This window comes from Strix uralensis, chromosome 5 (genome assembly GCF_047716275.1).
Source record: "Strix uralensis isolate ZFMK-TIS-50842 chromosome 5, bStrUra1, whole genome shotgun sequence".
NCBI classification, from domain to species: Eukaryota; Metazoa; Chordata; class Aves; order Strigiformes; family Strigidae; genus Strix; species Strix uralensis.
This window is the reverse complement of record NC_133976.1, coordinates 28,047,851-28,166,593: the sequence shown is the minus strand read 5'-3', so window position 1 is coordinate 28,166,593 and position 118,743 is coordinate 28,047,851. Positions and strand designations below refer to the sequence as shown.

General features: G+C 39.3%; 1 protein-coding gene across 1 annotated transcript; it reads left to right on the top strand.

The window, feature by feature from the left end:
- Positions 1 to 25,283: 25,283 nt before the first annotated feature.
- Positions 25,284 to 116,954, top strand: CFTR (CF transmembrane conductance regulator). Its single transcript, XM_074869342.1, has 27 exons — positions 25,284 to 25,368; positions 38,178 to 38,288; positions 39,462 to 39,573; positions 46,176 to 46,391; positions 47,301 to 47,390; positions 48,783 to 48,946; positions 49,413 to 49,538; positions 53,569 to 53,815; positions 56,093 to 56,185; positions 56,674 to 56,847; positions 59,468 to 59,659; positions 70,808 to 70,902; positions 73,512 to 73,598; positions 74,467 to 75,199; positions 76,321 to 76,449; positions 78,684 to 78,721; positions 79,936 to 80,189; positions 81,245 to 81,324; positions 86,759 to 86,909; positions 88,003 to 88,230; positions 90,323 to 90,423; positions 98,324 to 98,566; positions 102,221 to 102,376; positions 110,318 to 110,407; positions 113,456 to 113,628; positions 113,983 to 114,088; positions 115,570 to 116,954. The coding sequence occupies exons 1-27, from the start codon at positions 25,316 to 25,318 to the stop codon at positions 115,774 to 115,776; spliced, it is 4,449 nt and encodes a 1,482-aa protein (XP_074725443.1). The 5' UTR covers positions 25,284 to 25,315; the 3' UTR covers positions 115,777 to 116,954.
- Positions 116,955 to 118,743: the final 1,789 nt, after the last annotated feature.

Below are 118,743 nucleotides of genomic sequence, written 5' to 3'. Positions count from 1 at the left end.
CCTAGTACTACAAAAAAAAAACCCTTTCAAAAGTTGAAGCGTCTTGCAGCCAGTGTACCTGATAGCTGTTTCGAATGTACACGTGCTGATTGTGCGGAGGTTGATAGCAGGTGATCTCTCCTTGTGCATTTGCTTGGAACTGTGAATCAGATGTTATTGTTGATGTGGATTCTCCCTCTTTTTTTCACATTCTTCTTCCTCCAGTTCATTTGTGACCTTGAAGCCCATCTTCATTTTTCAGATGAACAGACTCTTCATTTTGGTTGACAGCATGGTAAGTCTTGGCTATCATCTGTATTTGCCAAATATCATTATGTTTTTACTTTGGTAGGAGCTGCTCCCAACATCTTTTACTTATTGCTATGTAGTACTGATTTTACACACATGAGGCAATTATAGAATGGCTCAAGCTGACAAAACATCTCAAAATAATTTCCTGTATCTCACAAGGGGCATCAGAACAAGCACTAAAAGCCAACTCTAAAATAAATACCTAATCTGTTTGTAGCCTAGCTCCATGTACTTGCATGTCAACATATACTAAACATACCTGTTAAAAATCCAGTGACTAGTAATGGGATAGCAGACACTGGATGCAGTAAATAACAGTATTCCTATAAGAACCTCTTTTTTCTCTAAATAATAGAACTTCCTTTAATACACTTTCTGTCTGTCTTCAGGCACCCTGCTTGCCAGCCATACTTGCATTTAGACTTCAGCTTGGTTTTAGTCATCAGCTGACTTTTAATCTTCTCTCATTACTTCTGGTTTTAAATAGATTTCATCAGTTGTCTGAATTTCTTCTGTATTTTTATCTATACCTGTTTTGTCTTGTGTGGGACTGATACATGCATAGATAAAAATTTTTATTCAAACATCGTTGCTAGAATATTCCGGAATATTTTAACTAGTTCAGTTTCCTCTGTTTCAGACCAAAAAGCTGAATCAGCAAATATTTAAGGGCTTTGATGTTGGGAAAGTAACACTCTTGTGAGGAGAATCAGAATTGGTAAATGTTTAAAGAGAAAGACTAAACCTTAACTACTGTGGTAACATTCTACTAACAACAAAGCAGCTAATAGTTTAGAAGTTTAATAGCAATAGCATTTTAGTGAAATTCTGCATAGTCCTCTATCACAGCTACTAGTCTGAGTAACAGTCTGTGCTCTTTCAGTATTATTCTTATGTAATTTTCATTGGTGGTAACATTACTTAAAGTAAAAACTCAGTGATTTTTTTAATCTTAATGTTAGCTAGATATTACTTTGACAGAACTTAAATGAACTGTGGGACAACTGATAAAAGGTCTTGAACCCATTCCTTTCATGTTCTCCTAGTTTATTCTTGCAGAGGAACAAAGAAGTCCTTGTGCAAGGAATGGGCCTTCCAGAAAGAAGGGACTTAGTAATTGTAAGAGATTCTCATTCCTAGAGAGTTCTAGCAGCTCTGGGTCTACTGAATTGAAAAATTACCAGTAAATTTTCAGCTGAGGGATGGTGAAGTACCAGCTGTACTAGTTCCATGGTTAAGGGTAGGACATCATACAGGAATTTGCATAATTTGAAAAATGTCCTATAAAGTAGCACAGATGCTTGCAGTTTCACAGGTCACATTCATGAAATAAATGGGAAACAAAGTACTTCACAGTAGTTTAGGTTGTTTTGGATGAATTTTCAGCTGACTTGTGTATACCTGTACCATCTCTTATTTTTAAGGTATTTCAAGTATAAAGAACAGCTAATATTACAAACTTTCGCTTTTTAGACTGTAAGGCATTTATTCTGTAAAAAGCATTGAAGTGATTTGTGTCCTTTCTGTGATACATAAAATCACCCTTTGTGTTAAACCACTTTTAGTTTTGCCATCCTGAAATTTTGTTATGAGCAGCTGCACTACAGCAAATCAAATTATTCACAGTTATTTCAGTCATTGTTCTGATGGTTGCCAATAGATGGAAAGCATTTAATTTCTGTTGTTTTGCTTCTGATAATTCATATTTTACAGCTGTGTTCATACTGTCTACTTTGACAAATCTGACTGGATATTACATGATGTAAAACTTTCAATCTGCTGCCAAAAGTCTGAGTATAAATTGCATACCAACTGTTTTCCTGTTCATAAAATTTGTTTTCTGTTAGCAGCCTTAAACCATTGTGAAAATGAGACTACATAAACTAATTAGTGGGGAATTCATGGGTGTGGTGTAAACCTGAATCCTTTTCAGGACCTCCTAGGTGTCAAAAGTCATGAAAATATCTCTCATTATCATAGTAATGTATAAAAAAATCTAGAACAGGAATTAGGGTGTTGAAATAATTTATTTTTTTTAAGTGTCAGACAGGCATATTTTTAGCTTCTTTCCATATAACCTAGAAGCTTTGGTCTGTATAACAAGTCCATGTCAGAATGATTCCTGCTATTACTAGATGCATTCTTTCTGTTAAAAAGTCTTCATTCCTCCACTATCTCTCCTCTGTTCTACACTGTTTTGTCCCATTAGTCTGGACTGGCAGTACTCCCACTTCATTATCATATTGCTGAATGGTGAGTACCTTCATGTTTCAGCCTGTTCATTCTCTTCTGATCCTCAGGCAGCTACTTCTAATAGTAATGCCTGTCTCTTAGAAACTCAAACATTTGAGTATGCTAGTGACTGTTTATATGATCAAATGGTGCTTTGAACTTTCTACCCCATTTACTGATATATCACATTATTTTATCACTTTTATCAAGATTGAAGCTTATCCACATATTTCAGTATATTTATATATAATATTTTTGTTTAGTTGCCGTGTTCTTATTTTGCTCTGACCAATTCAAAAGGAATATGGTGTCTTGGAAAAGGAACTGAATCAAAAGCTCTTTTTGCTTTATCATGTTTGGTGGTTTTGTTTTTTTTTTCTTAGCAAAACGTGCAATCTATTTGTCATTTTTGCAGACTGAACTGCCTTGCTATCATAAGTTTATCACAAGATATTAAGTCTCTGATTATCTCTTATTTTTATGGCTGCTGGGGCTGCTCATCAGTAGTCTCTGGGCATTGTGACAACTCCCATGCATATACCACCTTCTTGGACTTGCTTGCTTGAGTTTATTAAGTCAGGGTGGTGTTTTACATTATGGTCTGTGATGCTGGCTCTCAAAGTGATTCTAGTACTTCAGAGCTCCTAAACTTAACAGCTTCTCTTCTGAGAAAAACTGTTCAGCCCCTCACTGAATTCCTAGGATGTACTAACTGGACTTTTCTGCTGATTCATTTTATCTCATTCATCTCTTCCAGCAAAGTCAGCATCTCCTTTACATCTGCTTTAAACTCTTCTCTGCATCCTCAGTGTTATGAACCGAATTTGTTACAAATGTCAATGTTTGGAACATGAGAACATGCCCTGCAGGAAAACCATCCAAAGATGTTGCACTGTTTTCCAGCTGTCTTATACTTGCATTCTTACGCTACTCTGCAAACTTTTGTCCAGAAGTGTCTAACTGTGGAAGAGACTTTTATGATCATTTCTGGGTACGCTGTCACAGCTGGACAGACCAATAACAGGAAGCCATAAGATTTCCTTATTGGCCAGGAGGAAGCAGTTATGCACTGAGGATGCCCTGACTGTTTGGCTGTTCAAAGCAATGACTACTGAGATTGCAGAGGAAGGTTCTTTCCCTCTAGTAAATCCCTAATATTTAAATGGCCATAGTCCAGCCTCCTGTGTGCCTGTATTGAATCATGTTGTTACATAAGATCCTGTATACGTATCTGCGTCTTTTTCTCCCCAAGTCTCTAACCACTGATATAACTCCTTCGTTCAAGTTGCTGTTGCCATAGATATAATGTTTTTCTTGTTACAAAACCCTTTTATTAGTCCCATTAGTTTTGGTGTGTGAAATCTTAGAGTTATCAACAGGCATTAATATATCAAAAAACATACCTCCTGTCTAATTAGTGCAGTAAAATCGTCAATTCCTATCCACATTGATACCGTAAAAATGCCCTGAACCTTTATAATCCTATAGACTGGAAATATTCAGGTTATCAAAGAGATGGTTTCTTCTTTGTTAATGCAGATGTATAAGCTGCCAAAACAGCTGTTTGCTCTGGATTTCTTTCTCATAACTCTTTCCTGCAAAACTTACCTTGCACTAAACTTGCAGAATCCCAATTGCCTGACTATTAGGCTCTGCAATGAACAGATTTGCCTCTATCCCGTATAGGTCTTTCTTGTGTTCTTCCTTGAAATACCCATTCCTTTAACCAGATCATCCAAACTGTCATGGAATGTATCTGAAATCCAGATGTATATGGGGGAAAAATGGGGCCACATGGCTTGCACTAATGATCCATGATCATAGATTTCCTTGACCACATCAGCAAATAGTAACAAACCTCCGATTAACCCCTCGGATAACTTTCTGCAAAATCTCCACAGTCCCCTTTGGCAACAAGCTCAGACTGGTCATTTCAAATAGATGGGGTTTTGTGATAAGCAGATGTCCATCTGAGTTGAGCAACTTTCAGGTAGATAGCCTAGTAGTCAAGAGCATTGTATCTCCACTCACCTGTTTCATCATTTGTTAGTATCTCTACTTAAAGGCATATGTTAAGTAGACTTATTTTGGTTACCACTTGGCCTTATGTCAAAAGAGACACTGAGATGTATCAATTAATGTAATGGGAATAATGTGACGACTGTGGATGGGAATGTAATGGGAGTAATGTGAGGATACAATATGGGTGTATCTGTCACAAGTGGACAAGTGATGTGTCATAACTCAGAGAAGAGAGGGGAATGGTAATCTTCCGTGATGGGGACCAATTTCTCTGATGCTGTTGCAGTGTACCAGTTGGTCCTGTCAGTGGGGTGTTCCTCTGATAACTTCACAGTCACTGTTTTTAACAAAAACCCAATCCTTTGCTCGGCTGGGATAGCACTCTATGGTAGTCTTTTTCTACCCTTGTAATCCACTATTGTCCTAAACTTTGTGAATTGTATTCTCAGGCTAAATGCTTTTGTCCTCTCCCATAGAATAGAAAAAAACCCAAAAACTTCTAAGTGTTCAGTATTTTTTAATCAACTACTTGTTCCTTCAGAAAAGTTTTATATTTTCCGCATAATTCAATGAATTTGATTTCTGGAGGGGAGAACAAAAATCCTGTTCCTCTCCTTCCAGTAAGAGCTACTTACTGAATGCCTCATTAATATCACAACATCCAAAATCCCTTTTCCTGTGGGTTGGCAATTCCTAGCCATTTGTATTTATGGTGCTTACAGCAGTTGCTTGTTTACATCTGGAGTTTTGGCATCAGAAATTTTAGTTGATCCTGTGTAAATGCAGACCTTCTGCCAAACACGCAAAGTATATGTTTGATGCTGAAGTTCAATATTCTGACCTTTTTTAAAACCATTGGATGCAACAGTATTAGAGAATACTGGCAAGCTGATGGAAAGTAGAAAGCTTGAGCAGTTTGTTGTCATAGTTTACCTAATTCTTGACTTAACAGAATTAGCTTGCGGCAGCGACACTTACAGGATTCTTACTATTCTTACATCTAGAAGAACAGACACAAGACAGTGTGCTTTAAATCTTATTCCCCTGGGAAGTTGAAATTTCAGCTGGGTGTCAGGATATCTAATTTGTGATTCTGAGTCAGGAAGGTGCTTGAGGAATGAATGGTCCTAGAAAGGCTCTTTGTTTGTTTGTTTTGGTTTTTTGTTTGTTTGACTCTCTCCCTACATACCTGGTTTCTGTTATCTGGAGTGGGATGGGTAGGTTTGTATACAGGTGGCAATAGAATTAAAGGATGTATCATAATGTTCTGGGGGAAAAAAGAAAAAAGGATTTCGGTGTGATTGGGTTTTTTTACTTTTGTCTTTGCAGTGTTCACATATTTAGCATAATAAGTTTTAGAAGTGTTTATATTCTTAGTTCTTACCAAGTTTGGAATTTTTCAGAGTTAAACACTGTGTAGCCAGATAGTAAAATTAAGTGTAAAGACTTCAGCAGAGATGCAAATACACTGCTCTTTCACCTTGGTTTTACCTGGTCTGCTTACCTGTTTATTCCTACTTTTAACCATCCTTTCCATCCCAGTTCTGAAGAACAAGGCATGCTATTTCACTCCCTCCTTTGCGTGGGAGAGTTGGTTGTCTCTCAGTTGATCTTGCTTAATTTTACCAGGAGCTAAAAGCATTACAGCAAGAAAGGAAGCTGTGTTAGTTATACAATACCCATTAAGGTTCCATGTAGACTTACCCAAAGGAGGTAGAAGACAAGTTAGGGAGGGAAAGGAAGTTGGTCTTTGTACTGAGAGTAGAGGTAACATTTGATTTCTGCCAAGCTGAGGACAGAGGAGGTTCCCTATGTCACGGGGAGAAGAGGAGGCCAGTGGACAAGGCAGACTCCTGTGCAGCTCAGTAGTACTGGCTATTCGGAAGAGCTTTTGAGATTTTCTCCATTTTGTAACAAGTCATCTCTTTTTCCTTGAGCCCTCTGTTACATCAGTAACAAACACATTTGACAGAAGATAAATTCATGTAAACAATTTCTAATGTGTTTCCTTTCCTTGTTTATTTTAGTTCCCATTTTTTTCAGTCTCTTAATTTCTTGTGATGAGACTGCTGCAAAACAGTTTTGATAAGGCTTTTGGAAACAAACAAGGCGTCATGTTTATAGATTTTTTTTTTTTCCCCCTACAAGATAACATTAAAAACCCAGTATGTGTCTCTAGGCATTGCTTTGTCTAAAATAAGGTCAGATCAGTACATTAAGAATGGAATTTTAGTTTTACTAAGCTGTGTTTATACTGAACTGAGAAGGCCTTTGCACAGTGAATCTTTAAGAAGAACCAGGACTAAAAAAAGTACAATATTGAAAATACATTTTAAAAAAATGTTCACTAGATTGTGATGATAGGAGTAGTGTGGCAATCTGGAGTAGAAGAAAATAGGAACCTGAGACTGCCACAGTAGACAAATATTTTCTGTTCTAAATGCTTGTAGTGCTGTAAATATTTACAGAAAACCAGTTGTATGGCGGTTAAATGTAATGAAAAATTATGTTTCCATCATTCCACAATAGCTTTTCCTAGAAAATATGTATGGTTCATACTGAAATTGTAGTGTTATATGCTTATTACTGTTGAGGTCAAAGGACACAAGTGAAGCGAGATACGGGAAGAGGAAATGCTGTCAGCTATTTGCTGAGAGCTAATATTTGCTGAACAGCTCAGTTTAAACCTGCTTCACTAAAGGCATCACCAAACTTGGGCCTAGCCTATACCTCCAAGGTAGTGCTTTCAGGCTGCCTAGTTGGTACTGAATGCCAGAAACATCAGCATTCTAGTCTGGGATGTCTCAAACAGTTATTGCTGCGTAAGGTGGTTACTGTGCTGTATGTAAACCGTGATGAGTGGCTACTGATCTTTTACATTAGAATTTCTGTACCCACATAGAAAAAATATTTAGAGTCTTGAGTTTGATGTATGGAGATATTTAGGTTTCTGTTGATTTCCATAGGAGCTGTGGCTGCTTGCACACCAGAAAGAGTATTTAATCCTATATATTCAAGAGATGACTTTTTTTTCAGTGGTGTTCAGTATGGTGCTTGTGTGTGCTTTACCTATTCTGTCAACTTTTGCAAAACACCTTGAGATCTTCAAATCAAAGCAATTATATAATTCTGAGATACTAAATTAAATGCACTGGTTTTTGTTACAAGTAGTTGTCCTGGTTTAACCAGGATAGGGTTAAGTTTCCCCAGCAGAGGGGGGGAGCTCTAGCCGGGTTATTCAGATACCATGCGGACGTCACATCCTGGCAGGTCACATTTTCCTGGCGCGGAGCGCGGTGCACTCGTGGTTTTGTACATCGTGCTTCTCACTGCTGTATTTGGTAGCTATTTTGCTCTGTTCATTGCTATCACTATTACTGTTATTGTTATTGCTGTTGTTGGTTGTGTTGCTATTGCATTGTTGTATTAAACCTTTCCTTATTTCAGTCTTGGGGCTTTGTATTTCACTCCCTTTGTGGGGGAGGGGCAGCAGCCGCGTGGTCTCAGACCCCGGCAGGGGCTAAACCACCACAGTAGTAGATATGAATCTGTTAGTAAGTCACATAGATTTCTCCTGAAGTGCATCGTAGCAGGCTAATAAATGTCAACACATTCATTTCTGGTAACGTTTTTCTTAATGTTTTAATAATTTTGTTGTTATTTCCTACAACATTTACCAATACTGCACTATTGAATTTAATGGATCTTGGACCCATTCCTGTTAGTGTTATGACAGAACTCACCTGTACTGCTTTACAAATTGGCTTCAATAAAGGTGATCTAATTTTAAGTTTTGTTACTTACTTCTTAATAAGATAATTTGGTCCCAGTCCTCCTTGCAGGAAAATCATGATTATTATTAATTTTAGTGCACAAGGTGTATAGGTTGTGTGATATAGACTGTTGTACTCCAACACAAAGCTAAAGAAATGCACTATTTCTTTAACCTATAGTGCAAAAAATGCCACTATCTGAAGTCGGTGGAAATCTGGTTGTCAGCCTTGGAGATGGCAGCTGTTGGCACAGCTGTAGTGAGAACTCCAATTCCAAGAGATAGCAAAATTTAGTTTCCGTATTTGTAATATGATTATGCCATTTTTTCATCTTCAGTCATAAGATAATATTAAATCCAGCTGGTGGCCGGTCACAGGTGGTGTTCCTCAGGGCTCAGTGGTGGGACCATTTCTGTTCAACATCTTTATTGATGATCTTGATAAGGACATAGAGTGTATCATCAGTAAGTTTGCAGATGACACCAAGTTAAGCGGGAGTGTCGATCTGCATGAAGATAGGGAGGCTCTACAGAGAGACTTGGATAGATTGGATCAGTAGGCCAACGTTAACGGGATGAGCTTCAACAAGGCCAAGTGCCAGGTCCTGCACTTGGGCCACAACAACCCCATGCATCGCTACAGGCTTGGGGAGGTGTGGCTGGAGAGCTGTCTGGAAGAGAAGGATCTGGGGGTTCTAACTGACAAGCAGCTGAACATGAGCCAGCAGTGTGCCCAGGTGGCCAAGAAAGCCAACAGCATCCTGGCTTGTATTAGAAATAGTGTGACCAGCAGAAGTAGGGAGGTGATAGTCCCCCTGTACTCTGCACTGGTGAGGCCACACCTGGAGTATTGTGTCCAGTTTTTGGCACCTCAATACGAGAGAGATATCGAGGTGCTGGAGCGAGTGCAGAGGAGGGCAACGAAGCTGGTGAAGGGCCTGGAGAACAAATCCTATGAGGAGCAATTGAAGGAGCTGGGACTGTTTAGTTTGAGAAGGAGAAGGCTGAGGGGAGACCTCATCACTCTCTACAACTACCTGAAAGGACATTGTAGAGAGGTTGGTGCTGGTCTCTTCTCACAGGTGATTAGTGACAGAACAAGAGGGAATGGCTTTAAACTGCAACAGGGGAGGTTCAGACTGGACATTAGGAAAATATTTTTCACAGAAAGAGTGGTCAGACAGTGGAATAGGCTGCCCAGGGAGGTGGTGGAGTCACCATCCCTGGATGTGTTTAAGGGTCATTTGGATGTGATGTTGGGGGATATGGTGTAGGGGAGAACTTTGTAGAGTAGGGCTGATGGTTGGACTTGATGATCCCAAGGGTCTTTTCCAACCTGAATGATTCTGTGATTACAGTGTATTACACTCATTCATCTAGAGCGGCTCATGAGATTTCTGCTGCTTTTTTCACCCTGCCAGATGTTTGCTTAAAAAAGCAGTGGAGGATGGTAGTCTGTTACATGTTCCTAAATGTGGGTTCTTCTGTACAGTGGTCTAAAACCATCATTGTACCTGTTCAGAGATAGGGGAAGACATAGCAGGAAAGAAAATACGTCATTGGACTTCATATGTTCTTGGGCTAGTCATTGTAGCAAAAATTGTCTAGTGCTAAAAATAACTCTTGAAATTACACACTATGTGTGGGTTTAGGTGGTGAGTACAGGGAAATTCTATTCTTTTACAAGCCTCGACTCCATTCAGGACTATTAAATATACTTGTAAACTCTTTCTGATCCTAATCAGTTTAAGTTAGGATTTGTCATTTTCTGTATGTATGTTTGATGTCCTATATGAACAATACATGCTAGAAAACAAATTTTCAAAAAAAGTGTTAAATATGACATTCAAACCTCATCTAAGCCTCATCTACATTCCTAAACAGCATAGCATGAGTATTTACAAATAAATGAGCAAACAGCGGTTTTTGCTGAAAGAAACTAATTTTCTAAGGAATTAACGTGACTTTTTAAAGCATAATTTAGGCTTGAAAAGAGTTAGCCTAGAAAAAAGGAATTAGATGTCTACGTTACATCTGGAATCAGTGTTAAGGATGCGTATGCTTTCAAATAATTTAAATTCATTTATCTTTTTTCTTTTCCTGCTTGCATTGTTTCTACTTCTGGTATGTAAATACGACTTCTGTTTAACATCTGCTTGTTATTCAGGTCTTTTTATTTGTATCCATTAACAAAATAGTCTTTTGTTTTACATGCCCTTGACATCTGTTGATCATTTTGTAACACGTTCTAATGTTATAGCTTTGACGTTAAAAAGCTGCAAGTCACTGTGTGGAAAAGACTGTATCACAGTCAGCAGCAAAGAAGCATTTAATTGCATTTCAAGTCATGTTATGTCCTGGCTATTAACTGATAATTTTAGTATGGCAGAGCCCCAAATAACACAGGGACTATAATGCATAAGAGTAGGTATTCAGTATGTATATATTCACAGAATACGCCATTACAATTCCACCTTTTGCATGCTACTTTAGACCTGTCAGAGCCAATTCCATCTTCCCTGGATTGGTACCAAGATATTTTGCTTCCAACTGTTCTCCAGATCTGTGAGACAAAAAGGTGACGTAGTGAATGCAGTGTCAGGGTAAGAACAAAGAATTTCCCATTGAGAGTGCATGGTGTGCTTGAAGGGCAGGATCCCTCCGAAATAGTTCCTAGATGGTTTCTAGTGGGAGCGCTTGCTTCTAGTAACCATACTGTCTAATTTCAGACTTCATTTTTATTTGAGAAAAAGCAATAAAAAAATCCTGTTGGATCAAGGAGAGTTTTCTTCTTTGTTGTTTTTGTTGACATAATTTAGTTTGTTTAAATGCTGCCAACAGAAAGTCTAATGAGTCTTGTGCCTTGTCTCGCTCAAGTGTGAGTGGGCTTTTTTATGCAGAGGCACCTAGTTTAAATGCCTGTACAAATTATTTTTGTCTAGATGTCTCTGAAACTTAGAGCTATTGAGGAAAAAGTTCACAAGCTTGGAACTCGGAGAGAAGCTAAAGAATTTCTGAGGAGATGATGAGTAGTTATCCATCTACTGATTTTCTTTTACCTTCTGCAGCTAAGCCAGGGAGTGAACTCAAGACTTCTTGAGCTATGACCACGTCCACATTATGCCCGTAGCTCCATGCAGCACATATACACAATATGGAGACTGCTCAAGTGATAGGTATCTGAAAATCCCATCTCCATTTGGAATCATATTCTGGCTTTTTTGAGAAAAGCCCTGCAACTATGTCATTAATTCGGTAAATTGGATACATGAATGCAGTAAATTGAGATGTGATGGGCTAAATCTGTTTGTGCTCTGATGAGTGCATACTTGCAATTTTTGTCTAAGGATGGGCATGGGTTCATACACTTGATACAATGTCATAACTGACTTGGGGGAAGAATTCTCAAAATGTGGTGTTAACATGTCATAACAGACCTCAGAAGTCATCTAGAGCAACCTTTGCACTGAAACAAAATGCAGTGTACCTATAACTTTCTTGACAGATATTTTGTGTAACTTGTCTTGAGAGGGAGACCTGCAGTACTTCCTTACCCTTAGAAGGGGAAAATTTTTCTGGTCCTCTTTATTGCAAGTTATTATAGTTCTTGTCTTTGATAGATAACTGACATTTTTAGATGTATTTGAAGATTTAAGTCTCACAGGTTAAAAAAATAAACACATCACTCTTTAGGTCTTTTCCTAAATGTAACAGTATAACTACCTTTCATGGTCTATATACCCCACTTATGTTAATACATTTCACAACTCTGCATTTTTACCCCCACTTACTTTGTTGAATTATTGAATCTGAATTCCCAGAGTATTTTCCACAAACTAGTGGGGTATTCGTGCTTCCTATTTGTGTCCTTGATTATTTATTTTTTTCCTTCCTACTTGGTGTTTCAGTCTTGCCTTATTTCACCTTGTATTATTTCACATCACTTATATGCTGTCCTTTGTCCTGTGTATTTGTTGTGTATAATTTCACACACTTTCTCCTCTTTATCAAGATCATTTTGCTTGCATTACAGATTTATTGGTTCTGAAACGCTGGGCATGACACTGAAGTTTATCTTCCTATAAAACACTGCTCCTGTTTGTAGCAGTGAACAAACAAGCAGATGTTCTTTTTTGGACCTTTGTTATCTATTTCCTTTCTTATATCCGAGTTTTTAGTATGTATTTTCCTATCTAGTCACAAAAACTTCTTATCTGGAAAGAATGGGAAAAAATAGGTATTAATGATCTTGTAAATTTGAACCCACATCTACCAATTTCAATCACAACTGCTGATGTAAGTTCAAATGTAGTGTATTCCATGTAATGTTTTGGAGATTTAATTGTTAGACATGCAAAGTTTGCTACAGTGATGATTGTTTTGTAAATGTGGAGGAAGCACACCATCAAACAGTTATGCCTTGATTTGTTCCTTAATAAAAGAAACAATTACCCAATTTCTCACACCAATTTTGCAAAGATATAACCATACAAGTGGAAAAAAGCCATTTTGACTACAATACTAAAATAGACTTTGAAATGCCTGACTTCTTATAAAAATAAAAAGGTCTGTTTGACATTTTTAGACTTTTTACAGAGGGACAGAATGAATATTTTCAGACATGAGTGCGTAATGTTAATCACCTGAAGTATTTAATGTCTAATAAATTACCAGCAGGTGCAGTGAGGAACTGTGTTAAATTTGAGCACAAGATGATAAATACAGATCTTGGTTTGGGGAGTTTTTCTGCCAAACGGTAGTGTATGTCTTGTTACACTGTTATTGGAGAGGGTCTCTAGGAAGCGACTGCTTTTCATTACAGATGAGTTCTCATGCTATGATCAAGCAACCTAAACATGTGATTGCTCTATTGAATTGTTAATCTCACTGCTGTACTTGTTGCGATACTTCTGGGAGGCTCTGTTAAAACTGCAACTATCTCTTGAAATAGCGTTAGAAGTTTTTGACAGGTGATGGAAGAAAAAAGATTAATATTTTTTTCCAGAAAACCTGAGGAATAAGAAAGAATTTTATACTAAGGCTTCTAGAAACAATGAGTAATTATTAAGCCACTTCCAGTGATACAGTAAACGATCAAAACAGCAATGACAAAAGTATAATGAGAACAGTGGATTAAGTATAAAGAAAGGCAGTGTTTTCCGTTTGGTAATGTAGTGTTCAGTTAACAGCACTGAAACTGCTGTTTGAAAAAAAATTTGATCAAAGGCACGGTATGTGGGAGCAATAGATCTAATTGATCCAGAGATGATTAAAAGTCAAAAAAGAGGTTTTCTATTGATTAGGCTGGGGTTTGCATCATGTGCTTTATCTGTTACGGAGTTGCAGTGGAAACTTAAGAAACATCCCATTTGGTTTGGTTACATAGGTTATTTACCTTTCTCTGCCTTCATTCTTTCGGTACTAAAAAAATATATAAAATTGCAGGAAGTAAGATCTAAGGGCCCTTTTTAGATAAATGATATCTGAAGCCTTCTGGGTTTTGCAAGCTTCTGACGGGTGTGGATCCTGGCTCTAGTTAGGCTGAATGATTCAGAAAAAATTTCAACCTACTGGAAGAACACAAAGGATACTTTTTTAATAGAACCTCAGTGCCTGAAAATCATGAATCAGGCAGGAAAATCTCACTCAGTAGTTGCTCTCCTGTTGAGGCAGCACTGATGCACACCTGTTTTAATTTAATTTGTCATGGATATGTTCCTGGGGGATATCCCAAGTGGGAATCAATTGGTCTCTACTCATTTACGACTGATACACCCACAGAGAAATTTAACAGCATTGCCTTCTTATGAGCTCTGTTATATGGAGGATATTCCTTCTTCACTGTTTTTTAGATCAACTTTTTGTTCTGGCATTAACAAGGTTCTTGGTAAGGGTCAGCTATATCTGGATAGTGGTAAGTTACAATTTCTGTGTTTGCTTTTAAAAGGCTGCCTTCTTTTTGCAGTGGAGTCTGTTTGCTGTTCCTGTCTGCTGAAGCAGAGTATTTATGACAAGCTACCAACCCAAGTTCATTGGATATAGAGAACATGTTAGACTGGGTGTAGGCACTTCATGTTCTAGCCTCTGTTTTGAGAGTGAGTTTTCCCCCAGACATTTGTAGTAGAATACAGTTGTTTGTAGTTAGACAAGAAGGCGCTTGAATGGTGAGGAAATGTCTCATGGCTTCAGAAAGCCGCCTCTTCATCTGTTCAGTATTCAGAGTTCCTATGACATTTCTCAAGATGGATATATTAGTTTCAGTTTTGGTTTGGGGTTTTTTCTTACTGTTTATAGTATTTTTTTCCATCTATATGTACATGAAGTGAGGTGTGTCAGCCATACCAGTAGAGTTTTAGCTGTATCTTTCAGCATGGTATCCATTTAAAAATTCTCCTTTCATTTCCTTTCCTGGCTTAATCTTTGAAGAATAAAAGTTAATTATTTCTGTTACTCCTTTTCTTCTAGCCTTCAGTGTTTCTACTCTCCTCTCAGCATCTGTATGGAGTTCAGGGAACATAAATTTCAACTTTTTTTTCTAGCTTTGGTCTTTTCACTGGTGTTGTTAATTATGTTATCTCTTAAGGAAGGAAGTAAAAAATCACACCACACCTCTGTTTAACTTCTTTCTAAAAATCACAAATGTCTACTTCTCTTTCTGACTTCTCTCTTCCTATGCATCCCAGGCATCCTCCTACCCTCCCAGGTGTGCCCTGACTGGGTAGACCTGCTCTTTCAAAAGCATGTTTGGTCTGCTTCACTCAAAGAAGCAGAAAGCTGGCTGAGGCTGGGAAAAGGGTGAGCTGAAAGAGAAGCCTCTAATATGCATGCTGCTGCCTCTTGTTGTTACATGTTTTCTCACAATCTGAAAGCTTGTCTCACTTATTTGTCATGTCTTCAAACTGGAGGTGGTTTGAAGAAAGAGGGTAAATTTTTTATGTGTTTGTGTTCAGTAAAATCCTGATTTAGCTGACCGTAGGTAGTACCATAATAATAGGGAAAACAACTTTTAAGGTAATAAAGTAAATAAGCTGAAAATATCTCTTATTTCTGATTTAAAAAATGAAATTATTATACGGCCAATTCCTGTTCTTTAGTTTACTTGCTAGTACTCAGATGTTGTTCCTTATTTTCTAGCTCTGAAAGGAAAGTCTAAAGCAGTACTGTATCTCTGTCAGAATAAGACTATCTTAATTTGTGTCAAATGCATATAACAATCTACTGTGGTTGCCAACCCTAGCCAGGATCCTATACAGGATGCCACAGTGCAAAGAGTAAAGCTACAGTAACACAATGTTTTGTGATAGGCTGCATATACCAGATGTTGCCTCCTCAATTCATATAAGTAGAGATTGTCTTAAAACAAAGGCATTTTAGATTTTCATAAACAACTACTGTAAATGCTTTAAATATTTCCCTTTCTATGTAAGTATCTGTTTGTGTCCTGAGTCCTTGTAAGCTTATCAAAGCTGTGGGTCATTGACTTTCACAGCTTAATTATGTGTTGAATAACAAAAGCATTTCCTCTTACTTATGTATTATGCAGAAGTGTAAACAGAAGTGCTTGATATTCTTTGTCTTTCCCATATAGTACTTCAAATGCATATTTTTTTTTGTTATTCTCTAAATTCTACTCTATTGTTGCATTGTTTCTGAGAAAAGATGAATGAGATGAAACAAATATTTGATGAGAAATCGTTACATTTCTCTATAATATAATTAAATACTTTAATTATTATTTTTTATCTCATAACTTAGACTTACACCTTGTGTTGTCCACTCCTGTTTCGTTGTGCTATCTACAATTAGACCCACAGCTGGTTCTTCCCCTCAATGGTTATACTAATTTATAACCCATTAGAGTGCATGAACAGTTCATATTGTTCCTTTCATACTGGCACAGGGAAGTGTAAATTAAGTTTTTGTATGCCAGCAAGGGAGAAGTCTATCCAAGGGTAGAGTATTAAATTCCTATTTTTAATTTCTGCAGTAAATGCAGTTAGAATTAAAACTGTTATACCTGCAAATATTTTCCATTTCTTAAGAAACAAAATCAGTGTGTGAGTTTATAGTTGTTTTTGTGTATACCTGGCTTTTTCAAACTCTACTTTAAAAATATTGTGAATATTGGCTGTTTGGGGAGATAATTATGAGCATATTTGGGTAACATTTGTCCACTCAAAGCTGACATTAAGCAACATAATAGTCGTAATTGTAGCTAGCTAATTATAGAAACCCCTGGGTAGGAAAATAAAAATGTAAAAGAGCCTTTGTAGATTCTAGAGTCTAATTTGAAAATGCTTTCTCCCATAAACTCTTTAGAACTGTTTGAATCTGTCATTTCAATGCTCAAGGCTGTTAAATTTATCTTTTTTTTCTTATTTTCTATCAAACCCCATTATTGCCAGCTCTCTCCAGTCTCACACCAAAGAAAACAGTGAGATTATCCATTCTCCCGTTCTACTGTGCGAAGGAACTGAGACACCTGACAAGTTCAGGGGTTTGTTTTGGGTTTTTTTCCTTCTTTTATCAAAGAGTACCTTTCTTTTCAGAAAAAAACCCCACCCATCATTCCTCACTTGAAAGACAGGGTTCAAATAAAGGATTGGAACTTGGGTTTCACTAAGCAGCTCATGACTGTGGGTGCTCGGTTGTCTTTGAGTGGAACAGCTTTAGCAGAGCAAACCCAGAAGACTCATCTCAGAATGATCACCCAGGTAGGTCTCTTACAGTGTGGGAGATCGTGGTTCAAGTTCATGGTCAGAACTTAGTGGAGCATGAATTTTGTCATCAGTTTTGTCAGTCCTTTCAAAACTCCTTAATCTTTGGTTGACCAGTTTTTAATTCCTTTACATATCAGCGATTATATCTTCAATATGTAAAGTTTGTTTCTTTAGTAAATAACTAAGTGAAAAGTCAGGGGCCTGAGTTGCCTTATATGCCCTTAATGTCCCTTGCTCCCTTGTTTTTGCAGTGTTAGCTGTGGTAGCCAGTATTTTACAATAAACCTTAATTTTCCTAGAATAGTGGAAAGTACTTTTATGCCTGCAGCATCTGGAGGTGTGCAGTACTGAATTGCTCTGCAGGTTTACTTGCAACAGTGACAGGCTGGGGTTGATGATCAAGCTTTATGTTCCAGTGGTTTAGCAAGTGTCATCCTGTGGTGGTTTAGTCCCTGCTGGGGTCTGAGAGCAAGCGGCTGCTGCCCCTCCCCCACAAAGGGAGTGAAATACAAAGCCCCGGGGCTGAGATAAGGAGAGGTTTAATACAACAGTGCAACAGCAACACAACAAACAACAATAACAATAACAGTAATAACAATGAACAGAGCAAGGTATGTACCAATACAGCAGTGAGAGGACCGGCTGCGCCAACCCACGCGATCACCGATTCTTCCCGCGCTATATCGCCCGGACGTGATGTCGGCATGGTATATGAATAACCCGGCTAGAGCTTCCCCCCCACTGCTGGGGAAACTTAACCCTATCCTGGCTAAACCAGGACACATCGGAATTCTTAAATCTCAGGAATTCCTTCTTAAGTGGAGGAATGCTTTTTTCAACCAATTCTGTGGACAACTTCTTGAAGGCTGATACCTGCTTTGCCACTGATGCCACTGTGCTGTGATTGTCTAATATGAATCTTACCTTTGTGTAATGTAAGCTTTTTTTTTCTTTCAGAAAAGTCACAAAGTATTTTGTAAAGAAAAATATGGCAGCTGTCTTCCATAGGTATGTAATTGTGGGTTTCTCTTACTGTCACTTATGTAAATCACAGCTTTACATAAGTTTACACAAATTCAAAGGCCTTGCTTTTAGCCTCAAAAATCTTAACTATTTAAAATACAGCTGCACCTGCTTGGCTTAGCACAAGTAGCTGCAAGATCCCATGATGAGAAGCACTTTTCACCTCATATAAATTTTCCATTGTGTCCAATGTGAAAGGTTTTTAATTAAACTCAGTAACTCGTAATATTCTGCTGTCAGCTGCCATTTAAAAAAAAAAAAATCACTTCTCATTTTGGCTGGGAGAAAATCCTTTGTGAAAATGTCAGTCAGCGAGCCCAATCCTTGTTCTTTTGTACTTGAGAACATTATAGGTTTTCTGAAGCCTGACTAAACTCGGGGCTTTAACCTACTAACCTGAATCTCAGCATGTCCTCTGGAAATGGGGTGGACATGGGCTGAGAATGCTGAGAAAACTGCATGGAGAGTGGGGGATTGTATGCCTCCCGGCCCTTTGTCTTCATGTGGAACACTGGCTGTCCCCTTTACCCCCACAGTGAGCTCAAAGTCCTTGGGAATCTTTAGGGGGACCTTTATCCCTTCTTTTTTTTTTTTTTTTAATTTTTATTCTGACGATTGAGGCAACTTCCTTACTGAAGAGGCAATTGCAGAGGCAATTTTAGGCTATTTGAAGACTAGAAGAAAAGACCAAGTCTTACAGTTCTTTTGTAACTTGAGTAATGGTGATGTTTGCTTCAAACTTTCCATTAAGATGAGAAAATATTTGGACGCATATGGAATTATTTTAGGCAAGAATAGCATACAGCAAACTAAGAACACTTTCAAAAAAGCAGTGGGTTAAGGATTCATTGCACTGCATGGATTCACACGGCAGAGTTTATACTGCATGATCTGTGCAGTAGAATTCCAGCAAAGAAGATGCCAATCTCAGTGCTCTGTCAGGAACTCAGGCTCTTTTTCTTTTAAACAGTTGTAAATAATTAAGCACTTTTTGTTATGCTCTAGGTGGTTCAATAATCTTTGTTGCTCAACTGTTTAAGATTGCCGGCATGTGCCTTTTATTGAGTCTTGGATTTTTGCCCCTTTAACCTCAATAATATCATTGTTCTAGGATTATTACATGACAGTATGAAGAGGAAGAAGTTAAAGCTATCTTTGGAAACATAAACCTTGCAAGCTTGTCAGACTTGGATTCTCAGGCTCTTAACTTCTTTCACATTTATTCTAGACTGAAAGCAAACAAACCCTGAAGTCTTCAGAAAACCTTCTCCAGCTTATTTTCTGCGGCAGCTTCCAAAGAAATGTTTTATCACGTGTAAAGTGCAAGAGTGTGCCCCTACATCTGATAACTGTTCTGTTATATTGCTACCTTTTTTTCTTTTTTCTTTTTTCTTTTTTTTTTTTTTTAAATGCAGATGCCCTATCTGCCAGGACAGTTCTCATTTCTGATTAAGCTGTGTCCAAACTGACAATATCCTCCACAAATCTTATGAATGAGGGTTACTACCAGCAGGGCTTTCATCATTTTAACAAATGTTTTAGAATTCATGCTTAAAAATGAGTAGTATGACTTTCTCATGTAATCAAGGCCCCAGTCTAAACTTCCTATTCTCAGATTCTAGTTCCTTCAGGACTTTATTCGACGTAAGCTTAGTCAGCAAGACCTCAGTGAGTATTTTGATAGATCATGTAGCAAGGCAGATCAAGATGACACTTCATCAGGTTAGAAAGTTTTTACTGGTTTTGATGCACTGATGATATTTTGAATATGAATATGAATATCCATCAGTACAAATAGAAATGGGTTGTCACAGAATCCTGTGCTTCTGAATGAAATAATATATTTTCACTTCCCTTATTGTGCATCAACAATTTCAAAAGGCTTAAAAATACCTTCCAGTTTAGAAAGGCATTCTTGCAGTTCTTATTAACTTCTTAGACCAAATGGCAGCATATGAATGTGTCTGACTTTTGTCTGATGGTTCCTTCTAGTGTGATGTTATAATTTTTGTTGAAAACTATATGCAATTTGAAGTGCTTTGAAGAAGTTTGTCTGGAGTATCTGTAGAATCAACCTCTGCAAATTTAGGATGAGTTGCACTAAACACCAACACACAGCTATTCTTCTGTTCTTGCATCAGGCTTGTGATGTATTCATTGCTGTTTTCCCTTTCATGACTTCCATGTAAGGGTTTATCAACATGTGGTCTTCTGCCCATTTTGCCTGCCTCGAATGAAAGGTCTGGTACTTTCACAGTACTTTACCTCCCAGCTCCATACCCTGTATCACAGAAATCCATGCCTGGTAGAAGATCTGCTTAGTTTCCCTGAAATATTAAACTGTTTTCAGGATTTATCGAGACCATGAGTTGAATTGACATAGTCAGATACTGATGACGCAGTGTGGGAAAACATACATGACTCTTCTTGCCAAAAGTATCTGGTGCACACAGATTAAGAATGTTAATCTACAAATACTGAGAGCACTGGTTGAAGCAATTTTAGCAGTACTAAGACGATGCATTGGGATACAGTTTTTGCTTGTGTGAATGGATCCAGCAGCTGTCAGGCATGCATCTTCTGCATCTAAAAATAAAATATTCTGTCCATCTGTATTCTAAAAGTATTACAAATGTGGACTCAAAATCTATTTGCCTGGTAAATATCTGAATAGTTTACTTTTTTCCAATAAATGCTGCTGTAGCTTTTATCTTGGTTATGATTCAGTTTTCATTATATTTCCTGAGAATAGAGAAGCTCTTTGGAATTCATAGTAGTGTAAGCCAAAACTGACAAGCAATATGAAAAGCAAGACATTGCTAATTTATCCACAACTAGAGAGTCTTGTGGGGACTTCAACAACTAAAAATAGATATTTTTAAGCCATCAGGTAGAATGCTTTTGTTGAATATTAAAATATACATATAATTCTAGTTGGCAAAGTTCTTTCATTGTTACTGCTTTACTATTTTGTATCCTTTTCTAAGGTTGTCTCTACCTTGGTGTGTGAGAAGGTCTGAGATAATAATTTTTTTTTTTTGTAAATGAAAACTGTAGGGTAAAGTAAAGCTGTACCCTATGGAAAGGTGGCCAGAGTGCTTTCCCTGCTACCAGGAATAGTTGGACGTTAGATGAAGTTAAGCCATCTCACAAGAGATATTGAGGGACTAGACCTGACCCATATCTTAAGGGCATTCATCCAAGAGGATCTGAAACAAGGCCTCCCACCATTATTTAAATCCCTTGGAATGAGGAAGTGAACCCAGGTGCACTAGAGTCCTCAGGAAAGCTTGAGGGAAGGACCGTTGTCAGGTTTGTGGATCAAGTTCTCTGCTTTTATTAAAAAAAAAATCTGGAGAATGGACAACAGTTGAATGAAACATTGCAGATATGGAAAAATTTGAGGGTTTGGATAGAAATTTGATTGATAGGTCTGGTTGCTTCAACCACCGAACAAAGAAAATAAACTTCACCTTGATACCTGTTTTCTCTCTCCCTATCCCTGCAGCAAAGGAACTGTTTTTTTGTCAGGTCTATTTTAAAGAATAAACTTTTCAGATCGGAATTACAAGACTGAACAAAACACTTTTTCATTTTAAGCAACAACAAAAAACCAGTGGCTTAAAGTGTTACTTTTGGCAGCTCCTTGGCTTAATTTTCTAAGGAGATGGTGTTTAATATGATCATGCTTTCTCTTTCTTTTGTTCACTGACGTTAGCTAGTCCAAGATTCAAATGTAATTAATTTTGTCTACCCTTCAAAAATCAGCAGCTGTATAAAAAACAAAAAAACTTCAGACCCCTAATGCATTGCTGTACCTAAGAAAGGGGATGCAAAATTCCACTGGTGACTCTGTGGCAGCTAAAGCTGATCTTTCCCCTGCCCTGCCTTTCTCCTGCCTTGCCCCTTGCCATAGGGTTTTTACCCTTTGCGCCAGTGTTAAGTGGGTTTTCCTCCTCCTAAGTTCAGATTCTGCTGAAAATGCACCACTCTGGTGGAGTTTTCAGCTAGACCAGAAGCCTTTAGCAGCTTTACAGGCAACCTGGAGGTCCTGGAGAGGAATGGGAATGGGTACCCAAGGGCAGGAGAGAGGCCAGGGTTACAGCCCCTGGGGTAGAAATCACTTTAAGTTGCCGTGAACATGAAAGCATGTAACCAGTCAGTCTGTTTCCCATGTGTGCAACTTCAGACTCTCTACAAGACGCTGGTTCTCACCTGATTGAGGTAGCCCCGCACAAGTGCGGTAGCCAGGGTTACTGCAGCGATGGCACAAGAAACCGGCCTTTACTCGTCCTCCTGTTCATGTGTCACCTGGCTCTGTAACTCAGCCTCACTACATTCTCTTCAGAGATACAGGGTAAAGACAGATAGATGGTGCATGTGGATATAATTAAAAGATAAAGTAGCTGTTGTCATAGTGGGTTGCATTTCTGTAGAAGTAAAAGATCTTGTAAATGAAATTCATAGATAGTACTAAGATTGGAGGTATTTCAGTCCCTAGAGAGAATAGAAATATTATGGTTTATTCATTCCTACTCACAGTAATGCTAATGACAAGTTTCACATTCACATCAGCTGAGTATGTTCAGGATCCCTGAGAATATTAGGAATAACAGTTGCCTAAAACTGCAAAATGTTCAGTTAGAAAAAGAAAAAAAAAAAAAAAGGCAAGGAAATGTACTAGTGGAACGTTTTTGGAAACAGTCAAGAGAAACATGACAAGAAATAATTCTGTAAAATGCAACTAGTTAGGAGTTTGTGATTGGGGATGGGGGTGTGTGTGTTTGAAGTAGCTGTTACTGGTAAAACTATCAGATCACAGAGCAGGGAAGTAATCCCTCCCCAGGTTCTGGTGGTGCTGACCATAGCCACAGCTGGTACTTAAGGAATTAGGCAAAGAAATATTTTAAGAAATGCTCACAATAGAGATCTAGAGAGCTTGACTTATAAAAGGTAGTGGAATTTTTCAAGTAAAAAAATTAAATAGTTGATAATGACTGATGGGATGTCTTTGTTAGTTCCAAATTTGCCACAAATGCTCACAAGTCAGCTCTGGTGGTAATAGCAACAGGGAGATACTGTTATGAAAAACACTCCATTAGCCATTGACATTTTAGGCAGTTTGGACCTGATCCATGAGAGGTTTTAAATGACTAACATACCTCACCTCCTAATGTAAATTACCAAAAAAAAGTATAATCCCATGCTCAGTTTCTGCTTTATTCACCTGCACCAGAGATCCGAAGGCTAGAGAGGGAAAGAGCCCCTACCAGGGGCGTGTGTACTGCTCAGAAGACTCAGTTGCCAGTCTGTCTTTAAATTAGCATTTCACCGTTTTCTAACGAAGTGGAAGAATTTTGGAGACTTCAGTGATCTGCAACGCCAGGGCCTACGCAAAGAGCTTCCGTCAGGGGTGGACGGAGCGTGTGGGGTCGCAGCCTTGCCCCAGGTCCGGCAGAGGAGGGATCTGGATCCTGAGAGCCGGCTCCAGCATCCCATCGCGGTCACGGAGCGCGGCCGGGCTGGAGGAGCCGTCACCGGCTGCCGCCGCCAGCGCCTCGGGGAGCGGCGGGAGGTGCCTCCCTGGGGCCCGACACCAGGCGCCCCGAGAGGCCGGTCCCGCCTTCTCCCGGCGGCCGCGGTGCGCTGCGCGGTGCGCTGCGCGGTGCCGGCCCGGGTCCGTCTCCGCTAGGTGTCAGGGTGCCGAAGGGCTCGGCGCTGCTGTCCTGGGGGAGCCCGGGCGGATTTCGCTCTGCCTCTACACATTGTCTGAGGACATGATAAAGTGCGGACAGTTTCCTGGAGTCCTGCCTGCCCCGTGTTTCTTACTGGTTTTGTCATTAATAAAGCAGAATGGGGAAGGATCCGAGGGAGGTCTGAGACACAAAGGAGCCCGGTGCGGTGGCAGGGTAAGAGGGCACTTCTTAGCTATCCACAGTCTGCGAGGGAGAATTGCCAAGGCAAGGAGAAATTCTTTATGAAAACACAGTGGGGTGTAACAAGAGGCGGCGAAATAAAAAATGTCTGCGAAGTTTGCAGAGAGTTACAGCTGGTTAAATTGTAGTGCGATCTATAAGTCTATAGAGAAGCACGTTTGCCTCTCTACAGAGCCAGTTTAGAGGGGAACGGCTGCGTGCTTAGGAAAGCGTGACCTTTTCCATCCATTTTTTTTTAAGAAGTGAAACTGGAGTGTGTGGATACCACAATAAAGCATTCAATAAAATTAAGTCTTAATACAGAATTAAATCCGAGTTCTTTTTCCTGTTTCTTGTCATCTTTGGCTTCTTTAAAGCATGCTTTCTACTGTGTGCTCTGAAAGCGGGGATTTCGTTTGGACGGCACGTCTATAACGCTTCGGAAACAGCTTTAGTGTTAAATCTGGGTGTTTGGGTTAAACTTCTTCAGGAAGTTTTTCTTTCAGTGCTCGTTTCTCTCGGTTCAGGTAGCTGTGCCTGCCAGAAGATTTGAAAAACTGAAGCAAGTGTGTTTTAAGGTGGGTACGATGGGGCTTGCCGCTCACACGCCCTCCCCGCGGCTCACAGGCCCTGCGCCCCTGCGCTCTCCCGCGGGACCGCGCGCAGGTGCGGGGGGGCGGGTACGGGGGCTTCTGGCTCGGACCCCGGGTACCCACCAGAGCCAGACCCCGCTAAACCCGGCTTCGACTCCCGCGGGTCTCGGGGGATTGCGAGCAGGCGGCCGGTGTGCTGGGGCAGGCTCAGCGGTGGGCAGCTCCGTGCCCCGAGGGGGGTCTCCTGGCTGCGCTGCGCCCGCCGCCCGGAGCGCGGGCAGGAGGCACGACGGAACGGGTGGCGTCACCCCCGCGGCCCCGGTCGGGCGGGGGCTCGGGGCTGGGGGAAGGTTGGGGACCCGCCGTGGGGCGACTGGCGAAGCGGCGTCGGCAGGTGGAGTTAACGGGCTGGCCGAGAGCCGGCGGGGAGCCGGGGAGGAGAGAGGAGGGGTGCTGGGGGAGCCGCGGGGCGCGCCCGGTGCGCGGTGCCGGGCGCGGCGGGGAGGCGGGGGAGGCGGCAGCGCGGGCCGGGGCCCCAGCCCTCCCGCTTTTGAGCCCGGGCAGAGCAGAGGCGGGGAGAGGGGCAGGGGCAGGAGGCAGGCGGTGACATCAGAGCCGGCCGAGCGGATAAGGTGGGAGAGCCGCAGGAGCGGAGCGGGCGGGCGAGCCGTCAGCGATTAGCGGCCGCCGCCGGGTCCCCGCGCACCGCACCGCAGCTCCGCGCAGCTCCGCGCAGCTCCGGGCACCATGCAGAGGTCCCCGCTGGAGAAGGCGAACGTCTTCTCCAAACTTTTCTTCAGGTGGGAGCCCCGTCGCGGCGGACACGTGCGGCGCGGGGCAGCGGCGGGCAGCGGCGGGGCGGGGGGCGCGGCGGGGGCTCCTCTGCCCCCGGGCTCGGCGGAGAAGGGGGCCGAGCGCTGGGCGCCAGTTAGCTCAGGAAAGGTCTGCGGGGAGAGCGGTGGAGGCTCGCTTGTTGCCGAACGATGAGATCTCTCTTTTTTGCGTTGTTGTTGCTGGGGTTTTCGCACCGGGAACGGGTTCTGTCTGCCAGGTGTCATAAACCCTCGCTGGACCCGGACAGATGTATTTATGACATAATTTGAGTAACCTTTGGTAAATTGCTCAACTAGCTAATCTGTTATTTCACTGTGAACTGTGAGAACACGATGAGGTGGGGGGAGCAGAGGGGAAATGCTCTCAGAGCAAGGATTCCTTCTGTTTGTCTTTTCGGGTGTTTAGCATTTGCTTGGTGTGCGAGTGTAACATAACTGGAAACTGCTCCTTGCCAGCCTTGCAAGTGTTCTCTCCCTGGCGCCTTTTCTTTCTCACAACTTCAAATAAAAAGAGAAGGAGCCAATACCAACGCCTGGGCACAACGTACTTTATAAGACAATGTAGAAGCCTGAACATGTTTTATGTGACATTGCTAGAAATGACATTGCCAACTGGAAAGAGCAAATAATCTTTCTGGCATTGGCCCACACACCAGCAGCTTTGCCAGGGTGCTGATTCCCCCTTTTGTTACTTGAGGGTCTTTTGCACGGCAGGGAGGGGAGGGAGGAAATCTTGTGTGAGATGAGAACATGGTGTCTGAAATGGAACACGTGATGTAAAACCGTAACATTGGCACGAGGTCTCTGCCCGAGCAACTGAGGGCTTTTAGCTCACTTTTTAATCCTTTTGGGATAGGTGTCCTTCTCAGCAGCTTGGCCTGGACCTTTTTAAAAAGTTTCTTCATGGAAGTGGGTCTGTCTGAATCACTCTGCCTGCCTCCCCCACTTTAGCTCGTTTTAGCCAGATGTGACAGTGGGGAAGGATCCCAAATGTAACCTGTTCCTAAAGTTTTACAACCATCTAGGTAAAGGTGAGGATCCTAGAGGTGTCCTCCAGTGGTGCTGCAATGGGAAAGAAGCCATACCTGCTCTCAAATGCTGTTAGAACCAGGGAGTGTGGATGATGGGAGTGTAAACCTTTACAAATTCTCCACAGACGTTTCAGTCAGTGCTCCTGACAAGTATAATACAAATCTGTAGGAAATAAAGCTGCATATTAGCTTCATTGCTTGAAGAGCCACTTGCTCTATTTTGTTTTATTTATTTGTAAAGCTTCTATCAGAGTAGTGCTCTCCTAGAAACTGTGATGCTGAAGGTGTCACAAAAAAGCCCCAGTAAGATAAAGGAAATATATTTCTGATTCATACCTTAGTTAAAGTTCGTGTAGCTGAAACCAGATGCAGTTCGTGCTCATTAAGTGTATAATTAACCATCCTTGGGCCTGACCTGGTCTTTTAAAATCATAGTCTTTAAGTGAAAATGATGTTTGAATCATGTTTATCATGCATGATACGGTATGTTGTACCAGCTCTCCGACTGTAACTGAAGTGATAAGTATATAAAGTTAAAGAGATGTTTATGATGAATATACTAGAGCAATTTCTTTACAAAATTTTATAGTAACATTGTTTCATAGAAAAATCAGGCTCTTAAACGTTCAGTTCACTGTGTAAGAACAGCCAAAATTGTATGTGTACATCTATAAAGTACCCAATATGGTTCTAATACCTTCAGAATGATGTTTCTGTGAATAACAAAGTCTCTCGTACTTGCATTTTACCACATACACTGTGAATATCTTTGTTTCTTCACATATATGAAATAAATGAAAAGGTCACAAAAGTGAAAGCCACAAGGTAAGAAAATGCATTACATCCAAACTGACAGCAAAGATGTCTTTCTCTTAAAAATAAATAAATAAATAAATAAACATTTTAAAAACATACATTATTTATAGAGATGAAACATGTTAGCTTGTTTTAAAATGTATCCCTTCTGTATTCAAGGTCTCCATCAGTTTCTGTCTCATCAAAAGTAGATCAGGATCAATGCTAAAGATTATTAGCAGAGCAAAGATTCTTCAAGGTATAAGAATTTCACAACACTTTGAAGTGTATTATTTGGGCTGAGCTTTAAGTCAGAAGCACTTGCTGCATATCAGTAACAGGAGACCTGTCCACTCAACTGGAAACATCCACAAAGTAGTGATTAATGAGTGAGATTGGAACAAGGTTTTCCAAGATGTCAGACTATTCTATTAGTGTTTTAACTGAATCTACACACATCATTGGTTTCTGATACTGATCATATTTAGTAAAGCACTCCAGGACATGCCTACATTTTAGTACATGCTTTACTTCCATGAAAACATGTGAGACAGAACTCAAGGGCATTATATCTGAAATAAGTAGTCAATTCTTTTTAAAGAAAATACAAAATAGAAAGGTGTGTATGGAAAAAGATTGCTTTTTCCAATTATGATGAAATAGTTGCTTTCAAGTACAACATTGCAGAATGCTTCAGTTAAGAAACTTTTATAGGAGGCTCCTATGCAATTATGTGTGAAGTACCAATCTGAACATAATGCAATAAGTTGAAGGTCATGTTAGCAGAAGTGACGCTAAAGTATTAGCTGTTATTCAGGAAATCTTGCTAATAAATGTAATATTATTAGTTAATATTGTATGAGCTGTTATCAGCGTCTTGATGCCGATGTCATTAAACCTATTGGCAAGGTTTTATTGCTTCATAATGTGTTGTTTGGGCTGGAGGGATGGGTTTAAATGTGTGAAAGTCAGAATGGAGCTCCATGCTCTTAAGTGAATAATTTAGACATGTTTCATTCAGTATTGTTTGTACATTTTTTCTTAATTCTTCATGCCAAAAAGTGAGAAACTGTCATGTCTTTACAACGAGTAGTATCTTAGGGAATATGTTACCTTTTTGTTGGATTTCCAAGATTAGTGGCACTGGTGGGGCAAAAAAAGAGAATTGCTTGGGGTGGTCATGATAGAAAGTATTTAGACATTAGAAACCAACTTTCATCCTAAAATCTGAACAATTTTTGTTTAGAAACTGAGTTTTGTTGGTTAGGAAATGAGGTATGAAGACAAGTGGTTTGAGATCTTCCATTGGGATGACACTTATAAAACAGTAGATACTGTTTGAGCTTTCAGGGTTTCTTTTGTGTTTTGTTCTATTTTCCTTATGACATTTTCAGAGCTGATCCCTTTTGTTCCCAACCACATGTGAGATATTTGTCTGTGCGCTGCCAACTTTTTGTCTTGTTTAAAGAAAATAGAGTTTTATGCAGAAGCAGTTAGATGGTCATATGCTTAACTTTGTATTCATTGTGAAGCTTCATTTTTGTCTTTATAACAGTTACTGATGTTCTTGGAGTTTTGCAGGGTCAAGCCATACCTTTTGTAGCAAACAACATCAGAGTACTTTGCATACACCTAGTTTTTATTGTAGATTAACTGAGATCAGGCAGTATTGTTATGGTTTTATTAAGGCAAGTTAATAAATTAATTAATTTCTAGCTGGCTACTGAAACACAGTTATTGCTGGAGTTTCAGAAATGGCTGCAACTTTGAGACAATTCTGATTTTTTTTTTTTTACATGCAAATTTAGATATTTAAATAGAAGTTAACAAAAAGCAATCCTTGTGCTCGTGACCAACTCTCTAAGCATATACTTTTGCTTTGGTACGTACCAAGTGTGACAACTGTCTTGGCAGGACTGAGTAGTTTGGTGCCTGATTCATTATTAAATCCAAATGAGAAATACAAACTGAGTCAGCTTTTGTGCCATATCTTCTTGTGGACTCAGTCCATCAGACCTGCTCTAGTTACTTATCTCTTTCCAAATCAGAGAAAAAGTAACCGGCTACCTTTTTATACAGCTGTCCAGTGGTTTCAAGAACAATTTAGCATGTAGGGGATAAATGTTGGATTCCTTCTTCTGCCATGTGTGTGCTGGGACGGGTGGGATAAGGAATTCAATTCCACACCTCATCTCTTCTACGAAGTAGGACCAGTGTTACCAGTGTATGGCAGTGAAGGTGTTTTAGTTCTCTATCTCTGGCTCAGCAAGACTGACTCTGTAGTCTACTGGGTCAGAAACTTGTTTGAAAGTCCTGATTTCTGTTCCGAGGGCACTTTTTATGAAGTCTGTTAATAGCCTTTAGGGTGGATAACATATCCAGGACTTAAGTTTTGAAAGTACCTAGCCCATGAGCTACAGTCATGGTTATTCTTTCACTCTTTCTAGCTTAATTCAGTCGTAATTGCAAATTTGAGACCTTGACCAACATAGTTTCTGGTTTGAAAAGGCATTCTCATGAGAATTAGTGTGATTCTCTTCAGCGAAAGGAACTAAAGCCAGACCTGCTCTAAGCAGTCCCTGCTCTATCCTTGAACTATGTATTTTAGGATTGAATACCAAGAGGAGACTTAGGATTTTGATTCCTGAACTGAAAAGAATTTATGTGCCTATTTTCCTGGAGAAGTTTGGGAATTAATGTGTACATTTGTACTCAAAACTTGCCCTGAAACTGTCTTGAGTTTCTAAATATCCAAGGTATTGTATAGGAAGTTTAAAGACTTAATTCATGTCTATAAATTTCACTCGGGAGGGCAGGTGTCTGGAAATTGTCATATCCAACATATATTTGGAGCATCCTCTATCAGTACCTAGCTGTAGCATCTTGCTCATCTTTCCCCTCTGAGTAGGGAGGCTCTGTGTATGCTGGCTGCTGTGAGCAGGTGGATTGAATTGTATGGTGTGATGTCTCAGTTCCTAGGACAGCTGGCTTAGACACTTATACAAGCCAAATTTCTTACAGTGTATTCTTAAGGCCCTTTATGGGTCTAGTCCTGAGGATGTGCCTTTCACTGATCCCAGGTAATCATACGTCCTGGCTGTTAGTGAAAACCAAGCACAGATGCAGCCACAGAACAGATTATGGCCCTGTGAGGCTGCCTGGTCATTTGTCTGTTGCCACAAGTAGTTCTTGGAGACCCACTGGTCTGCCAGCCCTTCAGACCTGTTTGAAATGGCAAGCTTTCAGTACTTCTGAAAGTCAGCCCCAGATGGTTCAAAGATGTGTGTGCAAGTTTTGGACTCCTTTTGAAAATTTTTTCATTAATGTGTCTAAGGTAAAATATGAAACTTGAACTGGAGAAAGGATGCTGAGTCTCCTACTCTGAAATAGTTTCAGCCCCATGAATACCTTCTCTAGTAGTAAGGCTAAATTTTGTCCTTGGCTCAGCCTGATACTGCATCTAACGAGCAGAAGTGCAAACCCTGCGTAGCACAGTGACCTCTGTCTCCTTTATACCTCTAAAGCACAGTTGCCTCTAAGTTGCATCTGAGTTTCTGGAATGTATGTAAAGCTTCTTTTACTCCTGCAGGAGGAAAACTTACCATCCTGATATTCAAAATTAAATGATCAAGCATTTGGAAGATTTGCAGACCTGTCTGTACCTTTTTATTCTCCTTCATGCTTATTTGATCTTGGTGGGATAGAAAATAACCCATACAAATCCTTGAATTCTTTCTTAATACTGTAGGCAATGACATGGAAAGCAGTTTTATTATCTGTATTATAGAGGCTACTAAACGCCCTAACAGAAATCTAAAGTCTACTGTACTAAGCACTGAAACGTATTTGATAAGGAAGTCTGTTTTGAACATCTTCAAGTCTAAGTAGATAGCACAAAGAATGGGCTAAAAAGACATTTCCTTATTAGTTCTGTAGAGAAGAAAGTGGGGTGTACAAGGACTGTGATTTGTCCTGGGAGCATGTGGTGGAGTCAGTGCAGACTGCCTGAGATCTCCTGTCCAGGACTTTAATTACACAGGGATATTTGTGGTGTGGCAAAGTTATTTCAGAATATTTCTACAATGAACAACTATCACCTCTTTCTTACAAAAAAGTCTCAGTCTCTGAATGTCTAAATTTTTGGAATATGCTTATTTTCAAACTGGTGAGAATAGTGTGTATTGTTGCAGAAGAGTTCTACAGGTTGCCATTATCTTGTTTTTGTTTTGTTTTGGTTTGTTTTTTTTCCACCTCCCCCTGCTTTGCAGCATATGTATGTAGGTATAATGGTTGTGGGGACAGGATGGTGCCAACCTGACATCTGGATAATAGTGTGTCACATTATGTCCTCTAAAATAAAAAAGTCAAAGGTCAAATTAAATTGTAGCATATAAGAAGAATTTAGTGATACATGTTGCAAAATTTTGCAATGTAGACTTGTAGATGCAGTTCAACTGCCTTTCATGAGAGAGGGGGTATGCCTGGGTGAGATGAGCAAGAACTCACAGGCTGTGTTTACATATCACTCCCTCTCATGTAAGCAAAAGGATCTGCATGAGCATTTTCACAGTCAGCAAGTAGCTAAACCAATGCTGCGCTGTCATGAAGCTCCCAAAATTAGGAGAGAATGAGTAGGCTTTTAAGACATATTTTGAAACAGCATTGTTTTTCCCTTGAAACCGGAACCCTCCTGCTTGTCAGATATGGGTAAGCATCCTTCCTTCAGGAGAGGGTAGGTGAAAGAGGGGATTGATCCTGAAAGGCAGTGCTTGGGTTGGCCTGCTGCAATACTAATGCCTTGGCTCCATGGTCAAGATTGTGCCTTAAGAGAAAATACTAAGTGACACCTGGGAAAGGTACTTGGTTTCAGGTATATTCCCATGTTTTAATGTTGGTATTTATCTTTTTATAAACTTTTTTTTCAACTTTTAAAATAAAGGATGTGATTCTGTATTGTATTAGAGTCAATCTGATATTTCACTTTATTTCAATTTAACTCAGTTTAAGGTTAATCTGTAAAATCTGGGATGCTTTTATTTTTCTGGAGGTAACAAATGCAAAGAACACAAAACCAAAAAAACCCCAGTGTTGCTTTGCACAAAGCCCAAGATTGTTTTGGAAATCAGAAGATATGAGACATTTTCTCTATTAACTTGCAAGGGTCAGGCTGAGAAATAGCAGCATCGAATACCAAGATACAGAGACGATGGCAAAGAGCAAGTAGTAAGAGAAGCAGCCCCTAATTCAGGATTAATTCCATGTTACTGTAGTGGCGATTTACATTTTGATACTTGGTATTTAAATTAAAAAAAAAAATCTTCCCACCTTCCAGTTGCCCTGTTTTAACTGCCACAAATGTGTTCACCAGTTTGTGAAGGTGTTTATACCTGATCACATATCAGTCACTGGGACTGGAACAAATTACAGGTTTGGAAAGGGCCATTGCACCTGATGTGTAACTGTATGGTAATTTGTTATGAAATGTATCTATAAATGCACAGCTAAGACAGTAGAGTGCTAAATTGGGTTAAATTTGTTGCTGTCACATTAGTGACACATCTGGGAGATTTTAAAATTCAGTTCAATCATGAATAGCACAGCTCTGCAATAGTTTTGCTGATGCAAACTTTCTGCAATGTTCCTTGGCCTTTCAAAAGACTAAGAGAAAGAAAACTCTTTCTCTTATTCTTGTTATGGGATATATAACTGAGAAAAGCAGTGAAGATGAAGAAACATCCTCTCCCAGCCAGTTTCACTGTAGGTACATGCTGAAACAGCCTTGCAAACCCTATTTTCTAGCACATCATCACCACTATGTTATTTTGATAGCTTTGTTAAAGAAATATTTGAGGCGTATATTACACCTGACTTTGGTATCTAAACAGTTGACAGATTTTAATACATTGAATGTATTCTGTCCTTGCATCTTACACAATTTAAACACCTTTGTACCCTTAATGTACTTTGTTTTCTCTTAAAAATAGCTCTCGGTACTTCTGCAAACTGAAATAATTTTGCTACCTTATTAAGTGTAAGGAAAAAGTGTTGAGTTTTTGCTAAAAATCTGAATCTCAAAAAGCATTTAGAGGTTAGATAATAATCTGAATAAGGGTTGCTTTGCAAAAACTAGGCATAAAAAGGCAAGCCTTCCCCAAGAATTGCTGTGGAGTATTCCTAATTAATATTTGCTGTTGAAATCCTAGGGTTTAAGCAGAACATTGATTATTCTTAAAATGGTGCTGCTTACAGCTAGTGGCAGAGTCAATGATACTGCAGCTTAATATTTTCCATGTCAAATAACATCTCATGGGGAAGAATTGTTTATCAGCGAAGAAATTTAAATCTTAATTTTTGTGATCTGGGGGAAAACTAAAAAAAAAGCAGAAATCTGGGTCTGCATTTACTTTCTGTTGTTGAAGCCCTGCAATAATTATGCGTAAATATTAAGCTCAGAATGTTGCATTTGTTTGTTTTTAAAGGGGAAAATGCTAAAGGTTTAATACAGTTTTCAGAATATATAACATGCTATTTCAGCAGGTTACCATTTGAAACAAAGTAACTGCAACCCTGCTCTGTTGAGAGTCACCAAGTTGCAGGAATTGGGCTGTGGTGCCCGACAGTCGTGCTCCGTGGGCGCGCTGACTTGTCCCATCTGTTAGCAAGGATCATGCAGAGCTGGGGTCACCCTTTGTGGCTGCATTGCAGGATGCTCAGAGAAGAGGGTGTGTGGTGCAGACACTCTTCTGGGGAAACAGTTTTGTGTGTAGTAAGGATGCTGCCTCCAGTATAAAGTAAGCACCAATTTACAATTTGTTCTGCTGGCAGGGTGATGGATATCTTTTGGGACAGGATGGGAGTGCAGAGCCTCTGACAGAGTCCAGTCTGGTTTGACCCTTTGGGAATGTCTGAGATCTACATGATACCTCAGTCTTTTCCTGCAGTCAGCAGGAATTTGTGGCTCTACAAACACTTGTATAACACAGTCTCCAAAGCATCATAATCATGGCTTGATTATGTTCCCTGCCCCCCTTCCCCTTAACTATTAAAAGAAGGGATAAGATAAAGACAGAGGCACTTTCCTTGCTCTGTCTCCATCAAGATTTAGGTCCGGTTCCTTAGGAGCCGCAGGCACTATGCCTAGTTATGGTGTGTACAGGTATCAGTGCTGTGGAAGAGAAGGAAATGAAGCCATGGTCACCTTGGCACTGCTCAGTAGATATTGCTGTGTTGTGCATAGGACACCTGTTGAAATGGTACCAGCCTGATCACAGACCCTTGCAGGAGAGCTGCTCTGCTTTGCAGGTCTTGGATAGCCCAGCCCTGCTGCTCTGTCACTGTCTCAACGCTCCGTGCTTCTTGACCTGAAGGGCCTGATGGAGCTAGGGAATCCCTGTGCCTGGGAGGAAGATCTGGGCAGTTGGCTTAGCAACATGGAGGCTCCTTCTGTCTTCAGTGACATGCAAAGCAGCCTTAAGGGAGAATCAAATCCTATTGACAAGCTAACAGTCTGTGTTAATACTCTCTGGAAAGCCAAAGACATCTGTCCTATTGGTGGAATTTGCTCAAGTGGGATGAGGCTGAACATGCTGGAGAAAGAAATAGCTGTAGTAAGAAATCTTCTTATATATTGTTAAAGTGAATGACAAAGAAATGATCATTAGAAATCTACCAAAAGAGAAGTTAAAACAGTATGTTATGTATATGATGTTTACATATCAAGCTCATAAGGTATTTTTTGCTACAGCCATTCAATAATAGAGGTGGAACTTGTTTTCCTTCTTATCTTCTTTCCTACTGTACACCCTTGAAACTTGTCCCCTGCTGGGTTTCATGTGTGTACCCATAATAACATTCCTAGTTAGTGGCAAAACTCTGACAGCACTACAGGTTTCTCTGTGAAAGAGTTCATTAAATGCCAGCCAATAATCCGGTGGCATTTGCTAATGTAATGGTGTAAAGCCAATCTGTTTTCCTTCCTTCTTGGTCTCTTCCTTTTAAAACAAATTTCTCGTTTTCAGTAACCACAAGAAGGAAAAACTCAGAATTAATGCTGGCAAATTGTCTCTATTAAGCCAAAAAATAGAAGAGCCGTATTCATTGGCAAACTCTGACTGAGCTGTGTTGGCTGGTGATAAAGAAACATTGATAAATACAGATTATATTGCTAGTTAAAAAAAATTTATAGCCATTTTGCATTTCAAAACTTCGCAAGGAATCCAGAGCATAATGATAAACTGGATGTTATTGGAATCTGGCAAAAGGTTGGTTTTAGGAGATATTTATGTATTCTAGGTCTAGTAATAAAATATATACCGTCTCCCTCCTACAGTTCTTGACAGCACAACCCAAGCAGCTGTTGAAAATCTGCTTTGAGACAAACAGCACGTGACACCCCAGCTCCTCCCATGATTACCACTCCAACCCGAAGCCACTTGGCACAGCTTGCAAATTGGCCAGATCTAGTTAGGGTGGGACTTCTGAGCAAGGCCAGGGCAGCTGGGAGATGAACATCTCTGTGCAAGCCCTGCCAACAGCCTGTGGTAGGAACCTGACTGTGGACTTGGAGTTGCCTGGGGGAAGGTGTCAGCACTGCTCCTTTAGCAGGCTGGAAGAGTTACTCTACCATAGTTGCAGCTACTCTGATGAGCAGAGAGATGAGGAGAAGGAATGCACTAAGTCTGTATCAAACTTGTTGACTTAAGAGAGGAGGGTGGCATAATTTAGATGGCACTGATAACTGCACCCGGTTAAGCACTGAGTAGAACAAAAGACATTTCTAGGAGTACAGTAGATCTGCTAAGCATACTGCCTTCCCCAAATGATAAAACAGCCACTCTGTTCACTTTGTAAAGGCACGTTTTGTTACTTCAGGCAGTGGCAAAATGCCAGGGTAGGTGCTATTCAAAAGTATAAATAAAATCAAATGTGTGGAGGGAAACAGTGCAATGAAAAATGTTTTCCCAAAACAGTCTGAAACTGTAAAGCATTTCTCTTTTGTCAAGACAAGTGGGGAATTGCAGTCTCAAAGCTTTATTAAGGGGCTCAGCAGGGTTATTACTTAGCTACGGTATTGGGAATTACAGAGGTTGTTTAGGAAGTACAGTTACTTACTTGCATTAGCTGCAGTAGTGGTTTAGTGTCCTATAACTTGTATTCATTGCCAAAATATCTGCGTATACAGAACTTTCGATGAAGCCAGTCCATAAGAGTTTCTGTTCCCAAAGGATAAGGATTAGCCATTTCTCCACATTATGTGCACAAAACCAATAGCAACTGGTCCTTTCTGCTGTCAGGAGCTGGCAAAATACAAATCAATACCTGATTTATCACTTACAGTGGCCATGAAAGACTTTCATATAACAGTATTATTTTAAATTCAAAAGTTTACTCCTAATCCATCTTATTATATCCCTGAAAACATTGGCCCTTGTTTCCAGTAGTAGTAAAGTTTATGGATGTTTTACCTATGACTCTCCAAAGTGGACTCTTCTAGCTGCCTTGCTGTAACATACCATGAATCGTGTGTTATTTCTCAGCTACAGTGGTGTCAAAGATGGAGCTAAGGCCCATATGATTTATCTGAAACTGTAGTGTGATTTCAGAAATGAAAGATAATCTTCTAATTTCTTAGAACACATTCTCTTTGCAGTGCGTGTGATATTAACTGTTCACTTGGGAAATATCTTTGTGCTTTACTGAATTATGGGGATTATAGACTGGTGTCTCATATGATTCATAACTTCATTAAAGTAAATTTTAGAGGGTGCATGTGCGTGCGCACAGGTGCACACCAATAGGCTTTGGCTGTTGTGCTAAGGTCTTTTTGCACTCGTGTAGTGTCTAATAATGTTCTTTTACCTTTGATTCAACCTCTTTGCACTATCAGAGGCTGCAATTGAGTGTGGATTACTTTGTGTGTATGATACATATTCTTACAGGCATACGGGTAAGCATCTTCAATAGCTGTTTGTATTTTCTAAATGATCATGGGAAACATTATTGCATTTCTTTTGCAATTTTGCTAACTGTTGTCTATAAAGAAAATTTAAAACAAAAATTCTGAAATGATTGAGGTTTTGCTGATGATAACTTTTATCATAATCATAAATCATGGGGTTGTTTTTTTTACAAACTGTGTTTCCATATGGAAGCATGACAGCCATCAACCACAAGCTACTTCTTTCACAGGCATTTTATTTTTTTAAGGAAATGTTTTTTAACAACAGCAGTAAAGCAGAAACTCAAATAGTTTCAAAATAAACCATTAGTTCTTAGGGTTGCTTGTTTATGTTTTGTTTTAGTCCCGTGCTTTCAAAAAGATTTCAGAACAGAAGCTGCTGCAAAATTTTGTACAATTCAGCGTGTCCTTTAAATTGGTATTACATTTTTAAACATAATGTTGAAAAAAAGAAATGCAAAATGTTTACATATGATGGATGCAATGAAGATCTTACGAGGAGTCATGTAAAAGATCTTGTATGTTGTTAAGTGCATACCGCAATGTCAGCTGTCAAAGGAACACTCAAATTATATTAAGATTTTCTGTCTTATAGGAATGAAGCTTATACATCCAATTTACTAGAGTTCTGATTTATTATTCATTTATATGGACCAAGCACATATTTGGAAATACAGTGCAAAGGTCTCAATCGCCTGTTCGTTTGTCTGCTACTGACTGAATAGGAAGTTTGGGGCATGATCCCATCCCAATACTGATAAAATGCAACAGTTTTGCAATTATTCTTTTAATGCTATGTTTGTCAATATAGTTTTGTAAATAGGATGCAGAGCTGCACTATATTATGTCATATTATGTGTGTGTATGTGCGCCTGTGCACATAGATGTACTTGGGTGCTGTGCACAAAATATTTCAGGGTGAGAAAATGCAACTCCAGAATGACCCTCAGAAACTGGTGATTTTTTAATTTTTTTTTTTTTTTTCTGCTTAGATGGACAAAACCAATTTTGAAAAAGGGTTACAGACGACGGTTGGAGCTGTCAGATATTTATCAAATCCCTTCTGCGGACTCTGCTGATAATCTTTCTGAAAAACTAGAAAGGTATGAATGATTCATGAAATTATTTTGTTTCAGGAATCACACTGTACAATTTAATTAAAAAGGCTGTTGTAATGTTCTAAATGTTTAAATAGCATTGGATGCAAGCTGTTTGCACCCATTGACTGGCTCAAGTGTGTCCTCATTGAGCACACAGTGGTCTTTTGGAGCTGACTGGGATCCCTGGTGCAAATATATCACCCAGATGCTCTAAATTACTATATACAGGTACCTGTGATATCTGTACAGCGACTAGCAAGGCTAGACTCACTGTTCCCTATTCTGCTGTTCTTTCTTCCCAAAATATCCTTGTAAAACCTTGTTTTATTTTTTCTTCAGCTAAATAACATTCTTAATTTCCTTCGATACCACTGTTGAAAGACTAATTGCTTCTGCAGAAATCATACCCTGACTTTCCTACATTCCTTTGGTGTAGCTTCCCCTGATGTGCCGGAGCAGCTCATGTCTGCACTGTTGTGCCAATCCAACTAAACTTAGTTGCAGTGTGACATATGTATTCAAAACTGGTGGAAAGTATTGAGAATACCAGTAAGCTTAATACATTTTGAATATTTATAAATGGAATATTCTGGTTATTTAATATTCTGTGGAAAAATGGAGACAAGAGCTGAGGAAATTCTTAGGAGTTTTTTAATCTGTGAGTTGAATTTTGCCTGAACATATGCTTTTGGTATATAGCATTGCTTCTGATCAACAATTTATTATCGAATAAAAAATTATTTTCCCAGCAACACAGGTTAAAAGTAATGCTGTGCAGTAGAAAAGTCACATTTTTATACTTTGTTGGTGTTTTCTTTTTTGCAGACTGGAAGAGCTCCAAAACGTTTATTTGCCTATTATTTGTGCTTTGGTCTTAAGTACAGCAAGTTTCTCTAAAACACACAATGTGACCTTTTCATGAATTAATTCCCTGCAGAGTGATGTATGGCTGAGTATTTAAAACTGCCAAATATGTGGCTGAACTAGGTTTGAACTTTTATTGATCTATCAACTCAATGAAGGCCAGGTCTTTGGGGTCTCTGCAAAGCTTTCTTTCATTAGTCACCTTAGCTAAATCTCCTTGGATATACTTGAGTGAATTGAAGTATGTCAGAGCCATAGACCCATGTATTTGCTCACACAACTTAATGGTCTTGTTTTTTGGTTCCTTTTCAGAGAGTGGGACAGAGAGCTGGCAACTTCAAAGAAAAAACCCAAACTTATTAATGCTCTTCGACGATGCTTTTTCTGGAAATTTATGTTCTATGGAATAATGTTATATTTAGGGGTAAGATTTGCTCTTGTCTTCAGTAAACTTCTGGTGTTCCATAAATAGATCCAAGTCTTAGGGATTACTAAATTAATACAGAATCCTGTGAATAGCTACAGATTTTGCTCTGTGTATTGCTTATGAAGATGATAAATACAGAGACATACTCAGGGACCTTCATAAAAAAAAGGTATTTTCTGATAATGTCTTAATATCTTTAAAACATGCATATTAATAATTTTGAAATATATGTAGTGCTAGGTGCTGGCATATGCTTCTCCAAGTACCAGTAGAGCACCTGAATTTTTGTATCATTGCTGAACTAAAGTAATTATTTTCTCATGTTACGGTTTTAAGAAGTTTCTAAAGAATTTTCTACCCTACAGTAATGTAAATGACAGCAATTTTACATGATTTAGTCAATTTTGTCAAAGTGACTGTCAGCCAACTTCATAGTTAAATGCTTTATTCAGGTTTACATATGCAATAAACAAGTTGTCTTCCTTAGTGGTAGCAATTCTGCATAAATAACTGTGTGAAATATACTTGGATCTTGGTGCTGTTAGTACTCTGAAGTGTATGATCAGGAACTTGATGTAAACATCTGAACTGATTATCACCTTTTCAGCATGTTAGTTAGGATTGCTCTGACTTAGAAATGCCACCTGTTTGAAAATCCTATCACTGGGGTTAGGAGCTGTGAAAATAGTTTATTATTAGTGGTGTCTCACTAGGTATGTTAGACAGCAAGACTGTAAATCTGAAAATTCCTGTTAACCAATATGCACATTAAATATCCATGTTATTTTCAAGTTTCTGCATTTCAGTAGTAAAAGTGAGATATTACACTCCATGCGACCCGGTTCAAGATGCTGCGATATCAGAAACTGCAGCTATAATAACCCAAATGGCCCAAAGTGGTCCGAGGTACATAGATAGTGTTTTCAGGTGTGAGCCGGATCTCTAGGCCAGATTTTTATTTTCAGAAGGTTGGTACAGAAAGGAACTAATTCCACCGGCATTAGTGTTGAGTGTGATCTATTTTAGCTGTACTTTCAAGATCATGGATTGAGCAGAAGAGTGTAAGGGGAATTTATGGAGAATAGCCCAAAATATCTCTGAAGTTCACGTTGCTTGCTATAAAAGCAAACTTCTCTTTTCTTCTGCCTTTATATAGAATATCCCAAGGAACTATTCTAAGAGAATAACAGTTACAGAAATGCAAACCTTCATGCCCATTAGAATGACACCTCTCTCAGGCAGGAAGGGGCGAGCAGTATGGAGAGTTGTCATCACGCCCATGAACTTGCTATTGACTCCTCTGTAGAAGGGAAATTTCAAGCTAGGTAGATCTTCTAGTAGGTAAATGAAGAAACATCATAATCTGCACTATGGCAGCCATGCCAGATGTATGCTAAGTGAAACCACACCAACATCTATACCCTCAAGTTTTAATAATTTTGTATAAAACACTTGAAACATAAATAAGAATATCCTGAAAACTAAAACACAAGTCCTTAACCACATGCAGTCTTTTCAGCATTAAAAGGGGACTTTTTAAGTGTGAAAAGTTTTAATGCATCAGGCAGCATTTCAGGTCAAAGAGCATTTTTCAGGTTAAGCATCAAATTTGGAGCCTGACTTCTGTTAGTTTTATGCTGGAATGGTTCTACCCCAATAAACTTCCATGGAGTTCCTCCTGTTTACATGTCTGTGTGAAAGACAGGCTGATCGTGCAGATTACAAAATAGGTAAATTTATTTAGTGTCCTGGGATGGAAGTCCTGTAAAATATTCCTAAGTGTATTAATTTGGACTTCTAACAATGTGAATGTTCTGGTTTAGATCACTGTTGATTTGATTTGGATAACTAATAAAGGACTACAATTTCACTTCAGATTGGATTTTCCCCTAAGAATTATGGAAAAACTGACTGCTTCTTTCTCTTGTAATACCATGGCCAGAGGAAATGAGTATCAGTAATAGAATCAGAAAGTCGCAAAGTAAAATGGTCTAAAGAGAAAAGGAAGAAATTCTCTAAAGAAAATGGAAATTGCTTCCCTTAAAATGCAGCATTCACAGTCTTTTTAGTTTTTGAAAAATTTAGCATGTACCTCAGTCTGTCAGGCTGCTTCATTGATTCAAAATGAAAAAAAACCTATAGGCCTTAATCTTTTGCAATCACGTTTAGACTGTCACCCAGATGTAGTTCATAAAGAACAACTCTGAAATTTCTCAGCACCAAGGCTTGATTTTGAAAATACAACCTAGATTGAAAAAGTTTTTTAAAATTTATCTTTTTGCTTATTTCTTGTGGATAGATTCACTTACATGTGTGTGTACACAAATTCTGATTAAAAATAGGGGAATCAAGAAATTAGCTCCCAAGCCAACTTTGTTCTCTCCCAGTTGAAAGCTCTTCAACTTGCTGGACTCTTGTCACTTAGTGAAGAGCCTCAGGTCTCTTCTCACTGCTGCTTACCTCAGTCTGAAGTCTCCACTGCTATAGATCTGGTTCAAAGTTTCTGGTGCTGTGCTTGCCTTCTCCATACACGAGGGCTGCACAAGGAGAAAGGAGAGATGGTGTGCTCACTCTGGAGGGCTTTTCTGCATCAAATCCTGGGTTACCCTCTGTTAGAGTGTTGTGCAGGGCTGGCAGGAGGCAATGTGGCTAGAATGGAAATTGATGAGTCAATTAATTGTCTTTGTCCAGGTAGGGCAGTTAACCATCTAGGTTGCTATCTAAGGAGCTGTGTAATAACCCTTCTTTCTATACTCTTTCATCCTGTTTGGCAGCTCTTTTCTGGGACAAGACCCTTTCTTTGTGGACTCCTACCCAGTTCTGTCTTTTATTTGCTTCTTTCATCTCATTACTGCCTTTAATTTTTTAACCTTTTTCCTCACCAAGCCAGCAACTCCTTATGTCAGGTTTGTATTTTTAAAAAGAACATCAGTTCTACAAATTTAGCCTACCGTACACTATAATAGGTGTTCCTGCAGAGTCTGCCAGCCGAAACTTCCGTGGTAATGCATTCCTGTTAAAAGTTAAGCAGTGTCTGAGGGCTTTTGCAGGCAGTTTTGAGGGTAACTTCCTTTCCCAGAGTACAGGCATGTGAAGTGTGTGTGGGCATGCACATGTGGGACTTATGCAGGGCTGATTTTTCCATGTGGACTTTTTTAATTGAGTACAATTTTAGACCAGGTGAGGACAGAACAGGCCTACAGATTTTTTGAGTCATATTCTTTGGTTGTTTTTTTCTTAAATTCCTTTAAGAAATCTCAGACATGTGCGATAGGAGATAGGATAGCACATATGAAACAAAATCTGCACCTTTCACAGTGAACAGGGAAAGATTAAATCTTAGTTTAAATTCTTGATTCTGTTATCATTAGTCTTCATTTTATTGAAATCTGTAAGACAAAAAACTCACTGCTAAAGCCACTGGTGTTCTTTTCAGGCCTTGCTCACGGAAATTAATGGGAGCTTTGCCATTAATTTGAACGGGGACAGGATGTTGTGCCGTATTGGCATAGGTGCAACCAAGTTGTGCCTTCTTTTGAACTTCACTTTCCTTTCAGCTCTTCTCTTGTCTAATCTCTCAGATGTTTTCACGGCACCTTTCTTGGAGTGTGTTTTAAACTCTGCTGACATCCCTGCTGTTTGTGTAGTTGTTGCAACTGGCATCACAGCTTAGCTCTCATTAAGTCTAGGAGTTTTTCCGTCTCTCCCTTTCCTGTGATCACTGTAGGTAATGTTATTGCAGGGTGGACACTTGCGCTCTGGCCCCCTAGAGTACTACGACTCTCCCTCAACACGTGTTGTGTTAGGCACGTTGAGTTACTACACCTAATGCATCTGCTCCCCTGTTGTTCAAAACAGCTTCTGTGCTTCACCTCATCAGCAGATGTGTCTTGCAATCTAAAGAAAAGATGGTATGGCAGTAAAACAAAAACCTTGCTTTTTAGCACCATACTGTCTAACAAATTGGGTGCTTTGCTGTGAGGATCGGTTTGATCCTACTTACATTTTTCTCTTATATTCATCCCCATGAAATGTGTATTTCCACTCAGACACAGCAGCTGCTAACATTAACTTAGAAATGGTTTTAGTATCATATCCCAAAGGACCCTAATGAGGATTTCCTGAAGTTCTCGCATATAGGTCACGGGTGTGAGTGAGAAGGCAGGGAGGGATATGAAAGTCCCGAAGCACTTCTTGGGCATATGCCAAAACAGAGATGTGCATTATTGTCTTCAAATGCAGAGTGATTGAGCATATGGGGGATACACGTAACGTAAAAGTTCTCATTGCGTAAGAATAGCCACACCAGGTCAGATTAGCACGGTATCCTGTGTCATACTCTCATTTCTCTTCAAATCTTTGTTCTTTAAATAAAGATTTCTGTGAGGGGGACGTTTCTGAGTTTCTCAATGGCTTATGATGAATGCAGAGGGAAGAGTAAGGACAGAAGAAGGAAAAACATGACTCCTGAAAACTGGATTTCTCTTAGATGTACAAATCCCATTCCATTTTTTAGGCAGGTCATTCTAATCAGTTCATTTATCCATATTTATATCGGTGGATAATTTCGAGATTGCAAGAGGAAAATTGGAAAACAGGTAATTCTGCTTTCATTTGTATGTAGACTAGATAATATCATCTTCAGTAAGTAAGCTGATAAATCTCCACCTTAAACCCATGGATTTTTTTGCCCCATGAGATAGCAAATAATTTGGCTTACTGCCAGCCATTATTCTACCCTTAGTCTGTAAGTCATGTTTTTTTCCAGCAAACTAGACATGTATGCAATACCTTTATAGTCACAACAAACACAGCAGCAGAGCATGGCATTTTCACTAGAATAAGGGTAAATAAAAAAAAAAATCTTGCTATATTAAGCCTATATACAAAAGCTTATCTTGGAATCTCTGAGACTATGAAAGCACCACATTGTCCTTGAGAGATGACTGTTTTGTATTTTGTGAGTTTTGGGGAGTTTTGGTTTGCCACTTCGGGATGCATATGATCTAAGCACAGCTGCCTTGGGTCATGTGTGTTTTAATAAACACTCCTCCCTTTGCCTACTAATAACACTGAAGTCTTTGTCAAAGCTGGCTCCAGGTTTACAGCATTTGTGTTGTGGCAGAGTGGTGTTTAATTTGTGAAATGTAGTGCGTAGCATAGGTATGCTATTTGAAATGTAAAATTTCATCTCTTCTGTGGAAAAAGTGTATGATGACTATCAGTTCTACCAACAGTGACATTCAAAAGGGGTTACAGTACAGGTTGTAGAAGTACTTCGGATTGCTCTTCTATAAGAGACCAAAAGGAACCCAAAGGAGAAGGAAAAAAATTAAAGGGGATTTTCCCAACCTATTTTTCACTGTAAACATTAATTACAGCTGAACTCCACTAGTTCACTTCTCTCTGAGTCTCTATAGTGGTCTGTGTGGTTTTCAGCTGGAAGGCAGTACTAATAACTTTTTGGCAGAATTTAACATATCTGCATGAAACAGAATTCAGTAGTTTCCTACTGTTTTTGAAGTATTAGATGCTTTCTGCTGAGACACAACAGAAAGGATAAGGACACACACATAAAAGTTTTTAGCACTAAGTATTTTTATACTGAATATAACAGTGAAGCAAAGGATCACATACATACTTCATACCCTTCAGAAGCTGATGCAGAAGATGAAGCAAATTGTTAGACCGCAGTGCACTGATGATTTTTGCATTTCTTGGGGAAGGATTGGGTAAGAAAAGAGGGGGCAAGAGGCAGAGATGCAAAAGGAGTAGGTTATAGGAGTGAAAGTATGAGAAATGGTGAGGGTGTGAAGGGAAATGGAAGGCAAAGGTGAGATAATGCTAGTGGGCTTTAATTACAACAGAAAAGGAGGCTGAGAACAAATGTAATAGCAGTCTAAGGTAAAGCCAGGGCTATAACAGATCTTTTGGATGCCTTGCAGTTTAGCGAGGGACTGGTTTCTCTCTGGGACTTTTATTAAACTTGCCTCTCCTACCATTTATGCCCTCTCCTACTGCTTTTGTAACAATCCTGGTTACAATGTCTAGAACTGTTGAGTAGCATGATCAAATTGTTTATGCTTTTATTTTGTTGCTATTTCCATTTACTTTATATTTTAGCTATATCTTCACTATCTTGTTCTGGTGGTGGTCATTTGAAGAGCTCTGAGTCTTCCTGTGTCCTGTAAGTCCAGTAAAGTGCAGTGAGAACTGTTCCCTAGGGGCCAAAACAGAGATCCAGCCTGCTAAACTGGATTCAGTCATATGATGTGGCTAATCCATTGCAACTCTGAAAAGTAAATGTGGAAGCTAATCTCAGTTGTCACTTCTGTAGAAAACGATCAAACAAAATTTACGATCTAGATTCGCTTTGGTGGAGTTGCAGGAGCATCACAGGTTAAGAGAGCAGTGAGTTGTCTGTTCTCCTGAGCAATTACTGCAACTTTCTGTGGTTGCACAGTGAACAGACCTGGCTTCCTCATTTAAGATATAAAGCTGTAAATCTCATTTGGTAGAACTTGAAATTAACATGTTAACCATTTGGAAAAAATGAACAAACTACTGACCAAAATATTTTTTCTTGTTTCTATCTGCAGGAAGTCACCAAATCTGTGCAACCCCTTCTGCTGGGAAGAATAATAGCCTCTTATGATCCAGACAACTCCGACGAAAGATCCATAGCCTACTACCTGGGTATTGGCTTGTGCCTTCTCTTCCTTGTGAGAACACTACTCATACACCCTGCTATATTTGGTCTTCATCATATAGGAATGCAAATGAGGATAGCTATGTTTAGCTTGATTTATAAGAAGGTAAGTGTTTCATTTACGCTCAAAGCCAAACCTCTGTCTGTAGCCTACGTAACTTTTAGGCCAGTTTGTTGAAAGATTGATAGTTTTGTTAGTCAAGGTACACAAAGTACACAAAAGAATAATGTGGCTAACATCAGTTTCTGACAGCTCTTCATTTCCTAAGTCCAAAGAATTAAATACTCATCTGCAGCTGGTTTGACTGAAGTCAGCCTCTGTGCTGCTGGATATGTGGTGAGATGCCTTAATTGTTCTACCACTGTGCTCCTGTTATGCATGTGTATTGCAAAGGCAGAATGACATATGCTGGTGGCCAAAAAATATTTTCAAAAGAGGATTAGAGGTGAAGATTTAAACAATAAATATAACATAGAAGGGACTGAGTTTGAATAATGTTGTGTGAGATCTCTATATCATGAAGAATCAACAGATACTGATGCATCACGTGTTCATAAATTCAAAGATTTAAAAAGGTATTTGGTTTTACCAATACCAAAAGCAAATAATTTAAACAAACATGTTAGTTACTCTAGTATAAAGCTCAGTGTGTAAACATCTTTCAAAGGTATTTGTCAAAATAGGCACAGTAGGAGATTTTTGAGGATGCACTGCGACACACAGCATGCATGCTTAATTAAACTTGCATTTGCATATATATCTATAAACATAAAATATTCAACAGAAAGCAAAGACTAAGTCAATAAATCAATATTTGTAAAACAATTTAATGACTATCTTAAATTCAAGTGACATGAATAACAAGTTTAATGAGACTTTCTTTATAGCATGAGCAGATAAGTGAATTGTTATTTATACTAATGTACCATTGCTTATTATTTTTATCTGTATTTATTCTGTTTTATGGGGATGAGTTACATGGCCATTTTTCTATAGTTTTGTTTTCTTTTACAGATCTTAAAACTGTCAAGCAGAGTTCTAGATAAAATAAGTACTGGACAATTGGTCAGTCTTCTTTCCAACAATCTGAACAAATTTGATGAGGTACGTCATTGATTGTTTAATCCACTTGGTGATCCATCAAATACAAATGCAATACTTCAAGCTGTTCATGACAAATATAAGGAAGGAAGGAGCATAAATGACGAACTGCACTGAGTGCTCATTGTAGATACAAAATGAATCACTACCTTAAGAAAATGTCTAGGCGTGTGATAATGGAAATGTTTGTTTTGATACTTATGACATCCTTCGTCTCCTTTGCTGATTAGTAGAACAAACCTAAAAATCAGGTATACTATAAAAACATGTTTGTACTACAGTCCAGTGAGAACCTGCCAGGAAATCTCTGGGTTATGCATTGGTTTCACAGAGGTCAGAACTGGCTGGTTCAGTCCTTCCAACCTCTTTTCCTGACCACCATATCATTTCACTAAGGCGATCCAGTCTGTTCCTGCCATTGAACAAGCAATGATGTTCAGCATTGTGTTGCTACTATTACCCACTCTCTTAAAAGTGAATAAGTGTTGATATAAGACCTTACTGGGAATCATTCCGAACACATCTGTCTTAGACAATACTTCCAGAGTCTTCTGTAAAACTTCTCTTTTGTTAAAGACACAGAGGTAAATCCCTGCTAATGGCTTTGAGGACTGGAAACTCTATGAACTTCTGTTCAGCGTGTATGTTTAACTGGCCCATTGGTAGTATGAGGTTTGCTTCCTATGAAAGAAGCAAGATCAGAGAGACTGTAGACACATGGCTGGAACTGTAGGCTGTATTTACTTTAAGCACTATATTACTATGTAGAGCACTGTCAGCTAGCACTGAACAAGCTAGCACAAGTGCCCTATCATTGCAGCAGTGTAGCTGCAATAACACAGACCCCTGTGCAGCCCAATCACAGGATTCAGTCCAAAACCTCCCTAATGTGAAGGAACATGGCTGAAGTAGGCAGCAATCTGTTTTGAATTCGTTGTGTTCACACAAGAGTCATCTCTTCATCAAAATAATATTTGCCTCCTGTATCAGATTCAGTCACTCTCAGAAGATTCTTTTGTGCATTTTTCTCATCTTGCAGTGGTTGAAAAAGCAAGCATCAATGGCAAATTATGTTTACTTTTACAAAGCTGGGATTTTTCCTTGTGCGTATACATAGCAAAGAGACAACTGCAGCCTGAACTTTGCCTTACAAAAATCAAAGTTTAGGTGTGGAATGTATATGTATTGCTGCACTGTCATCATAATTAACACCCAGAATGCTATGTGCTCAGGATCACAAATCCTCCTTTATAAACTTGTTTTACTACTGGAAATATTTGTACCATTCTTCATTACATTTTTCAAAGTGTCACTTTAATGACTTCTTTCTTTCCATGTAGTTTTCAAAGCACATCTGTAACTTGTATTATTATTTTCTGCTGTGGGCTTCCACAGGGTCTTGCTCTGGCTCATTTTGTATGGATTGCACCTTTACAAGTGGCACTGCTGATGGGACTGCTCTGGGATATGTTAGAAGCTTCTGCATTTTCTGGACTTGCTTTTTTAATAGTTCTGGCCTTTTTCCAAGCCTGGCTGGGACAAATGATGATGAAATACAGGTGATGAGACTGTTTTAAAATATTTCAATATATTTTCCTGAAATACATTGGTTTAAGAGGTTTATACCACTTGATTAAGGGTCTCTAGTTTGACATTGTTACAAGAGAGGTCCCCTAACAGTGTTGGCTGTGTTAGGAAAGTTACGGACAAGCCTTTACTTACTTAGCAGCAGCGGTCTAAACTTAACAAAATGAAAGGTCTAACGTGCAGTAAATAGTGATAATGCTTTGTAGAATTGAAACTCCTAGTTAGTGACTTGATTTATTCTTTTTAGAGCTTGTATTTTCTCCTTAGTTTAACGATTACTATCTTTCTAATAATTCCTTTCACATTCTTCCTAATAATTCTATTAAATAAACATTTTAAGTGTAGGCATATAGGGAAAGTGTTTTCATAAGATAATGGGATACAATCTATACAGGATGAGAAAGATGAAGACTGACCTACTGCCTTTTTACTTTGTAGGAATAAGAGGGCAGGAAAGATCAATGAGAGACTTGTCATCACCTCAGAAATAATTGAAAATATACAGTCAGTTAAAGCCTATTGTTGGGAAGATGCAATGGAAAAAATGATTGAAAGCATCCGTGAGTAAGTGTTCCATTTGTTAGTCAAAATTTTTATGTGCTCAGAAAAAAAAAAAGAGGTGGCTACGAACACCATCTGTGGTCTTGTTAGTTGAGAAGTAAAGCACACAAATGTTAATCCTTCATAAACGAACTGTGCATTCCCACACTGTGGCTTGGGTTTTTTCCCAATTTGTCAAGTTCACTATGGAGGTGAGATTTTTTATTTTTTTAATTTGCTTCCTCATTTGTTATAATGATATTTCAGTGGTTAGTTTGCACAGGTAAAACAATTGTGGCATCTGTGTTTGTTTCTGGCCAACCCTATCCTCATCTAACAATAAAAAGCCCTTTTGTGATAGTTACTTAAGGCTTTGCAGACTTTTCTATTCTGCAGTGAAGGAAACAGTATGAGTCCTCTGCAGACATTTTCTGAGAAATGCAATAAAGCTGGTTTTAAATGTTATGTGCAATCTGTGAAAGGATTAAAGTAGCACAGCTTCATGTATTCATCCTCCACAATTGCATTAAATTTATTGTCTGTAGATAGCCATATATAATGCTTATCTCTTCAATTAATATCAAAATTGACCTGGAAGTACAAGACCTGAAGCAAAAAGGAGGTAAAAGAGCTAACCTAGTTAGCTGAGAGCTATGAGAAGGAGAGCTTTGTTTCTCACAGGGAGTTCTGGGGAAAGGGAGGAGAAGTGACATATTGATTGATGGGTGATGCTTCACTAAAGCTGTCCCGTGTGTTTGTTTAGTCCTTTACAGAGAATTAAAATTCTGTGCCAGGTGTGTGATTGGGAAAATAAAATAAAAGCAAAGACATATAAGTGTATTATTATCATGTAAATAGAGGAGATGAAACGATATTATTACACAAACACCTTCTTGTTCAGCTGCTGTCTGACAGACAATCTGGGGAAAGCGAAGTGTTCTTTAGAATAACAAAAATCTTAAAATTTGTAATAATTTACTATAAACAATCAGGGAAAACTCAGTTTGAATCCAGGCTGGTAGTTCCAGCTCGAGGATGGAACCAGGTTAGGGTTCCCCTGGTGTCACTAGTCACATTCACTTTTAGGAAATTTGAGACCACAAATTGTGAACAAATCCTGTAGAAATGAATTAAATAAATTTTAGTCCACAAAATGGTCACAGAAACCTGGAAAAAGGACTGTCATCTTATGATCTATATTTTCTACAATAATTTGTAGTGAATTTTGTAATGCTGGAATTCAATTTTTATTATATTATGAATGGATTTTTAAAAGACAAGAATGCTAGCAATATTACAAGATCAAAGTGTCTCTCTTTTACTTCTCTGCACCAAAATACCATATTTTTTTGAGTGATCCAACAGATCACTTGGTGAAGACATCACTGGAGCAGGTCAACCTTGGACTGTCAGAGTTTCAATTGGGGATGAGTCTCTTGAACCAAGTAACAAGTGATAGGACAAGAGGGAATGGCCTCAAGCTGCACCAGGGAAGGTTTAGACTGGATATTAGGGAGTATTTCTTTCCAGAACGGGTTGTTGGGCATTGGAATGGTCTGCCCAGGGAGGTGGTGGAGTCCCCAACCCTGGAGGGTTTTAAGAGTCAGGTTGACACAGTGCTGAGGGATATGGTGGAGTTGAGACTGGTCAGTGTGAGGTTCATGGTTGGACTGGATGATCTTCAAGGTCTTTTCCAATCAAGATGATTCTGTGAATTTTGCTTGCTGAGCCAGGGCCTCCCAGTCAGTTGGTTTGTTAAGCTGGTAGGAGACGAGACCTTGTGCATGAAGCCATGCCTGTGTTTTTGTAACAGTGTGTTATAACTCAGTCATTACCAGACCACTTCTGCATGCTGGCATTTTCTGATGCAACCCAGTTTAATCAACTCTAATGAACTAGATAGAGCTGTGCCCTTACTCTGGTAGACTTGAGCTACCAGGGCTGGCCATCCTGCAGGTGTAACACTGCCACAGGCAAACTCCCCCAGAGAACTGTGACACTTCAGAGGGACCAATATGGGCTATCTCCTGTGTGTCCTCTTAAATCTGTACTGATAATAACTATTTGTAACAGGTGTTTGAATAAACATACCTGGACTCCTCTGGGCTATGCAATGTATTCAGAGAAGTAAAAAAACACAACATCAAACTGTTCTCTTGAACCATACCATAGCACTGGAGAAGGTGAAGTCCAAGGTTGGAATGTCTATACTTTGTCAGTGGTAGATACACTTTCACATAAGGCAAAGTATCTCAAGCTCATATATTTGTACTGATTCCTGCAGCATCACTTCAAAAACAGGCATACACTTGTCTGCACTCTATACATGCATGAGGCTCATAGTGTCCCTTATGTCTCACTGCAAGTGCCCATCCGCAAGATCTGTCCCAAATAAATGCTTAATTTACAGAGCTCTCAAGCCTGTATCACAGACTCATGTCTGGAAAATTTTTGCTTGTGGCTGGGTCAGCTTGTGGCTGGTACTTGGGAGCTTACTGAAGGGGTTTAGTTCTTTCATTCTCCCTCTTCAGAGTAGTGGCTGTGTGCTTCAGCACTGGGGGGCTTTTTGAGAGCTTCTACCCAGGCATTTGTGTGGGACTGGATGAGCACCAAGCCCCAAAATCTTTGTTATTCCTATTCAGTGCTGCCACCCACAGTCTCATAGAAGCTCTGGAGGGACTTACAAGCCCTTTCTCCAGGGCAGTGACTACTACCGTGGTGGTGGTCTGCATGCCCGGGTACTGTCTTCAAGCCTCTCTTGTGAAATACAGACTTAACAAGAAGTGCTAGGCACCCTGCTCCAGAACTGGCTGAGCTCAGATTTTCTGTCAGGGACTTTTAAGAACACTTTAGCTAACAAAAGTTGGTAAGATGCTGGATGCATGTGGAAGTCTCATGCATGTGTAGTGTGGAGCTGAAAGGGGGTTCCACACAGCTCCAAAATCCTGGATGGATTTTGCATGCAGACACTGGCCCAATACCAGGACACATAGAGGTTTTGGTACTCAGCCTTGCAACACAAGGTATTACTGTCACCAATGTGACTGTGAATTTCTTCAGTGTCCCAGTGGTTAGAGCACTCACCCACTGAATGGGCACCTTGGGGTCTAGCTCCATCTCTAGCCCCAGTTAATTTCTCTTGCAGCAGAGCATTTGCTCTTTCACTGCAGCAGAGGTGCCTCTGTTCAGTCAAAGCTGAGCTGCGGGGCACCTGAGGAATGTGAAGTGAACAGGGTCAAAATGAGAGCAGTCAGTAGAAAGCTTCAGCAGTGTGAGTTGGAGCTATCAACTCAGAAAATGAATTACGCAAGTTAGCGCTATCGACTCAGAAAATGAATTACGCTCCCTGAATTATTTCTCTTTTTATTTAATAGCTTGCTGTAAGATACATACACATTGTGGAAGCAGCCAAGATTAATTACCTTTTGCATTCCTGACTGCACAGCAGTCAGTAAGCTACTCCGTAGACTGAGCTTCTATGGAACAAGGAAGGTGGAGGGCAGACTCCCTGCCTTCCACCTCTTCAAGCTGAGGTTAACTGATATCTTTCTTCATGGGTGAAACTCTTAGTAGGGTGCTCTGCAAAAGGAGATGACACTATAATCGTATTGTGGATTGTTCTTAGTTTTTTATGGTCACGTATAGCAAATCTGGCATTTCAAAGTATCTTATTTCTAGGGGAGTTATGTATCTAGATGATCAGATGAGTATGGGATGATGATTCTGGGAGTGTATCATGTACCACAGCATCAGATGCTTAAAGATGGTTGTGCCAGGAATTGTAGAGGCTTGTGGTTTATGAAGTATCTAAATCATGACATAGATCATTGCTATTTGCTCAGACATCTCTGAACACTGGTGCCAAAAATGGGCTGCAATTACTTTTTAGGTCCAAAAACTGTTTCGAAACTTGCTTTTTAACTGCAATGCTAGAAAATAAGAACGATGAATGAGCCTCTGAGTGATTTCTTTTACCAACAGTTCCATTCAAAGTATTTCTAAGATGTAAACTGTGGAATCCTATACTAATTATTTCTATTTCTTTTTATAACAGAACTGAACTGAAGCTTACCCGAAAAGCTGCTTATGTGAGATATTTCAACAGCTCAGCTTTCTTCTTTTCAGGCTTTTTTGTGGTGTTTTTAGCTGTGCTTCCATATGCTGTGATTAAAGGAATTATTCTCCGAAAAATATTTACCACCATTTCCTTCTGCATTGTTCTTCGGATGACAGTGACCAGGCAGTTTCCTGGGTCCGTACAGACCTGGTATGACTCTATTGGAGCAATAAACAAAATACAGGTAGGGTACATACACTAAAATCTTCCCAAGTACGTAAGCTAATTCTTTATAGCATGTTATCTTGTCAGTTGATCAACAAAAGCGCACAGCATTTATGCAGACTTTCCGAATATACTATATGTTGCTTTGACTACACACCATGAAATGTCATTATAAATCTTGATACTGTTATATGGTTCCCCAGGCAGCATAACCACAGGAGTCTCGTGATACCTGCACGTTGCTTTTTTTGAAACAGTGGCATTTAGTTATTTATTCTCATTGCAGAATAAAGAACTTAATAAAAATGTATCATGAATTGTGGTGCTTAAGAAATGTTTTTCCTTCAGAAGAGGAAGTACAAAATTAGTACATGTTTTATATAGCACAGCTTCCAGTCACAGATCTTCTGTTTTTCTAGCTATTAGTGGCCAGAACAGCAGGAGATTGTGCATCTTATGCAAATGTGCATCTCATTCATTATGAGTAGTAAACATAATTAAGATACTGGTCAAATAATTATTACCTACCTTACCTACTGAGATCAATTGCTCATATGCCAGCGTGAGAGGCTTATCTGCAGAGTCAAATCAGGCTGAATTCTCATTAACTCTGTCTGTTTTATCTGCTGTTTTGATATCACTCCTCAGGAAAAGAATTCTTATTCTATTTCAGGGTGAAATCTTAGGCTTTTTTTTCCTACATATTTATATATTTTTTGGTAAAACATAGTTTATATTATTTTTAGTGTGATAAAAATACCTAATATGGAACTTAAAGATCTTAATCAGAAATCTGAACCTTCATATAGAATAGCAAGTACTGGATTTTTATGATTTTAAACTGGGCGGAAAATTCGAGTCTAGCCATAAACCTTTCTATTCAACATTCAGAAGACTGCCTTGTTGGGTCCCAATTTATGCAGTCTTTGTGCTCTCAGGTTCCCTAGGCATTGGTGGAGGCCTCCTGTCTCTCGTGTTTCCTGGAAGTGTATATCCAATGCCCTGTCACAGAACTGGCAAGCCCAATTGTTGTACCATTGCCCTCACTTTGCCGAACGCTTGTCTTTGGGGATATTAGCTCTGTGGGTGCTCCGGAATCTATAATCATCTCTTTGTGGCAGATTCAGTATAGACCCCATAGACAGACTGCACAGAATCCCAGAACACTGATGCCCTTTACTTGTCACAAGAAACATAAACAAGAATAATAAACTACTCATACATTTCTCTGATTAATTTTCTTATCAGTTTAGAGAGTTCACTGGGCCAGATATATCTCCTGGGTTATTGTATTTTCCCCATAGCTAGACCCATGTTTTCTAGACCATAAAATGTTTCAGGATCAGTGTGCTTTCTCTATCACTGCTCCAGCAACTTCACTGGATGACCCCATTGCCTTTGTTCTGAAAGAAAGCCTAGCTATCTTTTCCTTTTTTTTGCATACACTCTGTATGTTTTGCCTTACAGTTTTTAAGTTCCTGCCCTTTCAATCATCTGCTTTTTCCCTTCTGCTTTTTCTGCTTGGGAAATTTACAACTTTACTGTAGAGAACTGATTTTGCCCAGTGTCTGCTTAGTTTGTCTACTGTATTGCTCATGTAGACCTACTTGGTTTCACATAAATTAAAAAGACAATTCAGAGAAGATGGTACATACAGACTGCATAGCCTTAACAAAACAATGGAGTAGCGAAGTTATCTTTCCTACATTAGCATAGGCTTACTCTTTTTTTCTAACATTATCCCAGAAGGTAACACAAGCATCAGGTTGCTGACTTGCGTCATTTGAAATTACAATACTTCAGTGCTGCACTGGCCAGGATCATTCTCTACCTTTTTTTTTGTTGGTAGAGACATCATTCTAACTCTTTTAAACTCTTGCAGTTTTGGAATAAAGCGATAGTAGCACATAGCTGCTTTGTTTCACTGTTTATCAGAATGCAACCTTCCACATCCTACTCCAAACCCAAAGCTTTTTTTGGAAAGGATTAAGGTTGGAGGAGTGATGCTGCCTGATACAAGTCCTGAAAGCAAAGGAAATGTCAAGTTTTGATACTCTTTCTAAACCAGAGCTGAATACATCTATGGTTATGTTTTCACTAGCAATGAAAGAATTGGTAGTTTCCTTCTGCATCTGAAAGATGTATAAACTATATTTATGCCTCTCTCTAAGACCCTACAATGCAATAGCACTATCAAAAATAGTAGCTAGTGCTCACTGTTGGCAAGTAGGTACTGCTTTGTGTGATACAACCGTCCCTTACTGTTTCATCTCCTCTGCTTTCATGGTGTTTCTAGGATTTCTTGCTGAAAAAAGAATATAAAGCCCTGGAGTATAATCTGACAACCACTGGGGTTGAGCTGGACAAAGTAACAGCTTTTTGGGATGAGGTTAGTAAATTAAAACACAGAGTGTATCTTTTTTACCAATATTTGCCTTGGTGTTCTCTATTAAGAGCAGCCTACACTCCTTCATTTTAATTGGCTTCAGCTATCAGCAGGTAAGGAATATATGGAAAGTAATTAATGCATGATATCAAATTATCCACGGTTGAGAAACTTTGGAAGAGACCTTTTAATAAGTGTTAAGGCCTGTAATAAGTAGTTACTTCTGATTTAAGTTGGCCTAAAAACAGTATCAGGCTGTGGCATGTATAAACATTGGAAATCAGTTTTATAAAAGGCAAATTTTGTTTGTGTCCACAAATTTAGGAGCAATATATTTAAGAATATAATGAATATATTATAGATAGGAAAAGTAACATTAAAAAATTAAGCTCATATGTTTTCATAAGTCCACAGTATGATATACATGTCTCCATATGCATGTTTTATTTATTTTTTATATACATACAAATACACATCTGTGTATGTTGCAGGGAATTGGAGAGCTCTTTGTAAAAGCAAACCAGGAAGACAAAGCTCCTAACCCTGACAATAATCTCTTCTTCAGTAATTTTCCCCTTCATGCCTCTCCTGTTCTTCAGGATATAAATTTCAAGATTGAGAAGGGACAGTTATTAGCTGTTTCTGGATCTACTGGAGCAGGCAAGGTATTTCTATTTCTGTTGTCTCAACAATACTCCTAATAATTTTAAGCAATAATATTGTCTTATCTGTATTGTTACCTGTATTGTTACTGTATTCTTGCTATCCTGTGCTCACTGTAAAAATCATGGCTGCAGGGAAAAGTATGGATAAACTGTAAATTTCAGTAAAGTGGCCAATAGTTATTTGAAGTTTTACTCTGTGGTAAATATGAGAAAGAGTTTGCTGGGTATTTTTTGTACGTACAAGGATACAGACTTAATAAGGAAGTAGCAATTTAAATGACAAAACTATTTTTTCATAGGAAGTAAAAGGAGATTTGCAGGAATAATGCAGACTGAAACCTAAAGTTAATGCTCATGGTGAGAATCTCCCTGCCTTTAAAACAATAAACTGGAGAACATATCCAAATTGCTCAGTGTGCTAGAAAGCAGGCTTTTTTTTTTTTTTTTTTCCTGCCTCGCTAACATTTTAAGGAAAAATTTGAACACAAGATTGTCAGTAACCTGATAAACCTGACATGGATTAGCCAGGTAACTACGATGCATGCCCTGGACATGTGGTATACCTGGTCACTTGTGCTCTGGTTCCTATAGTGCCTCACTCAGACAGGCTCCCTGAGTGCCATGTGAAAGCCTGGGGAGGTGCTCTTGGAACTGGTGGTTTTCTGAGAAAAGTTGTGGTTTAGATTAATCATCATTTTAGGACCCCAAAATGTTATCAAAACATTTAGTTTGCAGATAACACATCTGATTAACCTCATTAATATAAAATGAGTTGAACTATGATACTCATTCACTTTGAACAGCAAGTAATTAGATGAGTCTTTCATGTTCACTGTTTTTTCTGAGATGTGAAAGTCAAACATTCATTATGCGTTTGGCAGCTTTTCCTGTTTAAGAAATTATTGGTGAACATGCTCATGATTTCTTTTACTTGCATGGGGTAAAATCTTTGGTCTGTTGGAGTCAATAGCAAAGGACCCATCAATTTCAATATGGTCAAGGCTTCTGTATTATTTTTCAGTAATGATACCAATAGGAAAGAACAAGGAACTCAGGCCATGATGTTGTCCTCAAGCTGATATGTTGACATGCATTTTAGTGTGGTACTTCTGAATTAACAGAATTCCTATGTTGCTGATAATCTCCGATGGCTATTGCTAAAGCTGATACTTGTAATACAAAAATGTCAACTAGAAAGTGCTGAAGGATGTATGTATATCTCCTTTACTCAGCTACTAAGGAAATGGAGAAAAATTCAGGTTGCACTGAGCAATTTATGTGAGTATATACATACAACAAATTTGGACTTTTCAAGGCAATAAAGATAAAAGGTTATAATATTATCTGAAATTTACAAAAAATAAGGTTTACACCACCACCCCCCCCAAAAAAAAAACCCCAATTTCTCCTTCCCTTACACCCTCTTAATTTGAGGTTTCCTTCATGTTGCTTGAAGCTGTTACTGTATCTCCCAGGAATTGTCAGGCACGTGAAACAGACTGCACACATAAGCCTGACATCAGCTCTTTAATACTGCTTCAATATTAGTTAGGGTCAGGTTGGGGTTTTTTCTTCCATTTGTGTTACATTGCACAAGATGCAATAGTTTAACATCCAGTGTGCAAAACATACTAAGTGCCTGTCCTTTGCAAGTTCAGAAATTTCTTACTCAGCATTTCTGAGAAGTCAGATTCTGGTATAATGGAAAGAATCTCGTGAGACTCCCCTTGTGTATTGTATAACTTGTCAAAGGATTTCTGGGCTTGACAGCATGAAACTGTGACTTAGACAGATTTTTAGATCTTTGGCTGTTACGTCCCAACTTTGTTCACTGTTTATTAGTGATAAGAACACCACTGGAATGGCTCTGTAACATATTTTTCCTTGTATTTCTCAATTCTATTCTTTGATCTAGTAGCCAGTGATGTGTGACAAGGTTACTACAAGCTACTGATTAACTCTGAAATTATAACATGTCAGTACTGAAATTGCAATCAATTCTTTTATGAAGGGAAATAGTAAATATGCTTAGGTCATGTATTCACGTAAATGAGTTAACAGTTACAGAGGAAAATTCAGATCACACTGAGCAGTTTTTGAGTAGTTGTATACACATACACAAAGAAATTGCATTTTTCAAGGCAATACAGATAAAAGGCTTATGAACATTAGCAAAATTGTAAACATGAATTGTATTGTACAAAGAACAAACAAAATAGTCACTGATAATGTTAAAAATGAAATAACAATCTCCATAAATACTAATACCTTATGTCTCTATGTGTCTCACAGATACTTGCATTTTTACCTTGTAAAATTACTGGAAGTTTAATTAAAAACACATACTTTTGCAGCAGCATGCCTTTTTCACAAGATATCTCACACAATTTTTATCATTCATTAAATGAAGTTTCCCTCATTTCAGAGGCCTTTCAGAACCATACGTATCATGAAAATCTCCACTACTTGCAGTTTACACTAGAACACTACTTATAGGGACACTCTTTACAAGACAAATGTACCATTTAAGTGATTTAGCAGGGCAACTCTCTCTTTGTTTAGCATTTCTTATAGTTGTATAGATCTCTCATATACTAACCAAGTGTTAATGATTTTTCAGACTTCTCTTCTGATGTTGATAATGGGAGAATTGGAGCCTTCGCAGGGTAAAATTAAACACACTGGAAGGATATCCTTTTCACCTCAAGTCTCCTGGATCATGCCTGGAACAATAAAAGAAAACATAATTTTTGGTGTATCCTATGATGAATACCGATACAAGAGTGTCATCAAAGCCTGCCAGCTAGAAGAGGTCAGTGATCTAGGACTCTTAAGACCTGTGACCCCAGGAGCTAAATAAGCCGTCTCAGATATTATAAGGTGTCTGCCTTCTCAGTCTTCCTTGCTAATTAAAAACCTGGGTAAACATATTAATGTTAAAGAAATTATGTTGAAAGTATGGTTCCTACAATTTTTTTTTCACATTTCTTCCCCATAAAGAAGCTATTCCTTACAATCTTGGAAATCAACCTGTTCTCCTTTTTTTTGCACTTCAAAAATGGCTCCAGGAATAATTAGAACTCTGCTCCAGAAACCTGAATTATTTAGAGGAAAACTTGGGTTTTTCTGTGTGCACGTTAAAAATTCTCACACTGGAAATTATTGTAAGATTGATCTTTATGTGATGTGTAGCCCACAATTAATACAATGATGTGGAAATGTCCTTGTATGTGTTTGATGTTGCCAGAGGGTAGCATAGGAAAAGATATCTTTTCACATTACAAAAGAAGACAGCATTTTAGACCTTTCCACCCTTATTGCTATGCCTTAAGATCAGGCATTTTGTCTGTAACATGTAGATGAAAACAATAAATATTTAGCTGTGCTGAATAGGATCTGTCTTTAGGCCACACAGTGAAACATATTTTCCTTTAGTGACAGTCAAGCAAGAAAACAATAGTCAGTCTGTTTAAAAATAAGATGAGGTTACTGCGCTTTATCTCAGAGCAGGGTATAGTTAAGTGATAAAATAATCTTTTCTTATGTTTATGGCCATTTCAGCTTGTGTTTGGATTGTGGTTTGCTGGAAATCTTTGAAAGCTTCTGAAGTCAGGTGAACTAACAGCTTTTGCATCAGGCTTTCTGAAGAGAGTAGTCCTTAACCTTAACCTTAAGTAAAAGTTGTAGTTAAAATTTGTAGTTAATGCCAAAGCTCCATGAAACAACTGCTTCAAGCAGTTCAAAACTGTTCTTGCCCTTGGCCTTGTCCAGGCCTGTCCTAGAGCAGAAGGTGGTGGCTCAGTGTCTTGGTGTTGGTGGGATGGCTTGGTGGCTCAGTGTTGTTGGGATAGCTCACTGTCTCAGTGTCGGCAGGACAGCTCAATGTTTCAGTGTTTGTGGGATGGATTGGTGTCTCGGTAGGCTGCAGCTCCTTTGTTCTCCAAACAGGTTCAATCAAGCCAGCTTTGATCTGTGTTGGTGCAGCTCTGTGTAGAATGATATGCTTCACCTCCTAGCAGGGCTCATTATTTGAGATCAAGTTTGGTACTTAGAAGGATATTTTCTTCTGACTGAAGCTGAATAAATTGGGCTGGTCTGAAGAGAAGGCAGAATGGTCTGGAAGGAAGCCAAATACATTACCTTGTTGCTATTATTATTCTGCTTTCTAGTCTTGTTAGCTTTCATATCTTAGTTACTGAACAGGACTTAGCATGGGAGATTGATGTATGGATTTAAAATATTAATTCCCTGTTTATTGCCCAGTGTGACCTTTTAGGGGTTTATTATGACAAGGGTTAGTGCTTTTTTGGAGTGGGGTAGTGTATGTTCTCATTCTCCAGAAAGGACAGGTACCAGAGGGTTTTTGCCTACGGGAGTTCACTTTGTCCCCTCCTCTGCAACTAGGTAGTTATATAGTCCGTCTGAATGTAGGCCTGTTGCTGAGTCTAGTTCTTATATGGGTTCTTCAAGGTGAACCAAGGATTGGTGATAAAAGAGACTTTATTTCCTTATTGCACATATGCTGAAAGTCAGTCAACATACAGCTCTTAACAGTGGCTGAGATTTACTTCCAAGTTCCATGCTCACAAAAACTTTTTTTGGAATACAAAGCCATCTTCTTTGACCCACTGGGTCAAGTAGTGCCAATAAAGTACTGCAGGTTACTCTGTGTGGGTCACATCATACCATCTCATAAGTTTAGGGCTTCCTGACAGACAGTGAATAGCCTGTTCTTGTCTGTCAGCAGAACAGCACACTGAAGCTGGGTGACTTCATACAAGGTGCTCTGCACTTTGTTTTTGATCTGTGGAGATATGCAAATGATATTAAGCTAGTGTAACTTAAATAATTCGGGATGGATGAAAATTTTGTAACCCATACGGTCCCACAGATTTGTGTGCATCCAAGTGGTGTAGCAGGTCTCTGACCACTTCCTCTTTAATTGTCCTGACCTCAATCTGCTTCCCCTCCCCATCTCCCAGCTCATGAGGCTGGGTGTCCAGGGAACATCTAGTTCCACAGCTAAAGACTGAGGCAAAGTAGGCATTGAGCACCTCAGCCTTTTCCTCATCCTTTGTTACTGTGTTTCCCTCTGCATCCAATAAAGGAAGGAGATTTTCCCTAATCCTCCTTTTGTTGTTTGATTAGAATCTTTAGAACACTAAAATGGGACATTTTTTTGTCCAAAAAGTTCAGGTAGCTGCATGTTGTACTTCCTTGACTTGTATACTCAGCTTAAGAGATTTCTGCCTTCAGCTTCTTACTCTTGTTGCCTTACTGCAGTTCACCTACCCTCCAGTTGTGCCAGTACACTTGCTCATGATGTCATACCATGAAACAGAAGATGAAGATTAAAAAGCAAATGATTATGATATGTTGGAGAACTGCATCCTTTATAAATACTCTGTTAGGATAGTTTGACAAAGTGTGTTTGTGTACTGCACAATACATTAGGATCTCAGTCTGTGCCTGGGTTTACAGGCTCAGTTAGTGTGTACATGTCTCTCAAGTATCCTTTTTACTCATGCGTATCATAGCTGTTGTCTCACTCAGCGCCCATCACATAGGTGTGTGACTGATGAATGGTCAGATGCAGTGAATCACGTCGTACAGTAGATACTGTTTTGTGAGTCTATGTATGGGAAGCATGTGTTTTAATGGTGCTTCTTTGAGTGTAGTCCCACTTGATGGCGCACATGTGGCAGCAGTATAGTGTCATAGGTTTCATTCATGGTCCTTGGTCCTCACGGCTCTGCTCTGTAGCCTGTGGCACGTGGCGATACCAAGGGCAAGGGACACCACAGTGCAACTCTGTGCAAGTGTATGAGATCTGAAAGGATCCACAATGAAAGGCAGTTGTGTGTTGAAGGCTCAGTGAGGGAAGTTTGTTAGGTCTAAGTACCGCTGCTTGTCATAATTTCAGGATGTCCCTGTATAGATATGTAATACTGAAGAACCATGCGCAGGGTTTTCAAATGCATCTCTGTGCATCAGGAAAAGCATGCCTAAGGTACTTATAAAACTTCTGTTTGTAAACCTTATATGTGTATTTTTATGGTAGTATAGCCTGCTTTATATGCGTAAAATGAATCAGAACTTGATTATAATTACATTTCTTGATTACATTTTTCCTTTGAGGACAAGTAGGGCATCAGGGGAGGTAAAATCATGTTTTACAATGTTGTTCTAATTACTGGAGTTTGGAAATGGGCAGAGGTTAAGAGAACAACAGTGGAAGGTGATAGAACAAAAGAAAAACTGCTTTGAAGTTGAGATAAAGGGATGGTGATTAAGACCTACCTTAGTGTTCTTGATATCCTACAGAAACAGTCTTTCTGGCAAAAGTTATTTTTGAAAGCCCAGCACAAACTAAACATGGCTGCAGTAAGATATAATTGGTGTGTAGACATTGCACTTGCCCTTGAACTCAAGGGAATGCCACTTAAATTATATGATACATTCTGTGAAACATTACATTAAAAATTTTTATAAAAAGGCATAGGAGAAGGGCTGCTTGTTCCTTCTCCACTGCCTTCTTCCTCTTTTTTCTTTACTTGAGAAATAGCAAATATTTTAACAAGCAAGTAAGGTGAATACCTTATTGAACATGTCTTCTAAAATAAAGGTCCCAGTTTGCAAATATGGAAGTGAAGCCTTTCAACTTCTAGATCAAACTATTCCAGCACAGATCAGTAGTCCTTACCATTTGTCCTTTATTTGGAAGCTTTTTTGAAATAAATTGTTTAAATGGGTTTAATTTTGAGTGTGCAGGTATTATCACAAATCTGTTAACCTTAAAATCTTGTATTGGCTCGCTATGATAGAGAGAAGCCAAGCTGTAATTGGTACAGATTCTGAACTCATTTCCTAAAGAGAGTCTCCATAGGCAATCTTAAAGGTACTGGAAAAGTAAGATAAGATTAATTGGTGCTGTCTCAGCTTATGCTACCTTTTTTTTTTTTTTTGACAAGGTGTTTTACCATTTTTATCAAGTACTTTTCATTACATTCATCATAAAAATCAGTTAGCAAGAGAAGGTGAACTTTTGCCTAGCACTTCAAATTAAGGACCAAATATGAACAAATATAACACTGAGAAACCATCCTGCATAATTAATTGATTTTTATTCTCAGTGCTCAATAGCAAAAGCCACTGGGAGATGTGAACTGGATGAGTTTATGTGTCTATGGAAACTTGCTACTAAATTTGAAGTAATTCCACAAGTGTAACTTCCCCAGAGATTGAAGGGTTGTATTAAGGTCTTGACAAGAATAACATGAATATAAATGGGAATTTGTAGGAGTAGCCAATTGGGTTTGCAAAATCCTTATTACTGATGTGATGAAAAATGAGGAAGGAATGTGGCTTGATTTTTAGGCTGAAAAATCAGTATTAGTAGCCTACTATACACAGGGTGTGGGATTTCTGTTTGGTTTTAGCACTTGCTAAGTTAAAAAGGTAAAACATTTGGACAGTTGAAACAAGAATCTTCATGTCTTAATACTATTAACATTGAACAAAGTCATCCTAAGAGAATGCCTTTCTCTAGTCAAGACTGCAGAAGCAGGCCCATTATACTCATTCTTGTTAAAAAATAAACAAGCATCGTATCCCATTTGAAGGGGTGCAGTAATTCATTAGTTTTGAAACCATACTTCATGACTTCCGTTTTTAGCTTTTTGCAATGTAAGACAGATATTTTTCCACCTAGTTAGTTCATTTGATCCTTCAATAGTTACCTAAGAGGCCATAAACACATAATGGCAAACTACTTTTAAAATATTACCCCTCTTAAAGTAAACACATGTTCTGATTTTAGAGCCACCAGCTGCTCATGAATGTAATGTTTAACATGGCATGCAAATAGAGGAAGTGTTTCCATATGAAATCAAATCATATAACAGTACTAAAGAAATTTGTGGCCAGATCCTGTGGTTTTTTGAGCTGGTTTTACAGGGAGTGCAGGAGATTAGATTCACTTTCATCTAAGAATTTAGATTATACAGAGAATAACTAGAGAAAGAGACAGTCAGTATGCCAAGGCCTGGTTTGTGTGCCTGCATGTTTGACATCTCCTTCTAAAGGATGGCATCCATCCCTGAGTGACAAGTTCCTTGCAATGTCAAGGATGCCCTGAAACAGAAACATATATCCTTGCATCCCACTATACTGCTCCAGCCCCTTTTACCTGTGCTGGTTTGGGGTTTGTTTGTTTTTTGTTGGTTGGTTTGAGGAGCTTTTTGACACATAACTAAATCAGTAGGAGTTGAGAGGTTATTATGTCAGTGAAACAAATACTTTGTGCCCTGATTTTGTGCCTGTTTTTCACAAGGGATATTGGCAGATCACAAAGTGAGTGGAAGAGAGGAATAATAAGGGTTCAAGTCTGGAACTGAGTACTTTGTAGCAGGTAATTCTCTGCAAGAGGATATGAAGACGTGTCTGGGTTACCTAATCAGGTACATGTCTACAGTGTAAACTACGTGACAGCAAGTTACTTAGCCTGTCTTCATAGCTGGGGAGAGCAACAGACGTGTCAAGGTGAAGTTCATCACATCCTAATGTAAATAACTAAAACAGCATAAATGCCTCTTTCAGGCAGAAAGTGCATATAGTATGTCAAATCTCCCACTAAAACCATTGCATCTCAGAAACGTGGGCCCAAAAGCTTTATACTTTTTCCACCTTGCACTGGTATGATCCATTGGCATGAGAAGACTCCTTTAACTGCAATTCTTTTCTGTGGCCCAAAATCACGGGCAGGTCAGCTGTGAAGCTGCTGACGCAGTGAGTTCCCTGGGATAACTGGAAGTAAATAGGCTGGCACAGTTTCTTTATAGCAGGGAAGCATCTTGATTAGAGAAAAAAATGTACTCAAACTAGCAAATGCAGTGACTTCAAGAAGTTTATCAACGATCACATAAATATGCTTAACAGAGCCCCTCTGCAATGTTCTGTGTTGATATCGTTTAGTTAAAGACCTGTTTCAGTCAAGACATCTCTCCCCACCTCTTTCCCTGTCTTAGGTACAGGGCTCTGGACTGATTGGATGTTGTCCTATCTTCTTGATACTTCTGGAATCATATTTAATTCCCTTGCCCTGCATTTAACCTACCCACATGCAGCATACCGACTACTTCAAGTTTCAAAAATCTGTTCCATGGGAATGTTTCCCCATAGAGAAAGCGAGTTTTGTGAGCATTCATGTGAGTGTTGGGTGAGCCTGACACTCTGCTCAAGATCACAAACTCTTGCAAAAACAAAGCTTATGCTTTTGGATCATGAATCCTTCATAAATGGTTCAGCTGAAATCTAACAAAAGCCTTGGCTTCAGGAATCATAGGCAGAGAGAGGTCAGTTACCTAAATAAAATAAAATTCTAAAAAGTAATTTCTCATTTGAAATACTTTAAAGAGATCTGGTTTTCTGGCTTCTGGCCCAGGAAAATGAGGACTCGAGTGTGTTCAAACTGGTTACCCAGAAGTCAAAATATAAAAAATTACTGAAAATTCTTCATATTTTAAAAATTAACAGAAATGTTCACTTGTAGGTGTGAGTCTAAAACACAAGACTAGATTTGAAAATTTTAAAACTTCTAATTTGCAGTTTAGTTCATATCTGTCTTACTTCCAAGATAATTTATTTTCTGAAAGTCAGGACAAATTGAAAGTTATGCTTTCTGCAAAATGACATTTCAAATTCATTATCTTAAAGTTTTTAGTAATCACTGAATTCAAATCTGGAGGTTTGTTTCTGTTCCATTTCTACCTTGTTGGCATATTTGAATTGAATATGATTGCTTGGAAATACAGAAATAATCATGTTAGTGAGAAAGCAGGTAACAGTAAATTTTCCTCTTATGACTGAAGGGAAAAATTATCAAATAGGTTGGAACAGTATTGCAGCTCCTGCTTGAAACCCTTGGTGCTGCTTCGGCTTAACTTGTATTCAGCTTTACTAGGCATTTTATATAATAAAGGCTTCAGTACTTTTAATTTATCGCAAATAGTCCATACTACAGAAAGGGAATTGCAAAGTACATTTAGAGGCAGCTTCTCTAAAACACAAAGAAAGTGGTCAAAAAAGAAGTACTTTGGTAGGTGAGAAGGAGGTAGCAATGTGAATGGGCGGATTTTCTGGGAACTGTGAAAATAAACGTGGGGAATGTTAATGGCAATGAAGAAAAGGAAGGTGATAGAGATGGTAAAGAAACTGAGACTGTAGGAAAAATGGAAGTGAAATAGAGAAAAGGGTTAGTGAAGGTGAAATGGGGAGAGTCAAGACCACTGCTCTGTTCCATCAGTTTCATGACTGTTTTACCTTTTTGGAGGGAAGGCAGAAGAGCAAAGATCTAAAACCACATCATTAAGGACATATTTAAGGAAGAAAGGGGGGTCCCATAAGTAAAATATGTATGTTCTGCTTGAATAGCTTGAGTAGCCTTGGATATATAAAGCAACTATATGCTGAAAAGCATGGTTCTCAGAAACTCTTTTCTGTCATGTTTTATTATCTTAATTCTTGCTAATGATTTATCAAATTATTTTGATAACAATCTCTACAGAAGAGACTTGGATTGTGAAGTGCATTCTGAGGTTTCCTTTTTTTATAATGAGACCATATTTCCTGTTCAGCCTGAAAAAAAATATTACCTTAAACTATCATCTTGGCTATATTCTTCCATACCAAATCCAAAGGTATTATGAGGGTCATCACTTTGCTGCTGAGGTCGATGAATATGACATTTACACTGTTAAAAATGCAAACAGATATTAAAAGGGGTGCCTTCTCCTTGGGTGTGCAACATGAGACTTGTTAGCTCCTGATATTAGAAGCACCCATGGAAATAATTAATATCTGTGAGAGCTGTGAGGGTTTTCTTCTCTGAATAGTTACCAATAGGTTTTTCAATTTAAGCATTTAGAAATAGATATGTTAAAGAAAATCCAGTGGCTACTTCATTAATATGCTGGGGTTTGTGCTGTTCAGCATCATTACATTAGGTTTGTCCCTGGCTTGATTTAACTTCCTGCATAAAATGACAGCAAGGATGTATTTGGACCAGCCCTATTACTTTTTTACAATAGGTAATGCATGTTCCAACAAACAGCATTGTGTGTCTATTGGACTTCATCACTCTGTTTACGCCTTTGAAAGAAATTACTAAACATTTTTTAATTATTATAATTACAGCCTGAAAAGTTCTTTGTCTGTTCCATGCCATATATTATGGCCCTGAGGTAAAGGGTGGAAGAGAGCAGAAGGGGAACTCATTAAAAGTCTGATTAAAATTCCATGTTGACACACCTGCAATGAAATATAGCTGACGAAATCCCACCACCATTTAAAACAATGGGAACCTTGGAGTTAATTTCAGTGGGGCTAGGATTTTACCCTGTTTGCAGGGGAAGACATACTGGGCCCAGTTCTTTACCTGGGCTTTTTTGGAAGAAGTAGAATCAGGAAAAGGCAATGGCACCAGCACCATTACAGGCAGCAGTACTGGTAGAAATGGGAAACAGTTGAAATCAGCTTAGATATCTAGATACTTAACCATGCAAATCCCAATGTTCAGGTGAAGATATTGGATAAATGTCAAAGTTACAGATGAATAACATGACTCCCACATGCATAACAAGGGATAGGACAAAAGGTAATGGCCTCAAGTTATGCCAGGAAAGGTTTAGACTGGATATTAGGAAATATTTCTTTATGGAACGGGTTGTTAGGCGTTGGAATGGGCTGCCCAGGGCAGTGGTGGAGTCCCCATCCCTGGAGGTGTTTAAGAGTTGGGTTGACATAGCGCTGAGGGATATGGTGTAGTTGGGAACCATCAGTGTTAGGTTAATGGTTGGACTAGGTGATCTACAAGGTTGTTTCCAACCTTGATGATTCTGTGATTCTGTGATAGTGAAATCACAAGTGGTCTGAGCAGAATAAATGCCAGAAGAGCTTTTATGCCAGAATTTCACATGTTCTCTCTAAATAATTCATGACCTATAAGAAAATGATTTTGCCATGTTCAGAAAATCTTTAAAAAATGTTGCCAGCCCTGTTTTTCACATCCCTCTTTCTGCAAATACCTGAGCTGTTATGTATTAGGATTTGCTTGTGTGGCTTTCCTTTTACAAGAGCGAAATAACTAGTTAATGTGAGAAGAATTTAAAAATCACCTGCAATAGATTTTCCATACGTAAGAGCATCTTGATTTTAAGGTCAGAATCCTCTAAGTCAGGAAGTAAATGCTATTATCAAATTAAAGAGTTGGGAGAATCTCCCATTTCCTGACAGACCAGGCAGTCAATTTCTAGCCCTTGAGTGGCTGGACCTTTCATCTGTCACTGATCCAGGGCTGAACAGCATTGTTCACTCTGTTCCTGAGGTCAGGGCAATTTACAGGGAAGGAAGAAGGAAACATTTCTCTGGAATGACTTTTATTTATTTATTTATTCTGCAAAACCTCAGAGGCCTGGAATGCCAAAAGGCTGCCCAACAGACAGTGATTAACAAAATCACAGCAGGGGTGATCAAGATTGATTTATATCTGACTTTGTATGAAATGCAAACTTCTAGGGAGCAGCTTAACTTAGAATCCCAGGTCATATTGCCCTGGAAGTGCTTCACGTATCTTCCAGTCTTTTTCCCAGAAGCTGCAGGATTGCTGTGGGTGCTGCAGAATGCATGCAGACAGCTGAGTTCCTGTGTGCCCCTTGGCTGCTTGGGAAAAGAGAGACCCCAAAACAGGCTACCTCTTTCAGTGCACTGTGTAAAGCCTGCTCCCAGAAGCTCACTTTCTGAGGGATTTTGCATGCCACCTTTTTCCCCCAAGAAGTTGCACTAAAAGGAAAATCTTTGTAAAGCATGAGAACACTGGACCCAATTTTGCCTGGTATCAGATGCCTTGGTCAGTGGGGGATCCCTGCCTTGGCAACAAGAGTGGCAGTCCAGTGCTGCCAAGCAGGGAGCACAGGCACTGGGAGCTTCTGGGACACTTGGGGCTTCCAGCTTGGTCATGGCAAACTGCCCTGGCCCTGTACCCACTGAAAATCTAGGTGCCCTGGGGCACAAGGAGGTCAGCCAGCCCGTGTTTCTGGGAAAAGTCCCCTGAAACTACCACCATCACAGTGATAGTGGTGTCACTGTATCAGCTTAAGGACATAGGCCAGGTAAGACTTGAAGGCAGAATTAATATTTTTTATTAGAGCAAATGTTAAAGTAGAAAAACTACACAGCCTTCAGGCGCACAAGCCATTCTCCATTTCTCCACTTCCATGTATTATTGTGGTTTCATGGATCCTCAGTTTTGGTGCTTAAATACTCGTCTCAAGAAAATTTCTGGCCACCTCTGCCAGTGAGGCACAAGGATGTCCTTTGCTCCTTTTTCTGTCTCACAAGAGTGAAATGTTATTTTCTGGTTTTATCATTGGCTAAAGATTAATTTTTAGCATAGTCATGAGTTGTAAGTAACTTACAGCCCAAGCAGTGGAACTTGGCTCCCAAACCTTTTGCAAACCTTGAGCATTCCTGGCATTCCCAGCTAGGAATTTTGTGAAAGCATTTTTCAATGAACTTTCCTGAAATATAAATTTCTCTGGGTTTTGAAGAGCTCTTATCATTTTATTTGGCAGAAAACTCGAATGGTTAACCTCTGGGATTGATGTTGTATGAAGGTACATTCCTTGCTTTTATGGAGATCTAGCAATTAAGACAAATATTTGTTCTTGAGGTCTTGCAGCTCATGATTGCTCTCCGTGATAGAATGATATATTTTATTTTATCACCATTTCTGATTACATAAACAAATGAAAGAATTAAACCTGTGTGGGACTTTTTTTTTTTTTACAACTTTTGTCTAACCTGTCTGTACACTGTTGTACACTATGCTTCCATCCAGTCTGTAGCTTGAGTTTCTTGGATATGGAAAATACATGTCTGATTCTTAAAAACAATTTATTAACAGGACATTTCCAAGTTCCCAGACAAAGATTATACAGTGCTGGGTGAAGGTGGAATCATTCTGAGCGGAGGCCAGCGAGCACGAATCTCACTAGCAAGGTATTTTGCTCTCTAATATTTCAAGTATAAGGAAAATGTTATGACTAAGCACTGAAATACACGTGGACCAAGTCCTGCTAAATAAATATCCTCCAGGTATACCAGGAACTTGATTTTACTATTAGAAATCTGAGTTTTGCTGTGCAATTGTGTTTGTGATATGCCTGCATATTTTTTTATTGAATTTTAAAAGTTTAATGTCAGATGCATGCTGTAGCTTAGCTGAAGACTCTTTCCCTCTCTGATGCAAGATGCCGTTTGGAGATTCAGACCTTTAACTGTAGCTTTCTAAGTACCAAAGAAACTCATACAAAGATACAAATAAAAATATTCCAGGATCTTTCTCTGCTATGACACTTCTACAAAGCAGTTTATATATTGAATGACATACTCCCTGTCTGCAGGTAACAAAAATGAAAAAATGCCATGTTTCAAAAAACATTGCTAATAGTTTTGGTCTTCTTCTGTTGTAAAAAGTGGAAAGCAATGGCTCGTCAGTACCTGTGAATAATGGTCTGGCCTTGTCAATGTTAGTAAGTAATTTTGAAGGTCTACAGAACAATAACATAGGTGTTTGTCTTATAAATTAGCTATGTGTTTCAGCGGAATCACTTAGCTAACATTAGAAATCCAGTAATGACAGCTCTGATGTGTAAATGGCCCCATTTATTTCTGTGCCAAGTGCAAGTTGTGCTGGTTCCCATGCTCAGAAACACTGGGTAGAAGTACAATCGCATTATAGTGATCTTCACTGGCATCCCATGAAAGATACGTATGTCTGTATGAGGCTAAAAGATGGTTTCATTAAAATAAAGAGGCTTTCAGTGTGGATCTTTCTAGTGGATTTGTGACAGGGAAGAGGCATATGGATAGTTTTGTTTTATGCAGTAAGAGAAGAGAGAAGGGGAGGAATAGGCAAAGCTTTCAGAGCAAAAAAACCTCAACCAACAAAACCCACTTAGATTTTCATTTAAAATGCAACATTTATGTGAAGTATTTTGCAGATTCTATTAATAATCATGTCTGTCACTTTTCAGATGGTCACAGCTTATTTACTGGAGGGTCACAGAACAGATATAATATGTTTATTGTCAGCTATATAATTATTATTTTTAAAACAATTAATTGTCCCAAAGACAGTGGTTGTATCTGCTTTACATTTTGTTCGGGCTCCAGTCTAAACTCAGCATACTGCAAGGTGTGCCACTGTTGAGGTGTGGGTTGCAAATGAAGCTCTGAGAATGCTAGAGGAGAAAATTTAGGACTACAGCCTCGGGTTGTACCCGTCTGCACTGGTGATAAGCTGGAAGTTATTTGCTCGGACTGGCTGCATACAGGTGTCTGGTGTACTCTGTGCGAAGTCATGTGAAATGAGAATCCCTGCTGGAGGTGTCATCAACCAGCCGCCATGAAAAGCAAATGGACATGGCATGAATCCGTCTTTCTTACAGAGCACTGTCAGTGCCTGCAGCTACAGCCAGGGGAAAGAGAGGATCAAGGGAAAAAAACAATGCATGCCCTGGGTTTAAAGCCGGTCATGTATATCTAAGTCCAGCATACAAATTACAGCGATAATTTGAGTACTACTATTATTCCAGGAAAAAACCTGCAAACTTTTTTTGCTGATGAAAGCGCCAGCAACAGTATAAACTTTTTGTTGTTGTGCAGTCACTACATCATAATGTATGGTCAGTGAAATCCATCGTGACAGAGGATTTTTCAATGAAGTTCCTTTGTTTATTAACATAATATACTAGTATTGAGGGCTTTTTCTCCTGGTGGTTAAATATTTTCACATTGTTTAACATAACAATTTTAAAACTAATTTTTAGAGTACTTTTAAAAGTACCGAAATGCAGCTGTCCAAATTTTCTTTACTAATTATACCCTGATTCATATCACATCATGATTTTCATACTCACAGAGAAAGGCAAGGGGCCTTTTTGAACTTCTATTGAAAGTTTATTTAAACTTTAAATAAAATATTTTTAAAATACCCCTCTTAACCATAGGTTTATGTTTCAGTGAGCCATGTCCAAGCACATACAGCTTAAGGTCCTAATGCTACAAATAGTTTTTCATGTCCTGAACTCAAAATATTGTACAGTCCCATTTCAGATAATGTTTTCAAGATCATGGGTCACTAATACACTTGTCTTTGCTCACCGCTTATTTCAAAGTACTTTTAAAACCAAGTGCTGAGACCTAAGTCTTTTCACACACTTATTTAAAGATATGTAATATTCCCTCAGGCACCAGTACACGTTACAGTATTTAAATGGCTGTTGTACACTGATGGAGACTGTCAGATTCAGGCCATAAACAGAACTTCAGGGTAAAAGACAACTGTATAGCTTCCTTTGATTGCACAGAAAGTAATGGAAAACTGAGTTAGTTTGTAATGTGGTCTGCAGCAAGGAAAGGCTTTACTGAAAGGTGCCCTATAAGCACATTTAACATGGAACTCCAGCTCCATATTGATGCTGTAGAAAAGTCTTATCAATTACAAGTTTTGGAGACAAAACTGTAAAGGCATTCTTTTAAAATTAGATTTATGTAAATTTATAAGTCTTGTGAAAGTTAATGTCATTTCCATTTTCTCTGTTCAGAGCAGTGTACAAAGATGCTGATTTGTATCTCCTGGATTCTCCTTTTGGACATTTAGACATTTTTACAGAAAAAGAGATATTTGAAAGGTACTGTATGTTTTGATAGATTGTATTTAAGAATCCTACCAAGCAGCACAACGTAAAACCAAGAACAGAAATGTACTAACAGTATAAAATTACTGAAGTGATCAAAATTATATCTTCTGAGGATGTTTATTTTTAGGGATTCTCATGACTGAGCATTTGTGTTAGCAGTAGGACAGCATACTGTGCTGGGAACAAGCCTGGGCCAGGTGTGAGCATTACTGCCTCCTCTTCCATCTCAATGTAATGAGCCTGCTATAATCTATTACTCCCAGAGTGCATGGCTTTATATCTGGTGTGTCTGTGTGCCAGAAAGGCTTCCATTTTAAAACACTTACCTGCTTTGTAAGTATGAATTTTTACAAAAAGCTATGTTTTGTATTGTTTTTCTAATCACCTGTGAACTGAAAGTGCCCACTGACCAACAGAATGGCAGCAAGTTGGCCAAAGACAGACTTGTCATGGTGGTGTAGCTCAAAACAGTAAGGACACACACTGCCATCCATGAGCTTTTCAGTCACCATAAGTCTGAAGTTTTGCCAAATATTTGCTAATACTTTTAAGTTTAGTAGCAGAAGATCTAAGTAACCCTATGATGAAAAGAAATATTTCATTTTCATGTTGAAGTGTGCTTTTTGGATTGACCTGAAAATGATTAAATTTTCCCCCTTTTTTTGATTCCTGTGATAAAGTACACACCGTTTACACATCTCAGCCTTACTACCTCCTTTGTAGTTTAAAGGAGCACCCAAGACTGCTCATACTGGGAGGGGGGCAGGTAAAAGCAAATAGATTGAAAATGAAAGGGATAAAAGCAACCTTTGATCGTGAAGAATAAAATCTAATTGTTAACACTTTTCATCTTTTATAGCTGTGTATGCAAGTTAATGGCGAATAAAACTAGGATCTTGGTTACTTCAAAACTGGAACATTTAAAGATTGCTGACAAAATACTAATTTTACATGAGGGGAGCTGCTATTTCTATGGAACATTTTCTGAACTTCAGGGTCAACGGCCAGACTTCAGCTCAGAGCTGATGGGATTTGATTCTTTTGATCAGTTCAGTGCAGAGAGAAGAAATTCAATTCTAACTGAGACTCTCCGACGATTTTCCATTGAAGGAGAAGGCATGGGAACACGAAATGAAATAAAGAAGCAATCTTTTAAACAAACTTCAGATTTTAATGACAAAAGGAATAACTCCATAATTATTAACCCCCTTATTGCAAGTAGGAAGTTCTCAGTAGTGCAGAAGAACGGGATGCAGGTCAATGGGATAGAAGATGGCCACAATGACCCACCAGAAAGGAGGCTTTCACTGGTACCTGACTTGGAACAAGGAGATGTAGGTCTGCTTCGGAGTAACATGCTGAGCACTGAACATATGCTGCAAGGTCGGAGGAGGCAATCTGTGTTAAACCTGATGACGGGCCCCTCTGTGAACTATGGACCAAACTTTTCCAAAAAGGGAAGTACAACATTTCGGAAAATGTCTATGGTGCCTCAGACAAACCTGGCTTCTGAAATAGATATCTACACCAGGCGCTTGTCTCGAGACAGTGTCTTGGACATAACTGATGAAATCAGTGAAGAGGATTTGAAGGTATGTGTTGATTTACATTCATCTTGCTTTTTGATATGGTGATAGTTTAGTGCAATATACTTATATATTTTTCTACGTGATTATGCCATTCCTAATGTAGTACTTCTCCGTGGAATATATTTTTTGGAATATCTGTGAATTTTTTTTAACTCAAATATCATCTTGAAATCATTGAAATCCTCAAAAATTTATTTTGCCTGATTTTTTATAGTTTTTGAAAGCTATCTGTAGAGAATTTCAATACAGAATTTTAATCTCCTGCACTTTAATCTGTCTTCAAGATTACTTATGCTAAAATGAAATTTGAAACCGTAACATGGAAAAACATTGTTTTAAAACATTTATGTAAAATTGACATTGGAAATGTAAGGCTTACAGAAAAATTAAAACACATTTGAAGTACTAGCACAGTTTTTAAAACTGGAATTTGATCAAATTTGACAAATTTATCAGACTGCTTAGTCTATGTTCTGATACAGAAAATGAACAGAGAGTAAGCTGGATATGACTCTGTTTTTATGGATGTGCTGGAAATTATACAATTAAGGTTGAGTTGTATACAAAGAACTGGACCAAAATTAATTTTGTCTAATAACTATCAACTGGTCATGATAAACTACTTTCGTTTTCAAAACTGACATCTGATTTTCACAGGATAGGAAAATTTTCTGAAGTAGTTTCCTAGGTGGAAAAAAAGTCTACAAGAAATATTTAAACTCATAATTTGCTGAAGCACTGCCCATTTTTTCTTTTGCTTTATTGATCTGAGCAGAAAAAAACCCCCTGAGAGTATTTACAAATTTACTCTAACAGTACAATAGTAATCTTCATTGAGAGAAAACAGCTATTGATTAACCATTTCTGGGCTTCTAGTAGTGCTAGACAAATCTTGGTGTTTCTTTCAGTGTTTTCTGAAAATTTCAAATCATCTCTGAACTGTGTTGTTATATCAAAAATTACTTATGCAGTCAGTACCTTCCTCTCCAGCCATTATCAGCCAATTTGAATGCTACAGTTCAACTATTTGGAGTGAGTTAGCAGAAAGAATGACAGCAGTCACGTGTCAGAAATTCTCATATATAGATATCATTCTTACTGTGGTCTTATCAATTCTTTGACAGGAATGCTTCACTGATGATGCGGAAAGCATGGGTACTGTTACCACATGGAATACCTATTTCAGATATGTTACCATCCACAGAAACTTGATTTTTGTTCTAATTTTGTGTGTAACTGTCTTCTTAGTTGAGGTAAGAAAGTCTGCACTTGAAGTCATGTTACTGCAAATGATGTTTGTTCAAACTGTGTTCTTTGTGATAAAAGGATAAATGGATAAAGTGTCAGACATTAGCTCATATATGTATCACTTATTGGCAACTGCTGTTAAATGATGTTGCAGAATTCATTAGGAATATAGGACTAGTTTCTGGTTGATTGTGTCAGTGAGAGGTTTTTAGCAGTTCTGTGATGGCATTCAAATTTCTAGTATCATCAAGGAGATGAAGAAGGATATGGCTGATGGTATCCTGAATTTAAACTAATGTTATGTTGCAGGTGATTTAAATTACTTCTTTTGGACCAGGAATAAAGCCTGGAGCTTAGATCTAGTTTGAGTTCCCAAATTTTTAAACCACCTTCAGAAGCAAGAGAGTATTTAGATGTGTAGCTGTTCTTATCATGTAAGTTTTGTCTCCATGGTAGTGGAAAATGGCTGTGTAAATCTACAACGGCAAAGATGAATGTGAGTTGTAAAGGAAAAGCAAATTTAACTTTGAGGTATATCAGATTTATCCCCATATATTCAGCATACATTTCTAACCTTGATTACAAATTTTTGCTTGTAAATTAGATTAAAACCTTTTTAAATAATTCAGAAGTCTCATCTTCTAATTGAAGAACAGATCTTTTGACAAAGTGTATCCATCTGAGTTAAACTTCCCAGTGTGACTATTGCTTAAGTAAAAGCCTACTGATAAATTAATGGGCTGGAAAGTATTCAGTCACAGCACAGACTATATAACCTTTAGCAAACCTCTGTGCATGAGATGAAATACCACACCAAGTGGTTATGTGGCCTGTGCTAACAGTTTGTACCCTTCTAACATGACAATGAAGAGATGCTAGTGATGAACATCCAAGTGCTGAACTGAAGCAACAGTGACAAGTAAATTGAAAGTGGAGTTTTGACACCCTTCAGAGCTGGGTGGGACTATTGTGGAAATGCTAGAGATACTGTTTTAGATTTAGAATGGATTGTTTTGTATTGCAGGTTCCAAGGTGAGTCCACACAGATCACCATAAATAGGGCATCAGTTGTACATTCTTCCTAGATTTGCAAGGGGGCTGTGTGTGTGTGGCTCACTTAAGTAGCTCAAAACTGTGTTTCCTAGATGTAATACCCAGAGACTATGGTTGCATAACTGGAAGAAGAGCAGTTATGAATGGAAATGTATAGAAAGCCTTTGTGAAGTTATTCTGTCACAATATTGTCTACCTTCATCTTCACAGCTGAAAAAACTACTCTGCTGTGAGGAGTCAAGATGAGAACAGAAATCTGTTGAGAGATGTAAAAATATTATTGTGAAAGAAGCCTGATCCTTACAGATGCTTAAATTCAGGGCATCATGGTCAATCTTGAGTTATTTACTGTAAGACCTGCAAAAGTTAATGGTTTCCAAGGAGAAGACTAATTATGTGCTGAGGTATTATTGCAATACATTCCTGTACCAGTGCCTTAAAAGTACTTGGGAAGAGGATTGTAGAAACTCTATTTCAACCCTTAGAAAAAAGGTCATAGAAATAGAGCAGGCTGAAATGTGGTGGTCTAGATGAAGATCTCCAGTGTCTCAGTGGACAGACAGGAAAATGTGTTACATACAGGGGAAGCTTCTGTTGAGCACTGAAGCATCTCAATAAAAAGGGTTTAAGTCCCCATTTAAAAAATATTAAAATAGTTTATGTGGAGAATTATGTAAAACTAGCAGCCAAGCAATATCAGACAAATAGATATATCAAATGTAGATATCAGCTAGCAAGAACAGCAGTGCAAAAATAACAGGGTTATAGGTTTGACATTCATATTTGAATAGTTGCCATTGAAGGTATTGAGAGACTCTTAGGGCCATCAAGAAATATTAAACTTTAAAACTTAAAATATGTTAAAGTATACAGTGAATTTTCCTTGTCATTAGGAACGCATTAGCAAGCCTTTGTTAATGTAATGGTGAAAAAAACAAAAGAATATTTAGGCACTTGAGAGCCTGATTGTAATACAAATCTAAATGTAGCTTTCCTGGTGGGATGCACTAAATGGTTTCTGTGGAAAGAGGAGCAGATATGACAAGGTTTTTGCTTCAGGGAAGTTTGACTTCTATCCATTTGTAATGCTCTCTCTAAAAACAACTATAAAGTCAGTGAAAGGTGATAAGAAAAAGTACATAATGTGACAAGACAAAAAAATTGACTCTGTTTTCTTTGGTCACAGGTAGCTGCTTCTCTTGCTGGGTTATGGTTTCTTAAAAAGTAAGTAGTGGTGATCATTTTTTGAGAAATTGGGGTCTCCTTTATATTGATTTTTGCTGTAAATAATTAATAAATTCTGCCAGAATTCTACACGGATAGGTACCAGCTTATATTCAGTAAAATGGTTCACAGATGGATAATCTAAATACCTCATGTAGGTGGTATCTTAAGCTGGTACTTCTTCAAGTGCTAACAATCAAATGCTTTGTGTCTTGTTATTAAGCACATAACAGTGCACGCAAGACTTTTCCTGGGTCAGCTCACTCTAGAGATGCATGGACTTGATTATTCTGAATACACCGTGGTTCACCGCTGTCTTTCAGAGGTGCCAGGTGAGACATTTGCTTAGGAACATTTTAAGGGAGCAGTTTCTGTAAGACTCCATTTGTACAATTTTCTCTGCTCGCCTATGAAAAATTCCCAAAAGTTACAGGGTCAGGCAGATGAAGGTTAAAACATACTGAGCAGTGGTATGGCTTTTCCTGGCTTAATGCTTTTGATCCCTGTGTTTCTCCTGCAGTACTAAGTCTGTACGTTTGGGAAGAGAAGGCATATGGTGACTTAGATCTGACCCAGAGGAGAAGGGATTTATGTTGATGTCCCCTTACAACAGGTCACTAAGGCCTTTGATTTTTATAGTACACCTAAAGCATTTTACTTTCATAATAATTCACTTTTTTCAACACTTAAACTATTTTTTCTGGTTGAAAGAAGTGGATGTGTTTTTCTTGATTAGGCTTGTTTTGTCAGTGATTAGACAGGCAGTAGATTTGCAAGAGACTACCAAAGCAGTACATTTTCACAGTAGTTTGGAGAAAACTGTTGGAGAGGTCACAGTTATATGCCAATGTCTTAATTTCCATCTTTGTAAGAACCCTTCATTGCACAATTACAACTGATTTCAGAAATTACTACAAATGCTGCTAGGTGCCTGAATCACCAAAGGTATCTGAGAAGATGAATAAGCCATTTATTGCCTTGACCCCTGAACACACAGAGAGTAACTTTGCCTTAGTGGAACATGGGATAGTTCATAATTTATATTTCATATACACAGGATAATATTTTAAAAATTACTGGAAATATATAGAACTAACCATTAACATAATTTTAAAATGAATGAACATTGCAATACTATTTGTTTAGTAGAGAAAATAAAAGAGAAACAAATGCAACTTCCAGTAATGCATTTATTTTTAATTTCCATCACACAGGACAGCTTTGAAAGCAAATGCAACACAATCAGAAAACAGTACCTCTGACAAACCTCCTGTGATTGTCACTGACACTAGTGCCTACTACATCATTTATATTTATGTGGGAGTGGCAGATACCCTGCTTGCCATGGGAATCTTCAGAGGTTTGCCCCTTGTGCATACGCTTATAACAGTGTCTAAAACTCTTCATCAAAAGATGGTGCACGCAGTTCTTCATGCACCTATGTCAACATTCAACTCTTGGAAAGCAGGTAACTGAGATGGGAACTGATTGACTCATGTATGGCTTTCATTTCAATTAAGCAGTTTTCATTCTGTTAAAGGATACTGTTGTTTCCCATTTACATTTTCAGTCAAGCTGAATGTTAAAAGTTTGCTGCATAAAGTAATTTGTGAATCTTTTAATGAACCTTGATTGTACTTTAAGTGTGACATATTTCAGTTGTCAATTCTGATTCCGAAATATCACCTTCTAAGTTGGAGAAAATTAACTGTTAACTGTTTGAGGCAGTAAAACTAGAATAGCTTCTAATGAATAGACTTTGTCTAAAACTGCAATAGAAAAGATGTAGTCAGTTATGTGGTGAGTGACAAGGAGTCAGGTGTGGATGATAAATAGTGCTTTATGTCATGAGTAGTCCTACTAAAATGACATAAAACATCAGTTAGTTTGAATAATGGTATGTGTATTCAAATTTGTCTCTGGAGTTGATACAGAGTTCATTATATAACTGGTGCAACAAGTTCCATCTCCCGCTGTACATGAAGTTCCTATCCCATACCCTTCTTACTGGTGCGTACTAGATTACAGGAGGCACTGGTAAATGACAATACAACATAGGGTTTCTTCTTCATTTTCCCATTATATTCTTAATTCTGTTGTTACCTGGTGATTAATACAGTAATTCTGCTCAGAAGCTAAGAAACTGGTGTACAAACTCATACAAATGCTGATGTGCAAATTATCTGTGTATCAGCAGAGCCTGCTGCATAAGGGATACAGACTTTATGCTTTGTGCCTCTTTCTGTCCTGTTTAATTATGTTTCTTTGTTTTTATTACATTTTCCTGGGGTTTTTCTGAGATTCCAAAAGCTGAAACAGGAGTGGTGGAGCCAAATTCCTCCATGGGGAAAGAAGCTGTAACTCTACTAAACTGTAATGGAATTGCCTGTACTATAAAAAATCTTGTGCTTATCCCTAATATATTGTATTCAGAAACAGTTGTACTTTTTATTAAAGTAATATAAGTAGGATTTTGGGGGTGTTAAAATGTTTGACTTTTTTTTTTTTTTCCTTAATCCATAGGTGGTATACTTAACAGATTCTCAAAAGATACGGCAGTACTGGATGACTTACTTCCACTTACAGTATTTGACTTCATTCAGGTTTGTAGAATAAAAGTTCTAAAGTTAGCTGTCTTATAGCATTGTAAAGTTTCAGTTGTACATCATGCAAAACAAATCATATTGATAAGAAGAAATAACAACTGGAATTAAATCCCTCTTCCTTTTTCCAGTCTGTATATCTATTTATATAGCTGCTTATCTTGTAAGTCAACTTCATTGCTTCTTTTTTGAGTACTTGCCTATATGTGTACCTCCACTGTTTGTGCAAACCACTTCTAGTACTCAGGCTTGGAAATATTTTTGCCCTGCAGACCCCTACAGTACAAATATCCCTGCTGCTGCCCACATACAACTTCAAAGGTGTATAGGGCATTCTTTAGTTTCTTTCAGTTATCTTTGCTCACGATTAATTATTTTTTCATGCTATCCTTTGACTGATTCAGTCATTTCCATGACTTTACCTCCTTAGCCTCCTTCGTACCCAGTTTGCTAGCATCACCCTTAATTTACTTCTCTTTTGTTGAATATATTCTTGGTTTTTCTGTTCTTTTATGTTCTGTGGAAACTCTTCCAGGCCTGCCTTATTGGGCAGTTTGACCCATGCTGATGTGCTTTCAACTCTCAGCCAGGCAGTTCTTTTTCTTTTTTGTCTTTTTTTTTCTCATTCACAAGTTTGACTGATTAATTTTGTCTTTTATCCTTTGCATCTTTGTGGCTTCCCCTGAGTCTCTGGGATTAAAGCTGAGTCTGTCAAGCACTGGATAACTACTTGTGATGAAGGAAAGCTTTAGATGACTCTGCTCCTTGGAGGAATTTTACATCCCTAAGAGTGGTAGAATTGCAAACTTTTAATTTTTTGGATGGAAAGACTTGTTTCCAGCATACCTCCTGGGAAACACCATGCATTGCAAAGTCTTGAGTTTTGAATTACCTTCCAATTCATCCACCCTGAAGAGAACATTGAAGAAATACAGAGATAAAGGCAATTCCAGTGTTTCTCAAGGAGGATAGCATTCTTTGCTCCCCATCCTGCCTATTCTAAGACTTAGTGGCTCTGTGTGAATCTCAGCATCCCTCATTAGTGTCCCACCACTAATGCTGCAATGACAGCTTTTCCTCAGATAGAGATGGTTCCCAGAAATTTTAAAAAATAAAAGCAAATCTTCCCCAGCCCTCCTGTTCCTCTCCTCCTTTATTTAGGAGGTGTGCAGGACTGACTTAATCAACCCAAATGCTCTGCTGCACAGATTGCCTGTCTCCATCTGTGAGTTTGCTCTGCTTTACAGTCCATACCAACATGATGGTCTGATAAAACCGAATGCCTTTCCCTGTATCTTTTTTAGTAATTGATAACTTTGACTCATGACTTTAGAGAGGCCAGTGCAGCTCCACATGAAGAGGTTCAAGGACATTGCAGCTCTACTTCATGTCCTGCAAACATCATGAAGATTTGCTGAAGGAGTAAACATGGACATTGAGATCTCTGAATCGTTAATGTCATCTTCAGTGTGATCAGGATTCACTACTGTCTTTTCTGGTGTGACCACTTTGTTTCTGATATTTTTGATCTGCCATAGGGATGTTATTCCAAAATTATTTTAGTTAGTCTGTCTCCACATTTCAAACTCTCTACAAGAAACTGACGTGTTTTTCATGTTTTCAAGGACGAGGAAAATGCCTAGACTTGGCTCTTCTGTTCTGATGCCTTTCAGAGGCTAACCTATGCTCTAATGTTCCATAGGTTCACCTCTGTCTTCTCAGTCTCAACAGCAGAGGCTCCAGAACATGAATGATAAACTGCCCTGTCTTTCCAGGTTCTTCTGGTGAAGATCATTGAACCTACCCACTATCTTGACTGCTTTTTACCAGTCATCCCTTCATAAAAAATTCCTTCCGATCCTCCATAGATTCAGACTTGTTTGGCAGTTTCAGACTTCTGAAAGATACAGAAAAGTTATACATATGACTTTCTCCTTCTGTGCTGATTATTGCAGAGTCACAGAATGTGGGAGGGACCTCTGGACCTAGGACCTGGGACCTCTGCAACCCCTCTGCTCAAAGCAGGTTCAGCTACAGGTTGCCCAGGGCCATGTTGGATTTTGGTTATTTCCAAGAATGGATACTCCACAAATTCTCTGAGTAACCTGTTCCAGTGTTTGACCAGCCCCACAATAAAAATGCTTTTTCTTATGTTTAAATGGAATTTTGTGCATTTCAACTTGTGCCCATTGTCTCTTATGTTCCAGTGGGTGCCATTGAGAATAATCTGTCTCAGGCACTGAATATCTAGTGGTATTTATATAAATAGTATATAATTTTAAAATATATATGATTTCTAAAAATTATTTGTATATATACACAAATTTATAAATATAATTATAATAAATACCATCAGATACTTATACAAAGTGGTAAGATCTCCTAAGCCTTCTCTTAGGACTAAACAATCCCAGCTCTGTCAGCCTGTCCTTGCATATGAGATGCTGCAGTCCCTTTATCATCTTCAAGACCTTTCACTGGAGTCACTCCAGTATGTCTGTATCTCTTTTGTACTGGAGAGCCCACTCCAGATACCATCTCATTGGTACTGAAGAGAGGGGAAGGATCACCTTCCTTGATCTTCTGACAATGCTGCTGCTGTTGGCCTCCCTTGCTGCAGGGGGATGTTGCTGCCTCATGGTTCACCAGGACCCCCAAGGCCTTCTCTGCAAAACTGCTTTCCAGTCAGTCAGCCTCCAGCTTGTACTGGTGCATGTGGTTATTTCTTCCCAGCTGCAGAGATCTACAGAGAAGGTTAGCTTCTAAATGTACTGGGATGCCTAAATCTGAGTCCAGTGGAGATGGAGACTTTGTCTCTACTAGCCTTCAGTTTATGTTTGCATAAGTTCATCCTTCTGGCTTCTGAGCTTTTCCCAAGAATCTGACACAAAATTTTAGAGCTGGTTCTTACTCCCTCTTCTATGAGAATGAGCTGGTAGATGACTCTGGCTAACTCTTTGTTTAGGGACACTGCCTCCTTCTCTGTTGCAGCTGTGGATGTCACGGCATAGTTTCCCTTAGGACTTCTATGGGCATTAGACATATCAGGGAGCCTTCTGCTTTAGGGAGCAGGGCTTTTCATCCAGGATGAATGAGGCTTCAGGATGAAAGAGGCCAGGGTTACTCTCCAGTCACTGGGATATACCCTGTTGCCCATAAAAGAAGAAGCAGTATCAACCTTTACATAAGTGACAAGAGATAACATCTGTAGTGTTTTCTCTGACAGCCATCTGACCTGCTTTTGTACATCTTGGGTGTGATTTTTAGGCAGCTAAAGACTGCAGTAGCATTACCACTAGTTTTAACATCCATCTTGGTTTTCTACCAGTGCTTACAGTGAGGTCATAATTTCTTGGAGATCCTTCATGTGAGATGCTGCTAAAATATGTTGCTTGTCCCTAAGGTTTAATATAGTCACACTCAAAAGGTCATATTGAACTCACTGGACATTTATACCTATGGTCATGACTGATTTTCCCTAAATGATAAATCCCCATTGGTCAGACAGATTGGCTGCTGCAGTCATTACCATCCTGAACCCTCGCTGAGTTTCTGTCTCTACCACCAGCTGCATTTTCCAAACTGGTGACACAGAAAAAGTACTGGAACATGTCTCCCCATCTGGCCTCTGTCCCAGGCCTGAAAGCTCAGCACCTGGGTCACTGCAGTGCAGCACTGTGGCTCTTAACTGGGCTGCATGGGCCCTTTGCTGACATTCCTTGACCATATGCCAATGTAGCTGGCTTGTGTGTTGAGTTTTGCTATTGCCTTTTTAGAGAAGGTGTCATCTTCTGTTTGACTTCACCCTTATTTTGTGTTTGGAGTTTATGAGATAATACAGATTTTCATATTCAACTTTTTAGTGAAATCACTGTTGGACCAGCAGTGAGAACAATATGGCATCATGGTGGCCTTTGCAAAGAATCAGTAAATGACGGAAACAGGAATTAAAGCAGTCGCTGTGTGACTGTGTAATCTTAAGTATTGCGAGAGCTGTATAACTTGGCTTAATATCAATTAAACAGCTCATTCACTTCTTAAGAATTAGAGATACAAGAGGTACTAAATTCTGCAGTTTGAAATAATAAGTGAACACAAATCCATTCTTGCATTGCTACAGACCAGTGCTATACAGCCTGCACAAGCATAACCCACATATGTCACCATTCTTTTAAGAGAAATGAGGAAAATAACTAGTCCAGCTGTTACAGTAACTTTGTTTCATAAACTTTGATGCTGCTATTGCATTGCTCAGATTTCTGATGAAAAAAAAAAAGTGTAGGAAACCTGGAACATGCTTACCTATTTGTGAAAGACCTCTGACTTGGAGTACTGGGAATTTAAATCCTTCCTTGAATTTATGTGGATGTAGTAGCAAAAGCATGAACTGCAAGTCTCTTCCTAATGTGAAATTAGTTTTGTCTTCCATCTATTTCTTTGCTGATTGGTCATTTGCAGTGATGTTTCAATGTGATGTTCATAATTTTGTCCAAATTTTCTATTTGCGTTTGCTTAAGGCTGATAAGTTTGCAGTTTGAAGTAGATGTTTAGTGTGAAAGGTAATATCCTGATACAAAGCAGAGCTTTGCTATTCTGTGTGTGCTGATATACTTGATTTTCATTACATTTAGGTATGGACAAAACAGTCTAAGTGCTTAAGGTGCTTCTAGAGTAAAGGCACTGATTTAGCTAAATCTTTCTGGAGCTACTGAGGATCAGGTCTTATGAGAATGGTAGTAGTCTTTAGTGGGTGAAATAGATTAACTCTGGAATTATTTTTTTCCTTTTGAGTCATCTGTCACCTTAAAACATCTTTTTTTCTCCTGAAATTGCAAATTTTTCATACCACAAGTCCTCTTACGACTTATTTCCTGTCTTCTGATCAGGATGAGTAGTAGTGCTAGTTTCATATGTGTGTTACAGTCCCTGAAGCAAGTGATGATGTATGACTTCCCACTTTTTCTGACCCTCAGAAAAACTACTTGGCCCAGAACCTGCAGGAGTCTGGCACTCAGCTCCTGACAGTCCTGCACACCTAGTCCAGACAAGACAGGGACAGCGCTGGTAGGTCTGGCAGGTGGCTTCAGATATTGCAAGTGTTTTCCTTACAGTTTTAACTGGAGAGTGACTGCCTAGCTGCCATTGGTTTTGCATGGCTTCATAATTTAGAATCCTGCAATACTGGTTGTACTACAGAAAACACTTCTTCCATCTATTGAAAGGTGGCAGCTTATTCCAAAAGATTATGGATCTGGTCTCAGTTATTCATGATCTTTTCATGGAGGTTTGTTCTCAGCTGCAAATCCTATTTAGGTTAGCACTTTTATGTTTGTTGAAACAATACACAGTTGCCATAGGAAGGAGATTCATCACCAATCTAGTCTATAAAATGACAAGTTTACTATATCAATAGTATTTTTCTTTCATTCTACAGTTAATACTGATTGTGATTGGCGCTATAACAGTAGTCTCAATATTACAACCCTACATCTTCCTGGCATCAGTGCCTGTGATAGCAGCCTTTATTGTGTTAAGGGCATACTTCCTCCACACTTCTCAGCAGCTGAAACAACTGGAATCTGAAGGTAGGAGCAGCAAAATTGGTAGACTTCTAAATCCACAACAAATCAATTGAGAAGTGATTCACCCTTTCACCTCTTCTTTGCCTTTTCTCTTGCAAGATGCCATTGTCTTTCGGAGCAGAACACATCCTTAAAGCCAGTGCTGTTACTGATCCAGCCAATACTGAGTGCTCTGCTGCCAAAGATCAATGGAGATCTTTTTAAAGCTGGGGCTTTATCACCACTGCAGCTGAAAACAAATAAAGTCCTGATATACACTTTTCTTGAGAGTAAACATAACTTGAAAAATTGGGGTCAGACTTGGTATGTGCCCTGTGAGTTTGTTTCTTTGTAAGAAAAAATTAGAATGGATATATCTTGTCTGCAAAGAATTCTTATTTCTGAATAAGTTATTTGACTAAATTTCCTTCCTCTTTCCCCTTTAAGAGACTAACATGTTCCCAATAAAAAGGAAAACCTCATTCTGAAGTGTGGGTTCGCAAATCAGGCACTGTGGCCTGGCTTTACAACAAACTGGCAGATCCTCAGCAAATCAGTCCTGAATCTTAACTGATGATTGTCTTCCCTTTTACTTAAGTGTAATTCTGAAGTTCCTCAGATCTAAATCTAAATTTCTTTGATGTTCATAGGGATCCAGCATTGGCTCACCACTTTTTATGTAATGCAAGATCTGCTTAAAATTACCATGTCAGTACAGTTGAATCCAAAGCATTACAGTATTCTGTCTGCACTAAAAAAACTTCACTTGATGGAGTTATCAGAATTGCAGGAATTCATTTTGGCTGGGGAGGAGCCACCTTTCTCTTGTGTCATTTTACAGCAGGCCGGGAGCTTCCCCAAGTAGTGTGCTAACTATGAAGAATTAATGTGATCCCTTTCTGGCAATACACTGAATGGAATTTCAACCCATTCATGCAAAGACTATCGTTATATATCCTGTGATAGGATTGCCTCAGTCAGGTACTCCAACAGCATATGTAAATTAAACACTGACAATAGTTGTACTGTTGTTAGAGCATAAGGCTGTGTATTTGCATTATATCAAAGATATTTGCTTATGAGTGTTTATGATGTTTCTAATTTAAACACTTTACAGCTCGGAGTCCAATATTCACCCATCTTGTTACAAGCTTAAAAGGGCTGTGGACACTGAGAGCTTTTGGGCGGCAGCCGTATTTTGAGACCTTATTTCACAAAGCCCTGAACCTACACACCGCAAACTGGTTCCTCTACCTGTCAACGCTGCGCTGGTTCCAGATGAGGATAGAAATTATTTTTGTTGTCTTTTTTGTTGCTGTGGCATTCATCTCTATCATAACAACAGGTATGGTAACTTTACTGAAATTGAAGTCTTCTGCTTCTGTTTAACAGCTCAGCTTTAGAAACTTCTGAGGGAAATTGTTGCAAAATTTAGCGTACATTGGAGTAACTGATTTAAGTATGTCATAATAGTAAACACAATTAAATAAAATAGAGATTTCACCATTATCTTCAATCTAATGTAGTAGAGGACTCATTAAAGGGATTAATCTGAAAATAATATTTGAAGGGACAGAACTTTCATTTTCTTGACTGTAATTGCTGTAAAAGTAATCATGTGTTTTAAGTCACATTAATGTAACCATGCTAGGGTACTGAAAAGCTTGGATGTTGATTATCATCTGTATAACTCAAAGTTTTTTAGTAAACAGAGGTTAATGTTCCTCCCATTTGCAAATGGCTAAGACATACAAAGTTTTAATGATCTTTTAAAGCCACATCAATAGCAGAAAGTCATACAGTTTTCTAATTTCCAACCCACTGACCCACGTTCCAGTGTGAAGTTTTGCAAATTCCATTCAAACTTCCCTTAAAAATGGCTCACCACTCCTAGTAAACCCAGTACATGAATGAGAATCACTCTGTACCTTACTATCCTACTGCCAGGCACAGCCAGTCTCAAACAAGCAGAGGATAGTAGAATAATGTCCCCAAAATGTTGGAATAATTGAGTTCTGTGGAAAAACTCAGCAGGTTTAACTACAGATTACTTCAAAAATGGTTTTTAATTCTACGCTTTTGTTACGTATGTTTTTTGGTTTTGATTCTCAGGCATTATTCTTCCACTCCTAAGTTTTACGCTAAACTTTGTGTGCAGGATGTGGATGCAGTTTCAATACTGTGGTCACTGATGAGCAAGAACGTGCAGATTTTGTGCGGGAGGTTTTTGGTTCTAACAATATCCAACTTTCATTTGATCATACTTCAGTGTTGAAAAGGAGTTATATAAAAGTGTACATTTTATCTAATATTGTATTGTGTATGAAATGCTATCCTCTATTTCTTGTATAAGGAGCTCTCCTGATTCTTAGAAAAAAAAATCCGACCACACAAATACTTCTGTATGAAAATAAGCTCCTGCAGTACTTTTGTTACAAAGGAGACTTTAACTTCCCCTAAAATTCATAGGCAAACAATATCCCTTGGTGCCCCTCTCATTTTTTACTTTGTGTGCTTAGTAGTTTGGGGCTTTTTAGGAAAAATGTTTCTTGTGTTATTGTTTTTCATGATATTTTATTTGAGAAAAGAAACACTTTTTAAAAACATGAAAATTTGTCATCTTGCCACTATTGTAAACTTTACTATTATAGGTAATAGGTCCTTGAAGCATCACTAAATTCCTTTTCTTAATCTGTCATCTTTCAGGAGGAATATTTTGCTTGTATTGTTTACTCCTGTAATTACTCTGATAATGAGATGTCTATAAGCAAAACAGGAGGAAGTTTATTGAAGAAAGCCATAGCAGAAATGGAGAAATCATAGAAAGGCATTTGTCTTAAATTCTCAATTCATTTTAACACATAGTGAGATTAAAAATCAACAGTGGGGTAGTTTAAATGCTTGGATTGGATTGTATGAACTCATAAAGGAAAATCCCTGGAAAATCCCATCATTGTTACAGCAGAGAATTAAAGCAAAAGAATTTATATCTGCATCTTTGTGAAACAGTAAGGAGACATGTCCCCTATTTGTTCAAGAAATGAAGATGTAAACCAGCACAACTATTTTGAATTTTAAAGTTGTTATCTGTGGTGTTTTAATTAGATAAGAGTAATTTCACAGATTCATATCTGTTGGAAAAACGAAATTGAAATCAAGATTACAGAGGCCTGATTCTGTTTACAGTTTAAGTACCAAGATTTAATTGTTTCTTCTGCCAAAGCAAGATCAGGGTTTCTGGTGAATTCAGTGCCAAAGACAGGTGCTTAACTGATGATTAAGTGCTCAGTCCTTTGTATAATTAAGAAATCCATGTTTTCTCCATGAAATAAAAGAAGAGAGAATGTAAATATGTGTTTTAAGATATAGATGCTAATTTTCTGATTTCTATTGTATTTTTATTTGCATATAAATTGAATGTGTTTTTTTCTCTGCAGGTGATGGACCAGGTAGAGTTGGCATAATTCTTACTTTAGCTATGAACATCATGGGAACCTTGCAGTGGGCGGTAAACTCAAGCATAGATGTGGATAGTTTGGTAAGCATAAAATGCACTGTGCTGTGCTTTCTTTTGAGGAATTGCCTTATTTTGTTGATTGTGAATATTCAGTGAGTTATTTTCAGAGTTGGATATCAGGCAGATGTTAGACAAGTTCCCCAAATACCTTTCATAGCAACCTTCTGGCTTTGGCAGAGCTCAAACTGATTTTTTCTGTGAACAGAAATTTTCCTGAACTAAAATAGGCAACAGCAAATAATGGCATTTGAGCATTCAGATTGCAGATGTAGCAGTAATGGGAAAGCTTCAAAAAGTCTTGGAGCTGTTTTGTTATGATTATATACCTTACTAAGGTATATAATATACCTTATTTGGTCTACTTAAGGGCTTTGCACAGCAGATCACAATGGATGTTTTTGAGCTCCTTCCATGCAAAATCAATAGTGATTTAAAAATCTGTCCTGGACTTTCCTGGGGGTCTTTTTCTGGTTTTATGTAAAATACCCTCTGACATAAGGCTTTGGAGTTGTATATGTTTATCCCTTTAATTTGTGTAGTTAGTCTGTTAGTTAGGATTGGCTTTACAACAGAATACTTCATAAGGTTAACTCATCATCACCTATTTGTTGAGGTATGAGAAGCAGACAGGAAACTCGTAGAAGAGTATGTTTGTTCTTGCAGTTTTCATCATACCTTAGCTTAAATGTATGAAAGTTTTAGATGTTATTTTAAAATTAAATTTACTTCTCTCTTTACACTTCAGGCATACTAGGATTTATCTTAGACAGAATTCTTGTAACAAAATACAGTACTCTTATAAAGCAAAAAAAATTTCTGAGAAAAAAAAATGTCCTACATCCAGTCATAACCTCTCTGAACCCTAAATTAGCTTCTTGAGCCAACCATTTCAGTATTGGAAAACAAACAGCTTTTACAGCAGATCTTGGAGATCATTAAATCCTGATAAGCTGAAATCAGTTGTCATTTGAAGAAAATGTAATTGGGGCAGATGGTGACAGTGAAGGAATATTTGCCAGTTTGACATATTTTTTTTAAATAAGTTATTCAACCACCCTCATCCTGAAGGAAATCCTTGAGCCCCCAAACTGGGAATTAACCATTTACCTCATCTAATCTCTTGTTTACATGTGTGACTGGTGATAGTCCAGAAAGCTATCTGCCATTCAGGGACACATTTTTTCCCTATCCACCAATTGTTTTATGCTGACTCTTTCTTTGCTTGTTAGAACAGCCTGTCTTGAAGGGCAAGCACTTTGTGAAAGGGCTTCTTTACAGTAACTGCAAGACACACTGAATAGCAGTTGTGTGACTGATAATGAAGTAAATCGTGCAGTTGTTAAGGCATGACAGTGACAACAATGTTCAATCAGCTCTCATTTGTAAACTTCATCTTAGCCTAAGGCATAATGTGATCACTTTAACAATCTGTATAAGAATCACGTGCATGTATTATATGGCTTAATACAAACTGATGGTGTTTCACAAGAGCTACAGAAAGTCTTAATGTAGGATTCAGATGGTGCTGGACACACTAGTGTTTTAATAATGAACTTCCGCTTTTTTAAAATACAGTGATGTTAAAATGTTATCTATTAGTAGCAATAAGGAAGTAACTCCCTTTCCCATGAAAAGAAAGTCTAAAGTTGCTTTAGATGTTTGTGAGTACTTTTCTCTACATTAAGGCAAACTACTGTACTGGACCACCGGTTATTTTATATTAATGATAGCCTTCTAAGGTGCATCAGTTTATAGGTGGATCCTCTGCCCACCCCCCTCCCAGGGATTTTTAGGTATCCCAGGTGACAAACTAATAGATATTGCTGGCAGGATGGTTTTCCTGACATTCAAAAGCTGCTCCTGTGCACAAGCAGATAAGAATAGCTTCATGGTTTCGAGACAATAAAACTGCTTCACTGGGTGATGCAGATGTATTATTTCCCACTCTGTATTCTCTACATTTAGCACTTCCCTCTTTAAAGTGTTTTACAATTATTTTGTTACAGATGTTCTGCAAAGGCTTGCATGTTTGCCTGACTTAGTAGTCTATTTGGTTACACTCTATTTTTCTCTCAAGGGGTACTTTGAAGCTCCCCACAGGACCAGATTAACTAGAACTGACACATCCCCACGTGTCTCCAGTTACACATATGCATGCACTGGAATAGGTGACATAATTTTTGCCCTTCCTTGAGCAGCTGTGACATCCATGCTTTCAAGCCTGCACACAAGCATGCCTGAGTGTATACACTTTTGTAGGTAGCAGTCTTTGGTTGTCAGATAAGCTGGAGTTTCCTGCAAGTGGTTGAAACCCATGTCCAAAGATAGCTGCTGTAATAAGTACATAACATTAAGCTCGTACTGAGGTGTTTTACAAGATACGCAAGGTACAGGACATCAGTGAAATAAAGGCAAGCAAAAGGACAGGAAGGCAGAAGAATAGGGAAGCAGGGTCACATGAAGAAAGGAAAAATGTACCAGAAGAAATACTGGCCAAACAGATGGGTAGGTGGCAAATTTGACTTTATTCCATGCAATCTCCTTCTGTGACACGGAAATTCTGTGAGGAAATCTAAGTTTCTAGGTTGGATTTGTTTTTACATACACAGATATTTTCTTTGAAGCAATTTCTGTTGAACTGGTTTGGCTTTACCTGAAAAATCCCCATTGTCTTTTAATACCCCATAATGGTTTTGGCATTTCATTCTCTCCAGCCCTGACACTTTATCTGCTCTGCTTTTTTTTTTTTTTTTTTTTTAAAAAAAACCACCATATGTGGTCACTCTGACAGCTAACCATTGTTTCATTTAAAGTTACCAGTTGGGCTAGATTTATCTTTTCACTTTGATCATTTCTGCTAATATCCCTTTAGCTGGTTTTCAGTCTTTTTCTTATCCCTCCAGGCAGTCTTGTAGCATTTTTAAGTTTTTTCCTTCATAAGGAAATAGAAAATAAGTTTTCCAGTAAGTGCTGCTTTCACAGATAAGCATTGGTTAGTCCCAGTGGACTGTTTTAATGCTTTATAACCTCCTCCTTCACTGATACGTATCCTGCAGTAGCAGCACTATAACTGGGAAGGACAATTCCTTTTATCAGGGAAAGAGAAAATGCCGTGCTTTTACTGTTGCCAGGATTACTTATGTAAGGAGATATAAAAGCAGTCTCCCAAAGAGATATTAAAATCACACTTGCTGAACCTCACAGTGCCCCACACTGTACATCAGGGGTGCTGAGGAATTAAAGTAGTACGTGGTAGAGGACCAAAGAAAAAATTAGGACTGTGAAAAATAATGATGCTTTTACATCTGGTTTTCATGCTTTTATTTTCCCATGTTATTTCTCCCTAACCTGTTCAATTGTTTGGTTTTTTTTAAACTAGGACATGATCTTAATATTCTTTACTGCTGTTAGCAGAAAACCTGAGAACACTTACTTTTCAAAGTTTAAGTAGACTGAATACTTGACTGTAAAATCTGCATCAGAATGACAATTCTCCAAGTGGGGTGTTGGTCATCTGAAAGAAAAATCTGTTAGAACATTTACTTTTCTGCCTGCAAGACAGTGTGAGAAAGAGCAAAAAATTCAGTACAAGTTTGACATGAATGAAATATTTCATTTTTGCAGTTTGGAAGAGGAGTGTATGTCCTATAAGTGCACCCAAAATGTAACAGAAGATGTGAAATTTCAGTAAAACCACATGGTCTGCCTGCATTGACCCAGTTTTTGCACTGACTTAATGCAGAGGGTTTTTTTACAACATGAGCCATTGGACGACCCTTTCATAGGATCTCTCAGTTGCACACTGCACTTTCCAGAAAGCATGTTTTTGAGGAGGTGGTGTCTTGCAACATGGTCGTTTAATACTATGCATGTCTGGTCTGGAGAGGTTAACTGCTCTCTTTCTAGCAGAAGAGAACATAGGGCCTGATGAAATTAATTGTATCAGATTACTTGTAAAAGAATTACTTCTTCCACTTTCTGGAAATATACATTACATAATTGTATTATGAATTCTTCAACGTTAAGAAGAGTTTAAGTGATATTAATGAGAAAGTAAATTAAAGAATTTGCAGTGTTATTAAAATCTCAGTAAAATACAATTAGGCAAGGCTAAAAATAGTGTATTATGCTTTAGACATTTTTAGATGGAAGTAGTAAATATACTCCTTTATTCTAAAGCATTAGTTAGTTAAAGAATGTGAATATAGCAGGCACATTGCTGATGGGAATAATGGATAAGAAACTTGCTGTCACCTACACTGTACCTGTCATTATGAATGACAGAAGATTTCTACCTGTGAAAGGAAGAATTGATATCTTTGTAAAATGTTACTGACATTTATGCTGCATTCTGCCCAGATCTAAATCATAATTCAAATTACAGATCCAGGAAAGCATCCTTTTGAATTGATTTAAAGTATTAAGCTGTCTAAAATATCTGCATATGTGATGTGACTGACAATTCTCTCAGGTGAGCTGGGACATAGAGATGAAATTTTCTGTTGTAAGGGCTCTTTGTCCAGCTGGCTTCATAACAGATTTTAACTAGTGTGTAATGGTAGGATCTCTTGAGCAATTACAGGGAATCCCTGCCTGTACAAATGTTCACAGCTCTTGATGAAGCCGAGAAAGACCTTCATTTCTGAAGTGGCAATACTTCAGTAAAGATAAGATTTCTGAAAACAAATGTACCATCAAACACTGATTAAAATAAATACATGGTGCCATTGTGGGATTTACTATAGACAGTCAGACAGGAAGAAAATTGTCAGTCTGATCCAAGGTCTTTCTGTTTGTGGCACCAAAATGAGATGACATTCATATATCAACAAGATGATGACCATGCCTTTCCATCTTGCACAGTGATTGAGATGGAAATTGTAAGCGATAGGCTTGGATTTTAGCATGCTTTTCAAAACTTCTGTCACAATTGTGTTTCAAGATGATGAGATGTAAGTTATGATCCCAGTATTTCCTTGCATTGTGTATAAATTTGCTTCCACATGGAAAATCCAGCTAACAATATTTTAATCTGGATCGAAGAGCAGGAAGAAATGGTAATACATTAAGTAGAATCACTTTGCAGAAGGAATACAAAAGCTGTTAAACAAGGTCAAAGATGTACAAAGGGTTTTCCATAATGCCACTAAAGAGAGATATATTACTGGGAATACGGATTAGAGGACAAATCCTAATAATAAGGTCCAGATATTCCTGGATGCAGTAGCTATGCAGGTATCTATCTATTTATTAATTTATTTTGCTAAATAATTTCTGACCAATAAGAATTAACACTACCTTATAGTTTACTCTTGTTGTTTACAAGGACAAATTTTGGTAAAATGAGGAATCTAGTTAATTAAGTTAGTTGGACTAATGCACTTAGGAACCTGAATGTAAAATAAAGTCACAACTTCTTCAAGTAAGGGGCTGAAATTTGTTTCCTGGATAGCAGGAGAGAAAGAATAGGAAATTTTGGAGGCTCTAGGACTACCACCATGAACAACATTCTCTGAAAGTATATTAGAAATGACAGCCTCTGTAGAATGGATTAGTTAATGAAAACAAGCTATGCGTTGGAGGTCAAGAAGCAGACAGAGAAGAGAGACTTGACAAAATCAGAGTTAGACTTGCAAATGGCCCAAATTCGGGATAAATACTTGATCTCAGTTTTCAGTAAAAGGGCAATGTTTAATCTGGGGAGTTGAAATTGGACCAAAAGGTAGAAATGGGATTTGCAATATGTGAGGTGGCAATTATATGCAAAAACCAGCCTAGCTGTGGGCATGTAACTGAGTTAGGATCCTGGTCTCCCTAAATTTCCTGTACAGTTTGTGCAGGGACAAATACACCACCCATGAGTCAGTCCATCTAAAATCAGAGTATTCAACTAAGTGTGATTAGGTTCTGCAGTTAGACATTTCAGTTTAAACATGTGAAACCGGGCTGGAACAATGCCGCCCCATGCATACAGACCAGGTGGGACCAGACGTCCCATCCTACGGTTTAGGAAGAACTGGCTGAGAAGCTGGAGATCTGGTAATGGCCACTGGCAGTGGTGGTGGCATGTGATAGAATAACAACTGTCACTTTTGGTTGAGAAGGAGAAATGGGAAGTCATTGATACCACCATCAGTTTGTTATCTGATGGCAGTAGTCTTTAGAAACTATTTTGAAGATGTAATTAAAGATGCAGTGCTTACAGAGTGAATTCACTCAGATTTGCTGACATGTGGGTTGCATCAGACTAACCCAATAACTGTGTTCAGTGATTTATTTTCCAGACAAAAGTAATGTAGTAGATCTCATTTGTCTTCAGGAAAGCACTAGCTGTGGGTCTGTTTCAGAAATTATATAAATGAAGGAGATCAGGATTATTACAAGAACTGTAAACTAGTTAATGAGTTGGACAGAAAGGAAATGGCATTAAGCTGTAAGTATTAAGCTGTAGAGAGACTACTCAACAAAGATTAGATTTGTGACTGAGCTCATTTTAATCTTTTTTAAATGCTCTCAAGAAAGAAAAAAAAAAATGTGTTGAAGAAATCTGCCAAAGGCACAAAGCTGAAAGGCAATGTTAGCATGAAGGATGCTGGGAGTTGAAAGGTATTAGGTGACCTCAAATGCAGATATAAAATAGATTTCAGTAACTGAAGTGCAAAGGCTTGAATTTAAGGACTGCTAAGAATAACCTCTGTGGTAGTAAGTATCTCCTCAGTTAGAAATGGCTAAGATGAAGGAAAGCTTGGCTGACCACTGCTCAGTCAGAGGGTGACTATAAGATGTGACTGTGAAGAAAGGACCATATGATCCTAGGATGTATTAATCAGGATATTCCTAATATAGATAGGAAAGTATCAATGCCTTTGTACAATGTCCCTGTGAAATATCCAAAATGCTGTGTATATTCTGGTCAGTCAGGAAAGATTAATTTGAACACAGATGTTTTCAAACATATGTGAACAAGGAGAACATATGTTAAGAAAGAGGCTTAAACCTGGATTTTCTTTAGTCCTGGAGAACAAAGGGTGACTGGATCTAAGGTAGCCCTCTATAAATTAATGGGGAAATCAGCTAGGAAAAAGAACTATTTAGAATTTTAAATTAATAAATTTACAAGATCAAATTGGTCCATAGACTTAAAAATATGTTTTCTGACCACCTGAGCAGAGAAGTTCTAGTGAAGGAGATGAATTGCCTAGTTATTAGTTGACCCTTGACCCATTTAAAAAAAAAAAAGAACAGGATGATCCCTTCTAGTCCTATGCTCCTCTGAAAATTCACCAAGACTGCTACTAGCAACCTCTGTCTGAAGTTCATGAACTATAGGACTTGATTATTTCACCTAATATATATAATTACTGATATAAAATTAATTATCATGGATCTTCCTACTAATTTTTTGGTAAAAACTATAGATAATTTCTCATAAATACTCAGATGTTAATGTCTGATTATTGTTCCTCTTTACTTGATGCTACTGCTTTACATCTTTCAAATTCCACAGTCTGCTTCTCTTTGGAGATCAATCATTATTCAAGGAACTTCAGTTTTTGTGTTGGGCAACCCTGTACATGAGGAAAGAGTTGAAGACTCCAAGATTGTTTTCATGATCATATTTTGTTTTCATAAATACAGGTGATCTACAGTTTTCAAAATACATTTTTAAAGGTAGAAAGAGCTATTGTGTCCATTTAAAAAGGAAGCAAGTGGAATCACATGTTGGACTGATGTCAGTAGTACAAGAGCAATAGAATCTAGAGCTCTATACAAGAAGTATCCTACCATTGAAAATTATATCATGGTATAACTTACACAGAAAAGAGACTCACTGTTCTGCCTAGGAATTAGGAATAATTTGATTTCATTTGTTGTGATAGCTATTAATTACAATTAGAATACTGTTTGTTTTGATTCGTAGATGAGGTCTGTCGGACGAATATTTAAATTCATTGACATGCCAACAGAAGAGACAAAAAACATTAAGCCGCAGAAGAATAACCAGCTTTCAGATGCCCTTGTAATTGAAAACAGGCATGCAAAGGAAGAGAAGAACTGGCCATCCGGGGGCCAAATGACTGTGAAGGACCTTACAGCCAAATACAGTGAAGGAGGAGCTGCTGTGTTAGAAAACATTTCCTTTTCAATAAGTTCAAGGCAGAGGGTGAGACACTGTTGTGCTGTGTTTGATCTGACTTCTATTCAGCTTAACTATAAAAATGTCATTATAAACCTATTCATTGACTGAAGAATAGGTTGAGTTCAGTAAGGTTTTGTAAATAAAATTGTTGCAAAACAAAATAATCATCTAAAGCACCTAAAGAATGGAAATCTCTTGTGTCTCTTCTTAAAAAGAGCTCATCTGTAGGATTATTGGCCACAAACCAAAAAAAGGCAAGGAAAATCTGCTTCACTTATCCTAGAAATTTATACCTCGGTGAAGCACAGTGGGGATGTTTGCTGGCCATGAAGAACAGAATATACCAATAAAATACATGTGCAGTAGTTCCCCACGTTGTATTCCTGTGGCTGAAGTCATCTGCTTTCTCCTTGTGGGGAGAGGGAAGCTTGCTGGAGAGCGCAGGTGCTGGGGGCAGCCTGACCCAGGTGGAGCAGGGCACAAAAGAATACCGGCTGCTGTGCCAAGGGTAACGCACCACTGGCTCTGGTGGTTGGAGGGTGGAGGTGCTGTCTCGCTCGTTTGATGAGGGCTCTATGCCATCCCAAACTGTTATATAACAAACCATAAACAGCTCTATTCTTTAGAAGATTGACAAACCTCTTCATGCATGTTTGGGGTTGAGTTCAAGAAAGAGCTTTAGTTTCAGGACAGCAGTTAGTCAGTTTGCTTTAAGTTCATGCTAAGGACTGTCATTGGTGGGGTGGGAAGAAAGGCTCACTCGATTTCCTGAGCCGGAGCCATATGGATGAAGAGGAGATTTTAACTCTCCCACATAGATGAGAAAACAGTTTCAGTGACTGTCCTTGCCACGAGGCAGCTCTTCACTCCTAGTTTGGATAGCACGAGTTTCTGCCAGGCTTGGTAGATCTGTCTTGGTTTACATGAACTGAATGTTTCATCTACTAAGTTTGAGGGCACCAAAATTTTGAAACCGGGGGTCTGACCTCCTATAGCACCATCCCGAAGCAGCTCTGGCTTTGGAAGAGAGGCACCTGCGATTCCTGGAGAGTAGAGGTGTGGTTGCAACTGCAATCTGGTGGATTTACTTCCTGGAAAATCCCTTGGAGCAACGGAGTATGGGAAATGGAAGATACTTTTGTATTGTACAGAGAGGGGGAAGAGCCACTGAAACAAAGATCCTTGTTTCAATGTCTGTGATTTAGGAACTCGATCCAGTTTTGGTGATGATCCCTGGACTCAGAGGTAGCATTTTGAGAATTGGAGCATGCTCCTTAATCTGGAGAGGATTTGTCTCTGACCCATAGGGAAGCACATGTAAAACAAGCAGGAAAGGGGAGAGGTCTCCTCTGCTGAGGGGGTAGAATAGAATAGAATAGAATAGAATAGAATAGAATAGAATAGAATAGAATAGACTATATCTGTTGGTAAGGACCTATAATGATCATCTAATCCAACTGCCTGACCAATTCAGGGAAGACCAAATTAAAGCATGGGTGTTGTCCAAATGTCTCTTAAACACTGACAGGCCTGGGACGTCAATCACCTCTCTAGGAAGCCTGTTCCAGTGTTTCACCACCCTCTTAGTAAAGAAATGCTTCCTAATGTCCAGTCTAAACTTCCCCTGGAGCAGCTTTGAACCATTCCCATGTGTACTATTACTGGATACCAAGTTGAAGAGATCAGCACCTCCCTCTCCACTTCCCCTCCTCAGGAAGCTGTAGAGAGCAATGAGGTCACACCTCAGCCTCCTTTTCTCCAAACTAGACAAGCCCAAAGTCCTCATAGGATATTCCTTCCTGCCCTTTCACCAGCTCTGTTGCCCTCCTCTGGATCCATTCAAGGACCTTCACATCCTTCTTAAATTGTGGGGCCCAGAACTGCACACAGTACTCAAGGTGAGGCTGCACCAACGCTGAATGCAGCGGGATGATCACCTCTTTTTACTGGCTGATTATGCTGTGCTTGATGCACCCAGGATGCAGTTTTCCCTCTTGGCTGCCAGGGCACACTGTGGACTCCTGTTGAGCCTGCTGACAACCAGCACCCCCAGATCCCTTGCTGCAGGGCTGCTCTCCGGCCACTCCTCCCAGTCTATACCTGTGCCCAGCATTACTCCATCCTAGGTGCAGAATCCGGCATTTCAACTGGTTAAATTTCAACCCATTAATCATTGCTCAATGCTCCAATCTATCTAGATCCCTCTGCAAGGCCTCTTGTCCTTCAAGGGCATGAACAGCACCTCCCAGTTTGGTATCATCAGCAAACTGGCTAATGGTGCATTCAGCTCTTGCATCCAGACTGTTGATGGATATATTGAACAGAACTGACCCTAGAATTGAGCCCTGAGGAACACCGCTGATGACCGGCCGCCAGCCAGCGGTCGTCCCATTCACTACAAGCCTTTGATCTCTGCCCTTCAGCCGGTCCTTCACCCAGCGCACGGTGAACCTGCTCATCCCAGAGTTGGACAACTTGTCCAGAAGGATGCCATGAGGGACAGTATCCAAAGCCTTAGTAAAATCCAGAAAAACTACATCCCTGCCTCCCCTTCATCCACTGGGTGGGTGACCTTATCATAGAAGGATATCCAATTAGTTAAACAGGGCTTTCCCTTTGTGAACCCATGTTGACTGTGCCTGATGATTGCCTTATTCTTTAAATGCCTTTCAATTGTATGCAGTATGATCTTCTCCAGAGTTTTTCCAGGAACTGAGGTTAGACAAACAGGTCTGTAGTTCCCTGGGTCTTACTTTACGTCTTTTTTGTAGATTGGAATATAAATCTACCCAATGAATAGATGGGGTCAGTGCAACAGAGCACAGACTGCTCATCTGGTTCAGAGGCCTGAGGTACTGTTACGGAAAGGATGCCAGGCAGCAGGAAGAATTCCCTTCTTCACCTTCACATGGATATTGTCACTCTACAGAAGTAGCCCACACTCAGACAGGACATCACTAGCTGTGTAAAACCCAGCTGTTGGAAGAGCAGTATCTCAGCATTTGCTGATGGTTGCTGCAGATATTGCTCATTCCAACAACAGGTCAGTGCAATCTCACAAGGGAAACACAACATTTAAAAACCCCCTGTGTATTATGTTTCTTCCCACCTAAGAGAGAAGAAAAGGCAGCACTAGCTGGGCAGGTTGAGGACTTGCATTGCTGCTTGGGGGTGGGCAACTGCATGGTGTGTGCTGTGACCACTGCTTCAGGCACAAGCTACCCCACTACAAATTCATGGTCTGATCAGAGTTAAGCCCTCTGTTTTCAATTATATGGAAACAGAGTAGCTTACTAGAGTGATTCAACTGCACTCACTACTTGTTTTTTGTTCGCTGGATGGGGTTTTGCTGAATAGGGCTTCATAGCAAAAGAAAGAGGAAAGGCACAAAAAGCTGGACTAATCAGTACAAGATAACATATAAGGAAATTTCTGTTCTTCAGCTAAGGGTAAACTAACAGACTTTTCATCTTAGTTAATTCTAACAAAACAGTCTGGCCCAGTGTTTCATTCAGCCCTTGCTGTAGGCTTTTATCATTCCCAAATGAACAACATTTACCGTCCCATTGAGATGCATTTGGATTGTTCTCCACTGCTGAGATCTCAAGTGTTTCTGCCTTGGACTGTGGTTAATATGTCAGTAGTATTAAATGTTTACTTTTATGATTTGCATTGCAGGTAGGCCTTTTAGGAAGAACTGGTTCAGGAAAAAGCACTTTACTTTTTGCATTTTTAAGACTGCTGAATACAGAAGGGGATATCCAGATTGATGGAGTCTCCTGGAACACGGTCAGCGTGCAGCAATGGAGAAAGGCATTTGGAGTGATTCCTCAGGTAATGAGATTATTGTAATTTGTGTGCCTTTTATTTTCATTGGTTCTATATCCATATGTGCATAATTGTCTTCAAGCTGGAAGTTAGTTGTTTTATGCTGATAAACAGAAACAAAACACAAAGATTTTGTGAAAAGGGGAGTGAAATGGATGGATGCAATGCACAGCAAACTACTTCTTGAGGGTTTCTATGCCACTCACACAAGAACTCTTCTAGAAATGGGAAGCACACTCAAACAGAAGCGTTCATAGCCTGCTTATTCCTGCACCTCTGAAACAGTTTCCATGTTGATTCAAAATAAGATAGTGCCACCTGAAGAAAAAATTAAATCAGTGGTGTTCTCAGCTACTGTTTTCTAAAGCCTTACATCACATATCATGGTTAACATGTGGATACTATACATTGCCTGCTTTCCCTGACAGGCTGGTAGCAGAATTACTGCTTTTCTCAGGTTTTACTAGACCACTAGCTGATCCCCAACTTGGACTCATCACTTTTTTAGCTGTCACCTCTCATTACTGTCATGATGCACGTATAAGGGAGCACTTCAATGTTCTTTATGCTTGCAGCAGTCCTGGCATATGGGAAGTAATACCATTTCAGAGATGAAGAAGGAAGCAGCTCCTCACATGGGTTTAGGCACCCTAATACTCTGAAATAACTGGAACAAGAAACATAGTCTAAGGAGGAGCAAACAATTAAACCTAGGGCTTCTGAGTCCCTTGCCAATGTCCCTGCCACTGGACCAGTGTCCTATATTAGTGACAGATCTGGATTATCTGTCTCAAAAATTAATATTATTGGCTGCATGCAGTAACACTAAAAAGAGATTGCTCACTGTAAAGGTAGGAATGAAAACTGATGGAATGAACTGTATCATTTTAATGTCATGTTTTGTATTTTTGTTGTTGAAAGCTCTCAGTCCTTTCCAACAACACTGATACAGGAGTAATATGTATTGGCCTTCTCTTCTTTGAAAGCTATACACTGGATAGTTCTTCAGCTACTAAACATACACAGTCTTCCATAACAATGATGTTAATTCCTTTGGAAATCTTGTGAAATTCAAGTAACAGTTGACTGTAATCTTACCAATGAGTCACTTGTGGTATTGGGAGGCAGAGGGACATAGTTGCAGATCAGCCTGCCACACTGTGAGAGGACACACAGTCTGTCCCACCTTTATCCATCCTTGAGGGGTGGCTACTAGCCCCAGAGACTGGTAAGTATGGTTTGATCCTTGGTCACCCACACTCACTGTCAGCTGTCAAATCCTTATTGTGCTATTCCCCCCATCCCATCTCTACCGTAAAGGAGTTGCCAGCTGCTTTCTGTGCATATTGCTTTGTTCCCAGATCTACTGTCTTAGAAAGGTGGTTACTGTCTTAGAAAGCTGGTATGCTGCAGTGAACATATGTGTGGTATAAAGCTGTTGTGCATTGACTACATGAGGCGCATTAAAATAGTTAGAGAAACTCTGGGACAGCCAGCTGATTTAACTAAAAAATATGCTGTCAGGTTTACATTTTCAAAATAGTGGTTTTCTTCCCATAACCATCATAGCAGAGCAGAGGTCTGTCTTCACTTTCACCCTCTGTTGGATATGTAGGTTAAATTCTGCTTTTTACCACAATACAGCAAACCAAACTTATTGTAGTGAAGTCACTGATATGACTGTCACTCAGTTGCTATAGTCACTTCTAATCTATTCCAATGTCATGGAGGTGGGATTTAACTCTGACTGAGGTGTTCCTGATGGCATTGTCTTGGCTTTGGTAGCTGTTAAAAGATGCTGAAATGTTCATGCTGGAAACAGAATGGCTTTGATTTTGCAAACACAAGAGGGACTCAAAATGTAATTTTTATACTTAATGATCAGTTTTGAGTTGTGATAGCTTCCATGTCAAAAATGTTATCCCACAGTAGTCCGAGTGGCATTTATTTAAAGTGGGCATGCAAAGAAGACACAACTCCCTCTTCTCTGTGCATTTCCACAATTGTGCTCTGATATTTCCTCAAAGGCAGCAATTTTTAGCACTTTGACCTTGCCAGAACAGACCCTTTCTTCACTGCTAAGTTACACCCTCAACAAAACAGAACCAAGAGAGTGGTGGTGAGTCCACTGGTTGGATTTGTTTCTTGCCTGAGCTCTACCAACAGCCTGATTGGTCACACACTGCCTGCTGAGCTGAGGCTGGCTTGGCAAGCTGCCCTTTGATAGCTGACCTGTCATCACCCTTTCTGTCCTCTCTTCAACATTTTCACATCTATCTATTCCTGTAAACTTTTATTTCTTTATTATTGCTGGTTCAGTTCTGCAGCATGATTGTTGCTTGCAAGTATGAAAAAAAGTCACCCCTTCAAATAGAGGCAGCTGTGCAGTGAACTGCAAATGCAGCGGCATCTATTTAGTTTGGAGGACAGGTATGTTATACAGCTGTCCTCCAAACGATAGCTGTATAGGAAGAAGGATGCTTTTACCAGTATAAGCTATGTCTCCATTGTGAAATTTTCCTATACAGCCAAATTTCTGTATTGGAAGGGGCTTCCCTGTCTCTCCCATAGTTATTCTTTTGCTCTCAGCCCTTTCTTCCTTTGGGATGTGGTTGCCCAGCAGGGTTTCTGCTTTCCATCTCCAGCTGCCCTTGGGAACACGTAGACTGAGGAGAAAACTGAATGCATGGTAACAAGTAGCCTCATCCCAGTGACAAATATGTTTAATAATTCTCATAGCTGTACTTACTGTAGAGTCGCTACTGGTATAGAGAACATCATTCTGCAGCCATCAGCAAAATGTGGGAGACATTTATTACCTGAGCAGTGTAACTTGCCCTACTGCTAGTGAGGTGCATTGTTAGTTCATTGTTAAAATTACACATTTAGTTCAGTTTGGAAGTCCCTGATACATGGATCAGTGCCAAAAAATCCCAGCCCTCCATTCTCTGGAAGGTCACGAGAGTTGTCAGCCTGTTCGCATGCTTCAGCTTGCAGCTCCTGTCCCAAAGCCTTGCCAAAGAACTGCACATTATGGCTCAAAAGTTCCCACATTCAGAACAAAATGAAGTTTTCACCAGCACTTTCCCAGCAGAAAAGAGAAATTGCATATGCCACCCTGCCTTTCCCAGCAAAACAGAAGGAGCCCTTTGTTCTTTGCCATTCACCTACGGCTTCAGAATGGAAAAAAAAAGTTGCCTTTCCTTTCCTGGGAGGTTGGCCTACAGCAACACCTGGATATTTGCTGTCTCCAGGAGAGGCTTCGCTAACAAAACAAGAACGGGGCTCTACCTGGGGCATTCTTCTTCATTAAAACCTTCCACCCCGCTCCTCTTCCTTCTCCCCAAATTTCCCAATTTAGAAGAAAAGTGCTTTTCCTCTGTGGGAACCTCACTGATGCGCACCTGCATAGCACACACAGTGTCCTAACACACTGCCTGTCGTCTGCTCCATGCAGGCGATGCCGGAAAGGCCTGCAGGATGGTCAGAGATCATGCTGAGCTGGAGCAAAGGCAAAAGCCTGTTTCTTTCAGTATCTTAAATCCAACTGTCAGCGCATTGCAGTGGCAAGGGATAAATCATATAAAACATGTTTCCTGGAGCAACCACGAGGAAGTTCCTTCCTGTAGTTCCTCACACGCCTGCACTGCTGAAGCACAGCCTGACCACAGTGCTGTGCCTGCAGGATGTTTGTCATTCTCATGCAGTGCAATTACTCCAGGGATAATAGGCTATTTGAAGTATAATCACAGCCCATCATCCCTTCTTTCTGGGCAGTCCTTTCTGATGCTCCTTCTGCAAGAGTTTCCCCACCCCATTTCCAGGGTGAGGACATCCAGCTGCATCTGGTTTCAACATGCTAAGGCTCTTTTGCATGCCAGTCCTCATGCAGATTGCATCCTGAAGTATTTAATGGAGTCAAATTGAGAAAATGCCTTCAGAAATTTGCCTTTGAATGGAGAACAGGAGACCTGCAGTCCATTTTCCATTAAAATAAATAAGGAGAAACCTGAGACCCATATGGTGCTGCTAGCTCAAAGGAAGGGGATGACTTCTGGTGTCTTCTTGAGTGTTATTCCACTACACCCTGGCAGATCTCACACTGTTTTCTATGTGTAAAAACTCCCTATAGAGTTAAAATCAAGCTTAGCATGAAGAATGAGATTACTAGAGTTTGTGGGACTGCCAGCTGACAAAAAAAAAAAAAAATCAAATCACTTTTGCTCCTTTATTTTACTTAAGAAGTGATATTTCATGACTTTTATCTTTGTAGTTCCAATTTTTCAGTAGCTATCTCACTTTTTGTTCATTTTATCTGTCTGTGTCTCTGCCCGTCTGTCTCCAGCACTGTTTCATTGCCTCTCACACCCTTCAGGGCTGTTCACTTTTGGAAGTCGTGGGTGTGGCTGTTTTGCAGCGTGCCAGGGCACTCTTGCACAGTGCTGCTCCCCAAAGGTGGTCCCACAGAGGGTCCTGCAGGGACTGGCTTCCTGCAGGGCATTGAAACAAGTCAGCATCACCATACTGGGGAGCATCTGCTGCAACAGACCCATGCACAGAGCACCAGGGGACATTAATTAACAACCCTACATGCTCATTTGGGGCAGTATATAGGTGGTTTTCTGCATCATGGGTTCAGTGTTGCCAAGAGCACGTCACTTGTGTTTACCAGTAAGCTCTATGGGAGGAAGAGGTTTTAGCATCTTCAGAGGAGAACGTTACAGAACTGGTCCCAAAAAACTTGCAGAAAGTCTTATTTGCTCCCGTGCTCATATTCTTGTTTGCAAATATTTTAACGTCAGTGTAAAACCCCTAAAGGACACTTACCAAAATGAAACCTCTAACTCTGTACCTAATACTAAAGTATTCACATAGCAATTTGATTTTCTTTCATGTTGATATTGTTGTCATAATATATATGAAGCAGAGGAGGCTACATGGAGGTCATACTGTTGTTACTCTAACTTCTCTGTGCTTGGAGCTGGTGTCTGGTTCCAGGTGATGGTGTGTTTGTTCTCCAGCCCTGGGGCATATGGGAACAAGGGTCCATGGGTCTCACTGAGGACCTGCACACAGGTTGTCTTTTGTTGCAACAGCAGCTGGTCACAGCCAGGATACTCTCATTCCTTAGCAGCCTCTCCTTAACTGATCCTTTACTCTTCTATATGTGTTTGCTTAGGTACTCCAGGGTCTTGGTTCTCCACATAACACTTAAATCACTTAGGAATCTTATTGCCACAACCTGGGTGTATCCCACACCATAATCAATATGCAGAGTCTCTAGCCACTGAGGGGGAATTGATGCCCTTCAGAAGGGTTGATTTACAATATTTGGGGTAGCCAGAACGTAAACATGACCATCTTTATATTCCCCAGCGTTCTGCTTGTGGGTGGATGTCAGGTCTGAGAAACTATTTGTTGTATGATCACACTCATTATCACCCTGGGTGAATTTGAACAAGTGACCAAGAAAGAAATAGTTCCAAATCTGTTGCTAGCCTCCCCAGCCATCCATTCCCCTTTCCAATGTTCTCCTTATTCCTACTTCTTCTATATTTATAAACAACACATGAGTTCATGGGATTCACTTTTTTTTTTTTCACTTTAGACTTCTAGCTTTTAAGAATTTTGGGGGTTTTTTTCCTGCTGCTTTTGAAGTGGAGTCTAAACTGCCCATGTGACTCACATGATATTTACTCAAGTGAACCCTATGTGGTTTCTAATGAGCTGGGAGGAAGCAGGTGTTGAAATGCAGAGAGAAGTACCAGAATTTAGGACAATGATATATTTACCTTGTGGGGAAAAAAAAAAAAAAAAAAAAAAAAGTACTTTTGGCAATAGCTTGCTTTTAGTGCCCTGCTTCTTGAAAGCACAGGTATTAGGAATAACCAGTTTCTGAAGAAAGTAGTTCCCTTTATTTCTCTGCCTGCCACACTTCAGCAGGAATGGTATTCAGCCCTATCTTCTTTAAAACTGGTTTGTTTGGTTAACTATTCTTTACCACTGAGAAATGAAAATACCTGTTCCATTAGTTAAATGTATGGCGCGCTAAGTGTGAACAAACCCACGTCTGATACTTTCCACAGTATTATTATTTCCACCGCACCCACTACTTGTGAGAATCTAATCCTGCTGCAAATACGTTGCCCTGCTCATGGCACCTAACCAGTGCAGGCCATGGGAAAAGGGCTGCACTGCACTTTAATGAAGCGTTAATTGTTATTAACAATCATGATTATAAAGGAAAGAGTCTACTCTTTCTCCTAGTCTTTACCAAAAGTGCTTCTATGACTTTTAGCTGTGTGTGCTGCTGCCTCCGCTGCAGCTCTGTCAGTGTGGTGTTGGCAGTGTGGTGAAGGTATCATCGTACTTAAATCCACCCTGCTGACTGCAGGGCACCCCAGTGCAGCTGCTTGTCTCCTCTGGTCTCTTGAATCAGGTACTTCCTTCTCTCTTACACCAAATAAGTTACTGGCAATGGCTTACATAATTAAGCAAATTAATTAATATAATTTATTTTCCTCTGCCACATTAAAGCTTTTAATTAATCATAATTAAATGATTAATCTAAATGTGTGTATAAATCACTTGAAATCTGATGAAAGAATGCCAAGTTTCCAGGTTAGGTCAGATGGAAATTGTAGTAGACTGGCAAAACTCTGGGAAAGTACTTGCTAAGTATATTCTCTTGGCCATTTTCTGCTGGTACAGCTAGTCCTTCACTGCTTTTGGTAGCGTTTGACTACCAAGACTCCAAGAAATTATGTGACTGTGAATCTCTGGCATTTCAACACATTTTTCTCTAAATAAATATTTTCTTTAGGAAGACAAAAGAGAAGAAAATAATTGTCTCGAATTTTTCCTCTTGGTATTTGTTCCGTATGTACAAGGAAAGAGCAAGCAAATGGTAAGGCACGCACTTACATTCTTTGAGAGCAAGTTCTCCCTGCTACAACCTGCAGGTGTACCTCACAGCATAGAAAGCAACAGCTTGGTTTTATCTCATAAGAAATGTTGTGCAACCTCAGTGCCCCTTGAAGAACCTCATTTCCACCAGAATTTGATACACCCACCCCATGTAAAAAGAGATTAAACAAATATTTAACTTTGTCTGAGTCATTGCTTTTTGAGCTACAAAACATGTACCTGAGGGATGTTCGCTTAAATCTGCTTGCCTAAACTGATGAGAAAAGCAGAACTAAGTAGTAAACTTCAGTGCAAGAAGGATGCACTGTCAGTGCCAGGAAAGGAGGTGCGGGACAGAGCAGGGAGAGAGCATGGGCCATAGCATCAATCAGGGAAGCCTCAAACAAGAGCAGATTGTTGCTGCTACAGTCATGAACCAGGTCATGCTGCATCACATCTCAATGACGTGACAGTGAGAGAGAGTAAAAAATCCTCTTTTGAGGTAGGACTGGGACATGATGAAATGTCAGGTAATACATGATGCTTATATATATTTGGATACAATTGATTAGAAAAATTCATTGATGAAAACAAACTTGGGACACTGTCCCTGAACACCGACAAATGTCCAGGAGGTTTTTTTGTTTCAAAAAAAACCTGTGGGAAGACACGCTTTGGGTCAGTGATCTTATTTTTGTTTGAATATGTTTCACATCATAAAGAATCAAAAATGGTTTTAAAAAGGCTTGTTCAAAAATGGAAATACAGGCAATCTTTTATCCTCAAAACTGTTGAAATGTTATTTTTACTGATTTTCAGACAAGTTTGGGTAAGTTTTTATTAAGACAATTGCCAAAAACTGAGCATAAGGATTTTTAAAATCACTTTTTTTGGAACAGTGTTTTCCAAAATTTTTAATAACCTCCAATAAGCTCTATGGCGTCAGGTTATTCTTTCTCTGTAAGCTTTACAATTTACGATGCTTTACACAATGTTTCAGGGTATCTATCTACCTGTGTCTGTTTATCTTTTTTCTTGTAGAAAGTGTTCATATTTTCTGGAACTTTTCGGATGAATTTGGATCCTTATGGGCAATGGAATGATGAAGAAATATGGAAAGTTGCAGAGGAGGTAAAACTGTTCAGTGTTGTTTGTATCCCTCTGATTAAGTGGTTACAGCAGAGTGCAGTGTAGGTCAAATGATTGTCATATGTTACATTTATATAGAGTCTTAGAAAAAAAAGGGTTGAGGAAAGATAATGCTGTGCTATAAACCATGTTTCCTTATTACCTAATAAAAAGACGCCTTTGTCAGACATTCAGGGGAAAGAAAAAAAAAAAAGATAAACTTCCATACAGCGCAGTCTGGGTTCCTCATGCAGTGATTTAGTGTAGGGGAGGTTTTATGTTTGGCTCTGCTGGGTGACCCTGAGGGAAAAGCAGAGGAAGCTGATACAGCAAAACGTCCTGTAATCTTTTCTCATTTTAATGCTTTGGCAAATATACGCAATCTCTGCAAGGCATTTTTCTACCAAAATGTGTTAAAATGACTAGTAAACATTTTGGAGGCCAGAAAAAAAATGCTAAATGTCTGTCCTAGAAATAAGACTGGTGTTACTGCAATAGGAAATATTTATACTCAGCTTAGAAAAATCTTTCCTCGAAGTATTTTCTAGTTATTGTGATTTTCAGGGCAACATAAAGCCAGCTGAGGCTTACATACTGCTCGTGTCACAGGCAGCTGCCCCTTCCATGGAAAATAAGAATCATGGAATATTAGATTTTATGAACCTGAAGGTTTCCTTCTAATTTTATGTTGAGGTTTTAGCATCTTTTTTTTTTTTCAAAATTAGGAACCAGATTTTTTCCAATTGTTTCCACTTTGAGCTGAACCCTGTGCATTACCATTGTCAGGTGCCAACTGTTAGCTCTGATAGTGCTTAATAGGTAGCACAGGTGTATGTAATGCCCCGAGATAATGCAGGTGAGAGTTATGTGAGGGAAGGAGCTGCAGCCTAGAGCACAGATTTCTCTTTCCAGGGTAGGGATGACCTAATTAATACAGTCTCAATAATGAATTGGTGCCATTTTCCTTGTTCATAGCAAGTCTCAAGTATCAGAAAATGCTTACAAGTGTGGGAGTTAATCCAAAAGCTTCCTCCTTTCCCATCCAGAAGGTTAACTCCATCTCTGCTCTCTCTCGCTCTTTTGGGTTTATCTAATTTCTTCCCTATGTTTGGAAAAGAGGAAAGTAGACACTTTCTATGAGTAATTTACTGTCAAATAAAAACATCATGACGTTTTGGATTAAATGATATGAAGGAGCTTTTCAGCCGGTCCTAGCAGAGGCAGCAGGTTGCTCAGTGCTGTGCTTCTCTGCTTCTCTGAGGCTGGGTAAGAGATGGAGTGTGGATTAACATCCCCTTTCCTGAAAAAGACAAGCTCTACTTCTGCTTTTGAGGATTATTCTCACTGTGCATGTGAATTGAGCCTGGGATTTTAAAGAGCTAAACCTCATTTTTAATGGCATGAAAAAAAAATTTATTTTGAAGTGTTTATCGTTAAGGAGTTTGGCAGATCCATATGTGATACAGAGTTTTTCATTGCACTGGCGAGAGGGCAAAACAAATAGAAAAGAAAAAGAGCTGTAATACTTTTTAGTAGGAGTGATGGGATAGTTTACAAAGTTCATGCTCTTGAATTCTGGCTTGTTAGTGACAGCGAGTCCGTGTAACTTTGGGAGCACAGCACAGAAGGAAAATGAACTGTCAGTTTATCCCTGATCCATGTTGGCTGCTGAGAATTTAGAGGATCCTGCTGACATCAGCATCAGGTTTTTATGCTCCTTGCAATCAGCTGCAGAGAGCAAGGCATTGTCTGAACAGATGTCAGATGTTTCATTTTTTATTGTCCCCTTATTTCAGCACCTGAATCTGTCAACTTTTGAGGCTAAGTTTTACTCTTGCAGTCAGCTACAGGTACACAGACAGACCTTACGCAGTTTTAAGAAGGAAGCACCTTTTCCAGCCATCAGTTGCAGAATGTCTTTAAAGGACACAATGTGTGTTCGAAAGAGGAGTGAGGAACAAAGCGGTGGCCTTAATTTTCTTATAAATAAAATAATGAACTCTTCAGAAACTCAACAGACGTACACCCACACCACAGTTCAATATGGTTTCCATGTGAAATGGAAACACAGAGGAGGAATTCCTTTTTTTTTTTTTTCCCTAGGATGAAAATTCATTGCAGATCGGTAATATTTAAAAAATTCAAGGGGGCTGTTCATAAACAACTCAGGTTGCATTGCATTTTTATAACGTCTTTTGGAGCAATGCAACTCACGTATGTTTCCTAGTTCTCATATTTTACAAACATTTTTCTGTAAATGCTGCTGATTAGGCCAAGGAGCACAGTTGGTTTGGACCTGTGGAAGATGCGAAGCTTTGCTTTGGGGTGTACAAAATGCATCTCTCAATGAGAGCAAAAAGGAGCACTGAAAGAAACAGTCAGAAAACATCTCCTGGACTGGATTCTGGTTTCTGGTCCAAGAGCTTCATTTGGCCAGGCACCCCTCTAAACATTTTGTCAGCAGTGCTAGGGGGAAGGCTGTGATGCCATTAGTATGAACAAGGTGCATGAGACCTTTGGGGCAGCAAAAGAAGCAGATGGAAATGGTCTCAGAGCCATAGAGACGAAGGCCATGGTGACCTGGGTTATTTTCTCTGTTGCTGTAATGTAGCATGTGAATTTTGGTTGTTTCTTTTTACCCTCCTAGTAACCAGAGGCATGGTTTTCTTTCAAAAATCACAGTCCTTAACATTTCCGATGACGTATGTTGCTGCTGGATAAAAAGTTTCAAATATATTGCTTTCTCCAGCCTGCTAAAACAGAATGTTTTGGTCAAAATGCCAAAACTCATTGTATGTGACAAACAAATGAAGCATTAACTCTCAGCTTCCCAACATAAATCCTAGTATGTTTTAAGAGTCAAATGTTTCAGTGCTTTTCACATCATCCAGCTACTAGCTTGTAGTCTTTATAGGACAGATTCTTCTTTTCATAAATTTGTATTTTCACTGTCAGAAATGAAAGGCAAGGAAGTTAAAGGCTTTGGTTGCCATACTGAAAATCAGCAGTAACTATCTCACTGATTTTTCCTGTCCTTTTTCTTTGCGGCAGGTTGGGCTGAAGTCTGTAATTGAGCAATTTCCAGGCCAGCTTGATTTCGTTCTTGTGGATGGAGGCTGCGTCCTCAGTCACGGCCACAAACAGCTGATGTGCCTTGCCCGGTCAGTCCTCAGCAAAGCTAAAATCTTGCTGCTCGATGAACCAAGTGCTCACCTGGACCCTGTGTACGTTTTGATCATTTGTTCTGTCTTCTAATATGAAATAAGAAAATCAGTGAGGCAGTACCACTGAAAGAGACCTTCTGTAACTTGTCTGGTCCGTTACTAAACCTGATTTCAGTAATGTATGTTAGTAATTCTGCATGGGGGATCAGGGAAACCTAGTTACAACCTCAGATTTATTGCTGATATGCACTTTCACAGGAGAAATGCAGCACACTGAGACACTGCAGAGAGTTGGGGTCCATGCACGTGAGCTTTACAACACGCAGTTAGACTATTTAAATACCACCAGTAAAGTTATGAGCTGTGCTGGCCCATATGTTGCAGTCTAAATGCTGATGCTTGTTTGCCTTTCAGAACTTCCCAAGTGATCAGGAAGACTCTGAAGCATGCATTTGCCAACTGCACGGTGATACTCTCCGAACACAGGCTGGAGGCAATGCTGGAGTGCCAGCGATTTTTGGTGAGCTTTCCTTGTAGTCTCACATACTGTTGTTTCATCATATTTGATGGACATGCAAAACACACCAAGCAGAATTGGCTGGATTGATGAGGGTCAGCTGGGGCAGTTGAACAACCTAGTCACCTGCAGAAGAGCATCAGGCTCCTGTTTGGTCTTTCACATGAGCTGTCATAGACACCTGTGTTCAGATGAGCTGGGTCACATTATGGAAGAGCTGGATTCCTTCTTTCAGCCAGAACAGTTGTGTAGGTTACCCAGCTGCTGATCCAAGTGCCTTATATTGCCAATTGACTCAGGAGCTCCAGAAAAATCCCAGCATCTCACAGAGCCTTACCATTGCTAATTCAGAAACAACTGCACTTGCTCTTGAGCAATGGGAGGCTCCATGGGGCAGAGGAGTTTCCTGAGAAAACATCTGATTGTCAGAATCACTGATTTCCTTCATCAAGCCACTTGAATATTCCTTTCTCATTTAACCAAGGTGACAAAGTATTGGAGTCCTGGGATATTTCCTTTGTTATATAAAAATGGTTAGTAAAGGAAATAAAAGGCAAGTTATGTAATTGTTCTCAAAATTGAGGTTCCTTCCTCTCTATTTTCTTGACTCTTCCATCAGAGAGGACCTTCATTTTATTAGAAGAGTGAAACATTGTTTTCCGTGTGTACTTGTTTGGGTGTATTAGCACAGCAGGAGGAATACAGCCTGAAGTTGAAGCAGGCAGGTTGTATGCCCCTTTGGACATGCAGCTCCTGTACAAGTGCTGGACTCCAGCCTTGCCGCCAGCCCGCAGCCTGCTCTGCACCTGGCTGTGTCGGGGCCGCAGGCAGGCGGCCTCGGCCCAGAGACGAGGTTTCCCACCATCCGTATGACATTTTAGCAACAGAGCTGCTAAAAGCTTTCCCATCAGAGCTGTGCCCTCATCTGAGACGTGCTGGCATTGCAGTGCCAGTGGAGGAGCCTGATTTTTCCCTGTCTGCTGCCTGGCAGGGGAGTCTGGCACAGCCGTACAGGGCAAACCTGTTGTCTCCTTCAAACACAGGCCAGCAGCGCTTCCTTGTTTGGCAAGAAGCAAGCAAAGAAGGCCTGGCACCTTCCTGGCAGCCTTCTCTCTCTGCTTGCAATGTCACTCTGTTTTCTGCAGTTAACACTTCCTTAACCTGGCAATTCAGCAGTGCCAGGGAAATGCCATGGTACCTGGAGACTTCAACAAACAATCTCTGAGGTAAAAATCAAGTTGCAAGGAGAAACCAGCAAGCCCAGTGGCACCTTGGAACTTGACCAGTAGGCACCTTTTCCACATGTTAAAATTTTAACATCTGGTTTTAGGGTTGTAATTAGAAATTGCAAGCTGTAAACCAGGCTTTTCCTGTTAGAAGATCTCTGATATGTCCTCATGTCTCTTCCCTGCTCTGTTAGTTGTGTTAGCTGAACTCTGTCAGCACCACCATTGCCCATCTAACAGAGCGATATGTTTCTTCAGGTAATCGAGGACAATAAATTGCGGCAGTATGAATCCATTCAGAAGCTGCTGAATGAAAAGAGCTCCTTCAGGCAAGCTATCAGCCACGCCGATCGCCTTAAGCTACTCCCGGTGCACCACAGAAACTCCAGCAAACGCAAACCTAGACCCAAAATCACTGCCTTGCAGGAGGAGACAGAGGAAGAAGTGCAGGAGACGAGGCTGTGAGACATGGTGTGGGCACCCTCTTTATGGAGCGAATCATCAGCAATGCCCCACGATGACAGGGCCTGCATTTCTGAACCTGCGGGAGCCATGCACAAATTGAACCTTGCAGGAGGTGTTCACTGCAGCCGCTACATGTGCATTTGGGAATTTCTTCCCTTCCATGGTTAATTGAGTGCGTTCTTTGAAGTTTTGCCACTTTTAATGGTGAAACCAGACTTCCTTTGAAAAGCTGCTTTCGGTTGGTACTAATGAGATGGCAAGCAGAAGTAACCTGCTTTGGCCAACATAATCATTTCAGAAAACTTTTAGAAATGTTCTTGCTGGGGTGAGAGGTCCAGACAGCAGGAAGAGTGTGAGAAAAATAATCAAACCTGGGTGGAAAATAGAAAAATCAGAATGTAAAAAGCTTCCTTGGATTCACTGCCTGCAAACGAATTAAGGGACAATATCAGCAGGGTGCACAGAAAACTTCCTCCTCTTTGTTTTCCATGAAGCAACTGTAATTTCAACTTAGCAGAAAAGGCCAAATGCCCTTTCATAACAACGCACCACTCCATGTGCGTAGGTGAGAATGAAGGAAGAGAGGACATTGCCTTGCAAGCCAGTCAGCATCTCTCATATCTCCACGATTAAGGGAGAATTTCCTCTTAAAACCTAGGAGACTGTCAACCTGACCCAACACTCGCAGCGGGATGAGTGCGGGCTGACATCAGCATCTAGTGAACGGTAGGACTCCTGGCAGTGGAACACTAATAGTCTGCATAGGTCTGGCACCTTTACATGCTTCTTACTCTGGCCTAAAACAAAAAGAAGAAACCTCTCAGAAGTAGACTTTAATAATGAAGTTAATTTTTATACTCTTCTGGTTTGCAGTTTTATGATGAAACTGAACTTTCTCTAGGATATTTTATTTATTTTAATATTGTTGCAAACATTTACTAAGAAAATTATGTATTTTAAAGGTGATTATGTACTATAAAAATATATTTGTACAAAAAGTTTTATATTTGGATTGTTGGGGGGTTTTTTTGCTACTAGTCTTTGATGTCACATTATGATAGAGCTGTTAAAAACGAGGGCAGCTCCAGAGTTAGGCCAGGTACTGTCCAATGCTGTCTTTGTGCACTAAAGTATTTTAGTGATGCAAACATTTTACATTATTTTTTTCTTTAAATAAAAAAAACCAACCAAACAAACCAAAACTGTCTGTACAACGTTACAACCCCACCCCCGGTGCGGATACCGCAGACCTATTCTGCTCTTTCCACTTCGGTCATTGCTGCCTGTCAAAACGTGTCCCTCATTTTTAATAAATACCTTCTGTTGCTTACAAAGGCCCGTCGGTGAAACGCGGGGCTGCGGGCGGCGCTGCGGGCGCGGAGCGCGGGGCTGCGGAGCGCCGAGCTGCGGAGCGCGGGACTGCGGGCGGCGCTAGGGGGCGCTGCGGACGCGGGGCTGCGGGGGGCGCCGCGGGCGCGGAGCGGCGGGGCTGCGGGGGGCGCTGCGGGCGCGGGGCTGTGGGGGGCGCTGCGAGGCGCTGCCGCCGGCCGGTCCCTCTCGGATCGGTTGTTCCGGCGGGAGCGCTCAGGCCGGGGAGGGTCTGCACAAAGAGCCCGTCTAACGCCGCCGCTACCAGGTTGTTGGCAGCACCGCCACGCAGATGCTTTGCAAATACGAAGTGGTTATAAATGAGCTTTACATCTCACTCTGCTTGAGCCCTAAAACTGCGGAGAGCAGCACATGCGAGTCTTGGAAAGAACCTCTTTTAGGCCTTCTGTAGGCACAGCGGCCGTGCCCCGAGCCTGTGGCAGCATCCAGCGTGGCTGGGCACCGAGCGTGGAGCTGCTCAAGGTGCTGCTGGGTCCGGCTGGAGCTTGTGAGTGCCGGGGCTCACTCTGGAGCAGCTGCTTACCCCGTCCCACTCTTGTTTCCCTCTAGGTCTGTCCCACAAGACGTATTTTCAGCCCCTCATTACATATTTCCTCTGCAACTATACTACTTCTTTCTGTCTTACTTTTTCCTGCCCAGACCTTCATACTGTGCTTTTATTCTTGTCCACCTTCTAGCACTGACCTGGATCTCTTTCCTTTCTGTCTGCAAGAACATCGCCTTGCTTTGCCTGATTTGCTCCATGAAGTGATGCCTGTTGCTACAGAGAGTTCTGGATACCCTTGAGTCTCAATTATGCCATGTCACTGTTTCTCTACCACTAAGCTCTGCCTGTTTCAGCCTTTATAGGAACTGAAAACCAACTGTATATTGATGTAGCATCACTTTTGAATCCCCTCTCCATCCCCCTTACTCCCTCAAATTGTTCCCCTCACACTGTGTATCACTTTTCTCACACAGCCAGCTCACTGTTTGTACAAGTCTTTGCAGCGTACGCGGCCAAGCCTGGCCAGGAGGCCAGGGCTGCTGCAGCGTGGCCAAGCCCCAGGAGGATTGCCAAGGATCAGTCTTTTTCAGGATGTTACTCAGAGAAGCAGACATACCATGCGGGAGAGTTTTTTATCTAAATAAACAAGATGATACAGAAAGGTCAGCAGGAAAAGACCACTGTGTCATCACGCTTCAAAGTTTGCACAATTAGTAGCATTAATTTTTGGGGGTCATTATTGCAGTTGGGAGGGGTCTGAGTGGACAAGGAGACATTACAAAAAGGCAAAGGTAAATGCAGGAGGAGCACGTAGTAGACAGGCTATATGTGGAAGCTGCTGATACAAACCCTCAGAAGGAGCACTTTGAAGGAAAAAAAAATGAGTCAGTCCACTGACTGCTCCTTGCCCTGTAGCACCCTACTCATTGAGACAGCTTCTGCCATCAGTACCCAGCCACCACCACCGTACTGCCTGTCCCAAAGAGCCCAGGCAAGATGCTGCAGAAATACTTCTCTCTCTGCCCTCCGAGGGCAAGTGGGAAAAGTCTGGAGAAGACCGTGTTATTTTTTCAGTCCAAACATACTGCTTC

Bases quoted from the DNA above. Each gene is read 5' to 3' on its own strand.
- CFTR (XM_074869342.1), top strand. From the start codon at position 25,316: ATGCAGAGGTCCCCGCTGGAGAAGGCGAACGTCTTCTCCAAACTTTTC. The intron at 49,539-53,568 runs GTAAGTGTTCCA...TTTTTATAACAG, and splicing joins ATGATTGAAAGCATCCGTGA to AACTGAACTGAAGCTTACCC. The intron at 88,231-90,322 runs GTATGGTAACTT...TTTTCTCTGCAG, and splicing joins CATCTCTATCATAACAACAG to GTGATGGACCAGGTAGAGTT.